At 36.9% G+C, this 120196-nt stretch overlaps 2 protein-coding genes across 3 annotated transcripts; one reads left to right on the top strand and one right to left on the bottom strand.

The window, feature by feature from the left end:
* The first annotated feature begins 14552 nt into the window (after positions 1 to 14552).
* Positions 14553 to 18849, top strand: vgll4l (vestigial like 4 like). The gene is made up of 5 exons (XM_053504533.1): positions 14553 to 14925; positions 16215 to 16338; positions 16421 to 16643; positions 17684 to 17762; positions 18417 to 18849. Exons 1-5 carry the CDS (start codon positions 14859 to 14861, stop codon positions 18740 to 18742), a joined length of 819 nt encoding a protein of 272 aa, XP_053360508.1. The 5' UTR covers positions 14553 to 14858; the 3' UTR covers positions 18743 to 18849.
* An 11354-nt stretch (positions 18850 to 30203) lies between these two features.
* gapvd1 (GTPase activating protein and VPS9 domains 1) lies at positions 30204 to 116300 on the bottom strand. 2 transcript variants are annotated; one of them, XM_053503458.1, is made up of 28 exons: positions 116075 to 116300; positions 96081 to 96302; positions 92325 to 92592; positions 91610 to 92185; positions 84103 to 84189; positions 83836 to 83970; positions 80700 to 80880; positions 74214 to 74371; positions 72369 to 72498; positions 72116 to 72241; positions 62290 to 62463; positions 58258 to 58395; positions 56996 to 57130; positions 55662 to 55781; positions 55452 to 55529; positions 52256 to 52581; positions 51923 to 52010; positions 51658 to 51690; positions 42755 to 42826; positions 40347 to 40469; positions 40071 to 40200; positions 38434 to 38543; positions 37937 to 38096; positions 37057 to 37244; positions 36762 to 36975; positions 36595 to 36667; positions 33698 to 33895; positions 30204 to 32802 (listed from the first exon to the last, which is right to left on the bottom strand). In XM_053503458.1, the coding sequence occupies exons 2-28, from the start codon at positions 96263 to 96265 to the stop codon at positions 32662 to 32664; spliced, it is 4347 nt and encodes a 1448-aa protein (XP_053359433.1). In that variant the 5' UTR covers positions 96266 to 96302; positions 116075 to 116300; the 3' UTR covers positions 30204 to 32661. The 2 variants fall into 2 exon arrangements, with proteins under 2 accessions (XP_053359433.1, XP_053359434.1); XM_053503459.1 differs by lacking the exon at positions 51658 to 51690.
* Positions 116301 to 120196: the final 3896 nt, after the last annotated feature.

The raw sequence follows: 120196 nt of genomic DNA on the forward strand, positions 1-120196 counted from the left end.
CAGGTGTAAATTTGCTTATTATATAAGATTACCTCAGAGTAATAAATATAGCGATTTTGCCCTCAAAGTGGGTGTGGCTATATGCTTCACTCAACAAAGCCAATCAATCAATGCAATAGTTTACCGTTAATATATAGAGTATGCGAAAGACACAGAAACAACCATAATGCCCCTACAAAATATTTCCCAAATATGCCGCAAATACTCACAAAACACAAACATGCAACATAGCATGACGTACTCCTTACTCTGGAAAGTGTCTCATATGTTCTGAAACTGTGGTACGTATTAAAGATGTAATGTTAAGCACCACTATGAGATAAAACACGGTTCGGTAGGTCAAATATAACCGCAGCAGTCTGAGATGAGGGCGTGTAAAATACCCAAACTGAGAGTGTTATGCGCTCATATCAAAATGTAAAATGACTGTACATAACATCACTTGCTGGATGTAATAATCTACTTTAAACAGGAAGTGTATTTTGATGATGAAAGAAGTTCAACTTAGTGTAAACTAGGCGTAAGATATGCAACCTTACAAAATGTTATTTATTTATATTAATAAGTTAGGCATGGAGTTCTGCCATACATATAGACAGGCAGACATTGCAACCTAAAACAATAAAATTACTGATTACATTTAAAATAAAATTACATTACTATTTCTAAAAACTCCAACCATCAACACCAGGTATTCAAGATTCAAGATTCAAATAACTTTATTAATCCCAGAGGGAAATTGCTTACTGTCGCTACCAGGTACTGAGCCTAATGAGATATACAGTATTCATATAGGCTATAAATATGGATATGTGGACATATATATCTCTACATATCCATATTTTTATACCAACTCACAAAAGTGAATACACTCCTTTAATTTCAGCAAACATTTTAGTATATCTTCTCAATGGACAATACTATAGAAATGAAACCTTTAATATATTTTAAAGTATTTCTTGTACAGCTTGTATAACAGTATAAATTTACTGTCCTGTGTAAAATAACTCAACATATACAGTAGGCATTACTGTCAAAATATCTGGAAACAATAGTAGTAAGTACTCCTTAAGTGAACAGCTGTACGTCTTCAATCATACAAAGTCACTTGTCCTATTCATCATGTTCATGTGTTTGACAGTGGCTAAGTGTGTTTCCAAATCTGGACCCTATTGAGCAGTCCTGTGGGGCATCCTCAAGCGGAAGGTGGCAAAGTGCCATGTGTCTAAAATTCAGCAGCTTTTGTAATGTGGACCCAGCAACAACATGTGCAGCTCTGGTCAATTTCATGCCCAGGAGGACATTCAAGATACCAATGGTGCTTACACAAAATATTGACACTTTGGACACAGTTTTGACATGTTCACTTTGGGTGTTTCGTTGCCAGTTATTTAGACAATATAGTCTGCATGCTTAGTTCTTGTTAGAGGACAGTAAATCAGTCACAAGTATTGTTCCTTGAGAACACAAAGTGGTTGCTGAAATGTGAGGGGTGTACTCAACTTTGTGAGATACTGTATATATGAGTCTGTCAAAACAATGTATACACATTTTAGAAAAAGAAAAATAGTAATATGCATATTATATTAATATATCATCAATAATATCATATACTGTATATCAATCGCAATCATAAGTTTTTCTTTTTCAGAAGTGTATACATTGTTTTGGCAGACTACCACGGTAAAAAAAAAAAAGAGAAGCTGACTTAACATAAAAATGTATAACAAGTTTCACAGCATCTTTACGTTTACTCAACTTTTAGAGAAATCTTTTGGCCAAAAAAAATATATATTTCACATTGCTGTTTAGTTGACACAATGTGGACACAGTTCAAAATCTTAAGTTGACTCAACTTGTAATTCAAATATTTAGGTCAGCTCAAGTAGTATTGGTAGTGGGCTCAATTAATTAATTAATTAATTCTCTAGGGTTAACTTATCCCAACATTTCATCTATTCAAAAAGGTAATTTTTTTTCCGTTGTAGCCTGATGTAGTTGTTTCAAGTGATTTTTTTTAAATAAAAAGAAGTTGGCCTAACAATACCCCAACCATTTAAACACACAAACATTACTTTAAAAACTTTCTTCTTCCAAAACTAGTCAAAGTTAAAACAGTGATGTTTCTTTTGTTTCAAAATCAAGATCAATATAAAATAGCCGCATAACACCAACTGCTTATCAGTGTCTTGCTGATTGTTTTAAATGGTTTCTTAACCATTTTTAAAAACAGCAAATATTGATTTTTTTTTTCAAGTCAATTTTCAAGTCAATGTCAAGAGTTTCTCACCATGTGAATCTGAGAGGAGCATGTCTCCCCTAATCAATAGAAATCGTTTGTATGGCTTCATCTGTCTAGTCCTTTTGGAATTCAATGTTCAGAGCACAGACCTGACCAAACACTACTCCTTAGGTTGTTACGTAGTCACCCAGGCCATCAAGGACTACAGTCCTCCTCATTGTCACAGCAACTCAAGGCCTACAAGGCCTTGAGGGCCTGGTGACTATGTAGCAGCACCTTGTTTGTGCTCCTCTGGTAGCTCCAAAAGGCCAACCGTCACCTCTCTCAACCAATCCCCCATAGCAGAACACTGGTTAAAGAAGACAAGAGAAGTCTTTTAAAGACAAAGATAAAAAAAATCATATGATATCTAAAGAAATTGTGAGATTTACTCATTTATGTTTATTGTGTTGTATGTAGAGGGAATTGGCTAGCTCATGTAGATGGAATGCACAGGGTTAGATATATGCCGTAGAGTTGAAAAGAGTGTATTTATTGGTGTATTTGCTAAAAGTGTGGCAGCTTCGACTAATAAAAGTCTAAAAACATTATTTTATATATATATATATATATATTTTTTTTTTTTTTGTTTTGTTTTGTTTTTTTTGTTTTGTTTTTAATAAAGAAACAAATAAAGAAATATTTACCCAGAATAAAGAATTCACAAAATGGCAAAAACATAATAAAAACCATCTCATCATAGCAAAAGTCTTAATATTAGGTAAACATAACCTCAGAAGAATAAAAACATATAACTGTTTTCACAATGCAATTATTTTTACGCAAAAATTAACCAAAATAAAAAAATCAGAAGGGTAATACTAAGTACCCCTTACTGTTTCCAGAGAATTTAAGAGGATAAAAGCCAGCTGCTGCTAATCATTAACCCTATATTAAATGATGATCAGCAGGTGTGCAGACAAACAGGTGTGCAGATAAAAGTTTTGGCAGTTTGCTGGTCTGGAGCATTCAGAGGTCTGGAACATAATGCCAAGCGAGAAAGATATTAGCAATGGTCTTACAGAAGCAATTGTTGCTGCACATCAATGTGGAAAGTGTTATAAAACCATTTACAAATAATTTTAGCATTTTACAGGAGAAAAGATTATTCACAAGTAGTATGCATTCAAGACAGTTTAAAGTCTTCCACAGGCAGTGGACGTCCAGCACATTCACCCCAAGTAAACGAAAGTGAAAAATTGTTTAGAATGGGGTGGAGGAAAATCCAAAAGAAAACCTGCACTAAGACACAAACAAATTAAAACAAGGTTACAGTGGTCTATGGAGAGCAATCATTGAGTGTGGATGATTGGATTAAAGTACAATTCAGTGAGAAATCACAAATATGCATTAGCCAAGGAGATAATTCTATTTATAAATATGACTGACTGACGAAAAAAAATAATAAAAGAAATAAAATAAAATAATAATAATAATAATAATAATAATAAGGAGGGGGGTACCAAGACATCTGGTCAGGGCTGAATGGCATTGTTGCTACTGTTATTTTCAGACCCTAGGTTTGCATGTCAGTTAAAAAAAACAAAGAAAAATAGTCATTACAGTCAATGCACAGGTGTACATTAATGTTTTGGACCTTTTTTTTTATTTCACTGATAAAAAAATTGTTCTGTTGATGAATTCATTTTTGTGTCGCATGCCTCACCATCCTCACCATCACACTTTTCCTTAATCCACAATTCCTCCTAATCCCTTCATGGGTGTTTGACCAAACCTTTACAGAATCTTTATTAGGAAGCATAGATGTGCACTAGCTACAGTGCATTACTTTTTCCACATTTTATGTCACAGCCTTATTCTAAAATAATTTCAATTCCTTTTTTTCCCCTCTCAGAATTTTACACACAACACCAACACCCCATAATGACAACATGAAAAAAGTTTACTTGAGATTTTCAAATTTATTAAAAATAAAAAATTTAAAATATATATATATTTTTTAATAAAGTAAGAATTCACAGCCTTTGCCATGAAGCTCAAAATTGAGCTTGGGTGCATCCTGTTTCCCCTGATCATCCTTGAGACCTTTCTGCAGCTTAATTGGAGTCCATCTGTGGTAAATTCAGTTGATTGGACATGATTTGGAAAGGCACACACCTGTCTATATAAGGTCCCACAGTTGACAGTGCATATCAGAGCACAAACCAAGCATGAAGTCAAAGGAGTTGTCTGTAGACCTCTAAGACAGGATTGTCTCGAGGCACAAATCTGGGGAAGATTACAGAAACATTTCTGCTGCTTTGAAGGTCCCAATGGGCACAGTGGCCTCCATCATCTGTAAGTGGAAGAAGTTCGAAACCACCAGGACTCTTCCTAGAGCTTCTTAGACGGTCATCTAAACTGAGCGATCGGGGGAGAAGGATCTTAGTAAGGGAGGTGACCAAAAATCAGATACAGTGGTGTGAAAAACTATTTGCCCCCTTCCTGATTTCTTATTCTTTTGCATGTTTGTCACACAAAATGTTTCTGATCATCAAACACATTTAACTATTAGTCAAAGATAACACAAGTTAACACAAAATGCAGTTTTTAAATAATGGTTTTTATTATTTAGGGAGAAAAAAAATCCAAACCTACATGGCCCTGTGTGAAAAAGTAATTGCCGCCTGAACCTAATAACTGGTTGGGCCACCCATAGCAGCAATAACTGCAATCAAGCGTTTGCGATAACTTGCAACGAGTCTTTTACAGCGCTCTGGAGGAATTTTGGCCCACTCATCTTTGCAGAATTGTTGTAATTCAGCTTTATTTAAGGGTTTTCTAGCATGAACCGCCTTTTTAAGGTCATGCCACAACATCTCAATAGGATTCAGGGCAGGACTTTGACTAGGCCACTCCAAAGTCTTCATTTTGTTTTTCTTCAGCCATTCAGGGGTGGATTTGCTGGTGTGTTTTGGGTCATTGTCCTGCTGCAGCACCCAAGATCGCTTCAGCTTGAGTTGACGAACAGATGGCCGGACATTCTCCTTCAGGATTTTTTGTTAGACAGTAGAATTCATGGTTCCATCTATCACAGCAAGCCTTCCAGGTCCTGAAGCAGCAAAACAACCCCAGACCATCACACTACCACCACCATATTTTACTGTTGGTATGATGTTCTTTTTCTGAAATGCTGTGTTACATTTACGCCAGATGTAACGGGACACGCACCTTCCAAAAAGTTCAACTTTTGTCTCGTCGGTCCACAAGGTATTTTCCCAAAAGTCTTGGCAATCATTGAGATGGTTTTTAGCAAAATTGAGACGAGCCTTAATGTTCTTTTTGCTTAAAAGTGGTTTGCGCCTTGGAAATCTGCAATGCAGGCAGTTTTTGCCCAGTCTCTTTCTTATGGTGGAGTCGTGAACACTGACCATAATTGAGGCAAGTGAGGCCTGCAGTTCTTTAGATGTTGTTCCGGTGGTCTTTTGTGGCTTCTCGGATAAGTTGTCTCTGCGCTCTTGGGGTAATTTTGGTCGGCCGACCACTCCTGGGAAGGTTCACCACCGTTCCATGTTTTTGCCATTTGTGGATAATGGCTCTCACTGTGGTTCGCTGGAGTCCCAAAGCTTTAGAAATGGCTTTATAACCTTTACCAGACTGATAGATCTCAATTACTTTTGTTCTCATTTGTTCCTGAATTTCTTTGGATCTTGGCATGATGTCTAGCTTTTGAGGTGCTTTTGGTCTACTTCTTTGTGTCAGGTAGCTCCTATTTAAGTGATTTCTTGATTGAAACAGGTGTGGCAGTAATCAGGCCTGGGGGTGACTACAGAAATTGAACTCAGGTGTGATAAACCACAGTTAAGTTATTTTTTAACAAGGGGGGCAATTACTTTTTCACACAGGGCCATGTAGATTTTGAGTTTTTTTTTCTCCCTTAATAATGTAAACCTTCATTTAAAAACTGCATTTTGTGTTTACTTGTGTTATATTTGACTAATAGTTAACGGTTTTTGATGAGCAGAAACATTTAAGTGTGACAAACATGCAAACGAATAAGAAATCAGGAAGGGGGCAAATAGTTTTTCACACCACTGTAGGTTTCAAAAGTCCTCTGTGGAGAGAACATCTCTGCAGCAATCCACCAATCAGGCCTATATGGTAGAGTGGCCACTCCCTAGTAAAAGGCACATGGCAGCCCCTCTTGCCAAAAGACATGAGAAACAAAATTCTCTGGTCCGATGAGACTCTCTGGCCACTGTACCATATAGGCCTAATTGGTGGATTGCTCCAGAGATGGTTGACCTTCTGGAAGGTTCTCCTCTCTCCACAGAGGACCTCTGTTGGATATTGGTTTAGTAGTTTTTTCATGATGCATACACAAAGAAACAGACAAACACACAGAGAACACATCTCGATTTGCCCCCCCCCCCCATTTTTTTCCACAAATATCCTGAATGTACAGATGCACCAGATTATAGATTAATAGGATTTATAGGATTATTATATGTATAGATGAAAATAAGATTTTATAATGAGTGTACTGTATTAGTTAAACTGTAAAAAAATATAATAATATCTTATTATTATTATTATTATTATTATTATTAATCATAATCATATTTTTAACAGAAGCATTTCCAGACAGCCTCTTGCTCATATCTGTTTGCCCCCAGAGACCTCCTCTCTCTTCCATCACTTTATTTCAGTATATCCTTTCTTGATAGTCAGGTTTTGCTGGGTCCATTTGCTGCTCATTTACTACAAATACTACTCACTCCCTATCATCCCCAGTTACCTTTTTACTCCCTCTTCAATTAGTATCTCAGTGTATTTTTATTTTCAACATATTTAAAAAAATAATTCATTATCTTCCTATCTCTCAGGGGCAGATATAAAACATTAGATTATCTGATGAGTCAGTCAAGGGCAACGATTGCAAGGAAAAACAGTGAATTTAGTCACGTGTCTTGTGAGCATATTTCTCACTAACACCAGATCATCAACCAACAAAAAGGATGGACTACAACTGCTGATCACCATGAATAACACCATAAAGGAATTCTCTACCCCACTGTTACCTGACCATGGAGGTAGCTGGATACATAGCACAGACACTGCTGGGACAGAAACAAAGACTGTTAAGATAGAGCGGGGGGCTCTGCATCTATGTTAATAACAACTGGTTTACCTGTGTTGAGAACAGAATCCTGTTTTGAGAAGAATAACTGGGGGGTCTTTGAGAACCAGAATTTAAAGGAGCACACATAATCATTACCCAGCTACATTAAGATTTGTGTTGGTAATGTCACAGTCAACACACACATCCAAATTTACCCCAATCAGAAACCGTGGATGACTAAATAAGTCAAAACCCTCCTAAAAGTCTGCAATGCTGCCCTCAGGTCCAAAGATAAAGCCCTCTGCCGCACAGCCAGAGCTAAACTTGAGAGAGCCTTCAAGGGTGAGAAAGCAATATACAAAAGAGAGATAATGTACCATTTTACTCCCAACAACCCAAAGCAACTTATGGTGCGGGAGTAAAAATTCCTGAACTCCTGTTGCTTTTTCACCACTGTATTGATGTAAGAGGACCATGACAGCTCCTACGTGATGTGAACACAGAGGTAGCTGTTCACTCTCTCCACTGGGCTCTTGTTGATCACCGGGGGTCTGGTAGTTCCTCTCCTGCTTTGTACTAAAGTCCACTATTAGCTATTTTGTCTTGCTAATGTTCTTATGCTCTAATGACATCAATGTGTTTACGGGAGCAGTTGTGGGATTCATTTAGAACCTAGCAGATGATACCATACAAAAAACAAGCATCAGAACATTTCCCAATTAGGAGCCGTGGGTAGATAAAACCATCCACGACGTTCTGAGATCTCGCACCGCTGCCTATAATGTGGGACTTGCATCGTAATATATTAATTATATAATATTAATTATATAATTAGTAATATAGTACATTTATAGAAAAGTAATAAGTAATAGTAATATATTACTTTCAGTGAATAATAGTAACTAGCACAATGCTGGTCATATGTCACGAGTCAAACATTACACAAGGTAATAAAGGTACAAAAGGTAACATTAGCTCCATTAGTAGCTTTGCTAACACTAGTGCTGCTAGCACAAGCAGTGGCCTCTTGGTGCTCTTTAACAACGTTTATAGTGTTCTTGTTGTTGTCAGTAACCACCAGCACTGTGAAAAAGGTTGTTACCTTTGGCACTGTTGCTATAAATATTTTTCTCTCCTCCTGCTTCTTCCTTTTTTCAGGACCATTTATGTAGCTTCACTTCATTTTATCAGTTTCACACCAAATTCTTTCACTTTTCAGTCTCTGTTGACACCTGAATCATCCTTTCATATAGATGCTCTCAGATGCAAGTCCAAAATGGCATGATTAATTAATGAAGAGCAAAAATAATCTTAACCATAAGTTTAATTTAGCTCTGGGTGCCCCTGGTAATTCTGGGCCCAAGACCCACCTTTGACTAATGATGAAGTCCATCTCTTTCTCTCTCTCTCTCTCACACACACACACACACACACACTGTTCAGTGCACTGGTAAACTCACGCACAGTTGTCTTGTTCTATTTTTTTGCCAGCACAAAAAGACACAGGGAGCCTGGAGCCTATCCCAGGTGGCTTAGGGCACACACCTGGAAATGGTGCCAATCCTTCGCAGGGCACACACACACTACGGTCAATTTGGGAATGCCAATTAGCCTAACCTGCATACTGTATCTTTGGACTGTGGGAGGACACCCACCAAGCATGGGAAAAACATGCAAACAGAGACGAGAATCGAGCCTGGCCAGGAATTGAACCCAGACCCTGGCGGTTTAAGGCGACAGTGCTAACCACTACACCACCATGCCACCTACAAAGAGATATGTAACTTCCTAATAAACCTCATGTGTAAGTCATTACATTTTACCTGTTGGCTTCATTTGACTCTTTATTTGCAGGCGATGCTTGACCATGGCCCCTCTGCCACAATGTTTTAATAATAATAATAATCACAATTAATCATGAAAGAGATATTTTAATACACTTTTTAATACTATTTAAAATTTTATTTCATACTGTCGATTAGTTAGCTGCTAGTTAGTTTCCAGAGAATATCCTCCAAAAAAAGGAGAGAGGGGTGTTGGGGCTATAGAAGGAGATACAGTATGTGGACTTGATGGACACTTCTTATGTCCACTAGACCTATTTGGTTGCACCTGTTTGGTGCACCTGTTCACTCACATCGAGGAGTGGACAGGGAGTGATTGGGTAACCATATTTGTTGACTGAAAATTTAGGCACAATTAAGGCTTATGAATATAGCATTAGTTATAGCATTAATTAACTAGATTCCAGAGTGCTTTAGGCAATAAACTCTGTGGCCAAGGAAACTTGCATCCAACAAGTTTATTCCACAGGTATGTAAAAAAAAAAAAAAATTCTCTGCCTGTTTTATACACTCACCTAAAGGATTATTAGGAACACCATACTAATCCGGTATTTGACCCCCTTTCGCCTTCAGAACTGCCTTAATTCTACGTGGCATTGATTCAACAAGGTGCTGAAAGCATTCTTTAGAAATGTTGGCCCATATTGATAGGATAGCATCTTGCAGTTGATGGAGATTTGTGGGATGCACATCCAGGGCACGAAGCTCCCGTTCCACCACATCCCAAAGATGCTCTATTGGGTTGAGATCTGGTGACTGTGTGGGCCATTTTAGTACAGTAAACTCATTGTCATGTTCAAGAAACCAATTTGAAATGATTCGAGCTTTGTGACATGGTGCATTATCCTGCTGGAATTGGGGCTTCTGGCACAAACATACTGTGAGGACAGGTATAACAGGACTCCTTCCTGATTAGCCAGCTGCTAATTTGCAGCAGTTTGACAGTTTGCAATGTGACCAGCTGGGATTAAGTTTGGGATTGGGATCAGGGATGCAGTCAGTGTCATGTTGATTCCATCCCTAACATTTAAAAAAAAGTCAGTACACAAAACCACGGTTGAGCAGCAGACAGCAGCCAGCAGCCTAGGGGCAATAAATCTACAGACTGGCAGAAGAAAAAATTAGGAAGTTCTGCCCAAGGCCTGAGTTCACTAAAACAATTACAGTTTTATCAGAACTTCACCACCTCCAACGGCATTATGTTGATCCTACATAATATCCAATGGGCAGTTCACACACACACACACGCACACACACACACACACACACACACACACACACACACAGCAGAGCAAAAATAATTTCTGAACAAATAAAAATTCTTTTTACTGGCCCATCTGTGCATGGCTGTCTTTCAGGGTGCTCTAATAGATAGTTTCTTTTTTAAAACATAAAACAATATGTGAAAACCTTTTTTTGTGTAGACTAGGGTTGCATTATACCATTCTATGGATAACCATTTACCTTCTTAAGTAGCTATATTCTGTCACAGACTGTGTTGGCTCTGGTCAAATAAAACTTGGCATGCATCCATGCGTCTGTCTTCACTTACCTTCTTCAAAATATAAATGAAGAGGCAAAGCAATGTACAGAACTAAAACACTGCATATGCTGTTTTTGTTCCTCTTTTTCTTTTAAATGACAGGAAGAATGGTAGACCAATGATGTCTGCTGCATAAGCTTCACTGGCTGCAATACCCACATTGATCAATAGATGGCTGTGTCAGACTGTTGACTGCTAGGCAGATGACTTCATCAGCAATGCTGCACTCTGCTCTCTCTGCACTCTCACTCCAACATAATTAACACATAATTATATATATATATATATATATATATATATATATATATATATATATATATATATATACTGTATATATATGGGAACAGCCTTTCATCTTGACATATTGTAGTCTCCTTGTGTGGTAGTCTGTATTTCAAGTCACCAATTATGACTCAACTTGCATATCAGTCAACATGGCAATTGCACTGGAGAATTCAAAGAACATAGTCCCACACTTTTCTTTGCCAAGGTAGGGATCTAATGAATCAGGTATGGGATGGCAGTGTCAACAACAATTTCTCTCAGTATGCAGTAAAAGTTCTCAGTAACTGCAGGATATCCAGGGCACGATAGACCTGTGGTCTGAGGAGACAAAGAATCAGCCACTCAAAAATCCTTACAGATGTTTTGAAGCATTTTTTTTTACCTACTTACTTGTTTAACAGGATTGAAGGAAAATGTACACAATGCAATGCACTTTGTATTTTCCTATTTTATTTAATGTGCTGTTTAATGGTCGGTGTTTATTCAAGATTGAAATCTCTCCCATACAAAAAACTATATTTGCCATAAAGGTGAGAGCCACTATGATCTGATGATTTATACAGAAAACATAAGTAAAAGTAAAAATGATACACATGAACCTGCACTTTCCCTTTGAAAAAAATCCCAACAGAGCTTTTTTTTGCTTATTTCTCTCACTGTGAAAATTGTTGACGAGGTTGTATTTATGATACTGTATACTGAGACCCTCTATTATCAGATGATTTCTATCATGTTTTTACACAAAAACACAAAGAATTAAAAGATAGGGTGCTAAATTTTAAGCAGGATAATATTTTTTTATATAGTTTTCATGGATAAAACAAGCATAGGGTTACTAGGGTTAGAGAGAGACCTTTTTTTACCCTGCCCTTCCTGTCTATGTTTCTTTTATGTGAAAGGTTCACGTCTTTCAAAGATAGGATTTTAAAAAATAGTCTTGATAGACTTGATTTTGTATTCTTTTATTTGGCTGGCTGTTTAAAAAACTTCTAAAACATAAAAGTAATTAATCAAAATGTGATAAAAATTTAAAGTTTTGCATCATAATGGGAATTCCAATGAATAGGAAGAAAATAATAAAAAAAAAAGAATTATAAATGCTATGCAGCACAGCACATAAAGAAACAAGTAAAAATGTCATGCTCAACATTGGAAAGCATAAAATAAACTGTTATCCATTCCGGTATACGGTAAAAACATGCGGCATGGTGATGTAGTGGTTAGCACTGTCGCCTTGCAGCTCCTCCAGGGTCTGGGTTCGATTCCCGGCCAGGCTCGATTCCCGTCTCTGTGTGCATAGAGTGTGCATGTTCTCCCTGTGTTTGGTGGGTTTTCTCCGCGTACTCCGGTTTCCTCCCACAGTCCAAAGGTATGCAGGTTAGGCTAATTGGCGTTCCCAAATTGCCCGTAGTGTGTGTGTATGTGTGATAGACACCTTAGGGTGTACCCTGCCTTGTGCCCTAAGTCTCCTGGGATAGACTTCAGGTCACCGCGACCTGGAGCATATCCCAGGATAAAGTGGTATAGAAGATGAGTGATTGAGTGGTAAAAACTGTTTTTTTTTTCTTTGGTTTTATATTGACAAACGAATGACGCGTATGTGATTGAATGTGAGGTTAATTTGAACATAAATTTTTTTTATGACTGACAAGTTACTTATTTTATCAAGTGTTGTCCAGCATAACATTTTTTTTTCTGATGAACATGGAGAACGTTCTGTATTTGATGTATGCAATTCGAGAGATACTTCTTTATTTATGAGCACGGCTTTTAGACAGGTGGTGTTAACAGCACAGAAAAGCAAAAAGTGAGTGCCCACACAACCAAAGGATAATAACTTTCTACAAAACGTTCACATTTAGTTGTAACAGCAAAAACAAGACACAATAGTCCAGGCTAATTTTTAAAATAATTAATTATTTATTAATTAATAATTTTTTATAAAGTATTATATTACTATAAGTTTGGAGGCATGGTGGCTTAGTATTTCAATTCAATTCAATTTTATTTATATAGCGCTTTTAACAATGGTCATTTTCTCAAAGCAGCTTCACAAAAATTAAAGAAATTTATAATAAAAAATAATAAATGGGTGACGGCGACAGTGGCAAGGGAAAAACTCCCTGAGATGGCAATAGGAAGAAACCTTGAGAGGAACCAGACTCAACAGGGAACCCATCCTCATTTGGGTGATAACAGATAGAATAAACATCATGTGTGTTGTGCAGGTGAAAGTACAATATAACAGAAATTCTTTAAATGAACATGAAGTCCAGTTCAGCATAGGGATGAGTCAGTAGGTGCAGAGGGCAGATGGGGTCTGGATCACTGGAAGCACAGGAGCAGCATGTGTAGCTCTAACCATCATAAAGCAGAATTCAGCTGGAGCTGGTCCTTCTCTGGAAGCCTCAGGATCCTTGCAGGGTTGGCCTTTGTCTGCTAAAGCTGGTACAATCTCCAGATGCCTCGGGATGGGTAGAAAAGTACAGAACAGATGGAGAGAATTAGCGTAGTTGCCATTCAGGATAGATGTACTGAAGTATGAAGTTATGGGATGAGTTACGCGTATGCCAGATTAAAGAGATGCGTCTTGAGTCAACTTCCTACAAGTCTACCTGGGTCTTCAATAACTACCTGGACTCCATATTAACATCAGTTAACATCAGCTATTATAGCTGAACTGCCTCCCACCCTACACACTGTATAAATGCAGATCATTTACTGCTTTCTGTTTCACCCAGATGAGGATGGGTTCCCTGTTGAGTCTGGTTCCTCTCAAGGTTTCTTCCTATTACCATCTCAGGGAGTTTTTTCTTGCCACTGTCGCCCTCGGCTTGTTAACCAGGGACAAACTGACCATTTTGATTCATACACATTCACATTTCATACAAACTTAAATAATTCTTTTGATTGTGTAAAGCTGCTTTGCGGCAATGACAATTGCTAAAAGCGCTATACAAATAAAATTGAATTGAATTGAATTAACAAATTACTATTACCCTTACTAAAATGGGAAATGTAATGAAGTGTAGCAGGATGTTAAGTTAATTATTGCATCCAAAACTATATATTTCTTGCCATCCTTCTATGTGTGGGCTGCAGGAGCACACATGCAAGGAGTCTTTGCATGTTTACTAAAGGGAAAGGCCTAGTGCTTTAATCGGGGGAACTTACAGGGAGCTACATGTATAGACAAGCTGGAAGAATGACTACAGTTCAGGTAGACAAAAAATGCAGTCAAGCAAGCTTTTAGATTAGCCCCAAAGGAAGGGCTGTCACCAGCTGCTGCCTCTTAGAAAGGAAATAAAGGCAGAACAGGACTTGTTTGTGGATTCCAGTAGTAGACAGGGAAAATAATGTTAAATTTCCAAGCTAAGGCAAAGCATATGTCCTAATAATGATTTTGTTGTTTGCCGTGCATACTCAGGATACTCAAAATGTACACAAGCATAACTGAAGACTACTCTTCATGCTTACATTTTTTTTTTTTTTTACAATTATTTCAACGTAGGAAAAGTTAGGGACATCAGAAGGGTGAAAGATTGAATGCAGTTTACAGCTTCTTATTAGACTCCGCCCTTATGGAACCCGTGGAACTAGCATCTTGGAAACAGAAGCAGGCAAAGAACCAACAGGCAGGAAAAGGGGGTTGGACTTTATATAGCCAATGAAAACTTTAGAAGACAACAGAAGACAACAGAGTCCACAATCCTCATACAGAGTGCAGTGAAGATCCCTACTGATCTTATGCATTACAGGTACATACGGTGTCAGGAATCTCAGGCTGAGTTCTTCTGCCAGTTACAAAGGCCCTGAACAACTACAAATCAAGGATCTAGAGGCATGGCTGTGACAAATTTCCACTATATCACCCGGATGAGCAGTGGTTTCAAAGTTTACATTCTAGAAGGTAATTATCATTTTGTGACACATGGTTTGCTTGATGTCCTAAGGTCTTTGCTGGTTTCTGTTCGCATCTTCTGTTTTGTCAAATACATTTCTGCATTATGTGTAATTAGATCCTGACACAATGCAAAACTGAAATTACGAGGAATCACCAGGAATTTTCAAACAATAAAAAAAAAAAATTTGAATTCTGCATTATGAATTAAAGCTGTGAATTAGAACTAAGTAAAGTGAGATAAAATAAAATATAAGTAATAATTATACAAATCTGTAAGAAAAAATATACTTTTAATTTGTATGTAATATTATCTCAGACTATAAGATGAGTGAATGTAAATGACAAATGCTGTTAACAGGCAATATTACCTCATTGTAATTTTACCCAGTCAGTGTTACCTCTGGAAGGTCTATCTTGTCTGAGGGTTCAATGAAAATAATCCTCCCCCAGGCACTGGAAAACCACTGTGTTGGAAGGTGTGGTTTTTACCCACTCCTCTGTCCTCTAACATGTCAAGTCAGTCTGTCACACACTTTGACACAGGAAATACATGTAAACCTATGTATGAGTGTATTGGTCATGTGCACTGCACCAAGATTTCCACCCAAAACACCCACATGGTGTTTGAAACTTAAAATGAAAAAGCTGGTTTTCTAAATCCTCGAAAAAAAGGTATTGTGAGATTTACTGCCTACTATAAATATGAAAGTGTCCTTAAATCTGAACAACATGTTAACACACAGTAAGCTTGTAATACCCTTCATTTATTTTAGTTTGGAGCAGCTTGTCCTGACATTGACATGTTGTTTATTTATTTAAAAGGCCTCCTGTCAATTCTTATCTTACAATTCTTCTGTCTTGTGCTAACAAACAAAATATCTCTAGTGGATACATTTTTTTCCAGTTTATTTTCAGACAGTTATGTTTTTTTACATTTCTTGTGTGGTGTATTTTACGTTTATATGACACTTACCGTTAGTAGTGAGTCAGATTGTGTTCCAGAGTAATACTCATAGATCCAGTCTATCTTGTTCTGTGGCTTAAAACAGTTTACATTATTATGATGGTACAACAATGTTTTCCCACAATTGGGTTATTTTGGTCATGCAAAATTGCAGAGACGAATATTAAGCTGGTTGTTAATGTATCTGCTGCCCATTTTCATTGTTTGGACCTGGTTATGTATTGATGACTGGGTGACCTGGGGTCTATACTTAAGCATAAATAAAAGTAAAAAAAAAAAAAAGTAAGTAAAAATGTGTGTAATAATAAGATGTATTTATGTTACCTTATAGGTCAGCCACACCTGAGGAGCGAGGACCGGTTTCGTCACATAACCAGTGACAGAATCAGAGTGACTCCTGCTCACCCGTTCAAACACCGACACAGTTCAGAACAAGGACGGACACTGGAGGAGAGGTACAACTACTTTTTAATAGTAGTTGTCCACTGATTATCTAAAGACTTCTATTGATAACTAATAATAATCTCTTGGTTTCAGAAGAGAGAAGGCCCTCAGCAAGAGTCTGGCCAGTGCTAACAGGACATCATCACGGTTCAACAAGCTGGAGAGTCCTACATCCACTTGGAGCCCCACAGCAAGTCCAACTCACCAAATCTCCAATACAGTTATGGATGAGCCGCTTGCCCTTATTAAGAAAATGCACCAGGAGACAGAGGAGACAGAAGACAAAAACAGAAAAACTCCAGTGAGACACTTACAGGTAACTGCTTTCAATAAGCTGTATTGCATCAATCACAGAGGTTTAATTAAAATTACATATAGTACTTAGTAAACTAAGATAATGGTGTTTTGTCAACATAATGAAATATTCCAGTAGATAAACAAGCAGACCAGATCAAGTACAGTTTAATTTACTTTGATTAATTTAATTAGATTAAAATTATATAAAAATTTGTCAAACACTATAAAACATTGTAATCCCATGCATTAGACATTAGAAAATTGTACTATGGATATAACAAATAAGGATTCACAATCAAATCATCTCAAAGTAATTAATTAACCATACATTCTAATATGGTATTGTAAAACATACAAAAAATATTTGTATTGTAAACCGTTACTAAGACAATATGGTCGAGAATTAATATTAAAGTACTGGAAGAATTATTTCAAACATTCTGGGGTATTTTATTAACATCAAAGCATTCCTTTTTCTTTGCATTCAAACTATACCACAAATGGCACATGGAGTATTGATAACCACTAGACTAATTTCTCCTCTGCCCAGTACATTATACATCTTTACACTTCTCAAGATCTCTCCAGTAGCCACTTAAGTTTACTTATCTCCACTGTCTATGAGATGCAGCTGAATTCAAGATAGGTATCAAGCAAGACTGCTTATGGGGGCTCAGACAGGCCTTTGCTTGTTCAAGATATGTAATCCAGCCTGATTCAGGATGAAATGTAAGCAATGGGTGGAGGAATGTTGTCAACAAGTTCCAACAGACCACTGCTGTTATTGATCGGATTGTGGCATTGTGGATGAAGGAACACTAAAAGCTTCAGCTATCCTTTCTTTTTAAAAACTATGGCCAAAACAAAATTCTACAGGAATCATTGTTAATCTAGTTCTAAAGTTATAGCATTAATACCACTATAAGTTCACTGTTATTTATATTTTTCATACAGTGGTCATTATCGCAATAAGTATGAAATATGTGCAAGAATATGTATAAATTAAAGTATCAGATTGTCCCTAGAGTTTCCACATTGTAATAATCCATAAACTTGCAGGTTCGGCCCTCAGTGATCACATGCGTCTCATCAACAAAGGCAGCCTGTATGCCGATAGACTGTTGCAAGCACTCCACTGGTATGCTATATAAGAATCTATTCTTTTCTAAAGGCTTTTTCATTCACAACCTTTTTAGAAAGTCAGATTTATTCACCATCTTAATCAACACACTACAATAAAATTTTAAATCAAGTTTTAAACTGTAGGTAAAAGCTTTTGTACACCTGACCATCACACCCATATACGTTTCTGTATAATGTAGCATTGAATTTCCTTTTCCTGGAACAAAGGACAAACATGTTCCAGCATGAGAAGGCCTCAGAAAGTAAGGTGCATGAAGACATGGTTTGACAAGGTTGCATATGAATGGCCTGCACCAAGCCCTGACCTCATGCCCACTGAAAACCTCTGGGATGAATTAGAACCCAGACTGTACTCCAGGTCTGCTTACCTGACACTAGTGTCTGATCTTACTAATGCTGTTGTAGCTGAATGTGCAAATGCATTAGTAATGGCCACAAACACCCACTCAGAAGAGATCCATTATATATATATATATATATATATATATATATATATATATATATATATATATATATAAAAAGGGTGGCTGGAATTCTGGAATGTAATGTTCAAAATTGACTTATAAATGTGATGGTCAGGTGTCTACAAACTTTTAGACATATAGTCTATATGCTATTCTAAATCTGATTTTGTGTTCTCTTTGTGTAGTTATGATGCAGCACAGGTATGATAATGTTGAGGAACATTTCCAGCGGAGCCTTGGGGTGAACTATCAAAAAGGTTCCTCTAAGCAAATCTCCATAAGTGTGTCTGTTGATGACCATTTTGCCAAGGCTCTTGGAGAAAAGTGGCTACAACTCAAAGCATCCTCTTCTGCTTGCAGTTCATCTTCCACACTGTCAACATCATCTTCACGTCTAACCTGTAATCCCACAGTTATCGACTCGCCTGGTTATGGCCAAAGCCCTAAACGAGCACGCAAGGATTCTTTCAGTCCAACTACAGCCCCTGCCAGCATGTGGCCAGGGAAATGAAACTTGTCTAAATACATACTGGACTTTTACATAGAACCACAAGTTGGGTGTTCACAGTGATGTGTTATCACTGCAGCTAAATAAAATGCCAAGAACATGCAGTTAAATACCTGAGCGATCGGATAGTGATAAGATTTTGAGAATCACTATTACGGATTCAGGAAACTCTGTATGGAATTTTTTTTACAGGATCTGATCACTTTATGTTTTAAGTATGGATATACATGGTGCATATATTATTGGTTCACTTATAATCATTTTTACTTTTTGTAGTCCTTGATTGCACTGATAATAAATAATAGTCTTAAATTGCGTATTTGCCAAGACTTTAACTTGGTCCCATGATACTAATTTTACCATGAACAAGGAAAAAAAAAAACATTTGTGACATAATTACCTTTACAATACTCTAGCTCTAAGAAAAGATTTAGCAGTAACATATGATGGGTGCACTGCTTCGTGTGCTTGCTATAGAAACCTGACATGCACATATCTTTGGAATTAAGCAAATCTGGACTCAGCAACATATTACTGTTTCTCCTAAATCCAATCTTTATGCTCCCTAAAAATTGAAGCCATTTTATTAGCCTTTAACAACAAATGGTTTTCTTATGGCCATGCAGGTGTTTAGTCCCAATCTTGAGTTCCCATCACATTGTGCTTATGGATATTCTTTTATTGTCATTATTAAACATAAATTTCAACTATTGATTTTTTTATGATGGGACTTCAAGTGTTAAAGTGATCTGGCCGCTATCCTTCTAGATTTTACTAATGTGTAGGGCAGTTCAACTCAATTCCAGGAAAATTAGCAATCTCATTACTTGCACTCTAACCAAAAGTACGGCACCAAGATGTGTCAAATAGGTTCCGAGGGCAAAAGGGTTCGTACCTCAGGAGGTTCATGTGTACCCCCAAAAGAAAGACAGAGAGAGACAGTTAGAGAGAAAGAGAGAGAAAGCGAGAGAGAGAGAGAGAGAGAGAGAGAGAGAGAGAGAGCAGCTGCAGTAGTTAAAGTCAGTGTATATTTTATGCAGAGTGCAAGCAGAAAATCTGTCTGGACTAACTATGGCATCATAACTATAAGTCAGGGGCAGAAGAAAACACAGACATGAGGGCTTCCAGGGAGGTAAGGCAACTTGTCATTTTACAGTGATCAAATTTGTGTGATAACGGATAGCAGGAATTGATTTGCAGTCATACTGAGTGTTAGGCAGCTGGAAGTTCAACATAACAGGAGATGTGTTTAAGTAAAGTCCACTTATTGTACTCTATTATTAGAGGTACAAAACTGTTTGTAGGCATTTCAGGCCTGAACTATTGAGCGACGGCAGTCACAAGTGATCAGAGAACAGCTGCTTGCATCAGCCGAGTCCAAGACCATATTTATGGTCAAGTAGAACTGTCCCCAACCACCACACGCAACCCAAGCAGGCCACACGGGACTCTGAAGCAGGGCACCAGGATAAGTCAGACAGGTCTGGATCAGTGGCAACTCAGGAGCACCATGTGCAGCCCAGCAGAGAGAGAGAAAAAGAGAAAGAGAGAAAACAAATATGGTCACAGTCACATGCAGAAGGTGAATGTATATTTAGTGCATACTACAATCAGGGAGACTATTATGACAACATTCCTAAAAGAGAGAGCCATAAGGAAACACAGGTATAAGGACTTCCTGGGAAGTAAAGCAACCAGTCATTCCACTGTCAAAAAACCTAAATGATCAATGAGGGTGGGGACGACAGTATCCAAACATACCAGTTTACCATAATACTATATATCCACGAGTCCCAATAGACTTTAATTGAAAGGCTAATTCATAATTTGGGCGCTTCTGGCAAAAAAAAGCTCTGCCCCCTGCTGTAGTTTTCATAATATGCAGTATCCACAAGTAGCCTGAATCTATTAATTAAAGGAGGTGTGGAGGATCATAAAGTTAATGCGAAATTTTACTGGGAGCCAATGAAGTGTGCATAGGGGTGTTGTGGTCATATTTTCTAGTATTAGTGAGGACTCTTGCTGCTTCATATTAAAGCTTGTTTATGCACCTAGTTAAACATCCAGACAGTAATGCATTACAATAATCCAATCTAGAGGTGACGAAAGCATGAACTAATTTTTTTGCAAGGTGTAGTACCTTATACACTCACCTAAAGGATTATTAGGAACACTATACTAATACGATGTTTGACCTGCCTTAATTCTACGTGGCATTGATTCAACAAGGTGCTGAAAGCATTCTTTAGAAATGTTGGCCCATATTGATAGGATAGCATCTTGCAGTTGATGGAGTTTTGTGGGATGCACATCCAGGGCACGAAGCTTCCGTTCCACCACACCCCAAAGATGCTCTATTGGGTTGAGATCTGGTGACTGGGGGCCATTTTAGTACAGTGAACTCATTGTCATGTTCATGAAACCAATTCAAAATGATTCGAGCTTTGTGACATGGTGCATTATCCTGCTGGAAGTAGCCATCAGAGGATGGGTACATGGTGGTTATAAAGGGATGGACATGGTCAATAAAGGGATGGACAATGCTCAGGTAGCCCGTGGCATTTAAATGATGCCCAATTGGCACTAAGGGGCCTAAAGTGTGCCAAGAAAACATCCCCCACATCATTACACCACCACCAGCCTGCACAGTGGTAACAAGGCATGATGGATCCATGTTCTCTCTCTACCATTTAAATGTCTCAAAAGACATCGAGACTCAGACCAGGCAACATTTTTCCAGTCTTCAACTGTCCATTTTTGGTGAGCTCGTGCAAATTGTAGCCTCTTTTTCCTATTTGAGGTGGAGATGAGTGGTACCCGGTGGGGTCTTCTGCTTTTGTAGCCCATCCGCCTCAAGTTTGTGCGTGTTGTGGCTTCACAAATGCTTTCCTGCATACCTCGGTTGTATCGAGTGGTTATTTCAGTCAAAATTGCTCTTCTATTCTATGCTTGAATCAGTCGGCCCATTCTCCTCTGACCTCAAGCATCAACAAGGCATTTTAGCCCACAGGACTGCCGCATACTGGATGTTTTCCCTTTTTCACATCATTCTTTGTAAACCTAGAATTGGTTGTGCGTGAAAATTCCAGTAACTGAGCAGATTGTGAAAGACCGGCCCGTCTGGCACCAACAACCACGCCACGCTCAAAATTGCTAAAATCACCTTTCTTTCCCATTCTGACATTCAGTTTGGAGTCATGCCCAGGACCACCCCCTTAAATGCATTGAAGCAACTGCCATGTGATTGGTTGATTAGATAATTGCATTAATGAGAAATTGAACAGGTGTTTCTAATAATCCTTTAGGTGAGTGTACTTATTTTCTTGCCAATATTTCTGAGATGAAAGAATGCTTTCCTAATATTATTATCTACTGTATATGAGCTTCAAATTAAAGATTGGAATTTATAATGTCAGCAAGGAATTGTACTGCTGAACTTACTTCTAGCTGCATGTGGTCCTAGTACCAGTACTTCTGTCATGTCAGGATTAAGCAGCAGGAAGTTAATTAGCAGCCAGTGTCTAATGTCCCTCATACATTTCTCAACTTTAATAAGATGCCATCTCTCATCTCGCAATAGCTTACCAATATTACCCATTTTTAAAACTATAATCATATTTAGCATACAAAACATTTAGAAAAGACCTCTTGTAAGTGCATGTTATTCACAAGTTCTGACGCGTATCTTTCCTGTTACACATGGTTACTCACGACTCCAGACGTCCGTTGATTTCTTTGTCTCTTGTTTTATTTTCAACATCAAAGTACAACGGTTGTTACAGTTTCTTGCATAAGTCCACTGTAGTCGTTTGCTGTGTTCTGTAGCTTACGGTAGATTACGGTCAAAAGCTTGTGTTCTCCACACTTGCATATCTTGAACAACAACTAACAACTAACAACTAAGGTGCGTGATAGACATGCAGCTACACAACTGTAAGTTGATGTCACAGAACAACTTACAAGTATAATACTAAATGCTTAACTAATAAACTTAATGTATAATGCTTGACTAATAAGATGAAGATAAACACAACAACAAATCATAAGAATGAAATATGGTCCTTACATTTCCAGCCCCTAATTGACAGGCAAGGAGACTGACAATTACACACATTTTTTGTTTTGTTGTTTTTTGTTTGTTTTTTTAACAATAGAGCCACAATGATTAAAACTTCTTAACATTTTAAACCTTTTTCTTTACTATTTAACTTAAGGAATTCATATTGTTACGTTCCAAATGAAAGAAACATAACTACTTATAATATAATTAACAGTCCATTTTACATATGAGGCACAACTTGTCGATGGGTCTTTCCAGTGTACTGGTTTTAGTTTGGACCAGCACACGTCTCACAAGTCCTTTTTTATCGGGGAACACTTTCGTGATTCGTCCGACGACCCATGAATTTCTTAGAGAAGACTCATCAATTATTAGAACTACATCTCCAATTGAAAGGTTTTTCCTCACTTGAAACCATTTTTGACGCTCCTGAAGCAAGGGCAAGTATTCACGCACCCATCGCTTCCAGAATAAGTCAGCAAGGTATTGAATTAGCTTCCAATTGCGACGTGCAAAAATTTCCTTCTTTTTGAAAAGTCCAGGCAAGTTTGGCTGTCTTTTCATCAACAGCAGGTGGTTGGGTGTTAGGGGTTCCAGATCTGTGGGATCGCCTGTAAAAGTGGTAAGGGGTCGGTCATTCATTATTGCTTTGACTTCACACAGGAATGTATGCAAGCTCTAATCTTTTATCATTTATCATCATTCATCACTAAAAGTTTGTTCTTTTAGTACAGATCTCAGAATCTCAGAATCGTCGAATAGCATTTAAGCAGGATTCTGTATCTAATGACTGCGCAACTTCAATGTGCACAGCTCTTGTTGTCAGACAAGTAAACAATACGCCATATCTTTTGACATGACTTCTACCTCTTTTGACCTCAAAGGGTCCAAAATAGTCTACCCCTACGTTAGTGAATGGTGGGTGATCTGGTGTTATTCTATCATGTGGCGGTTCTGACATTTTTTGTTCACTAGTCTTTGCTCTAATCTTTCTACATGTCACGCAACTGGAAAGAAACTTTCTCACAAGAGAGTTAGTGGTCGGAATCCAGTATTTCTGCCGCAATTTTGAAAGCATATAATTCCTTCCACGATGTCTGACCTATTTGTGAATGTCTCTTAAGATTAAGGTTGTGATGTGTGAGTCTTTAGGTATAATGACTGGATGTTTTACGTGCTCGGGCATTGCAGACTTACCGAGATGTCCTCCCACTCTTAGCAATCCATCCTGCAGTACTGGGTCGAGTCTGGAGAGACAACTTTTTTATTTTTACGGATGCATTACCTTTTTGTAACATGAAAATTTCATCTTTGAATTTTTAGTTTCGTACGAACTTAATAATTTCATTTTCTGCTTTTGTTAAATCCTGAATTGTCAGAGACCTGTGGTTTTCTGTTATTGAGTCATTTACCTGTCCTTCAATCTTTTTTTTTTCTGTTTAAGCATGTCTTTAACATAAAGAATCCAGACAACGGATCTTTTCAACTTGTACCAGTCAGAGTGATAGTTACTCAATATACTCACGGCATCTGTGCTCTCTGTAGTCTTTACGAGATTAACTGAAGCTGAATGTTTATCTCAGTGTCATCCTCTTTTATTGACAGATCATGAATGTTCTCAGGCCATTTACACTCTGGTTCTTTGAGAAAGGAGGGACCATGGATCTAATTGGCGTTTTTCATGAATTTTTCACAAGAAACTCCACTGGATGCAGAATCAGCTGGGTTTTTTTGAGGTGTCGACATATCTCCACTGCTGTGGCTTGGTTAACTCTCTTATAATGGCAATTCTGTTAGCAACAAAGGTTTTAAAACAAAGTTTTTCATTGTCAATGTATCTAAAGACAGTTGTACTGCCGGTCCAAAACATAGAGTCCAGCAGTTCTATTTCCAGTTGACCTTTCAACATTTTGTCGTTGTTCACAGCAACCACTGCCGCTGTCAATTCCATTCGGGGGATAGTGGTTTGTTTCAAGGGCGCTACGCGAGAATTCCCCATCATAAATGCACAGTGTGTGAGTCCATCAGCATTTACTAACTTTAGGTATGAGACAACTCCATATCCCATCTCACTTGCATCTGAAAAGTGGTGAAGTTGTGCTGTAGTTGTGACTCCAAAGTCAACCGGTTTTACGCATCTTGCTACACTAAACCCAGACAATTGATGCAACTCGTGTAGCCAGGCCTTCCATCTTTTTGTAAACTGTTCAGAAATCATCCCAAGCGAGTCTTTCTTTACACAACTGCTGCATTAAGATCTTAGCTGGCAGTATAACTGGTGCGAGGAAGCCTAAGGGGTCATAAATTGAACTAGAGACTGACAAGATTTCTCTTCTAGTTAAAGGCGGCTCTTTTAAACTAATCTTAAACTTGAGCATGTCTGAATTGATACACCACAACACTCCTAGAGCTCTCTCGACAGGGAATGCGTCTTTACTCAAATCTAAGTCGCTCATGTCTTTGATTCTTTCACTCTCAGGAATGGAAGTTAGTAAGGTACGACTATTACTTGCCCACTTGGTAAGGTGAAACCCTCCAATTGTGCAAAGGTTGGTAAGATTATTATATAACGCAACTGCTTGATTATGACTAGAGACAGACTTCAGGCAGTCGTCTACATAGAAGTTTTTAAGTACTGTGTTGACTGCCTCAGCAGATGCATTGCTGCGGTTTTCTTCTGCTGTTTTCCTAAGGGCGAAGTTAGTTGGAGATGATTTTGCACCAAACAAATAAACGACCTTATACTCGTCCAAGTCCTGACTCACATCTCCATTCGGCTACCATAGGAAACGCAACAAATCTGTGTTTCCGGAACTCTAACCTGAGTACATGGCTTCCACATCTGCCATCATGGCAACTTTCTCTTGTCTAAAGCGTGTAAACACTCAAATGAGTGAGTTTGTCAGGTCGGGTCCCTGTAGGAGCTTGCTATTTAATGATAATCCCTGATAGCTAGGAGCACAGTCGAAGACTACTCTTGGCTTTTTCTAATGAGGATAATATACACCATGGTGAGGTATATACCACACTTGACCGTCTTGTCGACTTTTTCAAACATGTCGTTCACGAAGTTTGAATACTCTTCATGAAAGGAGTGGTTATTTTTAAACTTCCTTTTAAGGTTCAGTGCGCGCTGCATGGCTGCACTTTGGTTATTGGGCATTTGAATTGTTGCTTTCTTAAATGGAAGGCTGATGTAGAAGTGATTATCGTCTAAAAACTGATAGACCTCTTGTGACAACTCAGCTTTGTCATCACAATTCCGCTCAGGAAAATCGTGGTTGTACTGTTGTATCAGCATTTGTTCTACACTTTCGATGGAAATTCTGTTGACTGTAACGCTCGCTTGCTCATTGTCATATGTGCCTTCCTCGACCGACTCTCGAAAAGGTCCATTTATAGTCCATCTAAGAGCGGTCATTACTGCGTATGGCCAATTGTGCCTGCTGTTAATTACTTGCCATGGTTCTAGGAGCTTATGCTCTTTATTACCTATGAGAATTTCGACTCCAGCATTAATCTGAGGCAATTTTACTTCACTGAGGTATGAACACTTATCCATGTCGTGCTGTTGTAGAATGTTTTCCGCTGAGACTGGGATGCTCTTTTGTGTAAACACTTTGGGGAGTTCAACAAAGGTGTTTTCTTTCAGACTACTAACCTCATAACTAGCACATAACTTTCTACTTGTTTCCTCGCGTTCATGGTGCTTAACATAAGGGGCCAGGGGTAGCTCAGTGGTTAAGGCATTGGACTACGGTTCGGAAGATCCCAGGTTCAAACCCCACAACCACCAAGTTGCCACTGTTGGGCCCTTGAGCAAGGCCCTTAACCCTCAACTGCTCAGATGTATAATGAGATAAAAAAAAAATGTAAGTCGCTCTGGATAAGAGCGTCTGCCAAATACCTAAATGCAAATGTAAACATAATGTAATTTTTTTTACCTTGTACGTTTAACCGCCTTGCTAATGACACTGTACAAAAAGTAGCGGAACTACCTGGGTCCATAAAGGCATACACTTCTACTGTCTTATTACTATTCTTGGACTTTATTTTAACAGGTACAATGGAGAAAATACAATCATATCCAGCCCCAGTGCAGGCACTTGTTTCATGACTCACTGTAACAGGCAAGGTGTTAACTGTTTTAGTCTCATCAACTTTACACATCTTATTTACAGTAATAATAAGTAAAAGATTAAAAAAAAACTTGTCTGCTTTTAAAAATTAAACTGAAAGTGGCTCCCTTTTTTTTCTTACTCTGTCTTTGATTATTTTCTTGGACCCCATGGTGCTATGTCTTCACTAAATCTTACACAAAATGCAAAAATGCTTCGCTTGGCTTTCCATTGACTCACCAAGTTTTGCATTCGGTTTAGCTCGGTTTGTTTGCTCGCATGCTGAAAATGCTTTGTATGCTGAGGGACGTTTCTTGCTAAATTCTCGTTCTTATTTCAATGTAGATATGAACATTAGTTACTATCTTTTCCAGAATCTTAGAGATAAAGGGGAGGTTGGATATCGGTTTGATAATCGGACAGCTAACAGGGGGTTTCGGTCAGCTTTCTTAAATAATTGATAACTTTTAATGTAAAAGATTTTGGAACATACCCACTGCTGAGTGCAGAATTAATTCTTATTAACATGGGTTCTGTTATTGCTGGTACAATTTATAAAATATTATAGGTTCTGATTTGATATGGTAAGTTTATCATCTGCATCAATTAAATTGTCTTGTTTTAAAGACTAACTTTTTTGCCTAATATTTACAGTTTTGTTATTGAATTTTTTTTTTTTTTTGCTACAGTATTAAATAAAATCTAGGATTATTTTATCTATTTTCTATAAGAGTTGGGAGAAACAACGATCTAGCAGCACTAAGAGCTTTTCTATAGTTCAGGATGCTCTCCTTCCATGTTATTTGAAATACTAACAACTTAGTTTGATGCAATTTACGTTCTAATTTTTGAGTGGTCTGTTTTAAAGTGGGTGTGTGGTCATTATACCAGAGAGCGAGTTTCTTATCTTTAATCATCTTTCTTTAAACTAAAGCTACATTATATAAGATATAATGAAATGTTGACTCTAAATTTTCAGTCACCTGCGATCCAATCAAAGTTGATAACTATGGGAGATTATTGATAAAGCTCTGTGTGGTATTTAATGTAAATGTAGATTTAATGTGGCAGGGCAGCGCTGTGCATACATTATTACTATGACACACTTTAATTAATACCAGACTGTGAAATTGTGATTATATTTCTTATACTTAATCTGAAGGACATTCTTAAATCTAAAGTGTGAAATCTAAAGAGTGGGTCCTTCTACACACTGATTTACCAGTATGGGCATAAATGCTGTTCTCAGAGGGTCTTCTGGATTCTTAAGATAAATATTAATGTCTCCAGCAAGGTTTGAGAGGAAATCTTTAAATTCACAGAGAAATTCAGAGTACGGCCCTGGGGGTCTGTATAATTATCAGGATCGACTGAGCAGACGTAATATTTTTAGCTACACTCGTTATGTTACTAAAGAGAACAAATGCATTAAATTTGTGTGTGTTTTGGTATGATAGGCAGATTATATTGTTAATAACTGTGACACCTCCTCCTTTACTAGTTAACTGAGGCTAATGTACTGTACGTAGCTGTATCCAGGCATATTTGGCTCGGGGAACAGACACAGTCTCAATAAGTTCATCCTGTCATTTTGGGGTAACTGCAGCTTTGAGGAAGTGACTGAACTTCGACGTTCACTTTTTCTTCAGTGAAGGTTAAAACAACTGATGTAAATAGATTAAATATTCACGGTTATTTGTTGTAATTTTCCTTATATTGTATTTGACAGGATGGGTATATTTTGCGATTTGCTCATACAATATATGTTAATTTATCACTTAAAAGTGCTGGAGCTTAACCAACATGCATTTCTAACCATCTAAGGTCTATGTAAAGTCATTATGAAATTGAATGGATTTTTAAAGTTATGAAGTCTCAAAGGCACTTTATTATGAACTTGACCGAGCTGCTATCAGTCAGTTACCTGATTGAGTTCAGTGGGGTCAGCTGATAATCCAATCATAGATAATAACTCTGGAAGGCTCTGTGCAGTAGTTGACATGAATGAAGTAGTGTGGCGTACATTATTACAAAGGCACTTTAAATGAGATTGCAAAAAAGGACATGCGTAAGGCAGAGAAAAACACTGGGATGCATGTGGTGACTGGTTCCACTTTACCATGAAGACAGCTGTTCCTCTGAGGACTTGTGACTTACAGCTGCCACACGGTATATCTGTACTAAAATCTTTGCTATCAGTCATCACCCAAATAAGGATTGATTCCCTGTTTAGTCTGGTTCCTCTCAAGGTTTCTTCTCATGGCCATCTCGGGGAGTTTGTCCTTGCCACCATCGCCACCTCGGCTTGCTCATCAGGGACAATCTGATCATTTTGATTCATACTATTTTTCACATTTCCTACACGTATACCATAATTCTTTTTTATTTCTGTAAAGCCGCTTTGCAACAATAAACATTGTTAAAAGTGCTATAAAAGTGAAATTTAATTGAATGGAATAGAATAATTTTATAAGTTTCGTCTGTGTAAATGTCACTATATTTTCTATATTTAAACTCAAGGTTAATATTAAATCTACTACTTCTAACCCCTACTGAGTCTGGAATGGAAATAAGTTCTGTTCTCAGAGGGTCATCAGTGTTCTTAAAATAAATATTAACGTCTCCAACAATTAATGTTTTGTCTTAAGAAATTACAAGGTTTGAAAGGAAACCTATAAATTCATAAAGAAATTTAAAGTATGTCCTTGGGGGCCTGTACATTGTGATTAGCATTATCATGGCCAGTCAGCTTCCGACCCAACAATACAGATAAACTAAAAAACTACTATCAAAGCAATAATGCCCTACCACACTGATACAGTAATTTGTGCTAAAGGAGACCTGACAAAGTATTTCATGCATAAATATATGTATTGCAAATTTCTTTTAAATTTATCTTAGGAAACGTGCTTAAATTTTAAAATATGACCTGGACTTTTGATTTTCTTAGTAATCAATCATTGAAATTATTTAAAACAAAAAAGGATTGAAATATTCAACTTTAAATGTAATAAATCTAGAATATATGGGTCTTTTACTTTTTAAGTTAAATGACAAAAGAAATGTAAGTTTGTTATTCAAACCTTCCTTGAGATGCACTGTATATGTACATCAGTACTTCACAACAACATGACCAGACTGAGACCATTAGATTTTGCCAGTCATTTTACACAACATTCAACCACCAAATAATGTTACTCTTTGGTCTCTTTTTTTTTTTTGATTATTCAAAATCTGCCTTATTTAACACAATTAGCCAATGTAAGACATCCACACAGACACAACAGATTCTGAAATGTTTTATACAATTCATGTCTGACACTGAATGTACTGAAGGATTTTAAACTTTTTTTGCCACATAATGCTGAAAAACTGTTTTTAGATTTATGCATTTACAAACTAATACTTTTAATAGATGTTTAAGAAGTATATAAAGTTCCTCTTTCCATTAGACAATTTTCTTCCATGTGCCAGAGTGCACAACAATCACACTATTTTTGATATCAAAATGAGCATACTCTTTACAAAGAGTAGAAGACAAAGATCACTCAAACATTACGATTTTACATAAAAAAATCAGTATGGTTCCAAGTCAACCAGTTAGATATAATGGATCATTTTACAATACAATGAAAACATTTTAGCACAACAAGCATCCTCATTATTAACCCATGGCAAACCATGCCAGCAAAGATGCAGTGGAAGCACTAGTTTTCCCAAGAAAAATGAAAAGGCTTGTGAAAAAAAAATTGACAAAAACCCATTAAAATATTTTTTTAATGAACATTCAAGTATGCTGCAAATGAAGGTCCTTGTTGATAATCCGCACATAATCAACTAACTGTGAAATCCAAGCAAGAAGATTTCAAGAAAGGTTTTGTGTGTGTGTGTGTGTGTGTGTGTGTGTGTGTATATATATATATATATACATACACACACATACACACACACACACCTATAACCACACCCAATAGTAGGACACAAAAAAGGCATTTCAGTTTAATTCCTTCTTAATATTATTATGAGACTAGCAAATGAGACTTTTAATAACTTTTTCCATTAAAATAAAAGCTCCTGTGTGAACCAAAAGAAAACAGGTACGTTTAACCATATTTTAAAGTTATTTAAGTTTATTTTTTATTTATATATTTTTTTAAGATAAAAGCCAATTTTATTTTTTTTTTTATTTTTTTTATTTAGATATCATAAGTGGTACTGATATTATCTTGGATGTTATATTCAAAACAGAATTCATTTATTTTATGCCACTCTGAAAAATGGCTAAAAACATACACTAATAGCAAAACTAAATTAATAAAAGTAAAAAAAAAAAAATAATAATAATTTACCAGAAATCTGCAAATAGAGGGTTATACACAGAACAAATTTGTCTATTTTATGACATGATGTATCTTAGTACATTTCATATTACTTGAGCAATATTTCTCCACAGAGCCAATTCCATTATTCGCACCCAATGGCCAATTTGAAAAATAATATTACATATAAAACAAAGAATAAATATCCTTTTAGTTATATAAATATGCATGCCCTTACTTGTCAAGAAAGAGAAAGGATAAATGAATATGACAAAAACAATTGCCCTTTTAAAATCATGATGCAAGTAATCACACGAACTGCAACAGGGTAATATGCTAGTAATTTTTATGAATCGGAAATTATGATGAAGGGTTTTAAAATAATAAAGGGTTGAAAAATGTACATGAGAATGCATGGTTCTTAATTCTTTTTTTAAGCTTGGCTCCATTAATAGAATTAAACAATCAAAAAGGCTGGTCCCTTCTTTTGTTCATCAACATGTGGACATATACACACACTGTCAGGCCAAAAATTAAGTAGCATGCTTTCAAGATTTTATTGACCACCTTTACAGTTGATTACAGTAAACATTGTGGCTGCAAATTCATGTGTGACCTTTTTTCTCTGCTTGAGAGACCAATCTTTATGATCCCTAGAAAATTTAAGTGTCCTGATTTGTCTCACTAACAAGGGGGTTCCTTATGGCCACACAGCTGATTAATACCAAACCTGAATTCTTGTCACATTGTGCATGTGGAAATGCTCTTATTTTTACTAATAAATACAGAATTAATTTCTACTGTCAATTCTTTGCCCTTCATATTTACTAAGCATTAAAGTTATCTCAATTTATGATTTTATTTTGACCCCTTCCTTCACGATGCTGAAGGTTCAGCACAGTCCCTACAGATTTTAAAATTGTGTTGGATAGTTCTTAACCCAATTTCAGTAATTTTAAATCTCCTTAATGGTTTACAATGCTTGATGGAAATCAGTAGTTTGGCCCTTCTAAAATGGTGTTTTTTCTTTTGGCCAGACACTGTGTGTGTATTGTGTATTTAAACATATATATATAAAAAAAAAACTAAACGAAAAAAAAAATATATATAAAAAATAAAATAACCCCACCACCTAACGAGATAAAGGATATATTCCAAATTTTGTTTAAGGTCAATATATGGTACACCTTGTCCTCTATATGTAAATCTAGCTACATCGCCTTAGAACATTTGTACACACATTTTACTTTTTTTATGCAATGGCTCTTTCTTTCTCTCTACATTCAATGCTTTTGAATAGTTGAACACTGTCATCAAAATGGAGAAGCATCTTGTTGTGGGTGGGTTTAATGAAAGACAGTGTAGTTGGTTGCAAAGTCTTTTTCTCCTCCTTTAATATTTGCCCATACAGGTAGCTGTTCTGCATCACTTGCGCTCATCAATGGTTTTAATAAATTCAACGGCAGCTGTGAACTGCATCCACCAATAGCACTCTTCCCCATTCAGTTGACTGGCATAAAAATTACAGATGTACTGAATGGTTGACAGAAGGCAGGGTGGGTTTGCCTGCAGAGGAAGAATATGAAAGACATTTTTACTGGAAAACCCATTTTCTGAAGTTATGAAAATATTATAAATACACAGAATCCACAGCTACAATAAAAACTATCTACATGTATCTACATCTTAACTAAAACAGACAAGTGGTAACCCTTTCCTATGTCTGGTGGTTACTGTAAGAAATCAGCCTAAGAGAGCAATCTCCATTAATAAATATATAAATTACATTAGCATAGGCTTACACAGTCCTTAAGCATATGGATTAACAGTTACCTCCTATGAAAGTCTATTTTGTTGGTAAAACCTTATGAGTCTTGGAATTGTTGTTGGAACATTCTCTGTGTACACTATCCATAAAGGGTGTAAGACTTCATTTGGACTATTTTTTTTATAATAATCCGCATTAACAAGTTATTTTCTTATGGTCACACAGCTGTTCAGGTCCAATTCTGAGAATTCTCATAGCATTATGCATGAGGGAATGCTCTTAATTTCATTATTAGCATTAATAGCTGTGGTTTCCACTGCCGATCTTTTTAAAGATCTACTCCTCCGGAGTAGCTTTAATAGACCAAACATGTGGAAATCACATGGAGCGAGGTGAGAATTGTACAGGGGATGTGGCTCCTAGCCGAGTTCCTGCAACGTGCAAGTGGTGTACATGAATGACTGTGTTAACAGGTCCACAGAAAGATGTCTGTTTCTGCTGCAAGTTAATTTGTATTTTTTTAAGGAGTCCTAGTTTGCTTTGAATGCCTCTCATACTAATAATTGAAGAATTATAATTAAAAGGGTTTTATGTATTTGCTTATTTAAAATAAAAAGGCAGTGAATCTGTATAGTATCCATCACCCAGGACATGCTTCTTTAGTAAAAATGTAAAGGGTTTAACTCAACCAACCTTTATAAGGACAAAAACAAGCACAGGGACAAAGTCATCAGCTCCAGGCACTGCATCCTCATTGGCCAAGCTGAGCAGATTCATGATGGTGGAACACATACGCAGGATGCATTGCACTTTATCTCGTGGCGTCTTGTATGCACTGATAGTCCTGATCTCTGCTTGCGCAGAAGGCCATGGGGCCTCTTTAAGATATACCTAACAGACAGAGAACAACTTGTATGTTGAACATGCTTTTTGAGGTGTTATTGATCTCTCTCTCCCTCTCAAACACACACACACACACACACACACACACACACACACACACACACACACACACACAGTGCAGATAAAGTTTTTATACCCTTTTAGGTTTTTTTACATTTTGATATGTTTCATACTCCTATTATTATGGATCATAATTCTACCTTGATCCACAAAAGATCTGTTGGTTTGTTCTCCAAGATTTTTCTACAGAAAAACTGTGTGGGATTGCACCTAGAAGAACTGATGCTGTTTTTTAGGCAAAGGGTGGTCATACCAAATACAGAATTGATTTTGGAATTTTTATTCAGCATTATCCTGCTGGAAGTAGCCATCAGAGGATGGGTACATGGTAGTTATAAAAGGATGGGCATGATCAGAAACAATGCTCAGGTAGCCCGTGGCATTTAAACAATGCCCAATTGGCACTAAGGGGCTTAAAGTCTGCCAAAAAAAACATCCCCCACACCATTACACCTCAAGCATCAACAAGGCATTTTCGCCCACAGGACCGCAGCATACTGGATGTTTTTCCCTTTTCACACCATTCTTTGTAGACCCTATAAATGGTTGTGCGTGAAAATCCCAGTAACTGAGCAGATTGTAAAATACAAAAATGTCTGGCACCAACAACCATGCCACGCTCAAAATTGCTTAAATTTGTTTCACAATTTTTTTTTTTAACAAGCAGCATTGATTCATTTTACATTGATTCATGGTGGCCAAAGGGTCTGGATCCATAGGCATGTAATTCATATGAAATTTGATATTTTTCCTTTTTGGTTCAAACTTAGGATGTCTTCAGAACTAACAAATAAAAGATTTAATACAACTCAACCTTATGTACTCACATAGAGGAGTTGCCCTTAAAATTGACAGTATTTGCTTTTATGCCTATTTATACACACATTTGAATCTTTAAATTTCACTTTAAATTTGTTCTTTCGTGTACTCTTTCTTTAATGGTAAGGTAGGATTCTGACTTTCGTACTACCTACTTGACTAAGCTGGCTCTAGGTTTTCTAGCAACTAGTATTTTGGATCCTATGGTGTGGATTGGAAATCTCTGTTGGTCACAATGCAAAGCGGGTAGCTTTTTGAGTATTTTCAGCATATGTTGGCAGGGCTAACCAAGATATTGAAGGTGTATTCAGCTCAATATTCAGTGCTTTAAAAATGTCCAATATTGTATCTTTTGTCTACTGTTACGCTAGGACACAGATTTTGTAATAGCTATTTAACTCAGTTGGATCTAGATTATTGCAACTACTGTTGTTTCTGTTGGGATGTTTGGATATGCTTGCATGTCTACATCATTTAGTGCTCTCAACTGGCTAATCAAAAGAACCTTAGGTCTCCCTTAAGATACTTACACTGGGTTACTAGGTTACTAACTATTACCAAACAACACTGTTGGGAAGGCTTTTTTTTTTTTGAAGGGGGTGGATTATCCCAAATATTAAAGAAACAGACAAGTCTTTTTAGTCATTGTTTGAAAATTGGCAGAGACTTAACTGTACGGACATCTAGAGGAAGTTTATTCCACCACATTGGAAGCTTAAAGTTTGCAAATGACCACATGGACAAAGCAAATCCTTCTAGTGGAAAGTTTTGAGGAGAGCTGCTCGAAGAAGTAAAAAATTAAACATTCAACTCTAACAATACTGTGTCAACTATCAATTCTGGTGGTGGTAGAATCATGCCTTGAGACTGTTTTGTCGCCAGTACAACTGGTGCATTGCAGAAAAATCATGAAATAAGGAGGAAAAACAAGGACTACCTCAGAATTTTCAGCATAACCTTAAAATACTACAGTTTTTGAATTTGGAGAACATGATCCCAAACACACATCAAAGCTTGTTAGATACAATGGATAAAGCAAGCCCATTTGGAAGTCTTAACCCTATGGGAAGTTTGTGCAATGTTTGGGGCAAAATTATTCAAAATGAAATATATTTTCCAGGAAAAAAGTATATGAACCATGACCTTCAGTTGCTGGTGACCCTTTAACTATTGGCTTGGTGAATGCCTTCAACTAAATACTTCTGGTAGCTGGTGATCAATTCTGCCCAAGGGAGTGGAATATGACAAAATTTCAGTTCTCTGATGTTAAACTTTCCCATCTATAACTCATTTTAAGAGGTCCTCAAAATCACATTTGATCAAAGCATTGCACACTTTAATAAACCTATATGGTAATTAACAAACATTGATTGATAGTGACGACCTAAATAATATTCTACAAACATGGGCAGGTTTGTTAAACTCATGAATGATCATCACCTCACTTAAAGTACTTAAATTTTTTTAATGACCTTTTCTTTTTTATTCTAATCCTAAATACTTTTTAAAATAATAATCCTACATGCTGTGACAGATTATCTGATAAATGTCAGCAATCATCTATTGCAGGTAGTGAACTGTTATTCCATTCTAAATAAGCAGGTTGTGTAGATGTATTAATTCACTGAAAAAAATAAAATAGTTATTGGTATTTACTGTATTTTAAAAATATTGTAACTAACTTAGTATTTTAGAAATTAAACAATCTAAATAATGGTCTATTGTAAAGCAACTTGCAATATTACAAAATTTCAGATCACCAACATTATTGGAGCAAATATGATAATGGTGCAGCCTAATGCATTTACCTCTGGGATTTGGAGGGCCTTGTGGTTGGCAGTGACTACTTTGGACAGACGATTAATATGCTCTTGAAGAACCCTGGAAAATAAAATGTGTCATACGAGAAAAAGACTGAACCATTTTTAATCATTCTTTAAATATCTTCTGACTAAGATCTGTAGCGTTCTCTCACTGGTCTCGCAGGATGTCTCCATCCTGATTTGGGTAAAAAGCCAGTTTGAAGATGCGGTTCATGACACTGCGCTCAATAGCCATCTGAGCATCCTGTAGCTGTTCCTCACTGGCATACTGCCAGATGGCATCATGTGCCATCGCACCATAGAGGTAACGCAAGAAGTCCTCCACTGCTGCAGTTTTATCATCAGCTGCTGTAAAGCCCTGAAATGCTGTGGCAAAAAAAAAGCAACTGAGTGATGATTAAGGACCTAAGAATGATATTAATAATGGAAATTTATTTCTATATATACCTCTGATAAAGTCCTGCATCCTGGCCTCCATCTGTTCTAGCAGCAGTCGGACACAGACAGTAGTAAAGTAGCGGTTGGCCACTTCTTTATCTCTAAGTACTCTCTGCAACAGCTTCTCTAGATGAGCCTGAGAAGTCTGCAGTCCCTGCCGGCAGCGGGTCAAATATGCTATGTATGGAGCTCGCTTTCTATCAGACACACATCACATTACATTTCTTTTGGCAGCCAAACACCAGCACCCTGAACATCATTATCATCTAGCCTTAATTATAAGCTTATTGCCCACTTAATTATAAACAACTATATATTTGAGCATTTTTTTTTTAGCATTGATTACCCAATCAGCAAATCATGTTGCAGCAGCACAATTAATAAAATTATGCAGTGCTTCAGTTAATGTTCAAATTAAATTTCAAAATGCAGCAGGAGAATAAGGGTGGAAAAAGGGTGATCTTAAGATAGTTGTTCATGACATGGTTGTTGGTGTCCCATGCGCTTGTTTGAATATTTCTGAATCCCCTGATCTCCTGAGATTTTTTGGTAATTTTTTCTCTCTGAAGTTTACACGGAATGATGCAAAATAAATAAATAAATAAATAAAGGCCCAAGCTATGGTAAACACTCTTGATGACTGTGATGATGTTTCATGTTGGCTACAACACCAGAAGATCAGATAAGGTTCTAATCCTGTTAGCCTAGAAACTAGACAGATGAGGACTGAAAAAATATCTACATCATTTTATGCATTATGCTACTGACACATAATTTAATAATTTTATTATAATAAAATTATAATTCATTATGTGAATATATATGTAATTACTTTATGGTAAGCTTTTAAGATCTTTAGATTGCTATCAGTTTTCAGGTATTTGTGTACCTATAGTCCTCAGCAATTGCTGTGAGCAGCTTTCTGCAGGTGCGTGGGTCAAGGTGACCGACACAGCGCATGGTCTCCTGGATCTGAGCCATCTGGTTTTTATCCTGCAAGTTAATAGCCTCTGCCAGCTGCACTTTCAGAAAGCACACAATCTCATTGTCTATGCAGAAACAGAGAGAAAGACTGTGACTAGAAACAACTGAAAAATATCTGTACTTTAGAGTTACAGTTTTGCAACAATCATTTCAATCAATCAAATAACAAAAAAGCAACAGAAACTTACAATAAAAACAAACAGTTACAACAAATTAACAACAACCATAATATGTTTAAGGAAAAAAAAAGAAAAAAAGAAGGGAGTAAAAAGAGGGAGAGGAAGGGAGTAGGGAGAAAATTAAGTTTTTTTGGAATTACAAACAGTTTATGTTTTTGCTCTTTACTACCTATTCCTACTTTAAAAATACTGTAATGACTTGTTTAAAAAGTATTACATGTACCCTCAGAGTTTGTGTGGTCAGGGAGTCCATTCCGTGTTACAGTGGGTATAATAGGAAAAACAACAGAATCTGCAGAGCACAGAGCCAGGCGTAATTTCTTCTTAGCATCACTGAAAGACAGAACAAAATACCTACAGTTTAACATTAGATTCTGAACCCAACAGTTTGAGCCAGCTAAGCTATCTGCAAATCTATTAAATTTTAAGGAACACAAACCTAAATGGTTCGATTTACATTCTGGTCCATAAATATTTGCACACTATATCTATACATCAGATCATGAACAGGTTCTTACTTCTTCATGAGCAAAAAATGAAAACAAAACAAACATGGTGGAAATACCAAGTACTCCTCACTGATTCCACAGGACTTTAGAGGATAAGTTGCAGCCAGGATTTTTGGCAATTTGCTGGTCTGGCACATTCAGGTGTGCTTTAACACAATGCCAAAAGGAAAGCTGATAAGCAATGGTCTTAGCAATTTTTGATGCACATCAATATTAAAATGAATATTTAACCATTTCCAAACAATCTAAAGTTCATTGTTCTACGGTGAGAAAGATTATTCAAAAGTGGAAGGCATTCAAGATGGTTTCCAATCTTGGAGTTCCAGCACATTCACCTGAAGGTTAGACCGTGCAGGGCTTAGAGAAAAACAAGAGCTGTTTGTCAGACCCTACAGGTGTCCCTGAGCATGTTAAATGTTAAAGTCTATGACCGCGAAATTAGAAGAAAACTGAAAAAGTTATAGTTTATACGGAATGGTTTTCAGGAGAAAGACTACTCTGTCTAAAAAGAACATGGAAGCAAGGTTCACAAAATTGCATCTAAACAAACCAGAAGGATTCTAGACCAATGACCTATGGACAAATGAGACCAAAGTGCAATTGCACTCCACATGTTTGGGGGAAAAATCAAACAGCATTTCAGCAGAAACACCTCATACCCTGACATGACAGGCCATGACACAGGGCGATGGAGTTGTGATAATTTGGGCTTGTTTTGCAGCCACAGGGCCTGGGGACCTTGCAGTCAAAAGTTGACCATGAATACCAAAGTAATCTAGAGGCAAATTCATAAAGTCATAAAGCAAATTATTCCTTCACGTTATTGGTCATCGGATACATAGTATGGACCACATTTTTTTTTTCTTTTTGGCTTCATTTCTATTAAATAAATAATGGCATGGTAAATTGAGTTACATGATGTTGCTCATTCAAGGGTGTATTTGATAAGAAACACTATGATCAAATTTTTTTTTATTGTTTTTGTACAAAAACACAAATTGAAAAGAGGGAGTAATAACTTAATACATGTATAAATTTTTTTGAGCTATTTCTCAGCTTAGTTTATTTGAAGTTTTCAGCTTACCTAACTAATTAAAACAATTGTTCAATTAGCCTTGATCCCTTTAAAGGGAGGTGTAATACATATCAACATTTAATTTCAGAGCCTGCATTTGAATTTTCTTAATTTCATAATCAGGTTTATTGCCCAAGATGTTTTCACATAGATGGGATATGTCTTTGTAATAACGTGCAAACTTTCAAACTGATTTTGATAGATTAAATAACAAGACCTATGCCAATGTTGAAATATTTTTAGAACTGGCTGGTTGCACATGTGTGTTAGGGAGACCTGAAGAAAAACTTGCTGTCTTGAGTCTGTGCAATCTGGCTGGCAGAATCTGTGAAGTCATCTGTAGACATGTTCTGTGGGCCCTCGTGTCTATGGGATTTATGCTCACTTTCGCCATCTTTACACATTTCTATAAAACAATTGCACAAACAGGAAATGCTTAAACTAATTAAAAGAGCACGTTCTTGACAAGAAAACACTTATTTAAAAAATGTGTCTTTACTTAACTGCCACAAATAGAAATTAATCAATACGTTAGGAAGACAAAAACATTACCTGGTACATCATAGGTGGATGACGCTCCCTCACTCGGGCCAGTTCTCTTGATATTCCTGTATTTGTCCAATATGTCTTCTACTGCTTGAGCCTGACAGCTCTGCCCCAGTAATAAAGGCTCATCTGACATACCCAACACAAACAAACAAACACACACACACACACACACACACACACGTGTGTGTATATTTATACATATATTTATTTATATTTTTTCCACTGTTAAGCACAATCTATCTAGACTAATTTTTTACTTATCATGTTTCAATCGGACAAAAAAAAAAAGGCCCAAAAACATCTCTAGTACATTTACACAGACCTGCCAATTTTTGAGATAAACAATGCAAAGTCCTGGAAAGAGTGCGGTGTAAAAACTCTGTGCAACACATACTGTATAAAATCAAACAGATACAGGTGCGATCTCTGTGACCTTAACCATGGCATGGTTGTTGGCATTGTGGCATGGCATTTGTGTGTGTCTGTATCTCTGTCTATCTACAACTTGGTCAAAAAGATTCAATATTTCTGTGATTTTTACTGTCAGTTTCCTATGAGACAACTTCAAAAGGTGTTAAAGTGATCTCTGAAGACAGTCATTCAGAATTTTCAAACCAGATTTCTTCTTAAAAGTAACCCTAACCCTACTGTAGGCTCACCACTGTCTTTTCAGATTTTAATAATGCATAAGACAATTCTTAATTTAATTCCAATAATTGCGGCAATCTCCTCAATTGTTTTCTTTGCTTAATGTCTGAAACATGACAAAATTTTTCACGAATGTTTTCAAACATTTAAGAAATGAGAAACTACTGAGATAGGATTAAAATAACTGTCGCCAGCTGTGATGTATTAATCCATGCAGCTATTCTCCAACAAAAGGCTCTTTAGCATTTGTTTACTTAATAGCAGAACACATATGTTTTTTTGGCCAGGTAGTGTATGCATGTATGCTGACATACTAGGGAATGCTTTTATAGTCATTTTCAGCTGTTGGGTCATCATGGGTAGTCTAAAGGGCAACACAGCCCCATACTTCATCAAGCTGTGTGGCACTGTCTGTTCTGAAACCATTCTATCACAGCCAGCATAACATTTTATTTATTAATGTCACAGAGCTTTTCCAAAAGTCTAGCCTTTGCTCTCCATGTGCATCAGCCTTGTGTGTCCATGACCGTGTCACTGACTGGTTGGTTGTCCTCCGACCACTTTTGGTAAATATTAACTTGTACAGTAGATTTTCTAAATACTTTATAATTTTTAAAATACTACTATTGAATTATAAAGCACTAAATGGTCTCACGCTGCAGTACCTGAGTAACCTACTAGTGTCTAACGATCCGCCACGCCTACTTCGATCAAGGCTGCTTGTCAGTACCGGGTATTATAAAAACTACAGCAAGGACAGAGCTTTTTCTTACAAAGCCGCAAAGTAATGAAATAGCCTTCTAATTAATGTTTGGGACTCTGTCTGGGCAGAAAACTTATTGACGTATTCATGACTGGAATTTCCTACAGTCTACCTGAGCCTCCAAAAACAAACTGGGTGCTAATTAATTTAAACACAATCTCTTATAATGTACTTCCAGTTGCCAAAAAAATCAACAAATAGTATGACTGCAAAACAATTTCTGCTATCCGTTATCACCCAAAGGAGGATGGGTTCTGTCTGGTTCCTCTCAAGGTTTTCTTTCTATTGCCATCTCAGGAATTTTTTCCTTGACACCATCACCCTCGGCTTGCTTATCAAGTGTATCATGATCATTTTGATTTATACACATTTTCCAAATTTCATACACATTTCCATAATTTTCTTTTGATTCTGTAAAGTCGCTTTTAAACAATTGCCATCATGAGCTATACAAATAAAATGTAATTTAATTCTGTCATCTAGGCATTACAGTTTGGCCCAAAACCTTATCCATGCCCATTTTCCTGCTTTTAGAACTGACTGTTTAGTTGCTGCCTACTATGTTTTTATTATTGGCTCCGTAATAAACCAATCAAAGTTATTCCGTTTACCTGAAAGTGGTCTTTCAAGAATTTGTGAAACAATGTCCTTTTTTTTTTTTGAAAATATGACTGATCATGCAGAAAACCTTTAATTTAAAATAAAATAAACACAAATGCTTAAATGCTTGTGGTAAAGGGGAAGTTTTCACATTTGTGACTAATTTGATTATTTGAACTTGGACATTTGGGTGATTTTAGTACAAACTACAGACTTTTTGGCCAAACGAACACAAGTTGTGCTGACACGGCAAAAAAGATTAATAATTTTCTTTAATAATAATAATTTTTATTTAAATATGCAAAATATGAAACAATAATATAAGGAACATATGGAAAAGGGTACAGTAACTAGAAAAGGGCAGACTAGAGGGGGGAAAAAAAACAAAACAGGGACAGACCTTGAAGGACCTTCTCTGCTCCCAGATCATCTTTTTCGTGCTTATCCCGCTTTCGGAATGCTGCAATTGGTGCTGTGTTGAGAACAAAAACAGTCAACATAGGAAGCCTTAATCTACATTAATAGTAACAAAGTCAACAGTATTCTATGGAAATACTTTAATGTGATTTGTTCTGACTACAGAACAAATACAATACAGGTACAACAAAACAATGCAGGTAACAAACCTTACAGCAATGAATGAATGAATGAATAAATAAATAAAGAAAAAAAAGCAAGCTGTGACATGATAGTGTCAAAAAAGGCTATTGCAAAATTATGATTATATCATGCATACACAATACTACTCTGCCAAAATATCCAGTCACATTTGCAACAGTTAATCTGGAATGTCTTTTTGGATGGATGGATGGATGGATGGATGGATGGATCTATCTATCTATCTATCTATCTATCTATCTATCTATCTATCTATCTATCTATCTATCATAATGCCCAATACAGTATGACAAACTTTAAGCATTTTGTATAGAAGCTCTGCAATTTAACATGTAAAGATTCTTATCACTTGCCTAAAGCAAAGTCTTTTTGGAAAAATAGATGAAATAAGTCAACTGACATACAGATCTCAGTTAATCTGCAAAGTTGTTTTAAGCTCCTAAGGTTGAAGAACACTGACCAAAAAACACACCGATCAACCAATACCAATGCTCTCTGAACTTGCCCAGCGCACTCATTTTTATTTACATACAACTATAAACATAAGACAAAATAAAAAGTCATGCACTCTAATATTCCAATACTCCCTGTGGCAATGTTTTGACAACCGTATAAACATTTAATTGATTTCTATCCAGAGTTCCATCAACCTTTGATTAAGATCTTGTATTGATGATTGGAGAGTTAAAGCAATCTGTAATCTTCTCCAGCATATTACAAAACCTTTCAAATTGTTTTAGGATTAGGACACTGCTGTTGGTAATTTGTGTGTAAAACTGATTCCCAAATATGCCCATGCCAAAAAAAACTCCTGATGGAATAATTTGCCCATTTATTACATTTACGTAGTTGACGTAGCAAGTACGTCATTTTTATTGTTAAGTAATGCTTCTGAACCTAGGTCTGATCAATTAAAGCTAACACCAGATCATAACGCTGCCTAAAGAGGCTTTCAGTGGGCACTATGCATGATGGGTACATCCCTTGATGTGCTCCCTTCTTACCCTGACAGGGTAAATCTGGACTCATGACTAATGAGTAGGTAAAGCAGACTACATGTAATTTTTTCATTGCTCCAAGTCAAATTTTACTCCATTATCCTCATTCATATATGTTCACACAATACTTTTGCTGTTAAACATATTTTAGCTGTGATTTCTGTCATTTTTACATTGCAACTTCACCAGACATTTAAGTGATCACTTAAATTCTATGCTACCAGTCATTTATTTTTTCTTTTCTAATTTTATTTAGTCATTTGCTGTTGTTTCTGGGTTTGTCTTCTTACTGTTTTACTTGCTATTTCTGAGCAATGTTCAATTTCACCTCTTTTCCCAGCTTCAACATAGACAGCTCTTATTTCTAATGTTATTGATAGAACCCCTTACATCCACCCCTGAAACCTTTCACCCTTGGTTACAGGCAGGAGAAAGCAAAGTTGGTGATGGAGCTAAAGGATTACCCTAACAGTGTAGTAAAGTACATACATACGCTTAAATGTGCAATTAAAATTTACTTAATAAACACAATCTCACACCTTCATTCCAGGTACTTCATAGTAAAAATTAATATTTTTTATTAAAAATTCAACAGACGGTTTGAACATTTTTAAAAACATGCTTATGAATGTGCAATTAAGTTCCATGCGATTACAAAACGTGGGCACATCTAGTTGAAAGATATAAGTTAAGTTAAAACACAATTAGGATGAATCTAAATCCCCTGGCATTTAGGGTTTTATCTTTAAGATACTTTAGGTTAATTTTATTAGCAAGCTGGTTATCTTAGAGTGCTTTACAGTGCTTATCTTCATTCACACAAGACGCAATCCAGACATGAGAGTTAAAATCAAATTATCATTATTTTTAAAACAAATAAATTTTTCCGCTACTGCAATATGGAAATTACATCGCAAAATGTCAAACATGCTTATAATAACTGTTATTTATTTGGTCATAAAAAACAACTGGACACAACAATTTTCTCACACATACACACTTCCAAATATTTTCTTTTCTTTTCTTTCTTAAAAAAAAAAAAAAAAAAAAAATCTTTCATTTTTTTTCTTGTGAAGCTGCTTTGGGACAATGACCATTGTTAAAAGCGCTATATAAATAAAATTGAATTGAATTGAACAACAAAAAAATACACAAAAATATGGTATTTCTTAGCACACTTTTTTTTTTTTTTTACTGCTCAGTCATGTTTACAGTAATTTCTATATAATTAAAATGTATTACTCCCAATATTCCCAACAGGAAACCTAAGAAAAAGATTTGGCCCAAATGCCAGAATTGTGTGTTATTCCTTTTACTGTTTACATTCCATTTTACTTTTTTTGCCTGGCATTTGGCCACTTTTAAGAGGTTGAAAAGACATTCTTTTGTCAAAATTTCTTTTATGAGAAGTGCGTTTGAGCCCAAGCTGCCAGTCAGTCAGAAAAACAGTGTTTGATTGGGCAACAGGCTCAAAGCCAGGCACTGGCTAGTGGCAATAACTCAATATGGAAATGGAATGAGGAGATAAAAAAAAAAAAAAAAAAACACGTTCATACATACATAGAGACTATGCCTATACAATGCGTATAAAAATGCTGCCTGAATTTACCTTAAAAAAAATAGTCAAAAAACTTCCAAAGGACAGTTACGGCAATGATTAATATGATTTAGCAGAGTAGTAAGATCACTTACACCCTTAATGAAAACAAAACTAAAATAAAAACAATAGGTCAGCTTACAGCAATATTTAATACAGCTCACAGCTTAAGATTGAGACTAAACTTTTTTTTTTTTTTAATTGCACTAGGAAAGGGTTAGGGCCTGTCCCAGATTAATTGTGCATCAGGGTACATGCAATAATAATGCAAGGGTAGCTGACTATCTAAATATACTGATGAACAGGCTTTTCCATTAATGGATTAATTAAAAAGGGTTAAAGGTCCATTTTCTCTCTAATAATGGTTTAATTAGAGAGGTTAAAGGTCCATTTTCTCTCTCTATATTAGCCTGCTCTTTGTGTCACACACAATTTCTCTCCGGTCTACACAGAAACACTGCTATGGCGCGATTCTTTTCAAACGTAAAGTGCAGGTTAATTTGTTTTATTTTTACTTTACAACAGTGATTCTGTTAGTTTGTCACTCAATTGAGTGTCAGTAGAGAGATTTCTTCTTTATTTTTCCCAATAAAACAGTGTTTGCGTTGTGTGCGCGTGTGTGTAAAAAGAGTGGAGGGAGTGTAACTGGGTAAGACAATAAGAGGGAGTGGCTCCTTACTTTACCTTTACACACACACACACACACACACACAGACACACACAGACAGTCGCTTGCGCGCACAAATGGAAACACTCATCTGTCAGGATTTGTTTTTACTTTTTTTTTTTTTTTTTTTTTTAAAGGTATAGTGCCGGTTAATTTGTTTTATTTTAACTTAATCATTGTGTTAATTATTTTTATGTTTTTATTTTTGGGGGCTGTGAAACTAATAATTTGAGTTTACATTATTTCTTATAAGAAATTTCATTTTGGTTTATGAGTGTTTTGAAATACCAGCCCGCTTCCGGAACGAATTATGCTGGTAATCCATGGTTCCACTGTACAAGATCTTGTATCGGAGAGAAATTCATGTGAATCTAAAGGTAAATATTTGTTGTGACATTGCATAAACTGATCAAAATAATGCCATAGGCGGTCCAATGACAAAAATATGTGACCCAAAAGCTCAGCTGTTCGGGAATATTTCCTGCAAGAACAGTATGGTCAAGGGCATCTGAAAAAGCGATCATGCAGCATGATCAAAATGGCCCTCATGAAGACCATCCTAGGAAATCCAAAATTACCTCTGCTGCAGATTAGAGTAGTTATGAAGGCTTTACAGAGCATAAGCAGCAAACACATCTCAATACCAACTGTTCAAAGGAATGATATTATTGCATATTTTGAATGACTTAAGCATTGTTTCACAATGTAGACAAATAATCAGGAAAGGCCATGGAATTTTGAAGGTGTGTTCAAATTTAGACTGATAATGTGTGCGTGCGTGTGAGAGAGAGAGAGAGAGAGAGAAAGAGAGAAAGAGAGAGTGAGAGAAAGAGCACAGTGGCACTGAAGTTTAATTATACGTATTACTCCTTTTTATAAGAGCTCTAAAAAGCATCATCTGCTGAACAAGGGCACTACTTAGTGGGAGGGACATGAATAAGGTAAATACTTCACCTTACATAGCCCACAAGCATTTACCCTATTTGGGACTTAACACATAAAGCTATTTTAGAATAGAATTAGTTGAGATTATTTTATGGGCTTATATTATGGGATTTACAGGATTGTTCGCCACATCTATTGGTCAATTCTTCTCGACTTGTGGCTGCATAGTACCTTTTTTTTCTTCATTCTCCCACTTCTAAATGTTACAGTAGTTACCAGCTTACATAAATATATAAAATGGAACCTTGAATTACCAGCATAATTCATTCCGGAAGCGTGTTTGTATATCAAAACACTTGTAAATCAAAGTGAATTTCCTCATAAGAAATAATGAAAACACAGATTATTAATTTCACAGCCCAAAAAAATAAAAACACAAAAATAATTTATACGAAATATCTTTCTTCTTTGTCTTTTGGCTGTTCCCTTTCAGGGGTCGCCACAGCGAATCATCTGCCTCTATCTAACCCTATCCTCTGCATCCCCTTTTCTCACACCAACTAACTTCATGTCCTCTCTCACTGCATCCATAAATCGCCTCTTTGGTCTTCCTCTAGACCTCCTTCCTGGCAGTTCCAACCTCAGCATCCTTTTACCGATATATTCACCATCTCTCCATTGAACATGGCCAAACCACCTCAATTTGGCCTCTGTGACTTTATCTCCAAAACATCTAACATGGGTTTTTGTTAACTTAAATCTTTTTACTAGATGTGCCCTCTGATGAACTCATTTTTGATCCTATCCATACTTGTCACTCCCAAGGAGAACCTCAACATATTCAGCTCTGCTACCTCCAACTCTGCCTTCTGTCTTTTCTTCAGTGCCACTGTCTCTAAGCCGTAGAGCATCGCTGGTCTCACCACTGTTCTGTACACCTTTCCTTTCATTCTTCGCTGATACTCTTTTATCACACAACACACCTAAAACTTTTCTCCACCCATTCCAACCTGCCTTCAACTCCTTTCCACAGTCTCCATTGCTCTGGACCGTTGACCCTAAGTACTTAAAGTCCTGCACCTTCTTTGCCTCTGCTCCCCGAAGCCTCACCGTTCTTCTTGGGTCCCTCTCATTCACACACATGTATTCCGTCTTGCTGTGGCTAACATTCATTCCTCTTATTTATTACAAAATATAAAGTACAAATAAAACCAATTACACTGCACTTTATCTTTAATAAAAATAAATCCCGACAGATACAGATGTTACTCATGCGGTATTCTGGTTTTACCGTCACGCCTCACGGTGGCGGCATTTGGGTTTGTGCGTTTGCTGGCTTCTACCGCTGAGTGGCGCTATATAACTATAGACTGACGCCTCGGGCACGCACAATGACGACAAAACGTTATGATGTTGTAAAATAATGAAAGCAAACAAAGATACAGCGCTATTCTGTCTCGGTTTCTATGAACTTGAGCGCGTCAGAAAATAAACCGAAACTTCGTGTATACTCGCCTCACAGGCGTAAAAAATATATACTTAGAGAAAGCAAAATGTCTGCTTTTATATAATATAAACTAATGGAAAAAATCAGCTTATGTTATTCGTATGAAACGTGGATTACTACAGCGCATCCACTCACAGCCGAAACGAAAAGACATCAACTTATTAATGAATTATTAAAATTGCCAATCAGTTTCCTTGCTGTTTTCCCCGACGCATTCATAATCATTAGTCTAGTTCTGCCGGTGCGGTGTTTCTTATCCACACCCCAGTTAAAACGGTGTATTCAGAGGCTCGCCCGCGAGAGGTTGTGCGCGCGCGGTCCACTACACAGCTAAAACATATTTGTATATTATGACTAAGATAAGGCGGCTCACATCGGCGTGCGTTTCGCACAGCGCCGCAAAGACAGCGCTTATTTAACACGTATAAATGTGTGTTTGTTATATTTCCGGGAAAGAGAAATCTCTTATAAATCTCTCATATCGGCGCGCGTTCATCTGACATCAAAACTCGGCAAAGTGAAAGAGCGCGCGCGCCGCGGGTTTACGCGAACATTTTACTTTCACTAAAATATTAATTCACAACCACATTTCGCCATTCACACACATGCATTGTGCTATGTTCTTTGTAGACACTTTTACTTTTCTCCTTCGAATCTCCCCTTTGATCAAAATGCTCCCGATATGAGACGACACGAGCTCATATTGTTTTATAAAGTGAGGCGACATATACTTGATTAAACACTGCATTTTTTTTTAAGAAAAAGCGTGCAATATGAGCAGCTTCAATTATTGATAATTAAATAATTATTAACTGGTGGACATAAACAGCAAAAAGGACAAAATTATTTTACTTTTGATTATTATTATGTTATTGAATGATTGTTTAAAACTGAAGCCCTTCGTGTAGATTGATGCCATGAGTCATTTTATCATACAACGATTATTACGTTGTGCTCAGACCACTGAGCGTCTGTGGATTCCAAAATTGAAATTTTTACCGTTTTTTAATCACTGGAATGGTAGAGATAGTTTCCTTATCATAACATGCGTTGTATTGTTTTTAATCGCTAGATACACAACCATCTGAAATAAAGCGGATCACATCGGCGTGTGTTTCGCACAGCGCCACAAAGACAGTGCTTATTTAACATGTATAAATGTGTTGTTATATTTCACTAAAAGGCTTATTCACAACCACATTTCAGCCATTCACACACATGCATTGTGCTGTGCTGTTGTTACACACTTTCACTTTTCATCTCCACTCTGATCAAAATGCTCCCGATATGAGCTGACACAAACAGCTTCGAAAAATCTGATTATTCATCTATCCTAAAGAGAGGCAACAGATACTTGCTGATTAAACACTGCATTTTTTTAAGTGAAAGCGCACGATGTAAGCAGCTTTAATTATTAATAATTAAATAATTATTCAATGCTGAACATAAATAGCTAAAATCAAGATAAATGTTATTCTTTAGATTGTTATTATCATGTTCTTTTGCTGTTTTGGGTTCAGCGTTAAATGATTATTTGAAACTGAAGCGTCTCTTGTAGATTCATGCCAGGAGTCATTTTATCATACAAAGATCACTACGTTGTGCTCGGACCACTGACTCTAAAATTGACATTTTTACCGTTAAAATAAAAATGTTTTTACAAGCCCTTGTGCTGTTGTTTGTGCTATTTTCATTAATAATAACAATAACAGTAGACAGAGAGAAACATAGAGTCTGTCTAAACAAAATTAATTGCAGCCGTTTGCAAAATGTCCCCTTGCGCCACCTGGTGGTCATTTCACAAATTATTTTAAATTGCAACTTTTTTTGGCTGTTGCCGTTTGCCGCGACAGAGTGCGTGGCAGTCATAGACATTCCGCGTGAGTAACCACTGTAAGTGTTTCCGTTAGCGTTTGTGCGCGCATGTGCTGTGTGTGTGTGTTAGAGGTTAAAGATCTATTTTCTCTCTCTCTCTCACGCTCTCAGCCTGCACTGTTTGTGTGAGTGTCATTAGACACTGTGCCCCTCTCCTCCTCCTCTCATCTTCACACACACTCACGCAAAAAAATCGCGACAGAGCCTTGTTTTCTTTAGATAGTGAGAGTGTGTGTGTGTGTGTGTGTGTGTGTGTGTGTAGGCGAGAGGAGGAGGGGAATGGCGCGGTGTCTAATAACGCATATGCCTGCGCGCGCGCGCACGCACACACACACACACACACACACACACACACACACACACACACACACACACACACACAAACTACAGGCTGAGCAAGAGGGAGAAAAAAATGGATCTTAAACCTCTTTGATGATACTTGCTTTTGCTTTACACGTGAAAAACCAACTTTTACATACACACACACAAAATAAAAGATGCTTTACACACACGTGGTTATACTGTTATAGTAAACAGTACACGCGAATGGATGTTGATTATAAAAGTGAGAGATGCGCACCAGGACCGAGTAGGCGAGAATTCTGCACAATTTTGCAGCACGCAAGAGAGAAAAACCAGTGGCTCAGTTGTGACGCTTAGCGTCAAAACAGGAAGCACATGTGTGTCAGATGATACTCTCTACTCATAAACCAGGACTTGCTCATTTTCAAGTCAAAATTTATGACAAATTTTCGCTTGCCTTGCGGAACACTCCGGGTAAACTGGGTTACTCGCAATCCGAGGTTCCACTCTATATATTAACACATATTAATACATATTGATGAGTTAATGGATTATTAAATTTGTTTATATACAGTTTATACAATGCATCTAGACTAAGTGATTTGGAAAAAAAATTATATTGAACAATCTCCAGTAGAAATAACAAAACGCTTTTACCCAACTTCATGCATGGTCTTTTGCATTAAAAACAGCTGTTAAAAATATATTTGCAATAAAATTATGAATAATAATGGCAACAGATGAACTGAGGCATACCACAGTTTTAGCGTTTCACAGTGGGACGAGTTCAAGTCTATATGAACTATAATGCAGGAAATATACATGAAGGCACTGGCTCATGTATGAGAGTTACCTGGCATTTCACTTTGTGCTGTCCAATAGAGCACTGTGTGAAAAACAAACAGCACAGATACAATTGGGCTTCACAGACAAGTAGGTTCACACACAATTTTTCGACTTAAATATATTATGCCTCAGCCATCACTAATCACTAATTACGATAAACCATACAAATAAATTTTAGGCAAGCAGTCTACTTTTAGTTAAGCATAGTTTCCCAGTCCTTGTGAATCTTCTAAGGATACACATGCTGTCTCAAAAAATTATTGATTTATTACCTTTAGGAATAGCAGGAACAAACCGTTTCTTCCACCAGGGTCTGTTCCTGTCTGATTTCTCATCATCGCTGTCCTTCTTGTCTTCACTCTGGACATGGATACACAGCTAGTTAGATAATTCAGTTCATGTGAGCAAATATAAGGTCTTCCCTTATTACAGTTATATCTGATGTGAGGAAATAATTTGTTATGGGGGATAAATATCCAATATAACAGGAAACAAGATGCCTGAGGGAACAAATAAATAATTAAATAAATACTTTTTTTTAAACAAATTGTCTGGTGGCAGTCTGGTGCACAAAGAACATTGCTAAAATAGTATGTCTTACACACCTCCACTTTTAATGAATCTTTACTTGGGGAAGTGGTGGATCCAGTAGCGAAAGCACCTGCTTGGTCCTGGTCCTCCATCATGGTCCTACGGTTTATGCCTGGATCACTGTTGGGTCTGCGCCCTGCACAGACCACGTCAGTACTGCGGCTCCGGACAAGACGGTCAGGGTATGAGTGTCTCTGCTTGGGGTGCTCTAGATCATGGGTTGAGAAGTGAGATGTCCTGGGTTCAGAAGGCCCTGTAGCACAAGCCTCTGGGATTGGTGGGTCTGGAGGAGGATGAGGGGGTCTGGTATGTGCCTTAGGCCGAACTATGGTGCCAGTACCTGAGCCAGTGAATGAGTGAAACAAGACAACAAATACACAAGACATAATTGATTAATAATACTTAATTACCAACAAATAAATGTATTTTGACACCCATGACTTTTGGCATTTAAAATAAAATTGAAAGTCATAAGTGTTTAATGTATCTTTGAAATGGAAGGAAAAAAATATCATCTGTAAATGCTCCATAATGTTCCTTACATGTGCCTTGGATAATTTGTACTCGTTTATAATGCTTGGTGCACCATGTTTCTTAAACGGTTTTTGGAATGAGGGGGGTCTCTTTGGGTTGTTGCCATACTAAACCACATCAGTATTATAAAGCACACTTTCTAAGTTTCTTTGGCACAACTAAGCCATGGCTCTTTACATGATTCAGAGAAAGTTGAACACAAACGTTGTTTTTTTTTAAACTGAGAAATAGAAATCTTTGAGGTTAAGAAAATTCTATGAACTTTTGCAACTTATGTTCATTCACCATAGCTGACCAACTTTTCCCAGGATGATCTTGAGTGATTAAATAGAACATGAATTTACAACAACTTGTGATTTACCTTTTTAATGAATCAACTACAATAAAACAGCATGATATATATTTTCTATTTTCATTAATTAAATTAAAAAAAGAGAAATAGGAACCTGAGGCACAAAAAGTTTTACCTACATGTTCACAGAAAAAATGCAATGATAATTTCTCCCCTCAAGAGGGCAATGTGGCTCCACTATTCAATGTCTACCATGCAATACTTAATTTTCTATCTCAATAACTTAGCAAGTATTATAGTTATAATACATACTATATAATTCAAACTTGACATATTGGAAAATGCGACATCCCTACTTATACACATGCCCATATTATATGAAACTGCACATATATATATACAAGCCATGCCTGCTTAGAGATCACTGTCATGTGCAGTGCCATCATGAGGACAGACATTGCATTTGCACAAACTATATAAACGTGTGTCTCCAACAAAAGCACTATAATGCATTGTGCATCCTTTTACGCATGTAATACAGATTTGAGGTGTGCATATACATCACAGTGTATGCCACAGAGATATTTTGTGTGTGTATTTGTTGCATGTGGTGCCTTCACAAATAATAAACACATTGGAGTAATACGCGTTTTAGGAAATGTGTATTTACACACGTGTGCAATTGTGGGTAAAATGTGCATTTCCTAAAACGCATACTACAACAATTTATTTTTTATTTGCTCCTTTTTATTAGTGTAGTCTTGCACTCTCTCTCTCTCTCACACATTTTTGTGCAAATAATTAAAATCAAACAACTAAATAGTGGTGTACACAGCCGCTTATGACAAAAGCATGACACCCTCCAGGACGTTTTCCAGTAATATCAAAGAGGATGGCGAATTTCAGGCTGCTCATCTGCACCAGATTTAGTCTCTAGTGGGGACAAAGGTGATGTTTTTTTGTGAAGGAATAGACAGGTTGAGGTATCCAAACTTTCATCTAGAAGCTTTTTATAATAAACTTGCCATTTAGTACACCTAGTGATGTTTCCTCAGTCATCCTATTATCCATGTTAAATGTGCCATTATCACGCACAGCTCAGTACCCGCTTTGCAATTGTGGAAAGCCACTTGGTGATATGACTAATTGGGTTAAAAAATAGTAATGTGTAAAAAAATCCTAGATTATTCAACTTCGTTCATTTAATGCAATAATATTGACAGCCCTAAAAAAAAAAAAAAAAAACTAAGATAGACTTTGGCATAACTATTCTTTGGCTCTCTTTAAATGCTGTCTGAAGAGGGACTTTGTTAGTAATGCTCCATTGATGGTTTTCTTCAAGGTAAGGAGAATGCCTTTACTAAATCAGTCCTAATCAACCTATAAAAGATATAAGACGATAGTCCTTGGGTGAAAGTATAAAATTTTAAGAAATTATTAGGCGGTTCAACCTTCATTAGTTGCTATGCACAACCCCACATACTGTATGTGATATGGCCAGAAATTCTCTTTTGAGCCTGTTAAAAATTAATCATACCCTATTCCCACTCAAAGAAAAAAAAATTCCTTCTTTTGTGAAAGTGCCAGTGGTTCTGATGGCGTCCAAAAATACCGTTGTGACAAAAACAACTCTACATGTTAACAAAGAAAAATAAGGCTAATATATACTTGAAAAACCTGTGTTTACAATTCCTAATGACAATGAATGATTATCTGCCATGGAAATAACCAGCTCTAATATGCCTTGTATAACACTGCTACACGTTTACCTTCTTAAAGTCCTAGCAGAGGTTATAGCTATAGCTTTTATAAACTATTGAGATTTTAAGTAAATTATAGGTATAACTTTTTTGCTCCACCGGTAGATCATAAACCCTCAAATAGAAAATGACCACAACTCGCCAATAAACTTGTACTGAGAGGTTAAAAGAGTTTTTTTTTTATTTTATTTTAAAATACAGTAACTCCTGCCTACCAACAACAGGCCAGTGAGGATAAAGCACTTTAAAACCTATAGCTGCTAGTCAATGAGTAAACAGCCCAGTAACGCTCACCCTAATGGTACATTTGGACCATCCTTCCAGCTTTTTGTTTAGTGACAGAACTCTAAACAAAAAGCTGGGGAAAAAAAACTTAAAAGCTAAACAGTAAAAATGGAAAAGCTTTGGTGCAAAGATGAAAAAATATATATTTTTCTACATTTAACTTTAGTTTTTTTCTTTGCAAATATTTTTATTCATGTTTGATTCTTATCTTTTGTTTTTGACTTAAAACTAGATCTATTGGAATATGAAAAGATTCTTTTTTAAGAGTCTTAACAATATTTACAGGGACTTGGCAATAATTCATCGAAAATTTAACAAGTGGCTTGCAATTTACATTACCTTCACCAGAGGAGAGAGGATCAAACATAGCCAGCAGAGAGTCAGCTTGAGCAGGCATACAGGACAAACTATGTGCTCCTGGAGACATAGAAGAATGGCAAAGCCAAAAGAAAATCCTTTAAAACATTTAAAACCAACTAAAGTGCAGCTCAGTTATCACACAGTATTTTTATGCGCTTTCTTGTGTTGCATCTATTTGGGTATGTATACCATGTACAGAATCCTCTCCATCTGGGCTTATGACCGAGTCTTTGCCTCCAAAATCAGAGCTACATTCTGAGCGCAGGTCTTCAATCTTGTTTGGGATATCTTCAGATGTTGCACTTATACCTAAAAAAAATGGAAATACATTAGTTTGAGTAACTTGTATACAGTATGTTCCTGCACTTTTTGGTCCATCTTAGTCAGTTGCAAATATTCTTATTAGTAATTATTAGAAAATTATGTTTAAACTACGAATTCCTAGTAATATGAATTGGGTGTTAGAGGCTGAAAGTGTGTTAAAATGTTGAGTTTCTACACTAAATGCTTAAAGTTTGGCATGACTCTATAATGGTGCTCATGTTTAAGAGATAACCTTTTCTTGGGAAATCCTTGTAATAATGCGTGCTCATTCCCTCACAGTTAATATTTATTCTTTCTATTTTATGTCAAAGGTTAGGAGGAAAAAGCCATTTCTCACCTACAATTACAAACATAAACGTTTGGTTTTGCTACAGTAAGTAGCATGGGGCCTTCAACTGGGACTGTGTGCTGTGACTAAGACTAAGATAGAGCTTTTTTGCAACAAACATGCTTAGTGGGTCTGGCATAAAACAAAAGATGAGTATACAGAGGATTTGTGATTATATGGGCACATTTCTCTTCCAAAGACCCTGGGAACCTTGTTAGGGTACATGACACTATGAAGTCTTTGAAATACCAGGACATTTTAAATTAAAACCTGATGGTTTTTCATGATATAATGACCCAAAACATTTACATTCTACAACAAAAATGGTTCAGCAGATACAAAATGAAGCTCCTCTTATGGCCAACTTGGTCCCCTGAACTCTAACCCAATTGAAAACCTGTGGGGTGAACTGAAGAGAGTGCATAAGAGAGGATCCAGGACTCTGAATGATCTAGAAAGATTTCTGTATTCTGTATTATACAGTAGAAAAAGATTAAGTGCTGTCTTGTTGGCAAAAGGGAGATGTATGCAGTATAAACATTAGGGGTGCCAATAACTTTCAATAAATAATTGTACTTCAATTAAAGGTTGGACTTTTTTTTTGCATTGTGATTCTATATTGTTCAAATTAAAAAAATGAATTTATTAGAAGCCCAAGAACACATCTTAACCAGGGGTGGCAATAATTGTGGAGGGTGCTGTATTTTGGAATGAGTGCAGAGGTTCTACTTGAAGGTGAGTGCAAGGGTGAAAGTATTCAGAATTAGCAGTAGTGACTCTGATAGCAAGAAGACAAAGACAGAACCTGGTGTGCATTAAGACAGCTTAATGTTGTACAAATCTGAAACGTTTAATAATTTTTTGTGGTTACCTGAGATGATGCTTAATCCTGGTGTGCTTGGTCGGGAACTGACCTCTCTGACTTCAGTATCATCAGAAGTGCTACCCACACCTGAGCAGCTTTCTAACTCCTGTAAGCGTTCCTCTTGCTTTAAATCTGCTGTTTCTACACACACAGACATGCACACATACATTGCATCTTAAAACACTTTGACAACTATTAATTTTATCCAGAAACCATTCTGTCTTTGGCTCAAAGAAAATTTTATTGATCAAGTCTTATTAAATTTTAATTCAGTTCCCCTGAATTACTAGAACTAATACAATAAAAAAAAAAATTTTCATATGTGCTCCATCTCTGTCTATCTCCTAAACACACAAGCACACACTCCAACTTTTATACATTTACTTTTATACACAGTTAAACCCCTTTCTGCTATGAGTTGTGCTATGCTCTCACCTCACATAGCATCTGGCAAATGTCATTAATTTTTCTTGGACAGACGAAGAGCAAAGTAACAGCAACATATTTTGCTGTACTTTATTTTACTTAGTTTTGTTTGCTTCTGACTTTTTTTGCATACAAGCTAATAAATCTGTTTAGAAAATTGTTCTATTGACTACCAAATCAACAGACGGTTTGTATAGCAGCAGTTGCAGGGCATTTGACACGAGAACATGAACATCATCTACACCTATAGTTCAACATCTAGACTGTGCCTTTTTTTAATGTAACTTTATTCACTTAAAATTAAAGGCACAAACTAAAGGTGAAATATTTCAGCAGTGGCCTCTTTTAGCAGGATAAAGTGCCTTGCCATACTGCAAAGTTGTTCAGGAACAGTTTGAGAAATCATTAACTTTGCTGGCAGATCTTTTTTCTACACATGCCTTTTTGAAACTTGCTGGATAAATAAATTTGATCCTTGGAGGGCCCATCTTAAAACTTAAGGGACTCAAAGGATCTGCTGCCAACACCTGGTATCCTGGTACCAGAAACCACAGCACATTTTAGCAGCACAAGTAGAAGCTACACAATTTCAGACAGGTGGTTTTAATGTCCTTGCTGATTATTGCATAGAGTCACATATTTCTATAAAGAGAATAATATGGAGTACTAACCAAAAGGTGCAGAGCCTGATATTAGGTAATGAAAGCTGCAGAGTGTGATACTAAATGATAAACTATAACCCAAAATAATGATTGGAGGTATTCACTATGATTAAAAACTGTAAATGACATCTTACAACATTACATCATGAAAACATGCTCTGTTCTTTGGTAAAAGCTCACCTGAGTCACTAGGCAGGACTTCCACACTCCAGGCCTCACTTGTAGTTTCTGACATTGTTGAACCACAGGGGTCCAAAAGAATAGGGCCAGGTGCTGCAAAGCAAAGCAGACTCCCCAGCATGTTTTCCACCACAGCACCTGAACAGAAAGTATACAACTATTAGGCGTTAACAACTAATAAACCAAATTATAATTTAATAGTACTTGCCAGCAAATTCCATTATAGTTTGGTGAGCTACTGTATGTTAGAAGTCACAAAGTAGCAATTGATTAAAATTTGCCTGGAAATTGAGCTTGATACAAAAGAAAATCGATAAATTCCCCTTAAGACCAGGAACTATTTATGTTAGACAAGGACTGCTCAAATTTAGTTCTGTAAATCACAGCACTTTAAAATGTCCACTAAATCTGCCAATTACCTGACAATTAACATCATCATTCATTGATGATCAACATCAACAATCATTTCATTCATCTTTTTATCCCAAATACAAATGTTCTCAGTGTATTTGCCTTGCTATTTCAATAATTCTAAATTCATGTTGAAACTATTACACTGTATTTGTGAACAGCTGTTGACAAATACATTACAGATCCGGCCATTAAGAACGCACATTTCGAGAAAAGAAATCTTGCGAGCTGCCGGGCAGCGCACGGCAAGCTATGAAGATACCATTCATTACCTGTAGGGGGCAGTCGTGTTTCAATCTGAAGTATTGTGTGCCGAAAATGTGTTCTCTTTCTTAGGCGCCTATTGACAGCAAGCGACAGAGCTCATAAATGTGTCGAGCTTAAACTGTAAATACTGATATTTATTCTTCATTTTCTTCTCTCTTTCAATGATACTTCTTTGACTGCGCTTACTCTATTCTGTATTATTATTATTATTATTAGTAGTAGTAGTAGGGCTACAAATTTATTATTGTTATTATTATTATTATTATTATTATTGTAATGCACCCGCGCCTGTGCAAAAAGACAAAGTACAACAAAGAATACAAAAATGTATGATAAGTTATTTTAAAACAATATTGTTTTATTGTGAATATGCGCTTTAAATATACACTAAACAATAAACACTGCCTTTTGCAAAGTAAAAGTGAGTTGCGTGTGCGGCTTTCTTATCAAAAGGCTGATAAACGCATGTGCAGATATGAGCAGACTTAGCGATAAAACTGCAGACATACTCCCCCATACAGTAAATAAAAAGAAAAGTATCAAATCCAACTATGAAGTCTGATTTAATTGGTACCATTAACCATTTTATTTCTATTTATTCTATGTTTTGGTGACGAAATACATTTTAGGCAGAGACGTCGGCTCATCCGCGAAACCAGTTTGATAACTTCACACCTACATGAAACTGAGTGTGTTGTCGATTAGCCTATATATTTGTTTGTTCCATTTCTGGTAGAGTATGTCTGCAGTTTTATACATAACAGATAAATCTGCTCATATCTGCGTTTGCGCATTTATCAGCCTTATGATTAACGGCACTCGTTTATAGTTAACTATATATTTAAATCGCATATACACACATTCATTATGAATGATATATTGTAAAACAAAATCATGTTTGCTTCAGCATTGCAACCAATATTGTTTTAGGCTAACTTTATTAATAATTATTCACTTAATAAACAAACCTTGTAGATTGTCGTAAAAGCCTTGGGCAGTTGCGGACTGGAGCATCACGAAACATTTATTGAAATGCAATTCTTATGCACACAAAAAATAAACTACACAGCAAAAATGTTATATTATAACTTTATTAAATCAGCTTACATCGGAATTACACACATATAATCTATTGTTCATTTATGTCTCCTGATGGTGCTTAATGGCGACACATTTTTACGTTTAAATAAGACATGTTGGCATATTCACGAATCAGGACATTCGCATACTTAACACTATCAGATAACCTACTATCAGGAAATATCATTCATTTCAAGACCATTTAAACTGAGGCACTGCCATGTGCCAATTGTTTTGTTCCTATTAAGACATTACATAAACTCCATAAGAAACTTGTGAATTTTAAAGCATAATTTTGGGGATCTCATTTCATCATTATGAAAATAATATGAAGCACATATACACACATTCATCATAAAAGATCTATTGTAAACCAAAATAAAATTCATGTTTGCTTCAGCATTGAAAACAATATTGTTTTAGGCTAACTAATTATACACAATTCTTCGTTGTACTTGGTCTGGCTTTTAGATAAAGTCCTTCCATGCTCCATCTGGCAGATATTCAGTGAAGCACAACACATTTATTTAAATTCCTGAATGTTGCTTGTGGGATTACCCCCTCTGCTAAAAGTTCTTTTTGAGGGGGTGCTGGTGGCTGGGATGCAAAGGTATTTTTTATTTTAATGCTCACTCTTGGGAAATTGCGCTCATGTAGCACTACATCCAAAAAAACTTTATGTGGATGATTATGCAACAATTAATTAACTTTACTCACAGATAGCTGAGTGTAATCAGTGGTCAAAACACAGCGACTGAGTCCAGTTGTTGAGTGAAGCAGCTCACCATATTTGCCCCGCTGTCAGTCGTAATGCACACTTGGATGCTTTCATTCAGACCCCATGAGAGCAGCGTATGAGCTAGTTTCTGCGCGATACATTCACCCGTGTGGTTTCCAAGCATTTACTCTTTAGATTCCAGTTGTCATTGAAACGTACACTTAAGCTGATGTACGGGTTACACGTGCGGCTTGTCCAGACGGCATTTTGCTCTCCACTGTTTTAGTATTGCTTTGGCAATGTAGTACGCGATCGCGTAGGTTGTATCAGTGTATCGCTTGGAGGATTTTTCATACGACATTGTTGTCGAGTATCTCCATCGCACAAGCAAGTTGCTGGTGTTTCCATACTTTGCAAAGTTTTACACACAACATTGTTCTGGTGTTGATCAAGAGAAAAGGAACCAAAAAAGTGGTGAGCTGATGCACCCTTATTGATTCACAATTTCCTCCCTGCTGCGTGGCACCGCACTCATTTTCGCGTATGTTATTCTGACATGAGTTGGTGATGACACAACGCGGCATGGCTGCATAAGTTTATTGGCTGTTTCCTGGTCACTCGTGGCAAGCTCATTCATCAGGAGATCTGATAGGATGTTGAGATTAAGGCAAGGCGTATGCTTAGTCAGCCAGCCGCATTTTAATAAAACTATAGCTCTTCATACCAAATTTTTTTTTTATCGTTTATCGTATCGACAATGGTGTACCGTCAATAAATACTTATACCGTTTTATCGCCCAGCCCTACGCAGTACACACGCTCCTATAAACAAAATAAAAATGAAATAAAAGATGTTTTGGACACACACGTGGTCACAGTGTTATAGTAAACAGTACACGCATGCACGGATGTTGATTAAACCAGTAAGAGACATGCACTAAGACCCAGCAGGGGAGACGATTACCCAAAATTACGCAGCACAAGAGAGAAAAAACATTGGCTCAGTTGTGATCACGTGACACTCGGCGTCAAAACAAGAAGCGCATGCGTGATACCTGATACTCGGTCTTTGCTTGTCTTGCGGAACACTCGCAAACCCTGTGACTCACAATCTGAGGTTTCACTGTATTTGAGATTAACGTCAGCATTCTGACTTTCTCTCAGATAAAACCTTCTGAGAGTCAGTATTCTGAGAAAAATATTTGAATCTTATTACTTGTGTGTCCCACACAACTAAAGACAGAATTCTTAGAAATTCTTTGATTTTAAGATCAAAGTCAGACTTCTAAGAAAAATAGCATAACTCAAATTTTTTATGGTGATCCTCACCCTTTCTTGTAAAATACAATTGAAGAAGCAAAGCTAAATTATTCCTTTTTTTTTTCATAAAAGTGAGAATGCATAAGTTCCATTTCTGTCATGGCTTAACTTTCAATGAGTCACTATATACAAATGAACAATATATATATATATATATATATATATATATATATATATATATACATATATATATAAGAATTTACTCTCATGAGAAGGTAACTTAATGGAATGCCTTACCTGATATCTCTTGAAGTCTGTCTTCATCTATATTAGGATCAAAGTCACTACCAAGGACATCAGTGCTCCAGGTTTCACTAACAGTCTCAGAGATATCTCGATCATCTGTCAAACCCATCATGTCTCGAATCTCAAACTTTCGGAGTTTATCATCCAGGTTATCCTGCGTGGTGGCTAAAGACAAAAATCAACATGTAAATTATACACTGCCTTGACATCTTGTCAAACATCTTTGCACATAGGGTTACATATCCAGGCAGGATTTTAAAGTTTTGTACTAGTCTTTAAAGAAAAGTGTTTATTAGACAATTTTAACTTTACAGCGCCAAAGAATATCACTTTAAACATAACATGACAAAAATTATTAAATACTCCCTGTCAAAGTTTGCATATCCTTAGTTTATCAACACTATGTTGCCTCTTTTTAAGACCATTTTTCTTTTTTCAGGTTGTAACGCTGCTCATTCTTTGTGGTAACTACAGTAGTCTCAGGTTCTTGGGTTTTGCATGCACTGCACATTTGAGATCTCGCCCAAGTATTTGGGAAGAACTAAAGGAAACTTTATAAAAAGGTTCAATTCCCCTTTCATCAATAAAAGACCTTGGCCAAAAAACTAAATGAAACTTTAAACTGAAATAAATGTTATGTTGCATAAAGCTGTTGAAACAGTGACATGGTGAATGTACACCATAATCAAAGGCAGTCCAAAAACAATGTTTTTTGTGTGTACATAAATGACTAACAGAATAAATACAGTCTGACACCAACAATAAAACCATGATCGCGGTCACTGAGATCACAAGTTTTTATTCCAATGTAACGCCTGATATAAATATTAACTGAAACTCTTGACTTGTATCACTGCAAGTTTATGCTGCGTTTATGTCAGAGGTAAGGAGTCTTGGTTGGAGATTATCCACCTTGTCAACTGGTGCAGACAAAACAACTTGAAGCTCAATGTCCTAAAACAGAAAAAATGCTAGTAGACTAAGGAATCAATCCCAATCACTCTGTGTGGCTCCCCAGTCAGAATTGTGGGACCTCAAGCTAAAGCTTAACATCACCTCCCAAACACTGAATGTACAACAGAGGATGTACTTCTTACAACAACTCAGTTCAACCTGACACACGGCATAATTGTACATTTCTACATTCTACTGAGAAGCTCAATGCTAGATCGGTTATACGGTCATCTGTCGTCATCCACCTGGACCTTGCAGCAGCATTTTACAAGGTAAACCACAAGATTTTCTTGCTTATCCTTGGAAGACTTGAGTCAATTGCTTCATTATAACATTAAGAGAATTCATCTATTTTTTACATATTTTTTTTTTACCAATCATGTGCTTGTTCATTCTCGTTATTTCAAGACAGGACTACTGCAACTCATGCCTGGCAGGTCTTGTGTACAATTTGTCCTATGCAGCTGATCCATAATGGAGCTGCATGGCTTGTTTTTAGCCTTTCTAAATTCTCCCACACCACCCTACTTCTTTGCTTCCTGCAGCTACCGTCATCAAATTCAAATCACTAATTCTTGTCTAATAAAGCTTAAAATGGCCTAACACACGCTTAATACACCACATTCCCAATGACCCTCCAGCACTGCTTGACTGCTCCAACCATCTCTCAGGGATCAAGGAAGACATGCATCTAGGCTGTTTTCTGTCCAGGCTCCAAGGTGGTGTACACACCTACACTATATACACTTTGCACATACTGTACAGTTGTGCTCACAAGTTTTCATACACTAAAAGAAATTGTTAAACATTTATGTGGAAAATATGACTAACTGCGTTTTTTTTTCCTTATTTAAAGATAGTGGTCACGTAAAGACTTTATCACATAGTTATCTTTTTAAAACCTAATAATAATTGAAATCACGCTATCTGTCCTGATTAAATGTTTACATATCCTCGAATGTTTGGCCACATTATAAACACACAGGTTGACACCTACATATTTAAAGGCTATTTTCCACACCTGTGACTCATTGTGATACTGCACCATGGGGAAGATAAAAGAACTGCTAATGGACCTGCGTAACAAGATAGTTCACCTTTAAGAAACAAGAAATGGAAATAAAAAGATATCTAAAAACTTGAAAATGTCACTCATTACTGTTGAAAATCTGATAAAGAGGAGTAAAACAAAAAGTTCTGTTGATACTAAGCCACGGTCACGTAGACTAAGAAAGATTTCACCCACTACTGCTAGAAAAAATGTTTAGGAGAGAAAAAAAAAACACAAACAACTTCAAGAGCAATACAGACTGCTCTGGTACTGAAAAAAAGTGGTGGTGGTGTTTTAAGGTGCACAATAAGGAGGTACTTAAACAAAAATGACATGTTTGGTTAAGCTGCTACAGTAGGAGAAGGCCATTACTGCACCCATGCACTGCACTTTTGGTGAAAAGTACACCATCCCCACTGTAAAACTGAGCATGGGCGCTCTTGGGGGTTCCACAAGGCCAAGTTGACCCTCCAATGACTACAGCAGAAAAAGGTGAAAGTTCTGGAGTGGCCATCACAGTCTCCTGAACTCAATATCATGTAGCCACTATGGGGAAATTGCAAATGTGCAGTTCATGCAAGACAACCAAAATATTTACAGGAAGTGGAACTTTTTGCCAAGAAAAATAAACAGCCATAACACCGGAGAGAATTAAAGACCTCATGCATAATTATTACAAAAGACAGCATGCCGTCATTGATGCTAAATGGGGCAATAAGCAATATTAGGTACTAGTTATTAAGTAAAAGTATACAAACTTTTGAAAAGGGATTATTTTCTCATTTTCATTTCTTTGAAGAAACTCAGTAGGCTGTTCCAAACATCTTGGAGAACAAATCATAGATTGTTCTTGGATGTAGGCTGCTTCTAATCCTTCTCTCTATTTATATAATCTCAGAAAGACTTGATGTTGAAATCAGGCTCTCTGGGTCAAACCCTCATTATCAGGACTTCTTGTTCTTCTCTTTTCCTGCTGAAATTAAATTGGGGACCAATCAGATGCCTCAGCATTTTCTCAGCATTGAGAAAACACTTAATCCTGACCAACCCCAGACTCCATTTGCAAAAATGCAGCCTCAAACCTCGAAAGGAACCTCCACCATGCAAACTCATTATTTTACTACTGTCCAGCACTTCGAAAACCAACCTGCCCCTTAGAAAAATGTAAGGCTTTTGCCCATTCTCACTAGTTCTTTGCTGATGGCACTGCTGCACATCTTCTGATGTGGAAGAAAAGTAAGCATGATGCGTCTTTCCTTAGTCAACCACTGTCTATGGTCTTCAACATTGCCTGTTTCTTTGTGCTTCTTCATAATAGCTTAAACATTATATCTTGAAATCGCAGCCTGCTTTAAAATTGTTCACTGGGAGAGATGTTACTGATGCAGTCTACTGTACTACTGTATTTTATCGTGTAGCTGTGCTCAGTCTTACCATGGTGTATGACCTGTGACATAAAATGTCTTCCACAACCTCACCAAAGTAGCAAAGTCTGGCTGTCCTTGACCCAGTTTTAAGCCTCTTACACAGCTGTTTGTTTTATTTTAGGATTGGTTTTCGACAGAAATATGTAATCGATGGTCATAAGCACCTGCTTGGTGTATCTGATTAATCATATCTGACTCTGATTCTACAAAATCCCTGACTTTGTGCAAATGTAAGAATTGATGCTGGTTTGATGCCAGGATAGACAGACCAATTATTGATTTGGCTTAGCTTTTCTTCTTTTTGCTCACTTGTGCACTCCTCCTCTGAACAGTGGATGTTGCAATATGACTGCATCTAGACATTCAAGAAAAGTGTTAACCCAGAATATGCCCCCTTTCCTTCTTCCTGCCACACTTGCTAACTTTATTAAGACTCATGGTGCTACGCCATCCCTAAAACTTGCACAAAATGCAAAATGGCAAAAAAAAAAAAAAAAAAAAAGTACACGAGGTACCACTGTTCCCCCTTAGGCAGAAGTATTAGCATTTTGCTGGTCTGAAGCATTTAGATGTCTTAACACCAGTGCTGGGGGACATTACTTTTTAAAGTAACTTATTACATTACACCATTACTTTCTGATAAAAGTAAATAGTTACAGTACTTTTCCATTGCAGAAAATGTGAACTCCTTTGTGGTTCCTCATGCATGTTGTTTCAGTCAAGACCTTTATAATTATTCTACCATCATCATTTAGCGAAGTTTGGCCCATAATCTGTTAACTATTAATACCCATATCACACCTACACGCTTTCGCGCGGTGGCCGCAAATACAGTCAATCATGATTCATCATAATTCACCGAGAGTTTTGGTGCTGTGATAATACCACTATTTCACTTAGGTGTTTTCTCGTGGTGGCCGTAAGTACTGTTCATCATGACTCACCACAAGTTTTGGCGCTGCGATTAAGTTTCCATCTTTCTGCGCGAAAAATTAAATGCTTAATTTTTTGGCGGCTCGCGGACCTTACAGAACTTTGCGGAACGTCGGCGGGCAATCGCGACGGCTCACAAAGCCTAACACCGAATCTCACTGCGAATCAAAGCGCATGAGTGAGATAGGGGTATACCAGCAGGAATAACAGAGGGGAAGCGGGTTATCGGGGGCGGGGCTTGTAGTACGACTTTTACACACACACTAACAGATTGGGAATGACTGCTGTCTTGCTCACGGATTACACAAATTGTCTGAATAACGGATTACATTTTGAAAATATAACTAAATAACTGAGTACTTAAATGGCGGACCTAACGCGTTAGATTTCTCATTACATCAAAAAAAGTAATCCTTTGTAACGCGTTACACACAACACTGGTTACAACAATGCCAAGAGAAAAATACATGAGCAATAGCCTTAGAGAAGAAATTGTTGCTGCACATCAACCTGCAAAGTTATAAAACCAATTCTAATTTAACATTTTATAGTGATTAAGATCATTCACATCAGACAGTTGCCAATCTTCCTAGGAGTGAACATCCCAACATAAATCAACATCAGAATGGCTGAAAAATAAAAATCAAAGTTTTGGAATGGCCTAGTTAAAGTCCAGACCTTAACCCAATCTAAATACTGTGGCAGGACATTAAGAGAGCCATGCATATGCAAATGCCCCAAAACCTCAATGAACTAAAGCGATGTTGTAAAGAGGAAAAAATTTGTGTCCCTAAACTTTTGGCTGGTACTGTATGTACAATACGAGGGGCGGGCGATCTTAATGACAGGAAACACTAGGGTGACAGTGGGTGATTCCCATGAAACTATTAAAACACCACGGCATTAATGGTTTTTAATATAAAATGTGTAATTTTGTAATATAAAAAAAGCATCGGAACATAGACAATACTGCTCTCCCAGCTGTTTTAATGTGTTATATTGTAATTTAAAGGAAAAAAATATTTATGCTAAATTTTAAATTATTACAATAATAAAAAAAATAGGAAAATGATGTGTTCATGTCTGATGTTCTCATTCTCCGCAACACTTTTAAAGTTCGGTTTAGACACACATACAGAATGTAAGTAAAGTTTGATTATGAGTGATGGAGCACATTGGACAGTTACTTCAGGATGGCTACCAGGTACGATTATCTCTTTATATCTCTCCAGTTAAATATGAAATATTCTGTTGCCAGAATGTTAACACAACTTTTTAATTCTCATTACAAAAACAGGTTTTCTACATTTGAAAATTGTTAGAGTTACATTTTTTTTTATGAAAATGTCTTTATTAAGATCTAATTATATGCACTGAGAAAAAAATAGTAAAGGCCTCATGGCTTCTCTATAGTTAGCAAAACATTCTGAGGCACCTCATGCCCTGCAACAACATGTTCATACACCCGACATTTAAGGCCAGTTGCGGTAATGAGAACTTATGTTTCGGGTATGAGAATTTAAGCATATTGTGTATGTCTTTTGAACATCTCTTGAAATGTAATACATTTATTATTAATTTAAAATGCACAAACTGTTAATATTATACATTTATTTTCATTGTAGAGTCAGCAAGTGAGAAAAAAACAGCTTTAGCAAAGGCCAGATTGACGAAGCAATTATACAGCAACCCAGACCTGCTGGAGGAGTACAGAAGAAAGAACCTTAGCAAAAAATGGAAAAACATCCTACACTGTTAATCATCTTTCTCCACCTATCCCTATCTTCTGCATTCTCAACACTTTCACCCAATAGCATATCCTCATTTATTATATCCGTATACCTCCTATTTCGCCTTTCTCTTTGTCCCTTGCATGTCCAACATTCTCCTACTAATATACTCTCTCTTACTTCTCAGAACATGTCCAAACCATCTTAATCTGGCCTCCCTATCTTTGTGCCCCAAACGTTCAACATGAGCTCTGATGTACTCATTTCTAATCCTGTCTAACTGTGTTACTCCCAAAGAGAACCTCAACTCTCAAATCTTCAGCTCTGCTACCTGCAGTTCTGACTCCTGTCTCCTCCTCAGTAACACTGTCTCTAAAGCCAGAGCATGGCCAGTCTCACCACTGTCTTGATCATCTTTCCCGTGATTCTCGCTGATATTTTCTCACAGAACTCCCGACACCCATTCCAACAGGCCTGCATTTGCTTTTTTACCTCTTTCCCACACTCTCCATTACCCTAGACGGTTGGCGCCATGTACTTAAACTCCTGTACGTTCTTCATCTTTTCACCCTGTATTCTTAAATGTTTCACTTTCCTCCCTTTCATTGTACAACTGTTGTGTAGCATGGTTGTTAAAAATTAATACACACGTAACAAATTCTGACAAATCAGAATGTGGTATTTGTCCTTGTTGGTCTTTTATTTTTTTAATGCCATAGTAAAATAGTTCATGGTTTTTTTTAGGTACATGTTGCAATGTTGGCTCATTTATTTTTCTAAAAAAAATTTTGGCTTTTGTATTTTTATATGGAGGACTAAACATGACAATAATAAATAAATGTGTGAATAAATAAGTAAATATGTAAATAAATAAATACATAAATATAATAAGCCCTGGAAAATTGCTAAATATATTCCTACTTTTGTTTATTAACAAATTTCAAGATTTATTTATTTCTGAATTTCCACATTTCTTCATTTATTTATTCCTGCATTTCCACATTTCTACATTTCTTTATTTCTGCATTTTCACATTTCTTTATTTGCACATTTCTACATTGCTGTATGCTGATAAGGTATGTGGTCCCAGCCTTAGTCGAAACCGGGATTGGGCCGCAGGGCACCTCAGACAGAAGCAATCGATCTAATCAGCGTAATGCTTTTTAGTAATCTGAAACTAACTATGCAAATGGCTGCCACAATGTAGCACACAATGTAGTTCTGTGGGATCCTTAACCAAACTGTGTTTGACGGTCTTCAAGAACTTCATATTCTTATGCAGAAAGAGTGTTTTACTTAGAGGTAGATGAGCCTCAATTATATTCGGAGGTAAAACGCACCGTGGACGCACAACGTTCCCTTCCTCTTTCTGCGTGAGGATATAAAGTTGGCGGACAACTTTTTGAAGACAGTCGAACACAGTTTGGTTAAGGTCAACATCCATCTCAGCATCAAGTTGAACTAAATCGTCCATTAATCTTTCGATTTGATATAAAACGTAGTCATTTGCTGCGAGGTTCTCAATTTCACCGGCTAATGATTTTAACTGATTAGCGGCAGCTTGAAAAAACAACAAAAAAAAAAAAAACACACCATAGTTGCCAGACAGCAGTCATTACAAGCCAAGGCATTACTAGTAGAGTCGAAACAATCTCACTTCATTTTACCAATCACGGTTTCGACTAAGGCTTATCAGCATACAGCGACAAAGAAATGTAGAAATGTGGGAATGCAGAAATAAAGAAATGCAAAAATGCAGAAATAAATAAATGAAGAAATGTGGAAATTAAAAAATAAATAAATCTTGAAATATGTTAATATACAAAAGTAGGAATATATTTAGCAATTTTCCAGAGCTTATTGTATTTATTTATTTACTTATTTATTCACACATTTATGTATTTATTTATTTTTATATTTACTTATTTATTCACACATTTATTTACTTATAATTAGGTCATGTTTAGACCTCCATATTTTAAAACTCCTACACAATAACTCCGTTTTAAACGTGAATGCATGATTGGGCAAATATTATATTAAAAATTGTATTATATAATTAGTTTTTTTTAATGCATTACCAAAATAATTAAACTAATTTCTGAAACTTATACAATAGAACTTTGCATTGCGAGTAACTATATAGTAGTACAAACGCTTTTCAAGAAGAGCAAAATTTCTAAATACATTTTAACTTGATAAACACTTAACTTGATACGATGTCTTCGTATACAAGTAGTATGCATACGCTTTGTCTGTCGATCGTCACGTGATCACAACTAAGCCAATAGTTCTTCTCTCTCATGCGTGTTTGTGCACGTGGGCATGTGTGAAAGCCGTCCTACACAGTAGCCCCCTCCCTTTTCTCCACTCTTATTTCAACTTTACACACACACACACACACACACACACACACACACACACACACACACACTTTTGTTATTAAAATTAATTATTTTTTAAATGAATATGTTAGGGTTGTGGACCAAATTATAGGGGTTTCCATTATTACTCATAGGGAAATTAGCTTTGATATACAAGTGTTTTGATATACAAGCATGCTCGCAATCCAAGGTTTAACTGTACAGTATACCATTACCACAACAGATAATTAAATTAACATCTAATGAGCAAGTATTTTTGATTTTAGATGCATGTGCAGAATCTACAAACGATGTTCTTTCAGGTTTGCCACGTCATTTTAAAAAAATGTCAGGTTTCATTGAAATATTTTTTTATTTTATAATATACTTTTTATTAAATTATATTACAAACTTTTCATTAGGACCCTAAAGAATCATTTTAACATTTAATGCAAAATGGGACTGGGACCTTTAAAACGTGTTAAAAGCTTTTTTGTGTTAGCAGATGTGTGCGGCTAGCACACAAAATAAAAACCAGAAAAAACTAGAGGGCATTAGACACCATCATGGGCATGTATTGTTCTCTCCCAGAATGCAAGGATGTTAGAGCCAACTGGTAAGTTTATCCAGGTGCAACAGACACAGCAAGCCTATCAACCATTTGCTTAAAGAAGGCAAATTGTAAAGTTTGCAATTATGGCAGTCAAGCTGGAATATTAGAAAAACTGATAGTAAATCTTTTTTCCCCGCTTTACGTAATTAAACAACTAAATGAAACATTTTGAACACTTGAAAGCAGGCAAGCATTACTGTCAAGCACTGGCTAGCTAGCTTAATAACTCACCTTTATCAGTTTCATATTCAACAGCGCTAGTGTGCCTCCTGTTTAAATGTGCCAGCGTAACTAATGTACTTAAATGTCAAAATGGTTAATCATTTATTTAGTTGGCAACTAATTGGGTCTTCAAACCCCTCTTTTCACTATGTAAATTAAATAAAAATAGAGAGAAAGACAGGGCGTCAATCAGTGAAAGATTAAATGTTTTTTGTCCCATTCCAAAGTTGGTCCTATCTTTGCATTATGACTTTAAATAAGGTGAAAATGCATGGGAGAAAATAAGGTATATATTTCTACTTGGAGGTTTGGCACTTTTCAAAAACTACAATAATTTGTATTATAATTTTAATAAGTATTTCGACAGTTTCGATTTTCACAGTTTTCCCACTGCAATTTATTTGTAATAAAGCAACCAACATGCAATATAATATTTAGCTTTAATACAGAAATGTGGCAGCACCAATGGCAGATGGATTAAAAAAAATCTATCAAAAGATTGAGTCAAGTACATTAGTCCAAACCTTGTTCATGCTCAAGTAGCTGCAGAGCTTCAACACCATTACCAACAGATGGCCCTGGCCCTAGGTCTGAAACAGATTCAGCTTCCATGTCCAGCGATGAGACAGAGTTGGAGCGGTTAGATGGCCCTAAAAAGACAAAAATATGTTCGTTCTTAAAAACCCATAAAGCATGTTTTTTGAGATAGAAACAATTTATGTTGGGACTACATAACTTTCCTATAAGTGGATATGACTAAATTATGGAAATACACACCCTCAGAGACTCCTTCAAGATTGTCACTGCATAAAGAGAAGCGAAGGGTTTTGTCAGGTTTGCCATGCAGTTTAGCCTCATCAGCTGGAGCATCTCCATGAGCTTCATCAGAGAGTTGCAAGTTCAGCACCTAAGAGAAGAAAAAAAAAAAAAGACAATGTTGTTTAAGAATACAGGGCTTCTGGACTCAGAGGTCACCAAACTTGCAGACTTTACAGTGCTAAAAACATATCTACACACAGAACACTGTTAAGACTTCTTATGGTTAGGACTTAAATAGTGAATAGAACTGTGCATGTCATTTTTAGGACTAATTTAAATTGACATAAAATTTTAATTATGTACATGTAATCAGAATCCCGTAAGGTTGCTGTGCACCGAGCCAAGAACCTCTCTTGTATATATGGCACTCAAACTCTGTATAAAAGCTGGTTTCACTGACTGGCCCTAAGAACTGTTACATCTGCACACAGGCAAATCTCAATTTAGTTGGACCTTCAGAAGGAAGTTCTCTCTGGCATGTCATGGAAGGTTGAATTCTGGTCATGCACCCTTTGGTGTTGCTTCTTTTCTTTTCTACAGCCGTTTAGGACATTATTTTTGTAATTCGACTTGCTAATTCAGCAATTAGCATGAGTATTTTGGCATCTACAGCCATGTCAGCCCGTGCTCCAAAGCAACAATCTGCTACCTAGCAAAGATGGCAAGAAACCTTTTATCCTACTTTGACATAGCACCAAGTTTACAGGAATTACCAAATACTCATTTATGCAGATTAGACATAAATTTCAATTTCCAAATTATTTCTGAGTAAGAAAGAATGCTTACCACCTCGTTAACTTTGTTCTAAAGGTCCAAAATTCATAATTTAAATCAGCATATTAATTTAGCTTAGTCATAAGTTTTACTGTCTTTTGTGTGTTTGTAAATAAATATAGCACAGAATACAGTGATTGTGTTGTTCATGAATTCAAGTCAATTTATTAGCAAAAAAAATGCTCTGGCACCATCTCAATATAGACGGCAATGTCCCCTACACAACAGGTTATGGTTGCTGAATTGCTGGATATCAAGATGGTGCTGACATTAGCTCTTTCTGTCTTCTGCTAGTTTTCAGTGGCACCCTTTCATACAAATGTTTTGTCAATTTAAGTCCATGAAACCTAAAATCCTGACAGAAGAATCTACATCCTGGGACTGCCCTGTCCCCTACACTGGCAAAGGCTGAAACAGTGGCAAATCACAAGTGACCACATTAAGTTAAAATTAAGAGCATGAATTGAGAGCTAGTAATATGCCGTATAGGGTATTCTTATCATTAGTTTACTGATTTTTAATTTTTTTTATTAATACTACTACTCAGCCTACTATTTCCTTATCGTGTTACTTTTACGATTTTACATTTCTTTAACCGTGGCACTGTTTTTAATTCCACAAACAGAAAGGAGAAGCTAATAATATTTGAGACACAAATATTGGACAGATACTGATGGGCTGTTGGCAATCCTCAAACCAAAAATGTGTCTTGAGTCCTTTACTGTGGACTTTTTAATCAACATCTTTGCATGGCAAACAGGAAGGAAGTTATCTGTTTCAGGCATCGGTTACCTTGATCCTGTTTGGATTAATTTTAAAATCTTATCAACTGATCTGCCTGTTTACAAGGATAGTTTCTTTGAGATATGGATGGGCAACTCAAAATCATAACACCTACCCAACTCAGAAAGTATAAAAAAATAAAGCAAGAACATTTTGGATGTCGATTTGGGGAAGGAGATATAACTAAAAGATTTCTATATTAATAAAACTAAAATTAGTTATAATTAATTCCCTTTTATTTGTTACCTCATTTTCAGGCATCATTCCAGGCATAGTTTGAGGGGAAGTTCCTAATGAGATGACAAGCACTTCCTCAGGCATGACTTCCTGCTGGGGGTCCTGGTAACTGCCATCTGTCTCACTGTCCTGAGTGATATTGGAGCGGGAGCGGCTTCGGGTAGTTGCTGGAAAATAAGCACATCAGTGCATCTTTAATATAGCATTAAATGAAAAAAAAATTATTAAAATACAATCAACGCATTAATTGTTGAAGTTATCCAACAACCTACTAAGAAATTAACAATTATAGAGAAATAGGTGCAAGGTGCTAAATAATCATACTAAAACACATTTGTCAATACTGGTATTAGTAAAACTGATACACACTGGTAATCGGGGAATGAAGAAACAGGAATCTGTTTTGCTTAAGTTAAAGCAAACGAGAGAAAAAAATATATACACAAAGCATGCAAAGTCCTCACTACCTCTTAACTTAAGCTTGATCGAGAGAATAAAAAAAGTAGTCCACAAACTCCATGGCAATGTTTTCTCGGGGGTCATATTTTGTTAAACTACAAAACAATAAAAAAAAAAGAATTTTACATTGTATATCTAAAAAAATGTGTATACAACATTAACTTAATACAACCTGAACCACAAATGGGGAAAAAAAATTGTACCATAAGAAATCACTACACCAACAAATTATTTTGGACTTACCATTTGAATTAAATTGTTTGTTGAAAATACACTTATTTCAAATCTGGTGGCTGCAACATCTTTGAAAAATGGTTGGGATTGGGCCAGTTTAAGATTAATAACTATGTTACAAGTAGAAATTACATGGTGATGTAATACACATGTCAACTAATTATGTTATACTATACAAGGGGTTTCAAAGAAAGCCCTAGTCCTGCTAGAGTAAGTATGGGGTGAGGCTCTGCAAATTGGCAACAATACTTTTAGGATAAACTTAGTAGTTAGTACACAATTAAGAACTTCAAGGCAATTCATCAAATCTCAATGTGTAAAGGACAGGGCTGAAAACTACTTCAGAATGAATGTATTCTCTGATCCCTCAGATATCACTGTCTAAACATCACCGTCATGCTTCTGTAGTAGATATTATGATGTGTATTTGGGAACACTTTGGTAAGCCTTTGCATTTACTGCTCCAGTCCGGTCTGATGAGTCAACATTTTAAATAGTTTCTGGAAACAATAGCCATCATGTTATCTGGGGCAAAGAGGAAAAGGACCAAAAAGGTCCAAAAGCCAGCATCAGCATCCATGAGTGTACCATTAATGCAGACATACTGTATACATTTTTGGAGTAACATATGCTGCCATTCAAACAACATTTTTTCAAAGACATCTCTGTATTCTCCAGCAGGACATCAAATCATATATTGCTCAGGTTACACGTGCATGGAGTACAGGTGCTAAACTTTCCCGCCTGCTCTAATTGAGAATTTGTGGTGCATTATGAAGTGCAAAATATGACAACTAACTCCCTGTAAAAGACCTGCGTAATAGAAAAATTTGAGAAACTCCAGATAGCTAAACTTGACCAACTAGTGTCTTCAGTGCCCAAATGCTTAAGAAATCATATTAATAGAAATGGTTATGTTACACACTAGTAAATAATCAACTGTCCCAACTTTTTTGGAGGATGTTGCAGTCAAAGGAAGAAACTTCAGCTATTGTCTCCAGTTCAGAAGTGGTTTGTTACAACTAGGGCTGCAACAACGAATCGATAAAATCAATAAAATATAATCAACATCCGTGCACGTGTGTACTGTTTACAGTTTATAACACTGTGACCATGCGTGTGTACAGCGCGCGTGTACAGCAAAACACGCATATATAGACAAGTCTCATTAGAGACGTTAAAAATCTATTTTCTCTCTCTGCTCAAGACTTAGCCTGCTCTTTTCCTGCTGTGTGTGTGTGTGTGTGTGTGTGTGTGTGTGTGTGTGTATGTATGTATGTATGTGTATCTGTGTGCGCGCGCGTCATTGTTATGCCCTAAAATGCCCCTTTGCCATGGATTGCCCCCCTCAATCGCTATAAAATATTGTATTAGAACATAAATTCATAGGTTAATGGTTTACAAATTACAAATTGCATGAGACAATAAAATAAACTAAGAAATATAAAAATAAATATGTTGTATATGAAAAAATATAAATATTTTTGTCTAATTTTTCATCATAAACAATATTTATTTTTATTATATATAAATGTTTATTTGCATATCCATGACAAAGCCCTGAAAAATAAATGTGCCACAAAATAAACATTATACAAGAATTTGTATTAATGGTCTTGACAGCTGTTACGTGCCTAGAGTTTATTATAATAGTAATATCATTTTTGATGACAATAAACCTATAAATTTATATTCTAATATAATATTTGATAGCGATTATGTAGGGGGGGCAATCCATGGCAGAGGGGTATGTTAACGCATAACACTGGAACGAAGTATGCTTGTAATCCAACTAGGGCTGCAACAACTAATCGATAAAATCGATAATTGTGTCAACTAATGCAGCTATCGATTAGTTGGGCTGCTCACGTCACTAAAGAGGGCGACCACAAGATGCACAAATACACAAAGATACACACAGATACACAGCCGCTCGCGCAATGGAGGTTACAGAAGCGTCTGCAGGAAAAAGTGTGCGCCCCAAGTCATCCAAGGTATGGGAGCAATTTACATTAAACGCCTCTAAGAAGACGGTAACCTGCACGCTATGCAAGACCGAGCTTTCATGGCTTTTTTGCTCGCGATTTAAAAAAAATGTCCAAAAAAAGAAAAATTGATCTGGAAGGGCAGATGTTTGAGGAGAAATGGAAAGAGAAGTATTTCCTCTGTGAGGTCAACGGCAAGCTGGTATGTTTAATCTGCTTACAAGCCGTGGCTGTGCAACAAGAATACAACATTAAACAGCACTATGACATACACGCAGAGAAATATGATAAATACACTGGACAGCTCAGAACGGAAAAAGTTAATGCTTTAGCATCCGCTTAAAAAAAAAAACAAAGTTTACAAAAAGAGCAGGGACTGATGAATTCCTGATGCACTGATTAACAATTTGATGCACTATGATTAAAAACTAATTCGGACCGCACATGGTCACATTTCTTCTCATCCGGCCCTCACCCTATAGCGTTTGACACCCCTAGCGTAAAACATCTTTTATTTTGTGTTTGCATGTGTGTACAGCGCCTGTGTACTGTTTATTATAACACGTGTGTGCGTGCAAAAGAAAGTCTCATTAGAGATGTTAAAGATCCCTTTTCTTCCTCTCCCTGGGTCAGCATGCCGTTGTGTGTGTGTGCACATAATATGACACTGTGCCCCTTCACACACACACACCTCCCCCTGCCCTCCCCCACGCCTTGTCTCTCTCACACACACACACACACACACACACACACACACACACACACACACACACACACACACAAACACACACACAAACACACACACAAACACACACACAAACACACACACAAACACACACACAAACACACACACAAACACACACACACACAATTTTTGCTCTACGAACAAACACTGCTCTGTCGCAATTCTTTTCAAAGGTAAAGTGCAGGTTAATTTGCTTTTTTATTTTTACTTTACAGCAGTGATTTCGTTAGCGTGCGCTCACGCGAGAGTTGGTAGTGATGTTCCTTGTAATTTTTTCAGATAAAACAGTCTTTACATTATTGTGTGTAAGAAACTCAAATAAGAGAGGAGGAAGTGTTACTGTGTAAGACGAGAAGAGGAGGGGCTAATTCCCTCTTTCCTCTTACTTTAGCGGCACACACACAGCGCCTGCGCACATAAACGGAAACACTTATCTGTCTGGATTTATTTGTACTTTTTTAAAAGGTAAAGAGCAGCTTAATTTGTTTTATTTTTATTTTATATTTTGTATAAATTATTTTTATGCATTTATTTTTGGTTTATTTTTACTTTATATTTTTTTATGTATTTTTTTGGGGGGGGCTGTGGAACAAATCATTTGAGTTCCATTATTTTTTATGGGAAAATTCACTTTGATTTACGAGTGTTTTAAAATCTCTCTCTATACTGGTAGTTCACCGATTTAACTTATTTCACATTATAAAATATGTATGAACATTTCTGTTAGAACAAATCTGGCAGAAAATGTGGTGTTTGTGTGTGAGGAATAACTATACTATTTGTGAATTGCAAAATCACAAGGCTGATGCAGCTGATGCTCATTTTCAATCTTCAGTTGTCCAATCTGCAACAAGTTTTCCGTTTTGAACTGTCCAGTTTAGTTATCTAAGGGCGCGCCAATCACTATTTTTGCAGCCACTCACCATCGACCGATTGCTAGAAGAGCTGTTGGCAAATTCTGATCACAGGGGCTATTTGAAGCCATCTATTGGCAGATAAAACATAACCTAAATACTTAAGTACTTGAATCAAAGATCATACTTGAATCAAAGATCATACTTGAATCAAAGATCATACTTGAATCAAAGACCAAAGAGATTGTCATCAATTTCAAAAGAGGACCCCCCACAGCAGCCCCCACTAACCATCAACAGTGCCACAGTGGATTGGATGAGCAGCACCAAGTTCCCAGGAATGCACCTCTCTGAGGACCTCTTGCCTGAATGACAATCATCACATCGCTGGCCAAGAAAGCTTAATCATGTCTCTACTTCCTCCATAAGCCGAGTCCCACCTCCCATCATGTGTCCCATCCACCGAGGCACCATTGAGGGCATCCTCACTAGCTGCAGCACTGTGTGGTACGGAGGATGCACTGCCTCCTGTCGAAAGATTCAGCAACACAGTGATTGCAGCCAGCAAGATCATCGGTGTCTCACTGCCCTCCCTTGTGGAAATCTTCCACATCCACATCACTGGCAGAACCATCAGCATCGCTGGAGATGGTTCACATCCGTCAAACCTCCACTTCAGCTTCCTGCCTTCAGGAGGATGAACCCTGTCCATTACGCCCCCCCCCCCAACCTACTCATATACTTTTATGTGCAATGAAAGAAGCTGTAGATTTTTAGACACTTTTTACTTTCTGCAGACATGATCCTTACAAACACCTATTTAAAAATCGTTACATATACAAATTTTTTAAATCCGACACTGCTTGCACTTTTATACGTTACAGTATTTTTGTACAACTGTCACACTGCAGCTATCTGTCTTGCACCTTACAAATTCCTTTATACTGAGAACTTCAGAATATTTTAAATATATTTGGATGTATATTTGCACCTTACAAATTGTTTACATGTATATTAATTTACTGTTTACATTTACTCAAATGGAAATCCATTCACATGTTTACAAGATATATTCACTGGCTTTATTTATATTTATTATTACTAGTACACTGCTGTTACTTCAATAGAAAATTCAGTTTCTATATTGTAGTGACTGCTGATGTTTTTATAAAAACTTTTTATATTGCATTGACAATGTAAACACTTAGAGAGAAATTATATTTTGAATCCTCTGCGTGTCTGCACATACATTAATTAATAAAAGCCTTGAACAACTAAAGAATTTGTTTTTTTTTCACGGATATTCACTTACATCCCTTTAGATTACTGTGACTGATGCAAACTAACATAAGATACAAACAGTACCACCAGATAAATATTTACTGGCCTGTTTTGTGTCATTGCTAAAAAGCAAAATAATTTTGGTGACTGTATAAAACTAATTATATAACAGTTAGTTGTAACCAAGTAACCTGAATGGATGAGCGGCATTAAGACGAATAAAGCACTGTGACATTCAACTAAATGCATCACCCCATGTCTCCGGTGTCCCAGGACAAAATTCATTTTAACCCAGTCACAGAAACACTTTCAGCAAGAAACACATCTGGAAACGTTATTTCATCTTAACACATTAATCCCCTAAGTCATTCTAAATTGCCACAGAACCAACTGTGTTATTTTATTTATAGCTACAAAAATAACAAGCTTCTTACACAAAGCTAAATCCCATATTGCTTTCCAATCCCTAATCAAGGCCACTACATGTGTGTGCTATGGGATTGTACCCTCTACATAGCACACTAGCTTTCCATTTAATGCTATTTGGGATTCAACCCAGAACCCGGAAGTTATTCAGATATTCAGCTGATATTCTAAAGCAGATATTCCTTACCTTTTGTGTACATACTAATTATTTCCACTTAACTGGTTAAATAAACAAAACAATCACAATCTCTTGTTAATAAATAGTTTTAAAAAATCGTCATTGCACTGTCTTGGTTACCGTTAGCGAAGTCTGTGATGGCTGGGATGATTAGCAGCTCTCTCATGCTAGCTAGCTTTAAAAACTCCCCATATTTGTAACCTATGATTAGCAGAGCTTTCCTGTTAGTTCAAACAAGTCTAGTCATTCTCTTATGATTTATGATCTGATGATTGTAAATGCTACCTGTTCCACTTCTTAAATGTAGCTAAAAACAAATTACTGTGGTAATACCTAGGGGCAGTCTGTTCTTCCTGTTTGCAGGTGTCGTAGCTGGGGAAAGCTGAGGTGTAAGCTCCAAACTGTTGCTCTTGACTGCATGGGACTGCGGTACATTGGCTAGCAGAGTCTCCAGCGCTACATGGTCTTCCTCTCTGAGCTGGTCACCAGCAGTTACACTGCGCACGAAGTCCACCTAAACAAAATAAATAATTTTTGTGGTTAAAAAAGTAGTAAATGTGAAAAGATATGCAAGTGTAAGAAATAAATTCATTACAACTTAGGCTTGTGCACTAGAAGTATATCTTCCTGTTACAATTATACTTTTCACAGCATGCAGTGTTGCATACCAAAAATTGAGGAAGTTTTAGCACTCAAAAATAAGCCAAAAAGTCCTGTTCTGGCCAACAAATGAAAATAAAATCATCAAGATATTCTAAAACAAACAATTTCTTGATTCAGAAGGCAGTCTTTTTTTTTTTTTTTTTTTTTTTTTTAAAGCCCCTGGTGGCCCTGGCCATTTCCTCCCACCTCACAGGTATATGACTGAGCATCAAACTGAATGGAAATGGTTCAAGTTCATTAATACAAGATAAAATATAATGCATGTTCAATTTTTCTTACATTAGATGAGTGTAACACCATTTAATAAGCAACAGAACATGCGAAAGTTGTCAAAAAGCAGCAGTTGTTAATTTTTTGGTAGAAAGAAGAAAAAAAAAGATTTGAATTAAAAAGGTTACGTTGTTCTACATCAGCTTGTTAAATCAAGTCACTTATCTAACGTTAACACCGATAATTTGAAAGTGATTGAAGGACTTGGTAAACCTATTTAAACACTTACAGACCAGGGAATAGAAATCAGTTGCGTGTAGATGTTAAAGAATGACGTATTGCTACGTCCCCTAGTATTTTCGGGTATGTCCCTTGTATTTTAGTCCTATGTCTTTCAGGTCCTGGGATTGGACATCTGTCAATCTTTGTTTCCAGCGCAACAGCGATTCCTGTGGGAACCAATGAGGCAGCCCTAGCTGAGTATAAAAACCCAGAAGTGACATAGCCAGCGGTGCGGCTTCTTTCTTTTATTCACATACAGTATATTGCTACGGCGACGCTATATACTTTCAATGTTTTGAATATCGTGGCGGTGATTTGTGATTGGTGCGCTTTACACTAAGCTCTCTCTGTGCGTATTGTTTTCGTCTGACTGCATACTTGAATTTCCAATTCGAGTATGGTTCGAATCAAGGTTAGTATGCCCTAGGATGTACATAAGCAGCACGTTAAGTAAGACTTTGTTTAGACACACTAGTTAGGAGTGAAAGCTAATAGTTGTACTTATGTTTTGGGTTAGTCAGTGTAGTTAGTGGGCATCCCACGCCCTGATTTTGTTTTCATTTTGTTTATTAGGTTAGATTGACTGCCGCGCATAAGTTAGAAGGTGTTTTGTTTTATTTATTTATTTGATTTAAGCTTCGCTCATGGCTCTTACCATCGAATGTGCTATTTTATATATATTTTTTTTTTTTCTCCGTTTGTGCTACTGGTTTCCACTGTAACCATAAAGCAATTGGGGGTGTGTTTTTTTTTTTTTGGTGCTTTAATTACTAAAGCTTGCTGAAACTCTCTGCTACTCTTAAGTGTGTCTCATTCTTGTACACAAGTGACTGTTCTAATAGTAATCAGTGACCGTCTGTAATATATTAACCTTCCTTTTTTTTTTTCTTGTCGGCTTCCTATCTCCCTTAGACATCAAGAGCGAACGTAACAACTGCATAGGAAACTGTAACGGCATAAAAGGACGAAATCTTTCATAGTTAGCATAAACTTTTACAGCAGGTTGTTCTACAGAAGCTTTTCTGTGAAATCAGATCAACTGGTATAAGCTTTACTCCCCACATACATCAGTGAGCCTTAGAAATCCTTGCCAGTCTCCCTTGGACCACTTTTGGTTACCCCAAGAGAGGGGAAACTGTAACATCCTTTAACAGCCTGTAACCTGTGTAGGGTCGTGAGGGGCTTGGAGCCTATGAAACACTATGAATGGGGTGCCAGCTCATAACAGACCACAGACGATAAGTCAACATTAATCAGCACTACAGCAATCATAATATCAAATGTGGGAAGAACATGCAAAATGCCCATACATGGAGACAAAATTCAAACCCCCAAACCAGGAGGTGCAAAATCCCTATGGTTCGTGTCATAAGTCAAATGTTTACACACCTAGGCTAAAGAGATTCAAAAACATTTTTCACAACTCCACTCAAATTATGTGATCTCACATTTCAAGTAAATTACGGTATTTACCTTTTTCATTGATCCTAAAAGGACTGTTTAGGCTTCCAAAGGTCATTTTAAAATAACTGTATAAAAATATCAATTTTACCTTTTATTAAATAGTTGATGTTTAATGTGACAAAACTTTACATACCTTTTAGTACTTGTGGCATTGTGATTAAATGACTTAATTATAAACTAATGATCTGCTTAATCTGGAAAGAAAGAGAATGGTTGTAGTCCCCCATTTATACAGATGATTGTGGTATCTTCAGTTTTTTGAAAATAAGGAGGACCTGCACTTGTGGACTTCTGTTCTTAGGTCTTGACTGAGTTGCATGGATTTTGCCAAGGGCAAAAGGAGACTCTGTATAGGTAGTTTTAACAGCCACAAAATCCCATAAATTCTCAATAATGACCAATAAGAAGCTTAAGACAGTCATTACATTAATTTCTGATGAAAGAAAGAGCCAACTTGGTGTATGTAAATGTCTAACCCACTGAAATTAGGATATAGTGAATTGAAGCTAGAATAAATCAGTCTTTAACTGATAGTTTTGAAATTACAAGGCTAAATTGTAAGCTACGTTGATGTACAAATGAAATGTGGAGTTATAAAAAACTGGCATTAAATGTCTTTAGCCTAGGTGCGTGTGAAGTTTTAGACTTAAATATAAACATCCACCATCCAGTTAGAGTGTTTTGATTGTCCCTGTGAGCAAACATTCTTATTGCAGAGGTGATCCCTACAACCTAGCCCTCCCCTACTCCCTTTAAAAATTAAAGTGTGTAAATGGTTGTTTTCGTATCTTTACTTGGGCTATCCTTGTAGACAATAGGCAATTACAGAATTTTTGACAATTATTCTTACCAAAGCCAGAAGCTGATTGTTTGTGATATAAACAACAGTTCGTGTTAGGCCCTCTAAAAGGTTCACTGACGACATCGGAGGGGTCTCCACAGTTCTTCCACCAATCATCACATCCAAAAAAGCAGCAACACAATTCTAAGAAAACAAACAACAATTGAGTAACAACCACAGGTTAATATAAAATACTTACATGAAACTTTTGCATAATACTTAAAAGCATACATTTCATGATCTGTTCATTTATAAACACACACACACAGGTCTTACTTTGTCAAATTTTGACAAATTGCTTTTCCGTCGTGGATCGCCATCATCTGTGTCAACCATAGCTAACTGCTGTAGCAACTGCCCCACCTGTGATCATTTCACACATTATGAATAAACATCAAATACACACTGTATATATTAATATACACACTCATTTTATATAATAGTAGATGATTCTAAATCACTACAATGAAACAAAATATGTTGTCTTTTTAAAGAACTTTTTTAAAAGCATGTTTTAAAAACATTTTTACGATAACAAAAGCAAAAAAAAAAAATGTGCAGCAGGTGAAATCAAATAAAACATGTTAGAGTGCATTCATGTTTTATTCAAGATAAAACTGGTATCCTTAAATGAAAAAAAAACCCAAAGAGTGGACAACACTATTGGGGTATTTGCGAGCCAGAAGGGGTTAATGGGATTGAATGAGGACTGATAATAGCATTCACCTTTTCTTCTCCAGACAAGCTTTTTTTCCCCCCAATGCCCCGAACAATTGAAAAAGAGATACATCAGATAGAAAATGACTTTTTCCAAGTTCTCAGCAGTCCAATCCCTGTACTAATTTAAAATATTACCCTGTCCCTGATGTTTTTCTTAGAAAGAAGTGGCTTCTTTGCTGCTCTTTTTAAAATGTATGACTACCATCAGTCCTGTGTTATGCTAACAGTAAAGTGCCCCAAGACCATTCATGTGTGGGGTTGCATCTCAGCCAAGGGAGTGAGCTCACTCTCAATTGTGCCCATGAACACAGATACTGTATGAATAAAGCTGAAGAAAAAAAAAACATCCTCTAAGAGTGACTTCTCCCAACCCTCCAAGAACAATTTGGCAGCATACAAGGCCTTTTCCAGCATAGTGGAGCACCTTGCCATAAGGTAAAAATGATAACCAAGTAGCTCAGGAAACAAAAAATAGACATTTTTGGTCCATGGCCAGGAAACTCTCCAGACCTTAACCATAGAGAACAAACAAAAACTCACAAATTCTGACAAACTACCCATCCACAAGGATTGGCTGCCATCAGTCAGGATGTGGCCCAGAAGTTGATTGACAGCATGCCAGGGTGAATTCCAAAGGTCTTGATAAAAAGGGACAATGCAAATACTGACACTTTGTATAAACTTAATATAACTGACAGTAAAGGCCTTTGGCATTAATGAGATGCTAGGAATTATGCATAGTAACCAACAGCATACCATAGTAACATCTGATAAAAAGATCTAAAAACACTGAAGCAGCAGATTGAAAATTCATATTTGTGTCAGTCTCAAAACTTTTGGCCACACTTGTACCACCTATTGGATCTTTCTGGAAACTGCAGCTGCAAAGATATTGTGACAATATTGTGGCATTGGCATTGATGAATGTCATTTTAATTGTCAATAGGCCTTTGCCAGACAAGAAGGCAAATATCACCAATACCATTGTACAACCGATTAATCAGTGTCTCAATACTATTATATACTGTATTATATGTTACATCTACAACAAAAGCAAACAAAATGACTGTCAACTCAAAATTTGTTTAATGAATGTGTGAAACACAAAGAAATCTTCTTCTAAATATTAGCCTGAACAAACTGGTTAAGGAACAAAGTAACCAACAAAAAATTTTTTATTACGCATACAGAACCGATCAAAAGTATTCTTATTCATTGTTTTTTTCTTTATTATACGTTTTCAACATTGTATAATAATACCGAGAATGTTAAAATGATGTCAGTAAACAAAAATATATTGAATAACTCAGGAGATATTTTATATTTTGATTATTCAAAGTAGCCACCTTTTGCTTTGATAACGTCTCTCAGTCAGCCTCTTGAGTTAGTCAACTGGAATGGTTTTCCAACAACCTTCAAGTACTTCCCAAAGGTGTTGAGTAAATGGCTGCTTTTCCTCCACTCTCCAGTCTAACTTCTCCTGAAACCTTTTTAACTGAATATTAGATCTGGTGACTATGGAAGCTAGGTCATCTGATGCAGAACTCTGGCCTATGGAAATTTTCCTGTAAGATGCCTTGCTTCTTAACATTTTCTCCTCAAAATTTTAGTTCATAAGTCGAAAATTGCCAATGTATGCCGAGGTACCACTGAACTAATGTTTGGAAATAAGATGTTATCATATATTATAAGTCATAAAATAAATATGGGGGGGGGGGATAATAAACTGTGCCTAAAGCATTTTCACAGTTCTGTGCAATGTGGTGATATGCTACTATATCACTACGTCAGTCACTTGCAAAAGTTTCTTTCTGTAACTGTTACTGCGGTATTTCTGCCACCAAATAATTACTATCGCAATTAGATTTTTGGTTCTTAATCGCTTCCTTAAGGTTCTCATGTGTCAGCCTTATTTAGCAAGGAGATTTATTCAGTTTCATTAAAAACATTTGTTCACATATACAAGCATCCAAACATGGAGATTCTTCGAGAAAACTCTGTCATTATCCTCTTCCTCTCTGATTTCATTCACATTACAAAAAGCAACCTTAAAAGAGGCAAACCAACCAGTCTTTGCTCTGCAGTTTTACAATGATGTTATTAAATGTCTACTTAGGTTAGGCATAAAGCCCAGATCAGCATTCAAGCCAGCTTTATGACTTTTCCATGTCTTCACTGCTCTAAAAGACAGATCTAGGTTTTGTTTTGCAAAAAAATTCAGAACATTACCTTGGCTTAGCCACCACATTTTCACGACAGATAAATTTCTGTAAACTGCACCAAAGTCTGCCATTAAAGACAAAAATCTATCATTTAGACAACTTAGATACACAAAGTAGGCATTCAAACTCACATTTGGCTTACATTCAGCAAATGTTCCAAAGCCCAGCATCTACTTTCTAATAAAAAAAGTAAGTAAAAGTACATTGTATGCTAGAATTCATAATACAATAGAGAAAGTCAACAACAAATTTACAAACGTTTTGTGAACAATACACTGAATTTTTTAGTGATGGTGTTTTTAACTGTAAAGGTCTGGTTCTAAATGGCACTTTAGATATCCAATGAAGATGTTTGTCATACCAGTCACTGAGAAAGCTTTGTTGGCTCTTAACTAAACCAACAGTAAAGTTCTGTCTTTCATTGCTTTTTCTGAAAGCAGTGACAACTTCTGTTACAGTTGTTCTACTGTTCAAGCCATAGTCTATTAGCTATAACATAATAATACGTATCCAACAAATAATATAACCACAAATAAATATTGGAAACTGCGACATACACGTATTGGCTGTGCTCTCATCTAAAGATAAGAACAAAATAGATATACAAGTCATTAACAATTCAATTTACATTTTTTAATTGTTCTCCTTGAAATACTAACTTACTGTCTCATTCATCATTTAATCTCAAACTAAAATGTCTTTAGAATTAGTCTTGCTTTTCTAACACTTTCATACGGGGCCAGAACACATTGTTGGTAAAATGCTAGATTATATACTTTTTTTTGTCTCCCTGACTATATCATTTTAACCAAAATATTCATGGCATCCCTAAGGCAATAACATGGTTTAGCGCTACCAAACATAGATTGATGAATTTTATTACAAATGAATGAACTAAAATAAATATGCAAATAAATGCAGGTCCCTAGAGTTTTAGGTATATAATCTGTCTAAGAGCTTTTCACAGAATCATTATCTGAGAAATACTTTTCTGTGTTTTCGGCATAATTGTGGGCCTCACATGGCCTTTTTAGACCTTTATTTAGACGCTTCGATACCTAGTCTTGTCCTTACTTTTAAAAAAAACATCCATGGTTTGTCATTGTTCTAATTCACCCTGATTGTTGGGATACTGTAGTCCTCACAGAAAAATATGATGTAGGCATGTAGGTCCTGAAAACAGCCCAGTCTACATAGTCCAAACATCCACAAAGCTCCTCCACAGCTTCACTATTCCACATCTTTGATGTCATAGCCACAGTGCTGAACAGCTTTAATTTTTGCTTGTATGTAGAAAAAATTAACGAAGTCCATGAAATGGTCAGATTGACCCAATGCAGAATAGCTACACACTAAATTTACAACAAAAACAAAAAAGTGCACACCAACACACAAAGGCAGCCATCCATGGCACCATCTTACTCTGAACAAAAGAACAAAGTTAACTGCCATACAATGGGGACAGTAAAGAATGCTTTTGTTTATTGTTGTTATAAAGTAGAAGTTTACAGGCTGTTTTTAATGCGCATGTTGTACAGATGCAGTCGTTTTGGCCCGCTCTAATCAGCCAAATGGCTTTCTGTTCCCAGGCAGTGTCCAGACACTGTGCAGTTGCCAGCAGCCCCCTTCTCCTATTGGCAAAAATGTTTAGATTTCATAGTAAGCACACCCATCAAAGCCCCATTTATTTATTTGCTGAGTGCCATCTTTAGATCTTTAGAGATTTCTTGATAAAGATCCAGTGTGTTACCTTGTCTTACCTTAGCAACGATTCTGTTTAAAGGTAAACTGCAGATTAATTTTTTTATATTTTTACTTTTTATTTTGCATTAATTATTTTTATATTAATATGTTTGGGTTGTGGAACAACTAATTAAGTTTTCATTATTTCTTCTGGGGAAATTCAATTTGAAATATAAGTGCTTTGATATACAAGCATGCTTCCTGGAAAAAAATTATGCTTGCAATCCAAGTTTATAACTGTATACAGGTAGTCCCCTACTTACAAAAGAGTACTGTTTGAGGAGCCCGTTCATAAGTTGGATTTGTTCACAAGTTGGGGACAAAATGAGTCTTACAGCTTTGGCACAAAAATACAATGTAATGCATATGCGTCTCTCACTGGTATAATCAACATCCGTGAGCATGTGTACTGTTAACTATAACATTGTGACCACGTGTGTGCGTGTAAAACATCTTTTATTTTGTGTTTGTATGTGCGTGTTTACAGTACATGTACATTACACGCATGTACTGTTTATTATAACACACGTGTGTACATGTGTGTAAAGAAAAAGAAGGTCTCATTATAGGATTAAAGATCCAGCTTGCACTTTGTGTGCGCGCGTCATTGGACACCATGCCCCTACACACACAACCCTCCTCCTCTCGTCTTCTCTCTCTCTCTCTCTCACACACACACAAACACACACACACACACACACACACACACACACACACACACACACACACAAACACACACAAACACACACACACACACACAAACACACACAAACACACACAAACACACACAAACACACACAAACACACACAAACACACACAAACACACACACGCTCTCTCTTTAATGGAAACACTGCCCTGTCGCGATTCTTTTCAAAAGTAAAGTGAAGTAAAGCCTGCGCGCATAAACGGAAACACTTATCTGTCAGGATAAATTTTTTACTATATATTTTGTATTAATTATTTTTATGTATGTATTTGTTTGGGCTGTGGAACAAATAATTTGAGTTTACATTATTTCTTATTTCAATTTTATTTATGAGTGTTTTAAAATACGTGTCTGCTCCCAGAACTATTATGTTCATAATCCAAGATCCACTGTATATACACACACTTACTGTGTGTGTGCGCACTTGTATACAAATAGATGTAAATGATGTCACACTTTTGTCAACTCCCTTTAAAAAGCTGAAAGCCCTAACTTTTAATCTCTCGACAAAAACTGTGTTCTCTGCCTTTAGAAAGAAAGAAATACAAAAAGAATCTTTACAGGTGCAGGTTTTGCTATGAAAAAGACTGAAACAGTGATGCTAATAGGTTGTTTGTCACATGAACTGCTTTTTGCTTGTGGCATTCTGAAAAGTTTTATCTTGCTGCAGCATAGATATGCAAGAAAAAACGTGTGCGTTGTGACGAATGAGTGTCATGACAAGACAGCTCTTGCCAGTGTTCTTGTCATGCATCCATCATGGAAAAACTTGTTTGAGCAAAAGAGGCAACAAGCGAACAGAGCCTTAATTCCTTGCACAACAGAATCAACAAGGCACTGGAAATTTACCTTAGAAATTTATCCATATTGACACTATAGCACCACACAGTTGTACATTAATTATATGGATCCCTCATTTTACCACATCCCAAAGATGCACTATTAGACTGAGATCTGGTGACTGTGGGGGCCATCTGAGAGCATGTCCAAGAGATGTTTAGGATGTTTTAGCTTTGTGATATTGTTTTGAGCTTTTGATGGTTTGAGTTTTTTTTGAAGTAGCAAACAGAAGGCAGACTGTGGTCACAAAAACACTGTGGACATAAAACGATGGAAATAGTCAGTAATAGTACTCCGATACTAAAGGAGTCCAAAGAAGAAAGTATCCTAGACACCAATAAATCATTACCACCAGCCTGAACCGCTGATACAACACATCTGTAACACATCTGATTCAAGGTTCAAGGCATTTTATGTTAAGAGATGCTCTTTGGCATACCCATGTTGTAATGAGATGCTATTTGATTTCCTGTTGTCTTTCTATTAGCTTGAACCAGTCTGGTAATTTTCCTCTGACCTCTGGCATCAACAAATCCCCTTCGCCCAGAGAACTGCCACTCACTGGATATCTTCTCTTTTTCAGACTATTTTCTGTAAACTCATGATGATTGGGCATAAAAACCCAGTAGATCTCAGATTTTAGTTTCAGAAATTCTCAGACCAGCCTGTCTGGCACCAAAAGCATGCCCATTTTGATCCTCAGTTGGAACATCAGCAGATCATCTTGATCATGTTTATTCCGTTTTTTTCCTCTATTCGGCCAAGTAATAGGCTAATTAAATATTTGCATAAACAAAACAGTAGTTTACTATACAGTAGTATAGTAAACAGTACACACGCGCATGGATGTTGACTACGAGTGACGCACTGCAATGCATGAGAGACGATTACCCACAATCCCACAGCGTGAGAAAGAAAAACCATTGGCTCAGTTGTGATCACATGACGCTCGGCATACATACTGCAGAACTCATACATCAAGACCTCGTTTGTTTATGAAGTTAACATTTATTTTTTTAAAATTTGCTCGTCACGCAAAACGTTCACAGACCAAGTTACTCGCAATCCAGGTTCCACTGTAATTTTTTGAGTACACAAAGATTAAGCTGTTTCACAAAATTTAAAATATGATTGGCTGCATATACATTTTTATCAGTTTATTTTAGCTGCATTCACTACGCTGCTCAAAGTCTGCTGCCAGCTACTGGCAACTTTTAAGGTAGAATGTGTTCTTCCTTGTTACTGAAGTTTACATTGTGAATTAAACAACTTACCATAGATTTAAATCCAACAATTTGGGTCATGCAAAAGTAATGATTTAAAAATAAGGAATGGTCCAAGTTTGACTGATAATGGATTTGCCAGCATTTACAAAAATGTGTATAAATTTCACCCGGCTTATGCAAATATTACTTCTCCTCACTTGACAAAAAAATAAATAAATAAATAAAAAAAATTCGGGGAGCATTATTCCGGTATGTTCCAGCAGCAATATACATATGGTATTAAACTGCCATTTTGTCAAAAGACATTATCATGACAAACCCTACCTGCATTAGGTTAAAGCGTGCAACTTCATTAATTGGAGCATCCGAGATGATTCCATACTGTTCAGGGTTGACGATGGCTGGGCAGATGAAACAAGTCAGCAACAGGTCTGTGCACATGGTCCTCACCTCTCCAACCTCAAGGCCATCCACTTGTGCCAGTGACTTGTACATCTGGGAGACAATCCAGCGCAAACTCTGTGGAAAGCAGTAAGTATTTTGCTTCAAACAGTTAATAAATGAATTAACAAGAGCCACAAGCTTGGCTTGATTGCATTCCACGGCTGCCTGAACTTTCTGAGAGTAAGAATCGGAGCCCTTCTCCCCAAACAGACGCTCCTGTTGTGTTGGGGTAAATCTTTCAGTCACTTTGGCTGGATCAGTTTCTAAGTGGTCTTCATCTTCCACCAGCAGCTGCATAATGGGCTCATGTAAGGTGGCGGTGAGGAATAGCTTGGCTGAGTATAGGCCTTCAGAGAATAGCTTAAACAGAATACTAAAAGCACATGTGCCTCGCCGTAGCAGACGACGTGGATTATCATTCTCTTTAAGCTCAAACTCAACCAGGTAACGCAGGACCTAGAAGAGCAAGAGGAGAAAGATGAAGGTTATAAATCAAAAACAGCAATGACCAGAGTCAGTATATAATTTATATGTTTAATGTAATTTCTATGATAAATTTAATTCATGTGGGTGTCTGGTTGTTGACTTTATGTACTTGAAGCAGGTAGATTTCATCCTCTTGCATAATGCAATTCCCATAAAGTGAGGTAAACACTGTGTGGATCACTCCTTGTGTATGTTCTTGGTTAAGTTTCTCCCCAGCAACCAAACATGAGGCCACCAGGCGTGGATTTTCCCTTAGCCGCCAAAGAAACTCTCCATAGACACTCTCCTGAAAGCCCAGAGTCTTGTAGCCATCAACAAATTGTGTGCTCTCTAGTACCTTGGCATGCAAGCAGCATTCGGCTGGGGAAGCCTCAGCACTGTAAAAAGAAATGCAATGATTGGCAAAAAGCTATAACCAATTTTTACTTTTGTAATCCATTGAAAGATTCAGAGTTGTAAATATGAATGATTATCCAAGTGGATCAATAAATAATCAGTTACAATGTTTATCATTTTGCTTTTTATTTTATCCAAGAACAAATATTAAAAAAACAACAACATTATTCTCAATTTTCAATAGTCAATCTGAATGTTAAGGAACATGTTAAGGAGCTAAGTATCACATAGACGTTTATATGGTTAAATGAAGGTAGGTGTGAGAGAGGGAGAAAAAAAAATAAACTGCACCTTTTCCTGGTTTCATTTCATTATCTCAAAGGCCTGCACAGAAACCCAGTATTTGTATTTTATAAAATCCTTGCCAGTGTTTAACCTTAAAACATAGTAATACACTGCACGGCCAAAAAAGGACACCAAGTGAAATGGTCAGTGGTCTTGATTTTACTGGTACTGCACACTGCATTGCTGATATGTTTTAAGCTTAAACACTGGCAAGGATTTTATAAAACACAAATACTGGATTTATTGGATAATAACTACAGTGATTAATATGGTCCAGTAACCCTAACTGATACAGCAAGTAGCTTCTCATTTCATAAACAACCATATCAGAAGACATGTGCTACGGTTGTAGCAAAAGTGTTACTCTGTTTTTAGAAGGGTCAAACTATTGTCCTGGATCAAAAGAATTGTAAAGTCCCTAATTAAAACCTCGAAGGAACAACATATAACAGCTATGTTTAATAGTGAAAATAAGAGTATTTCTACATACAGTACATAATGCAATAAGAACTCTGGAGGAATTTAGACTAAACAGATGTGTAAACACTTAACTGTGAGGTTATTCAGGAAAGTTAAATTAGCAAGGAAGCATGGACTGTGGATAATCAGACAAAAGTCTGATGAGTCTAGGTTTACCCTGTTGTAGCACATCAGAGTAAATCAGTGGTTCTCAAAGTGTGGGGCGCGCCCCACTAGTGGGGAATACAGATATGACAGGTGGGGCGCAATGAACGGGAGGGAATTAGTGGAAAATAATAGGAAAGTACCTATTCTAATTCATGCTTTTCTTTATTGATTTATTTAATCTTTATTTTCTTTATCGGACACTCGAAACTAAATAATGACACACAAAGAAATGGATTATTAATACAAGTAAATTAAAATAACATCAGAGAAAAAGTGGAACCATAGTGCAACAATAACGGTTTAACGTCGGCATGTTAATCGCAGAGGAACAATATATAAGGAAACATTCGGTATTATATATGTAATTTTATTTACTCCAATGTGTATGCTGATGTTTCTGTATTTTTGTTAAAAATTAATATTTTTTAGGCAGTAAAAGCGCAGAATTTTGACCCAGCATAAACCACCCAACGATGTGTTTACAGAAACAACACAGCATTTTTAGTGCGTCTTTTTTCTTTTTCTATTTTACCAGTTATTTCTATATTTAAAGTTTGATGTATTTTTAAATGTATTTTTTTAAATAACAATAAACAGATACAAACAGAGATAGACTATATAACAGTTCATTCTTCGTACAAATAAAATTATCAGCTAGTGAATATATAGTTGATATTCTGTCCAAACAACATTTAACTAATGTTTGTTTTTTTTTTACTCATTATTAGTCAAACAGCAGTAAGCATTTCTGGTTGTCCACCTACTGTATGTTTTAGATGTAAAACAATGACCTAAGCATTTTTTCATCCAGAAGATACTGTACTGTATACCCATACTGTAGGTTTAAAGGCTACAAGAGCTCAGTGGTTATGGCATTGGACTACTGATCAGAAGGTCCCAGGTTTAAACCCAACCACCACCAAGTTGCCACAGTAAGGCCCCTGTGCAAGCCTTAACTGCAAAATATAAAGAGAAAAAACGAAAGTCGCTCTGGATAAGAGTGTCATCCAAATGTCATAATGTAAATGTAAAACCTCTAATAAGTAAACCAGTAAATACTGGTACTTAATAAATATCTAAAATGGTGTGCAAAAAAAAGCTATCTGAAATGCAACTCTAGCTTTATTACTTAACTGCAAACACCATCATTTACAATACTATTGCACTATGTGTTCACACAGGAATTTTTACAGAAGCACCTCCTCAGTGTCCTCTCTGTTTCTGTTGTGTCAGGGCCAGAGGTGTCAAGTAACGAAGTACAAATACTTTGCTACCTTACTTAGGTAGAAATTTTGGGTATCTATACTTTACTGGAGTAATTATTTTTCAGCCAACATTTATACTACAACATACTTCTACTCCTTACATTTTAAAAATTTACTCCTATTTTATTTCAGCTGGTCATTCAAAAAAAAAAAAAAAAAAAACTTCCGGATAAATCGTGCCATTCGGGGTCCGTTCTTTGTACATCGCTAACTCAGTTAGCTGGATTTGACTGTTGTGGATTTGTCCTGATCTTAGATTGTTTTATTCTTTGATGCGCTTCTCGCATTTGCTGTCATAGCAACATATCCGTATGCTTGAACCTGCTTGGAAGCAAATTTATTTCATGTAAACAGGATTTAGGCTGTGCTCCTGGCGGGTTGTGATTGGTTGAAACGATGAGGTCACATCTGATTGGTTAAAGAGCACGACTGACGCGGACTGACTCACGTGGAAAAAAGAAAGTACTTTACATATTTACATAATTTACATATACACATAATCGCTATCAAATATTATATTAGAACATAAATTCATTTCAGGTTTATTATTATTAAATATGATATTACTATTGTAATAAACCCTAGGCACGAGACAGCCATAAAGACCATTAATACAAATTCTTGTATAATGTTTATTTTGTAACACATTTATTTTTCAGGGGTTTGTCATAAATATGCAAATAAATATTTATATATAATAAATATTTTTTTTATAATGATAAATTGGACGAAACAAATTTTATTATAAAATAAACAATATATAAGTATACATGTATAAGACATTTTTCTTCTTTTCTTTTTTTTATAAGGTGTTAGTGCAGTATATAGGCCCGTGGCACAGCCTAAGCTTTTATACTTAGTGTTTTTGTTCCCCCTCACGTTACTTTTACTTTTATGCTTTAAGTAGTTTTGAAAACAGTACTTTCACACTTTTACTTGAGTAAAAAGCTTGAGTTGATACCTTAACTTCTAAAGAAGTCTTTTTAAACCCTAATATTTCTACTTCTACTCAAGTAATGAATGTGAATACTTTTGACGCAGACCATTTATCTCCCTTTTCCCATCTCTCCCAAACTCACTGAAAATTATGAGTTACATGAGCTGCACATAATACAGCGCTTAAACAATCACAATAAACCTGTGCCGAAAATCTTGTGTAAGAACAAAGAACAAATAATCAGTGCTTTATACTTAAACTACTGAGTGACCTTCTTGGAATGGTTTAGATCATTTTACCATTTCTGAGCACTCAACAATAGACTGTTACAGAGTTTTCCTTTCAGTGATGTTACCTGGTGAGGATGAGGCGATCAAGGTTAATCCTTTGTTGTTTGGCTATCCAAGCTGCACGGTAAAGTCTTTCTGCTGTCTTTAGTACTTCACAATTGAGCCGCTGGATGAGTTGTTTCTCTGAAGCCACGTACAGCCTCTCTTGCTTCAGGTGGTGCGCCAGAGTATGAATGTCTGGCTTCACCATTTTTAGCTCCGGCACAGGACAGGAAACACTGAAGAGGCTATAAAACAATAGCAAAAATAAATAAATAAATAAAATAATGACATTTAACTGGCCTATACAATAAATATTTAAAGTTGGAGTAAAATTTATTCTTTTTAATTAATATCTGTCGCTATGTTTAAATTTAAGTGTGGTAAAAAAGGACAAGGAAATGCCCATTTTCAATTACGTTTTGCTGCGATTAGATACCTCCCAGTGAGCAAAATTCCCATTTATAGTGATGTCTGAGGTCTTTACATCACTCTAATTTACTAGCAATTTCTACGTGTGTGTAAAGACACACTAATGAGATCCCTGTGCATGATTTACATATCATGCACATTTATATCAGGATATAGTCCACAACATTACTGGAGGGAAAATTTAAATATGCATTTCTACTTCTATTTATTTACTGATATCATCCTCAAAATTATTTAAGTATTCTACTATTCCTACACTTCTTGAATTTAATATAATTTAGTATACCTTGTAATAAGCCAGTCTTACTTGATTTTCAGCAACATGGACGTTTTACATCTTTGAATTAAGATTTTTAGCGTTCAAAGACCTTGCTTTCCAAGATTGGCCATACAGAGATATACCAACGTACTGACACGTTACTGAATCAACATTAAGAAAAACACTGGATTTAAGATAAACGTCTTTAGACAACAATCTACCACTCTGCATTTTTTGGCTTGCACATCAAAGTAAATGCTATATGTAAAAGAACTACAAAAGGGCACAAAAGTGATTGTAAAACTTCAAAGAGAACACCAATTCAATTTATATGGAAGTGATTTGGAAATCTTAAAGGTACAAAAAAAGTACAGATTGTACTGGAATGGACCTTAAATGCACATACATGTATTTACACATATTGTGAAGTTGTGGCTCACAGCCAGTTACCAGAGGAAACGTATTATAGCCACAGATAATCTTATATATTCACGTGAATTAATTATTGAGAGCTGTACACATTTCATCATTCTCTGGACTTGGCCATCAGCCACCCCTATCTAGCTACATGCGTATATCTACGCTATCCCACCACAAATCTCTGATCATCACTTGGTATCATTTACCATCACCCTTCCATGGGTTATGTAAACCCAACTGTCCATATATAAGGATTAAGAACTGCAGAAAGAATGTGGAAGCATTTACATGTATAACCCACAGATCGTGTCTCTTACCGTGCTCTCCTGTCCAAATTCTCATCTAAAGTGATTCTGCTAAGACAGCTTTTTCCTTCTAACCCTGGGAAAAAGCTGGAACTATCTGCACAAGATCCATGCAAGCTCCTCCTCTTTTCTTCATTATTTAACCCACTGCCTCCTTCTGCTCCTTCCGTCATCACAGACTGTTGAAGACTTGGCTACTTTTAATGAGAAAATTGTTAAAATCTGACCAGGCCTTTTCTTTAACACAAATCCAGACAGTACGCTGTCAAAATTCTCCTTGATGTTTGTAACCTGCCAACAGAAGAGATCCTTCAATTTTTTTATTCTCCAACCCTTACCACCAGCCCACTGATCCAGTCTCTTCATCAGTATTCCAGACCATCTTACAAACCTACTTTCATCACGGTCATTAATGTTTCCATAACATTTGGTAATTTACTACCATCTTGAAGAAACCAGCTCGTGATTCAGCAAATATCTGCAACTGCTAACCAATATATTTTTTCCTTTCTATATAACAGCCTTGAACAAACTGTCTACAACCATAGCTATCTCTCACAGCCCAACTTTCAAAAGCCTAACCAATCTGCATTCAAATTTATGCATTTAACAGAAACTGCCCTTTGAGCATTCACAGAGAAGCAATGTGCTGGTAGATCAGTCAAACTCACATCTGTCCATATACAGTGGAACCTCGGATTGTGAGTAACACGGTTTGCGAGTGTTCTGCAAGACGAGCAAAGATTTTTAATAAATTAATAAATTAATAAAGTCTTGGTTTACCAGTACCGAGTATCATGTACACATGCACTTCTTGTTTTGCCGCCGAGCATCCCGTGATCTCAACTGAGCTAACCGTGTGCGCGTATACTGTTTACAATAACACTGTGACCATGTGTGTGTGCACATAAAACATTTTTTATTTTGTGTTTGTTTGCGTGTGTACTGTTTATTATAACACGTGTGCGCATGCGTGTAAAGCAAAAGAAAGTCTCGTTAGAGAGGTTAAAGATCCATTTTCTCTCTCCCTCTCTGTATCAGCCTGCACTTTGTCTGCGTACGTCATTGGACACCCTGTCCCTTCTCTCACTTTCTCTTGCTCTCACAGGCCATCACACACACACGAGCACACACACACGAACACACACACACGAACACACACACACGAACACACACACACGAACACACACGAACACACACGAACACACACGAACACACACGAACACACACGAACACACACGAACACACACGAACACACACGAACACACACACACACGAACACACACACACACGAACACACACACACACGAACACACACACACACGAACACACACACACACACGAACACACACACACACACGAACACACACACACACGAACACACACACACACGAACACACACACACACGAACACACACACACACGAACACACACACACGAACACACACACACACGAACACACACCTTCTCCTCCTTTTGCCTTCACACACACACACTAATGGAAACACTGCTCTGTCGTGATTCTTTTCAGAGGTAAAGTGCAGGTTAATTTGTTTTATTTTTACAGCAGTGATTCTGTTATTATGCGCTCACTCGAGTGTTATTAGCAATATTCCTTGTTAATTTTTGCAGATAAAGCAGTCTTTCCGATAATATGTATGTGTCTGTGTGTAAAACTCAAATAAGAGCAAGAAGGGTTACTGTAAAAGACAAGAAGAAGAAGGGGAGGGGGGTCTGATTCCTCCTCTCCTATTACTTTAGCTTCAAAAACACACACACACACACACACACACACATACATATACATACACACACACACACACACACACACACACACACACACACACAGCGCCTGCGCACATAAAGAAAAACACTTATCTGTCGAGATTGTTTTACTTTTTTTTAAGGGAAAGTGTTGGTTAATTTGTTTTATTTTTACTTATATTTATTATTTTTATGTATTCATTTTTTTAGGACTGTGGAACAAATAATTTAAGTTTCTATTATTTCATATGGGAAAGGCAGCTTTGGTTTACAAGTGTTTAGAAATATGAGCCCGCTTCCAGTTAACTTTCAGTAAATATATAGCCATACACGGGACTGCTAGGTTACTAAATAAAAGTACCAGTCTAACAATTTTGGGAAGGAGTTTCTTCCCCATCTTTTCCTCAATAGATGCATGTCTTCCTTGATCCTTGAGGGATGGTGGGACCAGTGTTGGAGGATCAGAGGGAACATGGTGCAATGCAGGGTGTGATAAATGAAGGCTCTGTCGGTTTTTACCTTTGTAGGCAAGCATCAGTGTTTTAAATTTGTTGGGGCCAGCTACAGAAAGCAAGTGGAGGAGTAGTGGGGTGCCATTGAGGAGTAGTGGGTTGGAAAAACTGAGGAAAGTTTAAAGCCAGTCATACAGCTGCATTCCGGATCAGCAAATACCCAAGTGGCCTTCAAAATCACCAGGGGAAGCTCAGACGCCATTTTGTCTCAAATGAGAATTTCCCCATATTAAATAATAGAGACCTCTGATGATTTATTCCACCACAACCCAAAAATATTCAAGTAAAATGATTAATAGAAAATATATATTCAAAGAATAAAACTAATTAAGCTGTACTTGACCTTTGAAAAAAATCAACCCTGACAGAAGAGGAGGAGGGGGATTTGTGTAGGATGATATGCGCGCGCATGGATGTTGACTTTTTTAAGTTTGCTTAACTAAGTTTGCTACGGGAATCCATTCTGACAAAATTTTTCACTTTCTTGGACTGCAAAACGCTGTTTTGTTAAGGATTTTCCGAAAAGTAGAAATATTCATTATCAGGACAGCCATGTTCTATCATTATGCTTACGGAATGATTTATTGAAACCAGTGAGGCAGACTAATTTCTCCCGCACCCGTCACATAATCAATACCCTAGATTTCAGACATTTTATACATTCACCAACACACTGAAAATATTGTATACAATTTTAAAAATTGATATCTGGTGCATTGCAGTGTCTATTTTTGTACAATACACGTGAGCTACTTCTGTGTGCATCTGTTGTTTGTTAAATGCAAATCGCGGCGCGTTTGTATCTGTGGAATGTTTGTGACTCAAATGCTTGTAAGTTGGGTGTATTATTATTTTGAAAAGAACAGAGAGAATATTTCTCTCTCTTTTACACACACACACACGAGCGCGCGCACACACACACACACACACACACACACACACACACACAGACACACACACACACACACACACAGTCTCTGTCCAAACAAAGACAGGTACAATGCTAATAGGGATAGAACGTATTGTATTAGTTAATTAAATCTGAGGCATTGATTCTAGCTGTTACACAGTGTCTCTTAAACAGAAGAAAAACCTACAGAGAAGTATAGCAGAAGTATGTTAAGAGTGACCAATAAAACCATTGACAACAAATTGTATACTGTACAGAATGTACAGTAAAACCTAAGATTTCGAGCATAATTAAATCTGGAAGCGGGCCCGTATTTTAAAACACTCATAAATCAAAGCATAATTCCCCATAAGAAATTATGAAAACTCATTATTTGTTCCACAGCCCAAAAAAATAAATAAATTATATATATATATGGGTGATTCCATCTCAAATCAACCAATGAAAGAGAAATTTTCCACCATCACCTCTCAGATTTTGCTGATTTTTTCACCAATTGTTGATCTTGCCATGAAAATAAAAACCCCCAATTTTTTTGTCCCAACTCCCACTCGTTAAAAAATGGCAGCCATCTCAATTTTTGGCCTCAAAGTGCTTTTAGACATGCCACGCCCCTTTTTGAAATCATCTTTTCCTTGATAACTCGCTTGCTTTATGTCATATGGAGATGAAACTGGGTATATTTATGTAAGTTTTTATGTAGATTCAGATTCTGCAATCGGAATTTGGCTATCTGCTGTGGTTATGGAGATATTTCTGAAAAAACGTTTTTTGGGGGTACCCCTTTTCGACCCCCCAGAACCCAAGGTCTGTATGTATATATGTTACTCAAAAAAATAGGGGTTACTTCACATTACCTTATCTTGAAAATAAATAAAAACCAGAGGTGTGTTATGCCCTGTTTTATAGAAATCATCAAAAATTAATTGTCCAGGTTTTACGATTTGATACACATTTTATATACAGAAAATGTACATGGATGTACACAATAGGCCTTATCTACCAGTAAATATGTCATTTTATGGTGGTACATGTAAGATACATGTATCACTGTCAAACAGTATCCTGTAACAGAACCATTCAGGTTCATACTGATCAGAAAGTTGAATTATCTCCTACCAACTCCATGAGTGACCTCGCACTTAAGGAACTTGGTGATTGCATCATCTTTTTTTTGGTGCTAATTAAGTGCAGAAAAACAAAAGCAGGGGAGTGTGTTTTATTTATGTTAATTTATTAACTGAAGCTTTCCAATGTAGTTTGTTATCTTAATCACAATCTGATTACAAAGACCTGATGGCAAAGCTTGTCTGTTCTTTGGATTCTCGTGACTATATGTTGCACAGGTGTAAGCAGTGCCCCCCTAAATCAAAACTATCTGATTATCTTGATTAGGGCAGGGCAATATGGGCAAAAATATTTATCACGATATATATTTAAATATTTGCGATAATGATATAACTGACGATATGATTGACACCAGACAAAGCAGCTGTTTGTATGTGCATTAAAGCTATATAAAATTTTAACAATGCAAATGCAAATTCCACACCACTGAAGTTGCACCATTTTTACAAACCAATTCTGGTTCATCTGTTTCATTCAACGATCCGCTTTCGCCTTTCTTATTCTCCGCCGCCGCCAAGCTTTTTCTGCCATAAGCGTTTGGAAACAAAGGCACTGCACATGCGTGTTTTACCCATATTCTATTGCGATATTTCATTTTCTTATCATTGCCTAACATTGTACCGGTATTACCGTGGAAGGTATAATCTGGCTCAGCCCTAATCTTGATGGTATATTTGAAAATGCTGATTTGGACCCAGATGACACTGTTCAGTTCAAGCAGTGGATTTTATTATGAGGCTTTGTGAAAAATGTGACCCCCGCACAGCTCATCACTATACAGCCAAGGCCCAAGCTGCTTATTTGAAAGAACTGAAAAAGAAACTTCCTATTGGAAAGGAGGCTGTTATCCTCATGGATTTTGCTGAATGTTATTTTTTATTTGTCAGGATGCTGTTCAAGGTTTTCATTGGGATACATCCCAGGTGATTCTGCATCCTTTCGTGGTTTACTATAGGGATGGTAGTGAAAACAATGGTTCACTAAGTTGCAAAAGTTTTTGTGTCGTCAGTAATGAAAGGGAACACAATGCTATTGTTGTTCACAAGTTTATTAAGGTTCTCATGAATCCACTGAAAGTTCTTCTACCAAATTTAAATCATGTGCATTACTTCTCAGATGGTGCAGCCAGCCAGTACAAGAATTATAATTTTTTTTTTTACAAATTTGTGAAGGCATTTCCTATCAAAATGACTTTGGTAGCTACAAAGTGCATGCCTTTCCTAGTTGATATTATTTGTGTCACTGCAACTTGACAGGTCTCGTACATGTACCTTTTTGTCTTATTCCATGAACTCTTTTTTTGTGGGCTTTGTTCTTTCAGAATCAGATACCCAGGGTGATGAAAAAAAGTGTGATTAGTCCTTTTAGTGTAGAGAGATGAATAACGTCATTATCAGTCTTTGACTAGACATGCATTACAGAAGAATTTGAGGTAACTTTTACTTTGAAAGGAGCAGATTTTATGAGTATGCATTAGGTATTTTACAGATATTGCTGTACATTTCTGTGTGTCAAATCATTTAATGTTGCAAAACCTGGACAATTAATTTTTGATGATTTCTATAAAACAGGGCATAACACACCCCTGGTTTTTATTTATTTTCAAGATAAGGTGATGTGAAGTAACCCCTATTTTTTTGAGTAACATATATACATACAGACCTTGGGTTCTGGGGGGTCGAAAAGGGGTACCCCCAAAAAACGGTTTTTCAGAAATATCTCCATAACCACAGGAGATAGCCAAATTCCGATTGCAGAATCTGAATCTACATAAAAACTTACATAAATATACCATCCAATATATTCATCTCCATATGACATAAAGCAAGCGAGTTATCAAGGAAAAGAGGATTTCAAAAAGGGGCGTGGCATGTCTTAAAGCACTTTGAGGCCAAAAATTGAGATGGCTGCCATTTTTTAACGAGTGGGAGTTGGGACAAAAAAATTGGGTTTTTTTATTTTCATGGCAATATCATATATATATATACATATATATTACCCACAATTCTGCCCACAATTCTGCAGCAGGAGAGAGAGAAAAACCATTGGCTCAGTTGGGATCACATGAGCTTGATGTCAAAACAAGAACGCATACGTGCTACATGCTACTCGGTACCCATAAACCAAGACGTGTAAATTTTTCTTGTTAAATTTTATTTTAAAAATTTTGCCTGTCTTGTGGAACACTCGCAAACCGCGTAACTCGCAATCATTAGAGGTTACACACATACAAACACAAAATAAAAAAGGCTTTACACGCACCACATGGTCACAGTGTTATAGTGAACAGGCGTGCACGGATGTTGATTATACCAGTAAGAGACGCGCACTAAGACCGAGCAGGGGAGACGATTACCCACAATTCTGCAGCAGGAGAGAGAGAAAAACCATTGGCTCAGTTGGGATCACATGAGCTTGATGTCAAAACAAGAACGCATACGTGCTACATGCTACTCGGTACCCATAAACCAAGACGTGTAAATTTTTCTTGTTAAATTTTATTTTAAAAATTTTGCCTGTCTTGTGGAACACTCGCAAATCGCGTAACTCGCAATCATTAGAGGTTACACTGTATTTAATTTAAAATGGCCCAACAAACTTCATAACATTCGCCTTATGCTGTTAAAAATAATACTGACAAACTTTAATGATGGAAATACTGTTGGCTTATTGTCCAAAAAGCATAGTGCTATATATTATTTATTTTATTAATTATTGTTAACATTCTACTTCTGTTTAACAGCTTTTAAGTTATTCATTCATTAAAGATAAGGAAAAATTGCCTTTTTTATTACAATGAGAGAGAAAGTTACAATGAGATGAAAGTCATGTGTAGACAGCACATTCATTTATGTATTTTCACTTGAGTGCAATACATGGTTTGGTTGAAAAATTGAGAATGGTGTTCTCGATTCTCATGGAGAAAAATTATTCACAATTTAGTAAGCTATGGGCATCTTGGAGTCTTGTAACTAGTTAAAGGCTAATAAAACAAGCCTAATGGAGATAAGTGCAATCATTTCTTAGCTTTTAACAGCAGGATACAAATTTGAAACTAATCTAAAACCTGCACATATGCAACATTAAACAAGCAGAATGGCCAGGTTAAAAACACAACTGGCTTTAACTGGCTCTTTGAGTGAAAAATAATAAGCCTTTTTGGCTTTACCTGACCTGCACATAATTTTCCAATTTTTATCATAAAGTCTCTGTGTTTTTATAAAGCAATACAAAAATATTAAGAAAAAAAGATGCAATCTTTTTCCTCCTACCTGCTGCTTCAGACTGAAAACATTTTAGTAATTGTGGCAATTGCAGCTCGTCACTGCTGAACCAATCAAGCTACACTTCCCGCTCACAAAAATGAGATAGCTGGCACTGTATATGTGCACTAACAATAAAAAAGTCAAAGCACATATACAGAATTAAACTTCAAATATAGAAACCAGTTGTCCACAATACAACACTCTTGGGCTGTAGCTATCGAATATTTTAGTAACTGAGTATTCTACCAAAAATTTTCTCGATTAATCAAGTAATCTTATAAAATGTAATTTTGCTTAAGTAAACAGCAATGTAAAATATATAAGAGAAACAAAGATTAATTCCTTTTCTTTTTTAAATGCATACAGCATTTTATTAAAAATAAACATTGTCATTATTCACAATATCAGGAATAGCTTTAAGTTGACTGAGATGAATTAAGTGCATTTACAGGGCAATTTACATTGGAACATAAATTCATAGGTTTATCCTTTACAAATTACACCAAACAAATTTGATTATAACAAGTAATATAAAAAAGACATGTCGTATAGGGAAAGAATATATAAATTATATATATTTTTCATATACATGTACGTTTTTATATTGTTTATTTTATAATAAAAATCATTTCGTGTTATTTTTCATCATAAACAAAATTTATTTAGAGTAAACATTTTTGTATTACATGACAAACCCCTGCAAAATAAATGTGCCACAAAATAAACATTATATAACAATTTGTATTACGTGTCTTCATTTTTATTAAATTAATGTATTAATTTGTCACGTTCCTAGGGTTAATTATAATAGTAATAATATATTTGATAATAATATGAATATTTTGATTAATGCAACCACGGGTGGGGGGGGGGCGATGGGGGTGCGCAATCCAGTGTCTTCTTGTGCCAGTCCCAAGTCTGGATAAATGCAGAGGGTTGTGTCAGGAAGGGCATCCGACATAAAACATTTGCTAAATCAACGATGTGAATCAAGAATACAACTCCCATACCGGATCGGTCGTGGGATCGGGCCCGGGTTAACAACGACCGCCACTGGTGCTGTTGACCTACAGGGTGCTGGTGGAAATTGGGCTACTGTTGGTCGAAGAAGGAGAGGAGGAAGGCGTGTTCGAAAGCAGAGAGAGAAGAGGAAAGGCAAGAGTTTAGGAGTGATAGTAGGGACTTTGAATGTTGGGACCATGACAGGGAAGGGAAGAGAGTTAGTTGATATGATGCAGAGAAGGAAGGTGGATGTACTGTGTGTCCAGGAGACCAGGTGGAAAGGTAGCAAGGCTATAAGCTTAGGATCAGGGTTCAAATTGTTTTACCATGGTGTGGATAGGAAAAGAAATGGAGTAGGAGTTATTCTAAGGAGTTTGTAAGGAATGTTCTAGAGGTGAAGAGAGTATCAGATAGGGTGATGAGTCTGAAGCTGGAAATTGAAGGGATAATGTTCAATGTTGTTAGTGGTTATGCCCCACAGGTAGGATGTGAGTTAAAAGAGAAGGAGAAATTCTGGAGTGAGTTAGATGAAGTGATGCAGAGCATCCCCAGAGGTGAAAGAGTGGTGATTGGTGCAGACTTCAATGGACATGTTGGGTGAAGGGAACAGAGGTGATGAAAATGTGATGGGCAGGTTTGGTCTTCAGGACAGGAATGTAGAAGGACAGATGGTGGTGGACTTTCCAAAAAGAGGATGGAAATGGCAGTAGTAAATACTTTCTTCCAGAAGAGACAGGAACATAGGGTGACATAAGAGTGGAGGCAGAAGCACTCAGGTCGACTACATCTTGTGTCGACGTTGTAACCTGAAAGAGATCAGTAACTGCAAAGTGTTGGTAGGGGAAAGTGTAGCCAGACAACACAGAATGGTGGTGTGTAAAATAACCCTGGTGATGAGGAAGGCGAAGAGAACAAAGGCAGAGCAGAGGACAAAGTGGTGGAAGCTGAGAAAGGAAGAATGTTGTGAAGTCTTTAGGGAGGAGTTGAGACAGGCTATGGGTGGTCAGGAGGTGCTTTCAGTTGACTGGACAACTACAGCCAATGTGATCAGGGAGACAGGTAGGAGGGTACTTGGTGTATCATCAGGTAAGGGGAAAGTGGACAAGGAGACTTGGTGGTGGAATGAGGAAGTCCAGGAGTGTATACAGGAAAAGAGGCTAGCTAAGAAGAAGTGGGACACTGAGAGGACTGAAGAGAGTAGACAGGAGTACAGGGAGATGCAGAGTAAGGTGAAGGTAGAGGTGGCAAAGGCCAAACAAAGAGCATATGAGGACTTGTATGCTAGGCTAGACAGTAAGGAGGGAGAGGGGGATCTGTACAGGTTGGCAAGGCAGAGAGATAGAGATGGGAAGGATGTGCAGCAGGTTAGAGTAATTAAAGATAGAGATGGAAATGTACTGACAGACGCCAGGAGGGTGATGGGAAGATGGAAGGAGTACTTTAAGGAGTTGATGAATGAGGAAAACGAAAGAGAACAAGGAGTAGAAGAGGTGACTGTTGTGGAACAGGAAGTAGCAAATATTGGTAGAAGTGAGGTGAGAAGGGCGTTGAAAAGGATAAAGAGTGGAAAGGCTGTTGGTCCTGATGACATACCTGTGGAGGTATGGAAGTGCTTAGGAGAGGTGGCAGAGTTTTTGACAAGTTTGTTTAACAAGATCTTGGAGAGTGAGAGGATTCCAGAGGAATGGAGGAGAAGTGTATTAGTGCCAATTTTTAGGAACAAGGGAGATGTGCAAAGCTGTGGCAATTATAGAGGTATAAAGCTAATGAGCCAGACAATGAAGCTGTGGGAAAAGAGTAGTGGAAGCTAGGTTAAGGGCAGAGGTGAGCATTTGTGAGCAGCAATATGGTTTTATGCCTAGAAAGAGTACATCAGATGCAGTATTTGCTTTGAGGATGCTGGCGGAGAAGTACAGAGAAGGTAACAGGGAGTTGCATTGTGTCTTTTTAGATTTAGAGAAAGCGTATGACAGGGTGCCAAGAGAGGAGCTGTGGTATTGTATGAGGAAGTCTGAAGTGGCAGAGAAGTATGTTAGAGTGGTGCAGGACATGTATGAGAGCTGTAAGACAGTGGTAAGATGTGCTGTAGGTGTGACAGAAGAGTTCAAGGTGGAGGTGGGTCTGCTCTAAGCCCCTTTTTGTTTGCTCTGGTGATGGACAGGATGACAGATGAGGTAAGACAGGAGTCCCCATGGACTATGATGTTTGCAGATGACATTGTGCTCTGTAGCAAGAGCAGGGAACAGGTCGAGGAAAATTTGGAGAGGTGGAGGTATGCTCTGGAAAGCAGAGGAATGAAGGTTAGCCGCAGCAAGACGGAATACATGTGTGTAAATGAGAGGGACCCAGGAGGATCGGTGAGGCTACAGGGAGCAGAGGTAAAGAAGGTGCAGGATTTTAAGTACTTAGGGTCAACGGTCCAGAGCAACGAAGAGTGTGGGAAGGAGGTGAAGAGGCGGGTACAGGCAGGTTGGAATGGGTGGAGAAAAGTGTCAGGTGTGTTGTGCGATAAAAGAGGATCAAGAATGAGTTTATCAGAAGGACAACCCACGTTAGATGTTTTGGAGATAAAGTCAGAGAGGCCAGATTGAGGTGGTTTTGGTGTTCAGAGGAGAGATGGTGAATATATCGGTAAAAGGATGCTGAGGTTGGAACTGCCAGGCAGGAGGTCTAGAGGAAGACCAAAGAGGAAATACATGGATGCAGTGAAAGAGGACATGAAGTTAGTTGGTGTGAGAGAAGAGGATGCAGAGGATAGGGTTAGATGGAGGCAAATGATTCGCTGTGGCGACCCCTGAAAGGGAACAGCCGAAAGACAAAAAAGAAGATGAATATTTTGATTGTGGTGTCCTAACATATTTGATAGAGATTATGTAGGGGGAGGGGGCACTCCGTGGCAGGGGGGCATTTTAGCTAGGGCTGCAACTAACGATTATTTTAATTATCGATTAATCTGACACACAGCAGCCAAAGAGCAGGCTAAGCCTTGTGCAGAGAGAGAGAGAAAATGGATTTTTACCGTCTCTAATGAGATTAGCTTTTGCTTTACACGCAAGCTGTACACACACGTATACAGACACAAAATAAAATATGTTTTATAAACACACACACACATGGTTACAGTGTTATAATAAACAGTACACGCGTACACGGATGTTAATTATACCAGTAAGAGACGCGCACCAAGATCCAGCAGTGGAGACATTACCTCAATTACGGATTTCTTTGCCTCTGCCATGTATCTTTCCTCTACCTCCGCTATTTTCTTTTATTTTTGCTCCGTCCTGTCTATGAGGCGCCAAACTCTGCTAGCATGAGGGTTGGGTATCGTTTGGGTTTGTTCGATACCGGGGCCAAATCGATACTTTTAAAACGGTACCGGTGCCAAAACGATGCCTGAACCTTTACAAAAGCCACAAAATAAGGGTGGATGACTCAAGAATACATTTTTAATGAACAAAAAAAAATAAAATACTCCTTAGTCAAATTAGCCTTCTTTGCAATGGTAAATGGGGTTACTGTTGTAGTACTACTAGTACTACCAGGAAAGCCATAATTATAAACAGAATCCATGTTACATTAGTATTTTACAAATCATTTGACCATTTGTTAGCATGAATGCAAGATTTGCATTTTGCATTTAACATTACATTAGCCTTCGACTAACCTGCAGAAAGGCTGCTGTAGTCATTATAATCGGTGGACTCCTTTTTGCTACGGTTGGTATGACTGGGGCTGATGTCATTTACACCGATAGTGCCAGCTGTTGTCCGCAAGCTGTTAAACACGGTGTATACCTCCACTTTTAAGTTTATTCCATGTGCCCTCAAATGTTTCATTAGATTTGACGCGTTTCCCCCTTTACACGCCACTGTTGTAAAACGTATGCTGCACGTCCCAGTGTCAAAATCCTTTCTTGTGAAACATAGCCACACTTTCGACCGTTCAGCTTTAGGCATTTTAACAAAAAAAATAATTTAATTTAGCAAGCTAAGACTGCCTGCTGATTAATAAACTTTTAATCTACAAACACAACAATGAATCGTTACATCACTGCAACAATGTTTTGGATTTGTATTATCAAAGCTTTCCGAAGTTCTCAAGATTTTTCTAATTAAGGAAATAAAAATTTTTTCCAATTATTTCTGACACCCAATGAATGCAGTATTTAAATTTTACTAGCGATCATGTGTGTTGATGAATCTAATGCTTATTACAACTGCGTCATTTAACCGACAGTTCAGGCATTTAAGTGGCACTGAAATGAGGCACCGAAATTCGCATTCTTATTCAGTCCAGTACATACCGTTTTTCAGTACCCAACCTTAGCTAGCATCAGTGCGCAAGACCGAGTGTGTTCAACAAATTCGTTGCAAACGCTTTTAGTAATCGATTTTTATCGATTCGTTGTTGGTGCATAACACATAAAATAAAATAAATAATTATACAAAAACACTAAGTTGTGCAACTTAACTTTCAGAACTAAAAGTTTCAAAATTTACAGCTCAGGCATAACAAAAAAGCCATCACTGACAATTTTGTGTTATTTTCAATTGCTGGTTTCTTCATCTCTTGGCTCGCTGATATTTTTATCACTCCATTTCATTTTACAGCCCGCAACAGAACGTTCCATCAAATCAATACAGAGCTGTATACACAACTGTTTGCGTCTCCTTCCGTTTTTTTGGGTGACGTAAGCGCTTCTTCTTCGTCTGTGTTTAGTGGCGGCTTGCATCTGGAAGCGCGCTGTCTCACGCCAAACAAATAATTGCGCAAAAACCTAACGCAAGCTTTTCAAATTAATTAAAAGAAGCTTAAAGAGCAAAAGATTTTGCCCCGATCATTTTTTGTAATTAAATTACTCAAAGAATCATTTCAACCCCACAAGACTCCTTAGCTGTACATGAACTGTAGCATATAGCAATCATTTCCTGCACTGCTTATTACTGAGACATATGTTCAGTAGAGTAGCTAACCAGAGCATCATAGCACAAATTCCATAAACATCAATGGAGTGCTCCTTCCCTTTAAACATGGTCAGCTGACCTCCTTGCATCAAAGGGATTTCCCTCTTGATTTGGAGAGAAAGTCTTGCAAGAGCAAAAACATGGAAACAAAAGACAACAGCCCGGGGCCAAAAGGAATCATAAATAAAGTTAAGTGAGGTTTAATGTCTATTTATTTATTATTTTACTTAACCAACATGTCTTTTCTAAATGTTTTGATTATAATTATATTTTTGCATATAAAAACAGTGTTGAAAATGGGGAATATCTGTAATATTTTTTGGGTGGCTGAAACATTATCTGTAATTATAATATTATTTCCATTATTCCCTGTGGGAAAAGGTGTTTCACAATACACAATTTTTACTTAAGAACTCACCTCCAGAACAGATTTATTTTGTATGCAGAGGTACCACTGTAACTATTATATGACAGTATGTGCCAAAATATACAGTACTAAAACTTGCGCGTCTCGGATTGCTTGTGTGTTTATTTTTATTGAGTATTATTTCCCCTGATACAAAAGCGATTGTGAATGGGGACCAAATTTGAAAAAGGTAGAACAATTCCTTCCCATACCCATCTCATTCCCTGATCTTACACCCCCTGATGCCTACCTGTGGGGAATGTTAAGGAAAAGCGTATTCAACTGTGAACATCCGCCAAGAACTACGCCTGCATTACGTGAGCAAAGCGTCTTCTTCTGCAGCAACCTTTGTTCTGGGATTACGAGGTTGAGAACGAATGATATAAACACTACAGCAAAACGGTGCACACACACTTCGAACCCTTTAACTACAAATACTGTGTGTATGTTATTTTCTTTGAGGAGAAATAAACAGATGACAAAAGTATATATATTTATATTGTATATATAAAATATCTTTTCATTTCAATATCATTTCATTTGGCAAATATTGATGGTACTAGATAAAAAGGCAGATCTGCAGAACTAGGGTTAGGCTATCTAAAAAAAAAATGGGTCTGTGTCCTTAGAGTTCATGTTCTCACTATGCTTGGTGGACTTACTCAAGCTACTCCTCTTTCCTCCCACAACTCCTCTTTCCTCCCACAGTCCAAAGACTTGCAAAATTAGGCTAAATGTTCCCAAATATTATTCATGCATACATACATACATTACATACATAAGTACACAGCCAAAAATAAGTCTGTCAAGTCTCTACAAGTCATCACCTGGATTTAAAGAGGCTTCCAGAAAGGATGGGTTCTGGGTTAATAGCCCTATTAGTGCTACAACATCTACTGTATTAAGTCAATCAGTCAATTCTAAAAATCAAAGACTAGTGTAGTCACACCCATCAAAACCATTAAACGCTATGATGAAACTTTTAGGGAGGTCTGTCCCAGGAAGGGTGACAAAGAGCTGTTTTTTTTTTTTAATGGCCAGCCTCAAAAACTGCTGATGTACAGCACCTCAGATTAAAGCCCACATTAATGCTTCTCAGAGATCAAGTGGAACACATATTGCAACATACTCTGTTGAGAGGAAACTGTGTGAGTCAGGACTTCATGGTCAAATTAAAGCAACCATTACTTCAGGAGACAAGCTAAGGAGACTTGCTTGGGCCAAGCAGGGTGGTACTGTCCCACCTGAGCAAGCACAGCGTCATGCCATTAAGCACACATAATATTGAGTATATGCAAACACAAGCGAGAGTTTGAGCGCACAAAAATAAAACCCGAGCAGAAAACCCACTGCTTTCCACTCAGGTTTTTGGTATGAAAATAATGGCATTCTGCCTATGTTTCCCACAGGTCTGAAATATATTTGCGGTGGTACCCAGCAAAACTACATACAACAAATACATATGACCTTTAACACAAAATTTGTATGTATTTGATATTTCTATTAATTTCACATTTCAGTTATCCAACCTACTAGCCCTCACCTTCCATCTACCCACATGTGAAGAATAAGATGAAGTAAAAATATTAGGAATTAAACACTCATTGGTGTACGAGAATGTCACTGTTTGTCAGAGAATATACCCCTTAAAAACCTGAGTATTTTTATGCCATTTATGCAGGGTTCAGTATCGTACATCTATAATGAAAATAACACTGAATATATAATCTTTACCATTACGCCATGAATAAAAAACAGCATATTTCAGCAAAAACAAAATTTTATTTCTGCATGCAACAAAAACATTCTGAACTCTAAAAAAAGAGACACTATGCGGTTGTGATATACACACACATATGTATATCAAAGACAAAGAAATAGCGCAGATTCATAAAGTCACATGTTTTTCATGGTTGTTTTAGATCGTTTCTGTAACCAAAATAATAATAATAATAAGCGCATTTTGTGAATTCTATGTTTTTGTGCCATCATTTTAAACTTTTAACGTTTTAAAAGTAATGATCACTTTGGTTCTATATGCCATAAGAAAACCCAAATCCACAGTTTGGAATCGTGCAGTGAGACACCTATGTAATGACCTCAAGTCTTCTTATAAATAAAGCTAAAAGCTTGGCACATATTTCTTTTGGAAGATTCTTTTTGGCAGATACGTTTAAGCTCAAACTGGTTGGATGGGCAGCATTAGTGAACAGCCATCAGGTCAGGTCACTCCAGAGATGCTCCTACTGTATTCAGGTCCAGACTCTGAGAGCCTGAGATCCAGGGCATTCAGAAGAAAGTTTTTACTTAGGATTGCTATATATTTTTCCCTGCATCTAGTTTCCTCTATTCTGACAAGTCTTCCAGACAGAGACATAGAAAAACATCCCCACAGCATAACCCTGCCACCCGTATGGATATTATTTATGAGGTGATGCAGTTCCTGATTTCCTCCATATGTGGCATGGGGAATTGTGTCAAAATGGTTCAATCAGACCAGAGGATTTGGTTTCTCATGTGCTGACAGTTCTTCTCGGGCAGTTGCCATGTGCCTTTTATTGAGGAATGGCTTCTGTACTGCAGAGGCCGAACTGATGGAATGTGCAGTGATGGTTGCCCTTCTGTAAGGCTCTCCCATCTTCACAAGAAAACTCTGGATCATATTTATAATGACCCTTGGGTTCTCAATTACTTCTCTGACGAAGATCTTTCATTGGTTGTTCAGGTCTGTGTCTTTAAAAAAAACCTGTCTCAAAGGGCTAATGATAATTGACCTAATGACCTAATGGCTCCCCCCCCCACTCTAACCAAAACCATCTACCGTGAGACCTTAAACAGACTTGTGTGTGCCCTTGCTAATTATGTTACATGAATTCAATTAGGCACAGCACCATTAGGCATCTTAAGGACCATTGATACAAGTAGAGTGCACCAGAGCACAATTGCAAGCCTCAACTGCAATATGGCAGAGATGCTGAAATATTGAAGCAATGGGCCAACATTCATTTTTCATGGGTGTCCTGCACATTTCAAGCATACATTTATGAAAAAACGTATTGTTTAATTTGTGTGCGTCCTCTGCAAGGTATTCCCTGGTAGTAACACAACATAAGCTCTCTTTTATCTTCTGAGGCTGTTGTGTTGACTTGAAAGAACAAAATAATGTTTTTTGATTGGTCAATCTTACATTAGCCTTCAGCCAATGAAATCACTCTGTACAAAGGATTAGTTTTATTTACTTCCTCAATTACCATCACGCCACCAAAAAAGTAACTGAAACCTGACATAAATCAGACGAAAAAATCATCTCAGTTTTTGGCTGAAGTCATGAAAATAATTCTTTGTATACATCAACAACTTCATCGACTGAAACTGTCCTTACTAACTTTCTTTCTTTCTTAAAAGTATGTGCATCCCTCAGACCCATAGTTTTAATTTGAAAACTTATCACTGGGCCAAAGCGACCAACGTGTGCATACTTGATGATGATGATTAATATTATTATTATTATTATTATTGTTATCAATATGACAGCATGGACCGCCATGTTGGGTGTAATTGAACTTGGTTACCCTTAGGGGTGATAAACTGAAAATGGCTCCATTTGAATAAGCATAGTTATTTGCAAAATCTTAAGACACATCGCTTTGTTGAATTTCCAACAATTTAACTCCCATTCAATGAATAGTGAGTGCACTTGACACATTTCACTAAAGAATACGGAAACTATCCACTTCCATTCTGTGTATTTGGCACATTTTCTCCCATTATGTTATCGCATTACTCAGAATGGTATGGGCCCTAACCATTTCCCCTGAAACCTTGTGAGGTGCGTGCATGTGACCATTTATGTACAGACAAACAAAGCTACAGCCACATCCTCTTGGACATCACACTTCCTACCTTCTGATCTGTCGGAAACAGAAAACTAAGCACACGTGACCCCTTCCATCCTCTATCTTAGCCCTGATGCACAGGCCTAAATAAATGAATTGTCAACAAAACCAAGTTTCCGAAGCGGCTAACCTATAACTTTCAACATTACTAAGTTCTTAGATTGATTTATTTAAACAAAGCAATAAAACGATAGCTAAGAAAATACAGTGGACTCAAACATCTATCTGCGCAGATTGACATTTGTACCCGCCTCGATACAAATGCTGCATAACTGTTACGGTCTGTTTATTAATTAATAATTTCTACAGAGGACTATGTTAGGTTTGCCATATTAATCATTACAAGAACAACAAATACATTAGTTGAGACTGTAGCTGTTTTTTTAGCTAGCCAACTCGAATTCTTAACACCAGTTACTCTAGGACTGCACAACTTGAGGTAATTAAAATAATATATTACAGCTAACACTAGCTTATAAGTTTTACATCGCTTTTAAGATTTAAATTGCCTTGTCTCATTTTACGTATTTTTATGTAATACGGGTTACATAACTAAAGCGCATTAGCATGAAACATGAATGCTCCAAACGATGACTAGTTAGGTAGTAAACACCAGATTAAAACCACACTAGCTAGCTCGCATGTAACGTTAGTGTTAAAGGTTAACCGCTTTTTGCGAGACAATTAAATAACAACCAGTCTTGTTTTTCAGCTAGCAGCATGACTGACCATGATTAGACATACACAGCTTACCAGCACGTAGACTGTAATTTAGCAAATGTGACCGTTGAGGGACGACAGGTCCTTTTTGTGAATTCGCTGTTATAGGTTCCAGAGTTCTACAAAAGATGAGGTTTGGTCTAAGGTTGAATAAACGGGATAGTAATAGTTTGGATACCGCTAGCAAAATCTAGATCAGCGTCAAACGTCATTATGCGCGTCCGTATTGCTACATTCGACTTAGGCTGCGTTCATGACCAAGAACGACCTAGGAATTTTCCGGCTTCCTAGTAGGAAATATCCGTTTGAAAGGCGGTCCAACTCGTGATTCCTACTCGAAAAATCCCCGTTTTCTTGAAGCTCCGACTACTCCGAGTTGCGATTCAATGACGTATTTTCAACACGATTTAAGGTTTTCGAACGGTCTTTTAACTTACTTACTGGTTCTGTCACTGGAGGTAGTTAATTGTAAAATATTTGTTACATCTGAATCTTGTGTCATACTTTTATTCTTTTAATTTTGTAATTGTAATTCTTCACAGACTCACTCTTCACTCATCTCTAATCATGTATTCAGTGTCGCGGGGACCTGGAGCCTATCCCAGGAGGCTTAGGGCATGAGGCAGGGTCCACCCTGGACAGGGTACCAATCCATTGCAGGGCACAAACTCATTCACACACTACGGGCAATTTGGAAATGCAATTAGCTTAACCTGCATATCTTTGGACTGTGGGTGGAAACCCACCAAGCACAGGGAGAACATGCAAACAAATGCACACAGAGACAGGAATTGAGCCTGGACGGAAATCGAATCCGGACCCTGGAGGTGCAAGGCGCCTCTCGGGTGCACCGCACACGTTGTTTGTTTTGCACACGACCCAAAATAACTGACTTCCTGTTGAGTTGAGCCCATGACATGCAGTGCGTAAAGCTGTTCAGCTCAGTGAACTCTAAATGTGTATCGGGTTTCACGGGCATATGTTTAAGTGCGTATAAGCTATGCAGCAAAATCATATGTAACTCTCACTCTCAGACTCTCAGGCATCCTAATGACAGCAGATTCCAACCTGTCTGCCAATTGTCAGAAGCTTTTGAGCATGGTAAGATCCCCAAAATGTTGAAAAAAAAGCACCCTGCGCCATCGCCACCCGGGCACACCAGAAAGACAGTGGGCACATGCATTTAAAGTGGATATCCCAATACCATTATGACATAATTTTAGAGAATGGGGAATTTTATGTATAGACCTCCAAAAAACCCCTGATGAAAAAAAAGCATCACATTATGTGGCCACTCAGTGTGATGTCACTGAACGTGATGTCACTCATTATGATGTCCCATAGAAAGTAGTGTGTATGTGTATGATGTATGTGTGTATTTTTGCATGCATGTGAGAGAAAGATGTGAGTGTTAAGATTTTTAATATATTGTGTGTGTTTGTGCGCTCTGTTAGGATTCTTTAAGGTAAACTTAATGTTAATTTGTTTTATTTTTACTTTATATAATACTAATTATTTTTTTATGAATATTTTTGGGTAGTGGAAAAAAATCAGCCAAGTTTTCATTATTTCTTATAGGGAAAATTTACTTTTATATATGAGTGTTTTAATATACAAGCACGCTTCCGGAACGAATTATGCTTGCATTCCATATATATACTGTATATAATTGATTAGTAGTTAGTGCAGGTTAAGGGTTGCAAAAATCCTTCTCGAAACTTAACGAGAGTATCCCAGTGAGAGAAAGTTCTTTAATCACTGTGTGCACTATACAGTTTTTATATGCTAGTTTTACACATCTTTGCTAAAGCTGCTTTGTCAGAATTATGCCAAAGCATAATGACAGATGATTTTTTTTATTTTATCTAATTAACACAAATTTTAACTTTGCAACAAAGCTTTATTAACTCTTGTTCAAATTTTAACAGTAATTAAGAACTGCAGCTCACTCTTCGCTTTCTCTTCCTCTTTCTTTTCTCTTTTCAGTTTTCAGTTTCTTTTCTCTTTTCCTTTCTACTCTCCCTTCCTTGGCCTTGTTTGGGCTTCCTTTCTGGTTTGTTGACGATGAAGTACAGTTTGCAGAGGGAGGGAGATGGTACAAAGCCAGGATTTGCAACACCATCCAACTTTCTAATTTCAAAAAAAGATTACTTTTTTCAGGTCTCTCCGTATGAACATAATTTCACAGTATAATAACTGGTTAAACAATAATAGAATTTAGTTGTCCAGTTGTTTAAACCCAGTGGCCAGGTATCTCTGATGAGATACTCAGAGTTTTTAATCAGCCATCACAATAATAATAAATAAAAGTGTCTGAGTACTTTTTCAACAACGGACTGCCAGAGTAGCTCATGTTGAGCCAAGTGGCTTGCTTCGTTCAAGTTTTTAAAAGGATATAGCTTTGTGCAAACATAAAAAAAGAATTGCAAATGCAAAAAATAGAAATCCGTATATGCCTTAGCTAAATCATAAGTCTCTCATTGTGGTCACAGTTCACTTTTTACATTTGCAATTCCTGTTTTTTAGTTGTTGTTTTTTTACAATCCAATCCAAAAAATAAGATAACAAAAGATGACAAAAAAGCCACACACACTGAATATAAACATTGTAAGGGAGCACGAGAAGAAGAAGGTTTTTTTTCAACTTAATACTTTATATACCTAATACTTAAATATCTTATAACATCATTTTTGAATACTAGAAAAATGGGTATATTATTATTAAAATTACATTTACTGTATGAATAAAAAACTTCTTTTAATAAATAAAATGAAATTATAAAATTAAAAAATCTATTATAAAATTAAATTATAAAATATTTCGATTCTTTTCACATTTGCAAAACTGAGCATGTTTCACATCGGGGCAGGTTTAATTACCAATATTGCCAAGCAATAGGCTGCATTACATTTCACAGTGTGCTTCCTATATCAATTGCAGGGAATGTCGGTTAAGGGAACGTTGCTGAACAAAATTCATGGTAACATAAGAACCTCAGAAACTGCTGCTGTGGAAATTTCACACTAATGAAATTAAGTATTTTTTATTAAGAATTAATAATATTTATTGAAATTATATCATTAATTAAAAATGATATCATTATAAAACACATACTACTGAAATGCATATAGCTCTTAAATAAATTATTTGATTAATTTATAAGCTTTAGGAGAATTTATTACTGTGCAGTTAATAATATATTATAGAAGTGTAATCGTAAAGATTTATTGATTAAATGGATTTAGTCTATTCTGTTAGCCTAATCTGCACATCTTTGGACTGTGGGAGGAAAGCAGAGTACCCAGAGGAAACCTATCAAGCACAGGGAGAACATGCAAGCTCCATTTAACCAATCAAACCCAGACCCTGGGGTGGAAGGCGACATCACTACACCACGATGCCGCCCCATGATGATAACATGACATTTTTTAAGGCCTTGCCACCAAGTAGCAGATACTAGCCCTGTTGATGGTTTAAGGACCTTTTACAGCGCTGTCCAGCTCTCCTGGAATGTGGTAACTGCCTGTCTCCTCGAATCTAAATGCCTTCTGGCAAAGGCATGTTTCGATATGCCATCTTGGAGGAGTTCAACTGCCTATGCAACCGTCAAAGTATCACCTCCTGCTACTGGGAGTGATACTGACCCTAACCAAATGCAAAATGAGTAAAATTTTATGGTATATGCTTTTATTGTTTTATTTGTCATCACTGAAATGTTGTTTTGGTTTTAAATTGCTTTCTTCCGCCTTTTATCAGGATATACAGGAAATTATTATGTGCACTTTTAAAATAAGTAAAACACCAACAACATGCTTGAATTTAGCTATTACTAATCTGTCAATCTGAATTTGTGTTCAACAGATTCATGGATTACACCAGATGAATGTATGTAGCATTTAGTTAAGCTGGTCTTCGTGGATATTGTTACTGTGCCCTGATTTATGGATTTACGGATCTACTCCTCCTCCATCTCATTCCTCCTCCTACAGACTATGAGTCTTCTGGAGAAAGAAGGGGCCCTCGCCAAAGCTTGTCCACCTCTTCAGCTCCCTCATCTTGAGCGTTGGCCAGTCCGGCCTGTTGACCGACCTGGACCAACCACTACTATCACCAAAGGACCAAGGACAGCACCCTTTTCACTAGCTTATCCAATCC

Source organism: Clarias gariepinus, chromosome 9 (genome assembly GCF_024256425.1).
Source record: "Clarias gariepinus isolate MV-2021 ecotype Netherlands chromosome 9, CGAR_prim_01v2, whole genome shotgun sequence".
In the NCBI taxonomy this organism is placed as follows: Eukaryota; Metazoa; Chordata; class Actinopteri; order Siluriformes; family Clariidae; genus Clarias; species Clarias gariepinus.

Excerpts from the sequence above, each read along its gene's own strand:
- vgll4l (XM_053504533.1), top strand. The coding sequence starts at position 14,859 with ATGGCTGTGACAAATTTCCACTATATCACCCGGATGAGCAGTGGTTTC. Across the intron at positions 14,926-16,214 it reads CAAAGTTTACATTCTAGAAG|GTCAGCCACACCTGAGGAGC; the intron begins GTAATTATCATT and ends GTTACCTTATAG. Across the intron at positions 16,339-16,420 it reads GGACGGACACTGGAGGAGAG|AAGAGAGAAGGCCCTCAGCA; the intron begins GTACAACTACTT and ends TCTTGGTTTCAG.
- gapvd1 (XM_053503458.1), bottom strand. The coding sequence starts at position 96,265 with ATGGTGAAGCCAGACATTCATACTCTGGCGCACCACCTGAAGCAAGAG. Across the intron at positions 37,245-37,936 it reads GCAATTGCTGAGGACTATAG|AAAGCGAGCTCCATACATAG; the intron begins GTACACAAATAC and ends TGTGTCTGATAG. Across the intron at positions 32,803-33,697 it reads TTGTTTTTGTCCTTATAAAG|GCAAACCCACCCTGCCTTCT; the intron begins GTTGGTTGAGTT and ends CTTCCTCTGCAG.